This window comes from Dendropsophus ebraccatus, chromosome 10 (assembly GCF_027789765.1).
Source record: "Dendropsophus ebraccatus isolate aDenEbr1 chromosome 10, aDenEbr1.pat, whole genome shotgun sequence".
In the NCBI taxonomy this organism is placed as follows: Eukaryota; Metazoa; Chordata; class Amphibia; order Anura; family Hylidae; genus Dendropsophus; species Dendropsophus ebraccatus.
In genome coordinates this window covers 68,241,040-68,357,439 of record NC_091463.1, presented here as the reverse complement: position 1 = coordinate 68,357,439, position 116,400 = coordinate 68,241,040, and the positions used below count along the sequence as shown (strand labels likewise).

The 116,400-nt window shown below is 41.4% G+C and overlaps 1 protein-coding gene across 3 annotated transcripts; it reads right to left on the bottom strand.

Moving 5' to 3' along the window:
• Positions 1-10,420: 10,420 nt before the first annotated feature.
• ARHGEF6 (Rac/Cdc42 guanine nucleotide exchange factor 6) lies at positions 10,421-111,074 on the bottom strand. Of its 3 annotated transcripts, XM_069943112.1 has the most exons (22): positions 110,815-111,074; positions 98,561-98,644; positions 94,236-94,320; positions 88,260-88,387; positions 86,620-86,821; positions 82,325-82,395; positions 81,439-81,533; positions 74,790-74,885; positions 70,758-70,880; positions 64,527-64,665; positions 56,599-56,658; positions 45,590-45,736; positions 45,046-45,132; positions 40,202-40,280; positions 37,472-37,611; positions 34,821-34,976; positions 29,205-29,225; positions 24,115-24,208; positions 21,546-21,635; positions 16,468-16,567; positions 13,608-13,662; positions 10,421-11,733 (listed from the first exon to the last, which is right to left on the bottom strand). In XM_069943112.1, the coding sequence occupies exons 1-22, from the start codon at positions 110,977-110,979 to the stop codon at positions 11,611-11,613; spliced, it is 2,340 nt and encodes a 779-aa protein (XP_069799213.1). In that variant the 5' UTR covers positions 110,980-111,074; the 3' UTR covers positions 10,421-11,610. The 3 variants fall into 3 exon arrangements, with proteins under 3 accessions (XP_069799213.1, XP_069799211.1, XP_069799212.1); XM_069943110.1 differs by lacking the exon at positions 29,205-29,225 and having other exon boundaries at positions 110,815-111,048; XM_069943111.1 differs by lacking the exons at positions 94,236-94,320; positions 98,561-98,644; positions 110,815-111,074 and adding exons at positions 89,856-89,952; positions 91,760-91,832.
• Positions 111,075-116,400: the final 5,326 nt, after the last annotated feature.

Genomic DNA, 116,400 nt, shown 5'->3' with positions numbered 1-116,400 from the left:
CCTGCACTTTTTTCTGTTCAGCGTACTGAAGCAATATAGCACTGGCACTTTATTTCATATATGCATTTATGCTGAATGGGCTTATTATGTGGTTTACAAACATGCACAAGCACTTTAATTGATTGTTCTTTTGTGATGGTATAAAAAAAAGCTTTGTTATTTGAAATTAGAATTTTTGAGTGATTCATCATCATCTTCTTGGATACACAGTACGTTTATTGGTGTTTTCAAGTATAAGTTGGTACTGAGTATCATTTTTGCACAGGTTACGTAATTTATCCTTCTCCTAGTAATGTAGGTGTTTTACATTAGATGGTTGGCCGGTCATGATAAAATCTGTGGATTCAGCTGACACATACCTAATGTGCGTGTATCTTTGCCAAGTACAATTTCTGCCAAAACAAGCCAATAACTCAAAGTCAAATAAGCATGTGATCACACGGTTCTCCATTGGCCTTACCATTGGCAGGGTGTATTTTATTAATGGAATTGTCTAACACTGAGTTATTCTATGATTGTGAGATAATTTAATATATGAGTATGTATAACTTTCTAATATATATAAGGGCATATCTCTAGGGGATACAGGGGCCACAGAAGACAACACCATTATATTTGGATCATCATAGATATAAAACCTGATATAAATTTTGCATTGGGGTCTAGGTGCTTCAAGTTACGCCTTTGGTTGTTAGGATTTCTAGCAATGAGGTTCAGAAGGTGATGAATGGAATCAGAAGAGTCTTGAATCCTAGCTTGTATATGTTGTAGTTCTGACTATAGACTTGAAATGTGAAGGAGAAGGAGTTCAGTTAAAAACAAAAGAAGTTAGTATAATAAGATACATTCCAATGCCAGTGGTGTGAGTCTACGTGCTAACACATTGTGTTTGATGTTTTTGATATATAGTTTGATAAAGAAATATTGTAAAAAGACATAACACACAGTAAAAAAAAATTCCTTTGATAGTTTGTTCACTTCAAAAACATCTTTCTCTTGACATCTGTCCCTCTAAGGCATCCCTGCATTTTTTAAATTCTGAATCTTCAAACTTTCTACGAGCTCGATCAGCCTTAAAGGGCGTGTCCACCATTTTATCTCATTCCACCAATGCTTTTAAATATAGCAATTTTGCACATATTCCTTACTTAACTATCCTACCACTTTCTGTATATAGATCCTTGGTTACCCTATGTAACCCCCTTCTATCTAGCAAATTGACTGTCAGACAGAATGGATTAAGAAATACTTGCAAGATCAGACTACAGACTGTTTGTAGTCTGTAACCATGGAGATACATAGGGGTGTAGACACAAAATGGTAGTAATTGCAGGAATATAGAATTACATGTGACCACTCAAAGGATACTGATGCTTGTTAATGGATCTTCACTCCATATTAGGGCATATGGGCAGGGCTTGTCCTGATGGGACCACCCCTGAGGTTCTTAAATACAGCACTACATTATAATGTTGTCCCAGAGAAGACAAAGTATATAATGCCCCAATGCTGTGTCAACTGTATTAAAACCCACCATTATTGAATATACAAATAATAACAGATATTTAGGTTAAGTGCCCAAAAATAAACCAGTGTTATGCCTAAATGAATTATGTGCAATCTCTGTGAGATAAGAATGCAATGATGATCGGTTAATTTTGGTGAGAGCCTAGAATCTCAGCTAGGAAGAAAAAGCTAACTAATCAGTCTAGGGTGGTTAGCAGGTATGTGGCAAGGTGTATAGACTAAGAATGTATGAGCTTTTTATGTACATTAATAACTATTTATAACTTCATTCAATTGTTGAGTTCTTATACATGCAAAATAAATAAATTGTACAGTTTTTAATTTATTATTATTCATGTACATACAAATAAAGAAGTCATTTTATCAGGTCTACTGTCTTGCGTTGTTAATTGTGTCAAAGAGGCTAAAGGCTATGGACACTATTGACATAGTAAAAGGGATGTTTGGCTTCTTTATCGAGTGTTATGACTTACACTTGAAGCTGGTACGGCTTCTATCACATTGGATGCATCCAGCATGTCTTGATCAGTGCCCAGTATACCTATGATTATGGAGTAAAAAAGTGTGAAGTTTTGCTCATTCTTAGGGCCCTATTCCACAGTAACGATAATCGGCCCCATTCGGCCGATTATCGCTCTGTGAAATAGAGAGAACGATCAGCCGATGATCGTGTCATCGGCTGATCGTTCATTTAGGGCCAGACCTAAAATCATTGTTCCCCCACCGCGCATCTCTACCCTTGAATAGCGGTGCACAGCAAGCGACCGACAATTTGAGAAGCGCAGCAGCAGCATACATTACCTGTCAGGTCTTCTGCTCCGCTCCGTCTTCCTCCCCGGACCTGACAGGTAATGTATGCTGCAAGGGCTGCAAGGACATCGGTAACGATGTCCCTGCAGCCCTCGCTCAAGGATCATCTGGCCGTGGAATAGGCCCAGTAAACGAGCGGCGATCTAGCAGATCGGCGCTCGTTTACATCGTTGATCGGGCCCTCCTCGGCCCGTGGAATAGTACCCTTAGACCCATACATGCACTCCCTAGACATATAATGGAGCCTCTCCAAATGGAGTAAAATCCATTTTAAAAGGAGATTCCCAGGCCGAGAGAAGTTCAGAATTTAGACTGTCGATTTTAATAAAGTCCTGCATATGCTGGGACATCCATTTAAACCCGCCCCCCTTTTCGCATATGAATGTGTCAGCGTGTCCATAAATGAAATGGGCACAGAAGCTGTGCCTGTGCCATCCCCAGCAGGTCCTGGTGTCAGCAATGTGCAGTAACCTGGTGTGAACTGAGCCTCTTTTACATTTGTGTGTCACTCCCGCTTGCCTCTCAGCTTCCTGGCTATTCAGGAGTTAAGCTGAGCTCTGCTAGACTTGATTATGCAACTGAGTAGTCTGTGTGATTGACTGGTTTCTCTGCCTGTCTGCAACCTGGAAGATGAGAGCGCTGGTGCAATGGGGATCTGGACCAGGATCTTGGTCAGCATAAAAGAAAGCTGAGGCAGTCTCCCAGTGCTGGCTATTAGGTTTTATACCCTGGTCCCAGCTCCCCCTGTCTATTCCTGCAATCCCCGTCCTAACTCCCTCTGCTTGCTCGACTTTGTTACCTGACCTCTGGCTTGCCTTTTTGACTATCCTATATTGTGTTTGTTTGTCTGTCTTGTTCTGTGTGCATGTATCTAGTACAGGGAATGTCTTTGTGGTTGTCCACGGCCACCTAGGGCCATTTAAGGCAAGTAGGTAGGGCCAGTTGGTGGGTTCAGCTTCAGGGATCACTGTCATGTCTTGTCCCTGCCTCCCATGTCCTGAGACCTGGCTATCAATCATAGCCAACCACCCGCGGCCAAAATTTGCCACTAACCTAAAGTACAATATGTCAACAAAAAACTCAGAATTGCTTTGATAATATTTGTAGTTCAGGGGGGGGGGTTTCTAATAAAATGAGAAAGAAGGGTGATTTGACCTTTTTTTATGGGCATTACATATAATGTAAACTTTTTTTTCCCACACAACTTAGTCCCCCCAGGGTACAGAATGCTGTAATACTTAAGCAATGACTGCCATGACAACCAATTTGCACCCAATAATTGTGACCGAGACCCAGCATCTAACGTGGCATCTTGGAGGTTAAATGACCTGCATTGGGATTATCTCTGATGAAGGCAACTGACAGCTGCAGCCAGCGAAAGACAGCAGCTGCCACCTGCCAGGTACAGAGCGGGCCCAGCTCGGTACCTCAAATATCAGGAAGGTATTAAAGTTAGTGATCAATAATTTATGATCACAAAGCTGATAATTTATTGATTTATTTCTTAAGGAGCTTAATAAACTGCCCATGTCTTTATACTGTAAGCTTTTGCTTGATTTATGAACCCATGGCTGCACCATACAGCTTATTCCCCCTCATAACCTCCATTCCCTCTGGTAGCAATTATATAGAACTGTAGGTACAATTTGTATGAAATAGAAGGTAGAGATTCCTGAATTTAAGGGGGTTTTGCCACCAATACAAATCAATATGAAAGCAATGACACCACAAGCAGCAATGAATTACAGACAAATGGTAATTTATTTTACGAAAAAATAAAAAAAATACTATACATATTGTCCCCATGGATTCTGCTTAGTTGTTTCTGTAAAAAGTGCAATTTCCCTAAGATCTCGGCCATCTGGGATAGTTTCACAATTCACCATGCTACAAGCTGTAATGTGACAGCTACCATGATATACACGGTAAGAGGTTTCCATGACCCCTTGGGGCCCAGCTAGCTGGCTATCTACTCCTAACATATAGCCCACATATAATGGAGTCATTATTTACTTAAAGAATGCATTCTGCCTTTATTATGTGAGGAGCAGACATCCATCAGACAGGTGTCACAAGGCATCTCTGACCTGCAAAACACTGAATCATCTGCAGTAAATTTCCTCTGTGGCATGAAGTAGATTAGTGGCTGGATACATGTCAGAGCTCTGCACTTCATAAGATGGACTCGCTATAAGCATTGCTCAGCTGGCTAGTGTCATGCAGGTGCTAATATGCAGAGGAATGCGGGAATATAGCGGAAACCCACTTCTCCCTCCCCATAGCCAAGCACAAAGCTGAACAGGGGGAGCAAGAGGTCATAGGAAGCAGAAAAACAGGTGCAGCCAGAAACAGTAGTGGAAAAAGTGTGTGTGTGTGCGTGTAGAGGGTAAGTATTTGATATTTTATTCTATTAAAACAAGTAGAGGTACTACATGAAGTTTTACATGTGCCTTGAAAATCCCTTAAAACTGTTTTTTTTTTAATCCGAGTAGGGCCAAACTTTTGTATTAACTCATTTTCTAATATATGTTAAAGTGGTCAAAGTTTCAGCAGCTAGAATTTTATCTTTTAATACAAAAAGTTTAATGACTTTTATGCATTTATCATTTTCTGATATACTGTAGGGATTTTCTGTACCACAGTCTCACATGCAGACCATGCTCCGGCTGTTTATCTGCTCCTTGGGTGATGTCCTGTACTCTTAACACACAGGCAGTTCTCTACCTGAAATACAGCAGTCACACAACTTGTCCTCTTCTCTTCCTGCTATCTCCAGTCATCCATGGCTGTCCTCCCTTCTTATCTCAACATAAGATGCAGTGTCTGTGTATTTACTGTTAAGACAGTGAGTAATTATACTACTTAGGATCCTATTAGACAGCCTGATAATAAACTGTAAACGAGCGCTGATCTGCTAGATCAGCACTCATTTACTGAGCTATTACACAGGCTGACTATTGGGCAGCAAGGGCTGCACGGATATCGTTAGCGATGTCTGTGCAGCCCTTGCCTTAAGTGTAAAATAATAAAGTATTTACACACCTTACCATGTTCCCCAGTGTCCTCAGAGGCCTTCCCCACTGTCTGTAGCTCTGTTCCTGTCTCTGCACTGACAGGCCGCTGCCGCTCAGCCAATCACTGGCCGAGACAGGCCAAGGCCGATGATTGGCTGAACAGGTGGCGGCCTGTAACGGCCAGTGATTGGTTGAGCGGCCGCGGCCTGTTAGTGCAGAGACAGGAACAGAAAACAGAGTTGCAGACAGCGGGGAAGGCCTCCAAGGACACCTGGAAACATGGTTAGGTAAGTTAATATTTTACTATTTTATACTACAATCATCAGCCGTCGCCCGAGCATCGCCATTACGCATAGTGATTAGAGATGATCGAACATCGGGAAATGTTAGGTTTGATCAAACTCGAACCTTCAGCATTTGATTCCCGATGCCTTCCCGTTCCGTGGGGAAAGTGTAGGCTGCCCGAGTACTGCCTCGAAAACAGGGACTATTACCTAGGCTGTATCCCTGTATTCCAGGCGGTACTCGGGCAGTCTCCACCTTCCCCACGGAACGGGAAGGCTTCAGGAATCAAATGCTGATTGGCCGATTATCACTCTGTGTAATAGAGCCCTTACACCTTGTAATAGAGGGACATGCAGGCTACAGAAACAATGTCCAGACCGGATTTATCTGAACTGTAGAGCTTTACACTGTTATTAGGCCCTGGCTGCAAGAAAACAACTGTGCTGTGCAGAAATTGACCAGATAATAAAAAAGAAAAATACTCACTTGTAAGCTGAAGCTTTTAGTAAGTATTATGGCACATTTAGGAACTTCTAAAACGTCCCAATTACCTTTACATCTAGGTAGCGTATATAAAGCCATTTATCATAAAAAAAGAGCTTTGACCAACATCAGTATATACAGTAAACAATACAACAATAAAATATTTATACAAATATTTATTTAAAAAAGATATTTATTGAAAATGTCAAATAGCAATAAAAAAGTAATAGAAAACAAACAAGAGTAGCAACAAACACATCACAATGGGTACAACTGCTGTTTACAAGGTTATAGCAAAACAGGAACACATAGTATTTACACATTATGTAAACAGCTCTAAAGCAATACATATACTACTTTTATTATTAAACCCATGGCTTACCTTCCATCTTAGGTATCTTTGGATTCTAGTGCTTGCATAAATGGTTCTGTGGGAAAATCACCATAAGTGATGTTCCACCTCTGTCATTGGAGAAGACCAGAGACCTACTATAGTCTCATTATGTTTTTAAAGTGGACCTGTCCACTGGTTTTTGGTGTATACACTAAGCCAAGGCTGTATGGGGCTTCTGACCCTAAATAGTTGCATAACTTTGTTTTATTGATTGACTCCTCCAGGGATCATATTTTTAATGATATGAAAATAAGCCGCAAAAGGCCAGCAAAGTTCATCCCATCCACCTGTCAGCAGGTTCTTAGGTTCTACAGAACCTAAGATTTTCCGATGTTTGATCATCTTTACTTGTAACCCCCTTTAACACCCTGACTGAAGCCATACTATCCCCTCTCACGTAAAAATCCTTTATAAGTGCCATGAAACAAAAGGACAATGTATGTACAGTAATGCTATCTTCTCCCTGCACTCTCAAAGCATGTTTTGTGCTTGCACACAGAGAGAAGATGAGAGAAGATGTAACTGCGCATGCACTGCTCACTCCTCCTTCGGCACTTGTGAGAAGTTTTATGTGCAAAACAGAGGTTAATACAACCTAGTGGTTGTCAGTCAAAGTGGTGAAGGTTCAAAATGGTCCTAGAGGCCTTGCTAACAATTGGATAGGATGAACTTTGCTGGGCTTTTGCAGCCCAGGGGAAGACCCCATGGACTTTTAAGGCTTAATTTGCATATATAATAAAAGTTCGATTAAAACAAAAAAGTTATACACAGGTTCAGGGTCAGGTGTCCCATAAAGTCATGGTCATAGTTTAGAAAGTAAACAACTTGCTCTCAGGTCCACTTTAAAGGATAACTCTGTCCCAGAAGTAACTTGGTTGATAAGAAATAATGTAATGGTTCAATCAGCTGATTTTTTTTTACATTCTAACCCTTCCATCATCCTATTGTACAAATACAAGATGAACCATAAATTTACCTGGGTATGGTTCCAGTTTGTGGATATATTACAAAAAAGCAAAATACCATGCATTAAATCACATAAAGGCAACAGACACTACATGGTGGTAAAGGTCAAATCCTAAATCAAAAACTTTCTTGAGAGTGGACCGAAGCCAACCCCATCAGTGCACTCCCCTGTGCCCACCCCCCCCCACCCCCCGCTCTTACCCGCTTGCTGTCGAGGAACGAGGAGCAAGCGATCACCAACCTTACAGGTCGGCATTTGCTTATTGTGAAGATCGGGCTGTGTATTAGGGACTTAAGCCAAAGGCTACTGAAATAATAAAGCTTCTTGGTTTAAATGAGAATTGTTTGGAAAAAGGAAAACACTTCATTTCATCTGTGAAACATGGTTATGGTATCGTGATTTGCGCCTGTTTAGCTACACCTGGGCAAGGATGGCTTTCCATCATTGCTGAGACATGAATTCTAAATTATACTAGGAATTTGAATAAGACGCATTGAATAAGACGTCGTTCGGTCGTTCGCAGTAGTGACGAACGCAATAGGGACGACAAGATGATTGCAAGAACGATCATAAGTAGAGATGAGCGAACTGGGTTCGGGTTCGAGTCCATCCGAACCCGATCGTTCGGCATTTGATTAGCGGGGGCTGCTGAACTTGGATAAAGCTCTAAGGTTGTCTGGAAAACATGGATACAGCCAATGACTATATCCATGTTTTCCACATAGCCTTAGGGCTTTATCCAACTTCAGCAGCCCCCGCTAATCAAATGCCGAACGTTCGGGACCCGAACCTGGTTCGCTCATCTCTAATCAGGACATGTGTCCGTGAGCTCAAGAGAATGTGGGATATTGACCCTAAGCACACCAGTTGTTCTACCAAAGAATGATAAAGAATAAAGTTCTGTAATGTCCAAGTCAAAGTTCTGAACTTACGCTAATAGAAATGTTGTATAAGGACCTAAATGAGCGGTCAATGGAAGGAAACCCACTAACATAACATTGTGGAATCTGTTTTGTATGGAGGAATGGTCAAAAATTCCTCCAAGCTGATGTGCAGGACTAATCGGGATATTTGTGGATGCAGCTGCAGAGTACCAGATACGGAAAGCAAGTTTGCCATTTCGAGATATAGGATACCGAATCAATGTCCCCAAGTCTCATGTTTTCAGACTCATTTAATTCTTTTTACTTTTAGGACTTAGTGAAAATCTTAAGTAGTTTTAGCTGAAATTTATGCAGAAATATAGACAATTCTGAAGGGTTCACAAACTTTCAATCACCGCTGTATGCATGTTTATGGCCAGCTATACTCCCTGGGGAAGCCAAACATTCAATCAGTGTCTGGCGCTGATACATAATCAGCCAAAGAACACGAATGGCTGTTCAAAGACTAAAAAAAAAATTAAGAAATCAGAAAAAAAAGTACATTTCACTTTCAAAGATAAGTTATTCGAGGACACAGGCGCCATTTAAATAAATCATGGCTTGTTTAATACAGAAAAAAATGGTAAGCCGGCGTCCAGCATCCGATGCTTTTATCAACCACTTAGGACAGAGCTTTTCATATTACCATAAAATTATACATATAAACTAGGGCGGTTAGATGGTTACATATAATAGAAATACACATATTGATAACTAATGAACCTAGAGCTCTAAGGTGTCACAGTCTCTGATTGCACATTGGATCTTATTGCATATACTGATGTGCAGCTATACAGTATGAAGCCTTCACAGCAAAGTGATACAATGCCAATCCATTTTATGTGGAATTATTACTACTACCTGATCGCTAGTGTAGGACAGGGCAATAAAGATACCTGTCAAACAAAACACTATGCAACGTGCGTGTATACTGATACAACGTGCCTTATTCATATTCATCAAAACTGTCACCCATAGCAACCAATGCACAGGAGTTGTTGCTATGATGGGTTGCTATGTGCAACAAGGTCAACTAAGGGCCCTTTTACACCAACAGATTATCTGACAGAATCTTTTTTAAGCCAAAACCAGGAATGGACTTGAAAAGAGGAGAAATTTCAGTTTTTCCTTTATTACCTGTTCTATGTTTATATTCCATTCCTTTGGCTCAAAAAATCTGCCAGATAATCTGCTGGTGTAATAGGACACTTAGCTGGTTCTAGTATGGTCACTGGCTGCTCTGCTAACTGTAAAAGAGAGAACAATGATAGACAGATAGATACTGTAGTGTAGATAGATAAAGAACTATGAAAGAGATAGATAGATAGATAGATAGATAGATAGATCAATCGATAGATAGATAGATAGATAGATAGATAACTATAAGATAGATCAATCGATAGATAGATAGATAGATCGATAGATAGATAGATAACTATAAGATAGGTAGATAGATAGATAGATAGATAGATAGATGATAGATAGATAGATAGATAGGAGATAGATAGATAAATAGATAGATAGATATATATATATAGATGGATAGATAGATAAATAGATAGATAGCCATTTTACTATGTAGATTTGAAAATAATCCTAGAAAGGAGACTGCTAGAAAGCAGAACAGAACTACAGCGAAAGGTGGCACCAATACATAAAAAAATATAGAGGAGACAGAATGACCTTTGCACATTGCATGTTTACAAGGAATAGGGTCTGAAGATGTTCATTGTGATTATGATCATAGGCTTACTATAAAAATATACAAATCAAATGCTGTTAAAACAGCCCAGGCAAGATGGATGCCCCCATAGTAATGTATTAAGAATAAAATCAAATAAATTACAATGAGGAAATAGAAACGGATAAGAAATATAACATCTTTCAGTATATGTCTCATCAGTAGAAAAAAAAATCTAGTCAATGTGAGTAATGTCAATTATGTAATACAGCCGTTTTCACCTTTAATAATTCATCTTTCACTAGGCACAACATTGAATCTCCTGTTTTCAAAAGGTCACTTTAAGGGTTTTATTAAAACAAGACGTCACTGTTAAAGGCACAGCCTGCCACTCAAGGATGTAAAGCTCAAAATGTCAAAATAATACAAGTAAAAGGGGAAAAAGATGTATAAAACAAGTGGAAAATGGAGGGGCTTCCCCAACAATCAGATCAGATAACAATCAGTATGGCAATCCCTCCCCTCCGGTTATCGTCTTTTTATATGGGTAAGGCCTAAAAAGTTTATATGAAGGCAAAGAGTGACCTTATGTTTCTAAATAACCATTCACATATCACTTGTGCGGAGGGGGTCAATATTGCACTTTTGAGAAAGAAAGAAAAAAAATTTAAGTGCAGAAGGGAGGAAAGTTAAAACAAAAAAAGTAAAGAAGTAAAGTCTATCCCAGCTACACACGTCTTCTCTTTATCCTGAGTCATCAGAGCATGTTACACCCACCGGATACTTGGTGTCCAGTCAACCAGATGCACATCTATGGCCAAAGTTATTGCCACCGGATCATATTGCGGCTCCACTCTTTATCTACAATGCTGCGTTAGATATATATGGCTTTTCTTAAACAGTTTCAGCCAATGATAAGATTAGCTTTAAAAAAGGTAGATTCTGTATGAATGTGATATGCCAGCCAATGCCGAATATTAGATTGACATTATGACAGTATGACTCCTAAGATACAGTGAAGGAAGCCATTCCCTGGCCATTCAAATAGTCCAGCTATTCATTTCCTTTCACCTGCCTGACGCTACTTGTGATAACAGTGACAATGTTTTCCAGTTTATTGTTAATAAAGATTATTGAAACAAACACTCCCTGTGCGGCTACTTTCTACTCCCTGAAGAACGCATTCGATTACATACAATAAAATCCATAGATGAGATGTGAATATACAGGTCAATGTAACACTGTTTCCTCAGTGTAAGGAACTTTCCACAAAGCTGGAGAACATTTTTTTTAAAAACTAGACAACCCCTTTAAGAGGCCACATAAAAATTCACCTTATAAAATGGCTGCCATAATGTGATTAAGGAACACAGAACCAATACAGAAAGTACGACTTATTGTAACCCTCACGTGCTGAGAAGGAGATGTATGGCTGCACATTTTTCAGTCATCAAAAGTTCTTTACATATAGTCCTTACAGTAAGTGTCACCGATGACTCTACTGACAATACAAAGTTAGGTGGTAACTAATGTGTGGGGTCATCGCGTGCCGTCTCACTCGTTTGTTTCAACATTTTACGAACTAACTTTTCCAATTCCTTTCTTGACTTTTGTTCTTCGTCCAAACTTTGCTTCATCCTTTTATTCTCCTGTGAAAAAATGACAATACTTAAAACGTGAGACCCATCTTGTCTAGTGAGTTTCACTTTTGACTTCCCTAAACATATTAGAAATTATCAATATGTTATTTATTAATCTTGCCCCACAACCAACATGTATCACATGTCATAAATGAAGGCTGGGGTCCTCCTGCTGAGATACCACCAGTAACGAGAACATATTTTGAAAGGTGCTACATTTAACTTGTGTATAATACAGGTCCATTTACTGTCTGTAAGACTGAACTACATGGTGAATTTTGACACTTGGGTGGCTCTTTAAAGGTTATTACACATTTAAAGTTGTCCGAACCTGCCAACTGTCTAAAGTGTATCATGGCCTCCCAAGTCTCCACTGACAGATGATGTTGGTGGAAAGAAGGGTTGGGCATATTGGGTTATTTCCTATGACCATTTTGTTCTGGGAAAGATAAGCCAGAGCAGTCTGGGGTTCTCCCTAAAGGAAACATGAACAGTTGGACCTACTGAACACTTGTGTGTATGTGGAGGTTGGAAAAGATGTTCCTTAAATGGGAACTGGCACTTTAAAAATTTTTTAACATGTGTAAAATTTCTACTGATTAGTTGGCATCTGGATCTTCAGACTACCACCATGGATCGAGAGAAGTCCTCATCTAAGTGCTTCAGGAGATCATTGTCTATAGGGACCTTTTCTGCAGTGAGACAGAGAGGGAATGAAGCGCTTAGCTGAATGCTCCTCCTGGCTCTCTCTTTTAGGGGTTATCCAGGATTGTAGAAAAACAGCACCACCCCTTTTACAAAATTACAATTCAACTCCATTCACTTCAACGGAACTGAGCTGCAAAACCACATCCAAACTAAGACCAGGAGAGGGGCTGTTTTTGGAAGAAAGCAGCCATGTTTTTCTAAGCCTGGATGAGCTTTATAATGAGGTTTCTGTACACCCAATTCCTGAACTAATAAAAAAAAAATGTACATGCCTTTAGGACATGTCAAGACTTTTAAAGTGACAGGGAAACTTTTAGTTTGCAAGTTATAGGTGAATACTGATATTAACCTTGGATAGCACTGGTCCCTGGTTTGCTGCTCCCCTATAAATCTCCGTGTGGCTCAGTATTTAGGTGAAGGAGGTTCTTTGCATATTCTTCTGCATAATATTGTGACTTTACCCTTGGGAATAATTTTCAGCAACCTGCCGCTCCTGAGAAGTCACCGTTATTTTGTATTATTAAGTTCATTGCAACCTATATCCCAGAAGGATATACTATCAGTGTGACAAATGTGCAAACAGTAAATGGTGTGTAGCGGTAAGGAGATAAGAGGGGCTTAGCCTGACTACAGTTAATAACATTTTAATGTCCAGCTTGCTGTGGTCAGTAAACAGGTTATGAAAAATGGAAAATGGGGCTAAATGTAAAGTCTTTAAACTTCATGGCCACAATTAGGCCCGTCCGTTGTTGCAATTTGCAACAACGGACGTGATTTATGCAAAACATACGCTGCAATTCAACTAACGGAATCCCGGGCGGAGCGTATACACATAGTATATGCTCCAGCCGGGATTCCATCCAGCTGCACGAAAAATTGACATGTCACTGACAGTTGGACACAATGGAGCGTGCGGCGTGTGACTCTGTCTGCAGCAGTGAATATTCACCAGAGATTAAGATTATCATCCCCGCGGTACCGACCTGGATGATCTTCAATAACACCGGCCGTTCTGTGACCTGGCCGGGTTACAGAACGGCAGGTGTTTCACGCAATGGGATAGGATAGGTTTAGAGGTAACTAGAAGGAACGGTAGCCTGTACAATATACTATAGACAATGTGCAGCATACAGAAGAGCTAGCTGTATAGGTTAGATCTTTCCTAACATTCTTACCTGTTTCAATTCCTTGACTTCATCTCGTAATGCATAAACTGTGTCTACAAGACTCCTACAAGGCAAAAACTGCAATTAGAAGATCTATTTCTTTCTAATAACACAATTAGTGCAACATCACAGTAGGTAAAGCCGAGATGATGGTGCCAACTCTGGAAAAAAAGCTATAATGTAGGAAGAATCAATAGTGAATCAGAAAAGCCAATATGCTTGCATTTAGTACTTGGATCATCTTCTTGTGTTTGATACATAACACATTGCAGAAATGACCACTCTTACAGCTGGATTGTTCAGCCAAACAATGCAGCAAGCAAATACCCATACAAAATGTAAACAGAATGGAGTCCATTCATCAGGCAGCGCTGACGCTGCAGAATAAGACCTTCCATGGTATAAAAGGCAACACTACCTCAACATAAACTGAGTGTGTAACAATGATCCTCAATCATTATACAGTGGTCCCTCAAGTTACAATATTAATTGGTTCCAGCACGACCATTGTATATTTAAACTATTGTATCTTGAGACTAAAGGCCATATTCCACGGAACGATTATCGTTCGTATTCGGCCGATATCGGCCACTACGGACGATAATCGTCCCGTGGAATAGAGTGCAACGATCAGCCGACATCGTTCATGTCGGCTGATCGTTGCAGTCGCTTGTTTTTCAACATGTTGAAAAACAAGCGACTGATATAGCAGCGATCTGCTGCCGTCGCTCCGTTGAATAGGAGCGTCGGCAGCAGACACTGCTGTATCCTATGGGCTGCCCGGACGATCAGTGATCCCCCCGCAGGTCCCCGCCGCCCCCTCCCGCACTCACCCGCTCGCTGCTGCTGCGCTGAATAGCGGCGGCAGCGAGCGGGGAACAAGGAGCAAACGAGCGCTGAGAGCGCTCGTTAAGGGCCCTATTCCACTGGCGATTATCGTTCGTATAATCGTTAACGATTAACAAACTCAAACGACCGCTATTGTGAAAGACCTGAAAACGTTCACTCATCTCCACGGAACGATAATCGTTACTTATTTTCGTATTTGTGATCGTTTTTTCTTCGCTATTTATTCGCTATTGAGTTCGTATCTACTGCGAACGACTGAACGACGTCTTATTCAATGCGAACGATTTGCGAACGTTTTGCGAACGAGCAACGATAAAAATAGGTCCAGGTCTTATAAAGCAATCAACGATTTCTCGTTCGGTCGTTAATTGTTAACTGCATTTCAACCGAACGATTATCGTTTAGATTCGAACGATTTAACGATAATCTGAACGATAATCGTCCGGTGGAATAGGGCCCTAAAACTCTTTGAAAAACTGGTAATTAGTTCTGAAGCCCCCAACATGTCATCTAAAAATGTAGATTTAAAGAAATATAAGCAGATAACGAATATAGATAAAGCAAGTCCTTACATACAACATAAAAAAAAAGAGTTACTGTAGGCTGCAAATTACTTTCTATGTAGAGGACTGGAGCATTTTTAGGGTCCTGTAGAGATTACACAGGGTCCCAGAAAAAGAAAATTAAGCCATCCTTACCTGGTTCTCCAAGAAGTAGTATCACCCTGTACTGTAGAGAGATGCTACTAAACAGCCCATTACTGCAGGCACTTCACTAATACTGGGGTTTTACCAGTAAAATGGCCACTTTTATTGGTCGATCATCAACTTACTCACATGTGCCACAGATCTTAACTGACTGTAGCACTGTATGTTGAGTGTGGTCTGAGGTTACAATGGTCCAGAAAGGAAAATATTGTAACCTGGGGCCATTGTAAGTTGAGGGATCGCTGTAAATAGAAGGCTAAAATAGTTCTCATTCTCTCAGCTTGAGTATCGCCTGAAAAATAGGTAATAGGTACTCGGGCTGTCTCCACCTTCCCCAAGGAACGGGAAGGCAGTGGGAGTCAAATGCCGATGGTTCAGGTTCGTACGAACCTGAACTTTGGCCCTGTTCAATCATCTCTACTCATTGCTAGGAGGTCACAGAGAGGACTTTATTTCCCTTACTTCCCTGGCCAATCATAGCACAGCACATGCTCCTCTTTGCTATGTCATTACGTGCTAAAACACAGCCCAGGCTTTCTAAGGTCTCTCTTTTCTGCACATAGCACATGCTAAGCCCAACCCTCATGTTCTGTAATTTCCCTCCTGATCCAGTTGTTACTAGAGTAGGATTTCCCTTGACAGCAGGTAGTGAACAGCAGATTACAGGCAAGGGAGACACCTATTGATCAAGATTGTATAGTTTTTTTTCCAGGGGTAAGTCATTTTTGGTAAATAAAGTGAATTACAAATATTTTAGGAATTACATCATCTATCAAATGGAGGGAAGAAATTACAGTGATCATTTAATATCACTAGAGATTGGAGAACCTTGAGCATGCTTGGGTTTAGATGGCATTTAATTACCAGTGGCTGAAGAAGTTGGATGCAGCCCTACGGAGTCCTGGAAAACATGGATACAACCTATGGTCAAAGACTGTATCTATGTTTTCCAGGCAGCCATAGGGCTGCATCCAACTTCTTTATCCAACAGTAATCAAATGCTGCATGCTCAAGGTTTGTTAATCTTGTCACTCAAAAATACTTTTACCTAGAAAATCTATTAAAGGGTTATTCAGAATTACAAAAAAACACAACTACTCTCTTGCAAAAACAGCACCACCCCTGTCGTCCTGTGTGTAATATTACAATTCAGCTCTGTTGACTTCAATGGAACTGAGCTGCAAAACCCAGACTGAAACTGATGAAAAGAGTGACCCTGTTTCTGGAAGAAATCCACCATGTTTTTTCTAAGCCTGGATATTTTTTCCCAAAAGTTACTCTACCCTGTGTTATCTAGGTAAAGAACAACTTACTTCTCCTCGGGGGCAGTTTGTCCATTGCTTCTCATGTCATCAATGATCAGATTCTCATCTTCAAGTAACATGACCTGCGGAGCAGAATCTTTGCGGGTACCTGTAACAGAATAACACGGAATGATCATATATGTTCTTATAGAAGCATCCCATAGGCTCAGCTTCTGTATACCTTCTAACTATGTCACCTAAACTGGGGAAAAAAAACTGTATCCACCTCCTATTTGGTTTCTGCCCCGTTCAAGTCATTTGCTCTTCTACTGTACTATGTGCTCTTTTCTGGATTCTAGGCTATAGATTGTAATTAAAGGAGAAGTCCCCTGGCCAATGGCCACCCAAAAAGACTTATAGAGTTAGTGGTGTATTGTCTTCTGGCTACAGTTCTGCCAGGATTTACAAAAAAAAACACAGCTTTTTTACAGCAATCATGACATTATCTATACTGTACCATGAACACCATGCTGGTGCTTCCATATTTAGAGTGGGGTGGGGGGCCCAGGTTTGGTGGACAGCCCTGGGCCTATGGTAAAGTTAATCCGCCCCTGGGTGTAGTTGACAGCCGCCGGTGTCCAGCAGCTTGTTTAGCTGCAACGTCCCCTACATGGCTGAGTGATTGCCCACTCAACCTATCAGGGACACCGCCCCAGTCAATGACTGAGCGGGCAATTGATCAGCTGGGCTATGACGTTGCAGCTTCAAGAGCCAGGTATGTGAGCCGTAGGCCGTCAGAAGGACCCAGGAGTGGCGCTATGGAGGCAAGTGGATTGGTAAGTATACCTTTTTTATTAAGTTCCAGCACCGCCTGCCGGCCTGCCTATTTTTTTAGTTTTGTGGGACTTCCCCTTTAAGAAGCCTTTAGATTTGCAGAGCAATACAAGATGTGTGGATTAGATGACAGGAGGAATCCAGGCACTACTTTTTACACAATTCCCAAATATTCTGAAGCAGATTCTCCATAATGATCTGTTGTCTCTAAATATATCATACGTTCTGTGAATGGAGTGCTGGCACCAACTTCCCACACATTTCTGTATTTTAGTGTTGGAAAGACTTTGAGATGCACTGCTGTGAAGTAGTAGGATACGGTGATAAAGTATAAGCAGGTATTTACGTGAAGCCCGTGCACACACTCACTGGGTAACAAGTAACAGATTTGCGGCAAGAGAGCTATTGATGTAGAGATACTCTTGTTTTGTAGCACATACAGGAAGCAACAAGATTACCATCTCTCACTTACATATTTAGAAACTCTCTCAGCCCTGACTCTTAAAATGTCTCGTCTTGGGCCCGATTCACAAAAATGTATTTTCTTTACAAAAAGAACAAGAAAACGTTATGAGAAGATTTAGCCGCTAACCTCAAATAGTTTATGGATCTGCCTACTTATCCTTCCGGTCTTCTAACCTTATTTTTAAGTCAGAACAACAGCTAGTCCACAATTGTTTTTTCGGATTTGTTTAAACAATGTACCCTATACAGCAACAATAATGTGTTTCCTCAGACATGCAGGGAATGCTGAGGCCCAAGACGTGGATCTTACTGTGGAAGGTTTTCCAGTCAAGGATAAGATCATGTGGGAAGGGGACATTGGCCACATAACAAAGGATTTTAGAAGCAACCTCATTATATGTTGCTGGCCATGGTGAGACTAACAATTCCTTCCATATTATCTATTTAGTCTCCTTCCCTCAGTTCTGAGCTGCTGCTTTCTGCTGAAGACACAGAAAACTGTGTGTGAGCTTTTCTCTCCATCCCCCCCCCTCCTTTTCGGGACAGCTGATGTAAACAAGTATCTAGCTTTAAATTTGTAGCTGGGAGGGATAATTACAGTGAGTTCATCAGCAACTTGACCTTAGATTAACCCTCCCAGCATTACAAAGAAGCAATAAAGTTTCAGGTTGCCAGGGACTTGTTTACAACAGCAGTCTCAAAATGTAGGGGAAAGAAGGGGGAGATGGAGAGAAAAGCTCACACACAGATTTTTGTGTCTTTAGCAGCAGCTGAGAACTGGGAGAAGGAGACTGAAAATGAATTGTTAGCCTCACCATGGGCAGCAACATATCAAAAGTTATATTTGAGCAGAATACCCCTTTAAGAATATCTGAGCAGTGGTCTGGCTGATATATAGAGTAGTGGTCGGTAACCCAGACAGTAAGCTGTGAACAATTGGAGGGAATATCGGTGGTCATATCAGGAGAAGGAGACAAGCCCTACAAGTTTAATTATATTGGTTGAGATGAGAATACCCCTTTAATTAGTATATTAATTATTTAAGGAGCAATAACAGACCCTATTCCACTTAACTGACAGAATTGTGGCCAAGTATAACTTCTGAAGTGGTCTGATTTGAATATAAGTGTGTGTGTGTGGGGGGGGGGTCATGGGAGGGATGGGGGTGTGGTGTGATCTATCTACTTTATTTGTAAAAATGTTATATTAAAAATGTTATATTAAAAAAAATAACATGTTTTCTTTGTTAACATGTTAATTTTGTGTATGATTACAGCAATACTAACTTTTTGGGTGTTTTGGGTTTGACCACTATAAACACCTATAACATTTTTTTTTTAATCATCATAACTGTATGAGGATTTGATTTTTGCTTTTCTGTGTTTTCTATGTTTGCAGAATAAATAATGGGTTTGAGCTTTATAGACTCTTGTGCACAGCTGTCCTTGTTGTATGTTGTTTGGCTGCCACGGGCTTATAGAGGAGACCCATTCACTCCATAAATCCAATTACTCCAATACTGCTAAACAGCAGAGATCAGCGTTAAAGGGTCATTTCCATCTCAACATTTATGGTGTATCGCCAAGATATGCCATAAATGCCTGATAGATTTGGATTTCACCTCTGGGACTGTAACCTATCTCTAGAATTGAATCCCCCCCCCCCCAATACCCATTCCAGCAAGGACTGTGGCAGGAGCAATGTAGGTAGAGATAATTGCAAGTCCCAGAAGTGAAGTGCCATAAATTCTGAGACGGCAATGTGTGGATTACTACTTTAATAACATGACAATAATGGGCTAGCACACAAGCTCATAACTAATAGCAATAGTCCAAGGGCCAATCCAATGTTGATAGCTACGATAAGACAGAGTTAGCCCTACTACTTCTCTGAAAAGAACTATTGCTGAACACCTAACCCTGACCTGACTCAATGTCCCTCTCATAAATCATTTTATACTTCTTCTCCAGCGTGTTTCACCATATCAGGCTGGTTCATCAGGGAGCTGGGTTAGCACTATGTAAATTCAAAAATGGGGTCAAAATGGTATCTTCCTACCACATCTTCCTCTTAAAAGAGGAAGTAAAAGGGGTTCCTCTAGCTGTCTAATAGTGTGCTGTTTTCACCATGCAATAAATCACGTTTGATTTGCTATATTGGAGTGCTGTGGGAATTTCTACGCATGTCTAATAGTCAACCTTTAATCTTCTATGCATAATGCACTATTGTTAGCTATAATTATAATAATAATAATAATAATAATAACAATAATATTTCTTTGTATTGCGCCAACACATTCGGCAGTGCTTCCAGCAGATTCCACAGCGATATAGCTATACAATTCATTTAAATATGTAACATATATATATAATATATATATATATATTTTTTTTTTACGTTGCATCTTAAGTACAGATTCGCCTGCCGAAATCATTTAATTCGAATTGCATTTAGGTATAAACATACTTGGATAAAGAACATAGCCAATAAATAGAGACATTTTGAAAAAACTATGGTAACAGTAACACATCACTGGAGCTTAGAAAAAAAGACACTGCTGAGACCTTGTTACAATAGAACAGATGCAGTTACGAGAACTTCAAATCAGAACACAGTTAAGACGAATACCAACACTTAAAGGGATACTCCGGCGAAAATCTTTTTCTTTCAAATCAACTGGTTTCAGAAAGTTATATAGATTTGTAATTCACTTCTATTTAAAAATCTCAAGTATTCCAGTACTTATCACTGCTGTATGACCTGCAGGAAGTGGTGTATTCTTTTTAGTCTAAAAGGAAGAGAGAGGCGCCATAGGGTAATAACATCAATACTCGGGTGGGAAGGGGGAGCACATATGGTTATGCTCACCTTTTTGTGTTGTACAAAGAGTACAACACCTTGTAGCGCTATCAACGAAGACAGACGGAGTAGCCGCAGCTGCCAGTCCAAGAGTTTGCTGTCGAGGATCCTGAGCCAAGAGATCCCGATGCCGGAGAATAGAGATGTGTCACAGCCTCAGAGTTATGCCGGGCTAGAGTAAAAGGACCTTGTTCGGCGCTGAACGGTACTTTAGTTCAAACAGGTATATTGAAGAGATGATTTATTGTCTCAGAAACAACGCGTTTCGAGGTGTAGTACCTCTTTATCAAGTTAAAAGAGACATATGTCTCTTTTAACTTGATAAAGAGGTACTACACCTCGAAACGCGTTGTTTCTGAGACAATAAATCATCTCTTCAATATACCTGTTTGAACTAAAGTACCGTTCAGCGCCGAACAAGGTCCTTTTACTCTAGCCCGGCATAACTCTGAGGCTGTGACACATCTCTATTCTTTTTAGTCTGACACAGTGCTCTCTGCTGCCACCTCTGTCCATGTCTGGAACTGTCCAGAGCAGTAGAGGTTTTCTATGGGGATTTGCTGCTGCTCTGGACAGTTCCTGACATGGACAGAGGTGGCAGCAGAGAGCTGGAAAGAGACTGGAAAGAAAATACCACTTCCTGCAGGACAAACATCAGCTGATAAGTTCTGGAAGACTGGAGATTTTTAAATAGAAGTAAATTACAAGTCTATGTAACTTTCTGAAACCAGTTGATTTGAAAGAAAAAGATTTTCACTGGAGTACCCCTTTAATGAGATAAACCCCTTTAATGAGATCACAATAACACCAATAAAAACATGACATCTTTGCTGCCCCGAGGAACTTTCATTTTTTAAAAACTTCATTGGAAAAATGTAAGCTGCAGTCTGATTGGTTGCTAGTAAAGACTACACAGGCCTTTGTGACATGCCAAACTAAGAATATTACAACATTGATAAGGAAACATAACACAATAATGTAACACTTACCAGAATTAAGGCTTTGCTGGAAGCCAGCTCCTGTGCAATAAGCCTCAATCACTTTGAGGATCTGTGCGTCTTCTTCTAATGCTACAGTGCCTGTAAGGGTAAGTATATCTATAAATCTCTATGAATATAGAATTAGACTGCAACAATGACTGGCAGCACCCAGGGAGTCAGGTCTTAAACTCATCCAACATCAGATGTCTGTACGTCGTGGAGTTAATGTTACAAAAGCTTACGGACACAGAATGGGATACACAAGTAATGATTGTGCAATGGGTAATTGTACGTGACAGACTTTATGCTTACCAAGGTCCCTAAGGAGATTGGAAAATTTCGGAAAAATGTTTTGAATAGAAATAAATATTTTCAGAACGGTATTTTACAAAGCAGATTTGTTCGTAAAGGGAATGTGTCATCAGAAAATAACCCATTGTTTAACCCCTTCATGCCCGGATATCCAGGTCAAATGTAAGCAATGTTCCTCCTCGTCTTCTAAGAGCCATAGCGCTTTTATTTTTCCACCTGGTTGGAGTCTTATTTTTTTTGACTTTTATTTGTTTTTGTTTTCTTGTTTTTTTTAAATATGTTTTAAAACTTTTTTTTTTTTACACATTTTGTATTGCAAGTCCCTTAGGGATTTATATATGCAATGCTCTGACTGCATTTATTGATGAATGCCAAGCTATATATTATAGCATTCATCAGTATTATCAGTGATCTGTGCACAGAGTCTGCCTGAAATGAGACTCTATGCACAGAGCACCGATCTGACAGGACGCCTGTCAGTACAAGTGATCGGGATCCCTGCAGCCATGCTGCGGAGGTCCCAATAAGTCAGTGACAGGTCCTGTCACTGAGTACCGCCACTATCGCTGTGCATCACAACATTTAAGGGTGTTAATGACAGGCAGCTGCGGGACCATGGCTGCCTATCATTATGTCCAGGTCTGGGAACAATAATGTGTGCAGGGCTGATCGCACTGAAATGGCCCTGCACACATTAAAAGTCAGGAACATTTATATATGTTCCTGCTGCACGGGTTATGTGCAGCAGGAACGTTTATAGCCGTATGGCTGACGTGAAGGGGTTAAATTAATTTTTAATGATAAACATATTTTTGAGAATTTTTGGTGATGTTTTCTCCACTTTTCTATTTTACTTTATAATTAAAGATAGTCTTGAAATATTGCAGTTTTCATTATGACCACTAAACTTAAAAGTAAGTTCCTGTTCTGTGTGTGATGATGATGATGATGATGAGACTGCTAGAAAATGATCTGCACAACATTACATTGAAAGGTGACACTAGTATATAGATAAAACAATAGCTGCTCAGCCTTTCTCACGCACAATGACCTCTGCGCAGGTCACAGAGCATGCTTACTAACATGCCCCATACAAAGAATAGGGATTTGAGATGTTCATTGTGCCTATGGCAATGTATCCTTTGCTACAGAAGATGGCTGTTCTGGATCCTAATTCTCACTGTGGATGTGAACCGCCTCCAGCAATTTTGGGAATCTCTGAGCACTTATTAACTTAAATAAAAAGCATCCATGTATGAATTGCATTTGAGTCTCTATGTAGACAGTACGATATCTTAGCTGAACGTGATATTTGTCTAAGCTTTGTGCTGGGGACTGTTTTGACTGTATAAACTTTAAAACGTCAAATGTTTCATTTGCATATGGAGAAAAATGTTGACTTGAAGCTGCTTTGCATAGCTCATAGGCACTGCTCTTCCCTGCATTGGGCAAGCTGTGAAAGAAAACATATGCCAGCCAGTAATTACATTACCTTTTTTTTTTTCTAGAATTGTCGGAAATGTTCACATTTTGCAGAAATGTCTCAAGGCATTTCAGCAAAAATTGGTTTGGGATTGGCGCACATCAAAAGAAGAAAATGTGGGAACAAAGAGCGTGGTAGATTCCAGGACTGCAGAAAGAAATGTGGCATACTGGATCGCTGGGTCCAAGGTTACTATATTCCATGTTTTTCCACATGGCTTAGAGGCACTTCCTGCGTCAGAAAGTTATACAGATTTGGTAATTACTTCTATTTAAATATCTCAAATCTCAAATCCAGTGCTTATCAGCTGCTGTATGTCCTGCAGGAAGTGGTGTACTCTTTTCAATATGACACCATGCTCTCTACTGCCACCTCTCTCTATGTCAAGAACTGTCCAGAGCAGTAGAAAATTTCCATTCAAAACTCTGGACAGTTCCTATGCAAAACAAGAGTCTGTGGAGCCTCCGTTGCGAGTCTCAAAACACGGGATAGGCAGATATCTCTAGCCTGTTGCCACGGGGTGCCTCCATGATGGGGAGAGCACCACACCACCCTGATAGATAGCCCCTTAAGTCCCACTCGGTTGCGAGTATAGGAAGATAAATAGGGAAACAACAGTTCCTGCGTATGTCTGGAAAGAATACACCACTTCCTGCAGGGCATACAGCAGCTAATAAATACCTGAAGGCTTGAGACTTTTAAATAGAAGTTATTTACAGTAATAAAACTCCACAAAAACTCCTTGTAAAAGAAATGAGCAAACATAACATAACCACGACATACTTTTCCTAAAGGCAGACTCATCGTCGGACGCTTTCCTTTCAGGTTTTCGCTTAGGGAGGAATTTTTTGACATTTTTGGGACTTTTGCTAGAATCCTGCAAAAAAGTTTCAAGAATTTATACACAGACACTTAGACGCCACTTATTCAGTCAATGAGTTGTATTAAGTGTTAAGACGCACATCAAAAAGGCTAAAATCTAACAAGCTAAGCGGCAATGCTTTAAGGACAATGCTTGTAACAGGTAAGCGGCTTCTCTATATCTGCGACTAACAGTATAGGGGTGTTGTCAGGCTTATGCATAAAGCCTTTAACCAATGTATAATGTAAGACAGGTTTTCCCACACACAACACTGATCACCTATCAACAAGGAGATACATGGTACCCTTCATACATTCGTCTATGCTTCCAGAATGTATATTCTTCAGTGCAAAGAGGCGATCTCAAGCTCCTGAACTACTAAGGTCTATACCACCTTCTCAATCCTTCAGGAAAAGGCTCTTTGACTCTTTACACTGGAAAATAAAAGCATCTTTTTGTTTTCTGGAAGTGCAGACAGATATATGACAGGTACCATGTGTAGATCTAGATGTCTAGATTTAACAGCTATCTAACAATGTCAGCTTTTTGGCATGTGAATTGACATATTCTTTTTAAAGAGCCACTGTCGTGAAAAAAAAGACTTTTAGGAGATCAACAGGGGTTGTGATTACAAAGAGTTTTGTAATAAGTTTTCTATGTTTAAATCAATGTTATACACACGGCCACTAGCTGTTTCCCTTGCTGTCAGCTGTGGTTCATTTTTTTATTTTTTTTTTCTCTGTTAAAAAAAAAGAAACTAAACACAAGAATTCCCAATCCTTTGCACTTCCGAGACGTGGCTTGGTATTAATTGACAGCCATCCCTGAGCGAGGACAGAGAAGGACAAGTCATTACTGCGCATGTGTATAGCTGCTGTGCATTTATATTCATTGTATGGTCAACTCTCCTGTCACACAGCACCAAAACCACACCGTGAGATTATGCTGACTGTCTCCTGGTAAGCATGCATAGTAATGCATAATAATATAATAAACCTAAGTCAATTGCCCCCAGTTGATATAAAACGGGGGGGCTGTATCCGAGTTTTCCAGGCGGTCCTTAGGAGCCTGCAGACGCCGAGAGTTCTGATTCATACGAACCAGAAATCCGGCGGGTTCGCTCATCTCTAGTTACAACCCCTTATGATTTCTTTTTTAAAAAAAAAAAAGCCACAGTGCCTCTTTAAGTATAAAAGTATGCTGCATCATCTAAAAGGACTTTCACAAAAAAAGTTAAAAAAAAATATATTTTTTTTACTATTATTTGTAAACAATTTCCTCATACAGTAGAATGTTACTAAGAAGAATGTTCCTTCCCTTAGCTTTGGGAGTGTTCCTATACTTGGATACAAGGGTGTAGGGGAGGCAGTGGATGTATAAAACCACTGGAGATGGAAATGCCATTTAAGGAGAAGTCTAGCGAAAATTTTGCCCTCCAAAAGTTATACAAATCCCCAATATACACTTATTACAGGAAATGCTTATAAAGTCCTTTTTTTCCCTGCACTTAATACTGCATTAAGGCTTCACTTCCTGGATAAAATGGTGATGTCACGACCCGACTCCCAGAGCTGTGCGGGCTGTGGCTGCTGGAGAGGATGATGGCAGGGGGATGCTCAGTGTCCCTCCAGTGCCCTGTGTCCCTCAGTCCCTGCCATCATCCTCTCCAGCAGCCACAGCCCGCACAGCTCTGGGAGTCGGGTCGTGACATCACCATGTTATCCAGGAAGTGAAACCTTGATGCAGTAGTAAGTGCAGGGAAAAAAGCACTTTATAATCCTTTCCCGTAATAAGTGTATATAGGTGATTTGTATAACTTTTGGGGGGCAATACAATACTTTAATAAAAATTTTCGCCGGACTTCTCCTTTAAAGTACAGCATGTCAAAACAATCCGCCTTCTACTATATATGTAAGGCAGCCAAAATTCTAAAATCCCTGCATCCCTGTATTTTATTCTCAGAATGCTGCTGCCAGAAAGAGTAACTCTGATAACAGTATGAAATGGGCCTTTAGGTAACTCTCTAATACATATTACATAGTGGTCCAAAGGAAAAGTTGTTCTTTAAAGGGAATGGGCCATCAGAAAATAACCTATTGTCTAAATCAAATTTTCATGCTAAAATAAAAAAATAAAAAAAAATTGTGATTTCTATTGTTTTCAAATTTTCCATTTCACTAAATATATTTAAAAATTAAGAAATGTTGCAGTTTTCATTCTGGCCACCAAGCCAAGGCTGATACTTCCTGTTCTGAAAAAGACCTTTCCATATTTACTCCCTATCATCCCAGGCAGGACTTTAATGAGAGATTACACCAGCATACAGATAATATGGGATATGGCCATTCACTATAAGTGATGGTCACAGCTCTCTTCCTCCCTCTCCCTGTACAGGTCACAGAGCATGCCTTTAAAACATTTTAGTAGTCTATGAAACCCATCCAGTCTGTCTCTTATGTATATGTAGCTGCTGTAAAGCATATCTCTACCTGCTGGTAACAGAGCAAAAAAACACAGGCAATATGTGAAATAAAAATTCTATTCTCTTTAAGGGCGAAATAAAGATTTATGATAATGACCTTTTATATTAGTTGCTGGTTATATTTGCTTACTGAATCTAAAACTATGATTAAATAGGAGGGCTGTAGGCTGTATGCTGTATGCATTATGTGTAGTCTGCACAGTGCTTATGTGTATGTGAAGTCAGCATAACATTTTCATGTATTCTCTTGGTTATACAGAGTTATGTGGGATGCAAAAACAAAAATAGAATTCTAAATGTCGTCCTCTGCCGCCATGACATTTCTTATTGTGGTACTATCTTTAGCTTATAGAGTAATCATTAAAGTGTCACAGGAGAGATTTACTTTGCTGTGGTTTCTGCAAAGAACAGTAAATACTAATAAAAGTAAAAATAATTAATACTAATAAAAGTTACAAGAGGCCAGAAAAAAAAAAATAATAATAAAATATATATATATATATATATATATATATATATATATATATATATCTATCTATCTATCTCAGTCTTGTATTTAGGTCCCCACACCAAAGACTGGTGACTACTGGTGTAACTAGTTAAGTAGTCTGTTCCCTCGCTTGCGTTTGCCTATATGCTTACCTATCTTTGATTGACAGGTGGTATAAGGCTGGGTTCACACTATGTATATTTCAGTCAGTATTGTGGTCCTCATATTGCAACAAAAACCAGGAGTGGATTGAATACACAGAAAAGATCTGTTCACACAATGTTGAAATTGAGTGGATGGCTGTCATTTAATGGCAAATATTTGCCGGTATTTTAAAACAACGGCTGTTATATTGAAATAATGGCCGTTATTTACTGTTATATGACGGCCATCCACTCAATTTCAACATTGTATGAACAGATCCTTTCTGTGTTTTTAATCCACTCCTGGTTTTGGTTGCAATATGAGGACCACAATACTGACTGAAATATACGTAGTGTGAACCCAGCCTTAAGGTGGTGAATAAGAGGAGATGGGCTGTCTAACTGTGGACTTTTACTATACTGGGAAACACCCCATGGGAGCTTGAGCCTTGTCCACATATTACAAAAAAAAATATCTGGAAAGGACTATGGAGATTAATAAAAAAAAAAAAGGTATGCCTTTTGGGTTTCCAATCCATAGAAAGGTAAAGGCTTACTGCCTGAACACTTTATCACAAAGAAGTTGACCATCATGGAAGACCAACACTTCATTGACTGGGCACAATGGCTGTACATCAATGGACTCCTTTCAAGGCAACATTTGGCTTTCCAAACCAGTATAATTCCATATAATTCTTATAGCATTTATAGAAGCAAACTATATTTCTTGCTCTATCTTGTAAATGGCAACGCTCATTGTTAATGCAACGTAATGCAGAGAAAAGCAAAGACTGTCTGCAGACACAGCAATAGAACACATAGTAGACCACTAAAGCAGAGCCATATTGTTATGCTTCTCCATGGAAACCATTTACTTGTACCTTGCCACATTTGCCTCCTCCGTTAAATTATTGCTGCCACAATCCAAAGACATTTAAGGAAAGAGCATGTAGTACGTATAAAGGACGTCTTTGCCAAATGGTTTGTATCCATACAGTTTATGCAGGATATTTTATAGCTAATCTTTTCTCTACCAACCTCCATAAAATCAATAAATTACCTACAAAAATAAGTCCCCGAGTCATCCTCTCGTGTGAAGATTTTAAAGGGGGATATTTCATAAACACAATCCCTAAGTCTGAATATATGACCTAGGATTTATGGAATACAGGGAAACAACCTCTATGGGCACTGTCATTCCTACTATTAGCTATTATAAACTAAGAGACTAACAAATAACATTTTAAAGGTAATCTGTCAGCTCTAAACTATGCTCAGAGTTGCAGGCATGGGAAAATAGCTGATAGAGAAATAAAGCAAATTATGCCTTTCTCATAGCTGGAGACTCTTTGCAAAATTACAAAAACATGTTTTCCTTTTAAGGGCTAGGCTGAGCTGCAGCATGCATGCCTCCTCCCTTCCCCACCCTCCCTAAAGTACAAGGCTCGGTGCTAGAAGCCAAACCCTGTACATCAATCATATGGGAAAGGGGGAAGAGGCATGCACACTGCAGCTCAGCACAGTCTCTATGACTCTTGAGCTTAGAAGGAAAACATGATTTTCATAACTGTGCAAACAGCCATCAGCTAGGAGACAAGTATCATTTATTTTATCTCCCTATGAGCTATCTCCCCATGTCTGCAGATCTGAGCATGGCATAGCGCTAACAGATTTCCTATTAGACGAGGACTTGGGAACTTATATCTAGATAACTTTTTGACTTTAAGGGAAATATATATATTTTTTTAATGAATATCTGGATCTGTTACATTTTGCCTATTTCTGCATGGATCACATTGGGGTTGGCGAATATTAAGACAGACAGAAGCAGGAAATCTTAAGGCGGGAAGGGAGAAGCTTTTTGATTGCAGCGTAACAGTTTGGTTCTACCCTTACCTTTAGGATATAAGACATCCTCTAAAACAAATATGTAGAAAGAGAAAAGAATATCATATAAGAGGAGTGCAGATGAAAATGACAGTAATTACTTAACCACTCATTCCAAGAAAAGTAGGCAGTGCTATGAAGAAACAGCTTTCCTGTGTGTTCTGGGGTGTAACGTTAAGGGCAACTCAGCTATTCAACGTTCAACGTGTTTTCTCGTTCTTCCAGGGTTTATATTGTGTGCAATTTTGAGTGCAGCACAATGAAATGACTTCACGTACAATTTGCCATTCATTTAGTGAAAGTCAAAGATAAAAAGAGAATGAGTGGGCTTGATACAAGCATTGATGAAATTCTACGTAGAGTTTGTGTTGAGTTACAATAACCACATATTTCATGACCTGAGAGAATCAACCGATATGTAACAGTACCATGGTGTAAACCAACAATTAGAGATGAGCAAAGTGAGCTTCAATAGGTTTCCTACAAAGCGGAACAATGGGCTTTTGAATCCCGAAGTCTGCTTGCTCCACGGAGAAGGTGGATACAGTCCAAGGACTGCCTGAAAAACATAGATACAGCCATAGGCTAACAAAGCCTGCTTCACTCATCTCTACCAATGTTCATAAATTATGAGATGTTGCTTAGATATGTCATTGTTCTATCAGTACTGACACCCCATTATTTTTGACATACTGCTGTGTCCCATTTTTAAGACTTCCTGCACAATGGTGCCCCCATCTACATGGTTGTGCAGGAAACTGTAGCCAGCCCCATACAACTGATTGGGTCCCACTGCAAATCCCTGCAAAGCAGAAGACCAGTACACCTCTGTGCAGGACAAAATACTAAAGAGGAAGTAGAACTATGACAATGCAGCTTCCCCTTCATTCTTAGGATTCATGATAAGGTCAGACACCCACCAAGATATCTAAGGTCAGACACCCACCATTAAAGAGTAAAGGCATATCCTAAAAATAGACCACCACTTTACAAGATGGGAATACGTTATTAAAACATGTGTCAGGTTCTACTTCTGACCTCTTGTACACATTAGAAATCTGGACAAGACATTTACTTTGAACTGTAAAAGAAGACGTTTCAGAGCCTCTGTATTGCCCCTTTAAAATGTTCATAATAGCCATGAAGAGAATGGGAGCTAATCATCACTTCCTATTATTGCTCCTATAGAAGAGACAGCTGGAGCTATTTGACCTAAAAAACTCTACTTATTCCTCATCTACATAAAGCAGACTGATACTCCTACTATTTGTCTTTTAGATGCCGTACTGGTTAGAAAAAAAAGTTATTCTTGCAGTTACATCAGCCATAACTTTCTCTCCCCATAAAAAGACATAAAGAGGTTTTTCACTATATTCCAATCATGGCTTACTCTTATGCTGCGTTAACACGGAGCGATAATTCGCCCAATTGATCGTTTAACGATTTTGAAGAGTTGGTTTTTATAACGATCAGTGTTAAGAGAAAAATCGCTAGAAAAATCGTTATTGCGATCGTCTTTATGATCGCTTAAGCCATCATTCACATAGAGTGAATCTTTGAAAGACTGTTTACACGAAGCGATTTGCTAATTTTTAGCGAACGACCAACGACGGTTTGAGAACATGCTGAAAGATCAAAATGAACGATTTCTCGCTCGTCGTTTGATCTTTCGTTGTGTTTACACGGAATGATTATCGCTCAAATGCGATCGTTATTGAGAAAACTCGAACAATAGTCGTTCCAGGTAAACGCAGCTTCAGTGAGGTTTAGGATGTTGGTTGTCATTTGTTTGTTATTGGAGTACTGTGGCTGGCTCTGACTTTCCCACACAGGGCCAACTTTCTACACGAGGCCATTTCTTTAACGTATACTAGTATGTTTTGACACATTTCTCCATCTACAGGATAGTAAAAGCAACTCATTTACCATCAGTGCTGAGTAAGGCTAGGTTCACACTGCGTTTTCAGCATCCGTTTAACGCATCTGTTTTTTGCAAAAAACGCATGAAAAACGGATTGCAAAAAACGGATTCATTTGTGTGCATCCGTTTTTCCATTGACTTCCATTATTAAAAAAACGGATCCGTTTTTTTGGCGGACCAAAAAACGTTGCTGACCCTATTTTTCTGGACGTTAAAAAAAACGGATCCGCTAAACGGATGCTGAAAACGCAGTGTGAACCTAGCCTTAGAAAGGGCTTAAGCTTTGTGTCACCTCAGATCTGTTAGATTGGTAACTAAGAGGGCAGAAAAGTGTCAATGTCCTCACCCAGCCCTCCCACTGCCTACAAACCAAAGAGTTTAATGGCTCACCACATGTGAAGAGAGACCCTCTAGAGGGTCACACATGCCTATACTTCAGGGCTTAGACAGGAAGTCTGACACTTTCCATAAAATCACACGTGTGACGTTGTCAGCTTCTATATGATAAAACTCGGTATAAGCAAAACTAAATGGGCGTCTCGGGTGACCTTTAACTGCTTCCTGTTTTCTAGCTGCACATATCCAGTAACAATATGATTCTTCAATTACCATAAGATAATTACGAAGCATAAACACAAATCTTTCTGCAATCATTTCCAATATATATATAATTTCAAATTATTATCATTTCTAAAAAGGAAGATGGCGCATTAATATAGCAGACTAAATACGATACATATGTTCTGGACCGGACAAATACTGGAGGCCAGGTTATCGGTGCAGGTAGACATCGGCTTCTACAGCCCAACTTTCTGTATTGTTCTCTGCTGTTGTCTTGTTTTAGTTAGTGGAATTATAGTGGTTTTTGGGGATCTCAACTGCAACTTCTTAACGGGGTGTTTTAGGGAATATAGGGAGTATATAATATATAGTAATATTAGTAAATAATAATACATTTATATATTAGTGTGTAAATATAATAACCCTATACTTATCTACCTTTATCCCCCACAGACGCCATTCTCACAGGGCCATGGTCCCGTCACGCAGCACTTCCTAGTTAAGGGTTGGCACCTAGAATTGCCCACTCAGCCAATCAGTGATTGAAACAGGACACCACCGCCATCACTGAGCAGAGCAGGAAGGTTATATACTTCGGGTAAGCAAATAAAGGGACCGGGTGGCTCAGAGCAATGGCACTGGACTGGGCAAGGTAAGTATGATGTATTTTATTGTTTTACAGCCCTAGCAAGCTGTAATATTTTTTAATTTTATTTAAAATTGTGAAAACAGGTGAGGATCAATAAAGGGGCTAGAAATTAGACTATACAGATTTTATTTATCATGCTATATGTTTGGAGAACAACCCCTTTATTACTAAACATATACCATGAAGTTTCTCATAAGTATTAGAACAGTTTTTTTTAAATAGCCATGTATGGAATAGCAGTTCCATTTGGCACAGTGTAAAATGCATGAAGCACATGAAACAGTTGCCTCTCAGCCACTGTGGTCTGTAGACAAAGGCCATCCAGACCTATTAAAGGGAAACTCCACATAAGGAAAATTTGTTTTCTATTAGAAGTTTTATAGATGTGTCTATAAAATGTATTATCGTATCTGTGCGGTTTTGCCACACTGGTAGCTGATAAAAATCCAGGAAGTGAAGAAAAATGGCCTCTGTGCCAATCCATATTGTCTCCTGCACCTTCTGCTATCTCCCCTTAGGAGACAAATCTTCCATGCCTCTGTCTCACATGTGTGTGTGTGTGTGTGTTTGCTGAGTGCAGGCTGATGATGCAGACAGGGGGCAGGGCGTGATCTCACAGGAGGCTTGGCTGGATCCCCCAATCCCTTGAGTGATTCACCATCTCTGACCAACTTCTCTGGGACTGTGATGAACAGCTGAGGGAAAGCATTGCATTCTGGAACCAGTACTGCATTCTGGGAACTGCTCAAGCAGGAAGTACAGAAACACAATACAGAACAAAAAAACCCCAAACAAATGGAATTTTGGTAGTTTCAAAACTGGGATAGAAAGGTAAGTAATGCTATATACTTCTGCAGAAGTTTAAAGCGTCTCTGTACCCACAATCTGACCCCCACAAACCACTTGTACCTTCGAGATCTGTCCTGCGGTCTGTTTGGCAGGTGATGCAGTTTCTTGTCAAAAAAATTAATTTTAAAATTGCAGCTCCGTTCCCTACAGGCGTATCTGTGCCCTAACTTTGCACCACCCCTCCGTCCGTCCTCCCCGCCCTCCTCATCATTAGGAATGCTCCAGGCAGATTGCCTCCTATTCCCCACCTGTGTCAGCCCGACACATGGGCTGGATCATTAAGGCCCCTGTGCAATGCTCAAACAGAAGTAAATGTTCCAGTGGCATTCCTAATGATGAAGAGGGTGGGGAGAAGGGACAGAGGGGGTGGTGCAAAGTTAGGGTACAGATACGCCGTAGGGCACGGGGCTGCAATTTTAAAATTAATTTTTTATGACAATAAGTGCATCAGTTGCCAAACGGACCGCAGGACAGATCTTGGATTAAAAGCAGCTATCTGAAGGTACAAGTAGTTTGGGGGGGGGGGGGGTCACATTGTGGGTACAGAGTCACTTTAGTTTTTTTAACCTCTACCTGGAGTTCCCCTTTAATATATCCGCTGCCTTCAGTACTGTGTTTGTCAACAAGTTGACCTTTTATATTTTTAAAACATAAAGTAATTAGCATTATATCCAGAAATTCCAATTCAAGGAACTAAGGGTGCGCTCACAAACAGGTTTTTGGTGACTTTTTGGGGGGCATAGAAAATGCCACCAAAAACTTACCCTTACGCCCCCCCCCCCAAAAAAAAAAAAACGCCAAAGTGACGCTTGGCGTTTTAGGTGTGTTTTTGCCTGTGTGTGAAAGGTTTTTTTTAAGACTTTGGGGGTTTTTTTCGGGCAGCCGCTTTCCCCCGAACATGGACTGCAATGCTTAAGTCCATGTTCGGGTCAAAATGCCGACCCGAAAACACCCGCTTCATAAAGGAACGGGTTAAGTGACACAGAGTTTTCTCTGAGCTGTGTTTGGGGGGGGGGGGGATGATGCAGAACAGCATAGTCTGATCCACAAAAATCACTAAAAAACATCATAGGCTATGGCATTTTTTAGTGGAGCTGAATACTTCAATTGATGTCTATGGAAGAAAACCACAGCAGTTTGCCGAAAAAACGCCAAACCGTCAGCCTTCTGCCTGCGAGAGAAAAACGCCATGTGTGCAAGGGAAATCATTAACTTCCATTGATTCCCAGCTAACATCTGTCCGCATGCATTTTTGAAAAAAAAAAAAAAAAACACTGTTTTTATTGGCATTTTTCACTGAAAAAGAGGCAGTGTGAGGGCAGCCTAAACCTTTTTTTGAGTCATCTCAAAGGAGTGAGAATGCTTGATATTTCTAGCTTTTTAGGACCTTTGTTTTAAGGTGATCCGAATGTAGAGAAATACAGAAGTAATTCTTGGCATTAACCATTCTAGTAAGCCCCATAGTCACCGTTGCACACAGTAATCTGGTGATTTTGGTCAGGGTGTGATTACGCTAGTTTTGCAACCTATTAAAGCTGTAACCACAAGACAAAGTAACAAAGCTGAAATTGCAATGCAATTATCAAGTTTGGTTCAGCTCTAAAAGTGTGAAATGAAATGTTTCGGCAGCTGGAGACTTTCCTACCTCTTTATAGCCAAGTGCAGCAGAGGGTCTGAGTGGAGGAGCTGGCCGGAGGCAACTCAGAGTCCAGGTTTTATAGATTTTGGGAGGTTCCAGGGGGCCACGAGGAACTACCGAAATGGTGTGATGAGAGGGAGGGGGGTTCTTTCGATCTGTGAACTGACACATTAAGCACAGAAAATCAACAACACATTTCTACTTAATGCTTTGTGACGAATTCATACAAGCAATATGGACTTTTTTTGTATATTTAAAAAACAAAACAAGTTAATATTTAAAGGTGTTGTCCACATTGATAATGTAAAGACATTGTCCATTTTTGATAACTTTTTGTTGTTGTTGGATAAGCTGATCACAGGGTTTTGGGGGCTTTACTGGTAATGATGATAATGGTATGATGCTGATCCAGCAATTATAGAAGTTAGAATTTTTTTCAAAAATTTTTGTAAATAGATTAAAACACATCTATCTTCACACCTGCATCACATGGAAAACCAATGCGTTCAACAGTGGTTAGGCAATCTTAGTCATGAGCCATAACTATGTCTGCATAGCTTCATCTGAAAGGCGTAGGTTTTCCATGAGATGAGGGTGTAAAGATTGATGTGTTTTAATGTCACACAATAATAGAAATTATTTTTTTTTATGATTACTTGCTGGATCATCATTATCTGTATCGCTATGGGCAATGCCCTGGGCCAGGCCAGGCCAGGATCCAAGCTGGAGCGAGATGGTGGTGGAAGGGTGAGCCTGAGCTTTGTTTCTTAAATTTGCTGTTGTGGGGATTTGCTGAAGTTCCTTGCACTGCCATTGGCTTAGGAACAGTTCTGTGCAGGAAAAATTTTAAGAAGCCATAGTGCTTATATTACACACTATGGCCTCTTCAAAAGTACAATCAGTGGGACCCAGGGAGTCGTACCCTCATCATTTAGGGAATAGTATATCTTGAAGTGTCACAGTTGTTTAATTTTTTTTTTTTTGCAGAAATCAATAGTCCAGGTGATTTTAAGAAACGTTATAGTTGGATTTATTAGGCAAATATGCCATTATCTGCATTTAAAAAGAATTTGGCCAGGTCCCTTTCCCCCTCCTCTCGGGCCCTGTCTGTTCTATGGAGAGGGGAGGGGAAGGATGAAGGAGGGAGATTAGTTTCCAGCAGAGAACAAAGGATTACACAGCGGGAACTGTGTCAAAGCAGATATTCAGAGGTCAGAGAGGTCAGTGCTGACCTCAGAGGAGATAGCCTGGTGATGTAGCTGTAAATTAACTCTTTGTTGTCCTGTTTTGGTGCCTCATCTCCCTCCACCCCTCCCCTCTCTATAGAGAACAATGAAGACAGGGGGGAGAGCTTCAAACTGCTTTTTCATTAAAAAAAAAAGCATTTTTCGGCAAATAAACCCAATTGCAAAGTTTCTTAAAATCACCTGTACTATTGATTTCTGCAAAAAAAAATAAAATTAAATGACAGAGACACTTTAAAGAATGCCATCAGTTCCTGTGATAGAAAATTATATTGCAGTTCCTGGAGTATATGGTATATTCTCTGCTGTAAATATAATCTGCCTGCTCATAAATGTTATCTGACAAGGAGAGTTATACATTGTAAAGGCATGTTTGCAGGGAGGCCACTGTATTGCAGGCCATATGCCTCATTTTTTTTCTATTGAAGATTATAATAGTACAACGAATATGAAACATTCCAATTCACACATCTGAAATGAGATCCAACAATGTAATATCTACCTGGATTAATACAACATATGAATATTGTGGAGAAAAGGAAGAGCAAATGTGAAAATAAAAAAGAACAAGTGAACAGACTCTTAATAGTGTGACAATTTCCCAAAAAATATTAGGTTATATGTCTAGCTGTAGACATGGGGATAAACTTAGGTGGAAGAGAGAAGAGTGAGGGATGGGAGAATGAGAATACATAAATAAAAAAGATAAATCCCACTATAAGGGTATGTTCACACTGAGCAAAATAGGCAGAATTCCGCCTGCCTTAGTGTCAAACAGTGTGTCTATGGGAGGGCTTGTGCGCCTCCGCTCTCTGCTTAAAGAAATGACATGTCAATTCTGTGAGTGGAGAGCCACAGAGAACAGAGGCGTGTGAGCCCTCCCATAGAGAAACTGAGGCAGGCAGGATTCCATAGCGGAGAGCTCCTCCGCGGTATTCCGCCAAATTTGCTCAGTGTGAACATACCCTAAGGGTATGCAGCCCTAAGGGTATGTTCACACAATGTATTATTTTTTAAAGAAAGTTCCGCTATTTTCAATAAAAACAGCAGCCGTTCTTAAAATCAATGCAATGCCGTCGGTTCCATGCACGCGCCTCACCGACAACGGCTGTTGTTGAGTGTGGCCGTGCAAAATAATGATCATATCAATTAATAACAGGCGCTGTTCCACAGGAACATGTGTGTGAACATAGCCTTAGAAGTCATAGGTAACAATCAAAACACTTTTGACATGTCACACAGACAGTTTGGATCAGATGGGGTCCCAGTGCCGAGACTTCGACCAACAGCTAGATATAACCAGGAGAACATTCCCACTATTATAACAACCATTTAAAAACCCTTAACAGATGGAGAGATGCTAATAATAATTAAAAAAATTAAAAAAATTACCCTATGATAAACATCACTTACAGAGTGACCCGGCCAAGATGGCGTCTTACACAAAGAAGCGTGTGAGCCAGGAGACTTGGTTATCCGGCACAGATGTTCCATCCACTCCTGGCAGTCCTGACTATTATTGCAGTAGATTACAATGCGTTCCATCATTTGACCTGAACGGAAAGGTAATACTTTATATAAGAACATTTAATTTAGCGCAAATGGTTGTTACATAAAATGTACATTAGCCATTTTATTGGATTGGATTTGTACTGTGCATATTGTTCCCATTCAGAGTACTTAATGCTGTCATTTTCAGCTAAAATAAGTGATTATATAAGTAATTGTGGTCTATGGTACAATTTCTATATTCAAGACAGCTGTTATATACGCAGCCATTTTGTAAGATAAACTCATTTTTATCACATTGTTGCACATCATTTTTATGGCTATACCACTGGATTCTTCACTATACTAAAGGCTACTGTAAGGACACTTTGCACAGAGGGGCTATGTTCACACATAGTATTTCCATCAATCTTTTGTCAACCAAAACCAGGAGTGGGTAGAAAGCATAAAAACTAAGCAAATCTTACCTTTATAATTTTGCCCTGTAAGTTCCACTCCTGATTTTGGTTTTAAAAATACTGACCAAAAGACTGACGGAAATACCATGTGTGAACCTAGCCAATGTTTTATTGTTCATTAGCGTATTGAATGCAAATTAAAGCGACTCTGCACCCAAAATCTGCCCCCTCAAAGCGTTTGTACCTTTGGATAGCTGCTTTTAATCCAAGATCTGTCCTGGGGTCCGTTCGGCAGGTGATGCAGTTATTGTCGTAAAAAACTACTTTTAAACTTGCAGCCCCGTGCCCAACCGGAGTATCTGTGCCCTAACTTTGCACCACCCCTCCGTCCCTCCTTCCCACCCTCTTCATCATTAGGAATACCACTGGAACATTTTTTCCTGTCTGAACATTGCACAGGTGTCTTAACGATCCAGCTCATGTGTCGTGCTGACACAGGTGGGGAATAGGAGGCAATCTGCCTGGAGCATTCCTAATGATACGGAGAGTGGGGAGGAGGGACAGAGAGGTTGTGCCAGCCTAATGCATACACAATCCAAGCCACAGCCATTGGGCCCGGGGCTGCCAGTTTAAAAGTTGTTTTTTAGGACAATAAGTGTATCACTTGCTGAACCGACCCCAGGACAGATCTTGGATTAAAAGCAGCTGTAAGGTACAAGTGGTTTTGGGGGGGTCAGATTTTGGGTACAGAGTCGCTTTAAGCATTAAATAGTTGTCATTTTAAATTTCTTTATTATTTTGTTTCTTCAGAACCTCTACAGGTCCTTCTCCTAGCTGTCAGTCCTTAAAAGGAACCAATCACTAAAAAACATGACTGCATCTATAAATAAGTTGGTATACAGCCCTCGGCACTGTTATCAGCCACATAATTGCTGTGTTATGAGCGTTCAATCAGGCCTCCTTGGGCACAACAATGCCCAGGGAGGCCCCTCTGTGACGCTGCAGGCACCTATTGGACGACACTCCCAGGGAGGGGTGATTACCGAAGATGCTTCCTGCCACCAGTGACTATTTAGCTGCCAAGGACCGCCTCAATGGTAACATAGGTAGGATTTACATATGGTGTGAGACATTTACAAAGTGCGTTTTTGAGCCATATAAGTAACATTCATGCTGGGGGCTGTATACCAACATATAGATGCAGTCATGTTTTTCTACTGATTGGTTCCCTTAAAGGAGAAGTCCTTCGAAAATGTTTATTAAAGTATTGTATTTTCCCCCAAAAGTTATACAAATCACCAATATACACTTATTATGGGAAATGCTTATAAAGTGCTTTTTTCCCTGCACTTACTACTGCATCAAGGCTTCACTTCCTGAATAACATGGTGATGTCACGACCCGACTCCCAGAGCTGTACGGGCTGTGGCTGCTGGAGAGGATGATAGCAGGGGGACACAGGGCACTGGAGGGACACTGAGCATCCCCCTGCCATCATCCTCTCCAGCAGCCACAGCCCGCACAGCTCTGGGAGTCAGGTCGTGACATCACCATGTTATCCAGGAAGTGACATCACCATGTTATCCAGGAAGTGAAGCCTTGATGCAGTAGTGCAGGGATAAAAGCTCTTTATAAGCATTTCCCGTAATAAGTGTATATTGGTAATTTGTATAACTTTTGGGGGACAATATAATACTTTTATAAAAAAAATTGCCGGACTTTTCCTTTAAGGAATAAGAGAAAATAGCAATAGAACATTTTCTATTTCTGACAGGCTCTCTACTCTCCACTTTCTGTCTCTCAGTATAAGAAGAGCATGGACAGTGGGGACAGAATTTGGACAGTGGGAAGCGCATACATGGAGGGCAGCTCACACAAGCTGTAGATATGCACCTCCAGCTCCATTATGTTATAAAAATGCAAAAACATTATTCAATCAAAGGATAGATGCAAAAACTGTTTTGACAATACACATGCTTGTTGGCTGCATGCTGTTTGTTCACATATCAGGTCTATGTGGATTAGCTGCATACATAGAGGTCATTGTTAGCTGCATATGGACATACCTGTGTACTGCAAGTCACACAATGGGATTCTGTAGGTGCACTCCCCAAGATAATAAGGCTTGGTCATCACATTTTCACACCATTTCTCAACAATATATGCATTATTCATGCGCCATTGGCCTTCTGTTACTATTCTGATATTAATAAAATAAAATGGAATAAAAACTCACCTGAAATCTCAAAGGCATTACAACATGTATCAGTCTCCTCCAGCTTTACCACTAACATAGCAGTCAGTGGTAATTTCCCCTAAAAAAAAAAAAAAAAAAAAAAAAAATTGGATAAGAGAAGATGCACATATATGACAGCTATAATGATGGGGTTTGGCAGAGACAGTTTTGTAAAAGAAATCCCAGCTATTAATCACGGAGACAGCCATCCTCTGTGCTACTAACATGTGATGCAAATTTATGTCTGTAGGGGTTTATTTTGTTCGTTGGTGCATCTAGCGCCTGAAGACAATGACTCAGGGTTTGGGTAAGATGTTGATTAGCAAGACATAAGGATCAACATAAGGAAATGCGCTATGGCCAATGGTCATTGTAACCAGAATTCACTTTTTCTCTTCATGCCTATATTACCGATGACACGCAAGATTTGTGTGGTCAATAACGGTTCCTATTGCTTCTCCATTATAGTTATATAGCGATCAGGGATATTGCAATAAGAGAGCAGACTACTATTTAAATGCATTGCTTTCTAAGCTTTTAATCTAGAACATAACAGAAAAGTCATTGCACTAGGTTTTTCTTCCTGTATTTTCACCTCATTAATTGTAGCCTTAAAGGGGTTGTCCAGCGAAAATCTTTTTCTTTCAAATCAACTGATATTAGAAATCTATATAGATTAGTAATTTACTTCTATAAAAAAAATCTCAAGTCTTCCCATACTTATCAGCTGCTGTATGTCATGCAGGAAGTGTTGTTTTATTTTCAGTCTGACACTGCTCTCTGCTGACATCTCTAGTCGAGACAGGAACCCTGTCTCGGTTTTATATGAATCCCCATAGAAAACCTCTCCTGCCCTGGACAGTTCCTGTTTCGACGGAGATGTCAGCAGAGAGCACTGTGTCAGAGTGAAAATATAACATTTCCTGCATGACATACAGCAGCTGATAAGTATGGGAAGATTTTTTAATAGAAGTAAATTACAAATCTATATAACTTTCTGACACCAGTTGATTTGAAAGAAAAAGATGTCTTAGCCAACACTTACAGGTGTTCTAGTTCCTCTAGAGATCGAAGGTTTAAGAGGCTATTGCACTCCTTAGTGTTTATGCGGCTTTTACAAACATCACCATACTTTTAGTAGTGGCCATGAAAGGTACTGCAGCATTGTCCCATTCAAGTGATCAGGACAACACTGCCATGTACTGCCGCTAAAAAAAAAAGTATGGTGATATATGTACAAGCAGCAGTAACTAATAAAGAGGTTGGGGGTCTCAATTTTATAGAATCTCTTCTAGGGCTTGTTCACACTGAGGAATCAGCACTGAATTTCAGCGTTGATTTCTCACTGAAAATTCCGCCCAAAAATATAGTGCAGAGCCAAACTCCATTGAGTTCAATAGAATTTGCTCTCTGCAGTTCAACCAGCGGAATTTCCCGGCGGCAAATCCGCTTTCTGCCCGAAGAATTGACGTGTTAATTCTTCTGGCGGATTGAATTAAGCAGTGAGTTTCTGCTCTGAAATTTTTCAGTGCAGAATGGTCACGGAAATTCAGCGCCAGATTGGAAAAAAAAATAATTTGATTAAATGAAATATAAATTTGCGAGAAATTCCACCAGAGGCGGAAGAGTTTCCTCGCGGATTCCGTGGCAAATTCCTTGAGAACACTTTCCACGCTGATTCCAGTGTGAACTGACCCATAGAAAATCCATATTATATATCCGCCAGTAATGCATTACACATATCCTTATAAAACCCCTGAAATCCTCTTCTATTTCAGCTGAAATGGTCAATGGCTAATTGTAAATAACATTTATCTATTGTATATAGGCTTGTCTGATATCCTGAATAGACAGTAGATCCAGGTGAGGCTCTTTTCACACTGCCCTTAATGCCTCGGTGATGAACTCAGCCCACCTCGCTTTGCCAACTCTGTTTGACGCATTGAATGCGTCACTGATCTCCTCTCAAGAGAGAAGTGTGAACAAAGCCCAGGTCAGATTAAGGGGAAACAGCACTTTTGAACCTCTTGACGCATTTCAGAGATGCGACCTTCATAAAAGGTTAAGTGACCTAGTTTGTTATCTGTATAGATTTTAATAGCAGGCAGAGGGATTAAAAGTTGATCATGAACACAGCATTCCAGCTATTTTTTTTTTTCTACAAACAGTGCTTGATCATCTACTATTAAAAGGACTCTAATAGCAGATCCATGCATACAAACCTGCTGTTATGCATTTGTAGCATTGGAGCCTCGGATTCCAACATCATGATCTTTATCTTCCCACCTGGCACCGTTTTTGAGCAATTTGCTGCAAAGGAATTGTGTAAAAGTGCCCAGTGTTCCCCACCCACCGCCTCCATGTTCTCCTCCTACTCATGCATATTCAGGATGCATAAGTGGTCCCGTCTTCCTGCTTAAATGAAATCTCATGCAGTAGCGTACAGGAGCCCCCAGTGTGCCAAAGGGGCTCATTTACATAATTCCTTTGGAGCAAAATACTTAAAAACGGCAACACGCAGGAAGAAGGGAACAAAGGCGCTGGAATCAGATGCTCTAACAGTCCAATCTTTTGGATTAATCTGCTGTTTGTTTCCCTTTAAAGAAACTTTCTTCTTCTGAAAAGGTTCGATAAAAGAAGAAATCCGGTGATTGGCAAAAATTCTGCAGCCTACAGGGAGAGGGGGGAAACTGATTACAAGAAGGCACTTACCTTTCCTCAGGCCCATGGTGAGTGTCAGGGCCAGCCACGGGACACCCGCTGGGTTCCAGGATCTCCACGTCACAACCTGGCTGATGGACTGGCCGCTCAGCCAGTCAGTGACTGGTGTGGGACGCCGCTCCAGTCACTGATTGGCTAAGCAGCAAGTTCTGCAGCCGGGACAGGCATTTTCCCCTGAGTTTTGACATCATCACAACTCGGGGGAAAATTATTTCCGGCGGGGGTCCTGTGGCCGCTTCCACCGCTCTCCCTGCAGGCTGCAGGATTTTAGCAATCACCGGACTTCTCCTTTAATGCAGCCAGCACTTTCTATTATGTCAATGACTGTTGTTTTAAACAACTTCTCCCCATGTGATAGCCTAGGTCATTCCTAAGGTATTTGTACATCACTTCATTTACCAAAAAGGACTATTTAAAAACAGAGTTTTGACCACAATGTGTTTCCATTGCAATCCGCTGTCCACTTCTTGCCCTTCGGCTCAGTCCATGTCTAGTAACAGAGCGACCAAGAGGGAACACAGGAAGCTACTCCCATGCTAAAGAAAAGAAAGTCTGGACTGGATGCAGGCAAGCTGAGTCTGTCTCCCTCTTCCAGGTAAATCAAGGCTTTCCCCTCATCTCTTACAAACTATGAAGTTTTTAGGCATTTAGCTTCACCATCATTATTAGCAGCAACAGCAGTTCTGTGCTTAGGCCAACCCTCTCCTTTTCTGTGACGCTGCTGTTTCTATCCTTTCTGTTCACATAGCGCCTTTCAAAACTAGTGCATCATTAGTTCTTCCTTCTCCCTCCACGTCGTCTAGTAGTGTACTGTGTAAATTATCTCCTAGCCGAGCGCCAGCATGTTCAGCTCAGTGCACTTTCACCAACACTGTCATTGCATAGCAGTAAAAAAACTCTGCTGTGATTGGCTAGACTACTCAGGGAAAGGAAGTCACTGTGTGTGTGCGTATGACAAACAGTCCAACTCTGGATCTTAGGGGCTCAATAACAGCAATGAAAGTGCTAGAACTACCATGTCTTTTTAGTGCTCTGAAGGGTTAATCCAACAAAATTATGCAGGTTTTTTTTTTTAATCTGTATGGAGAAGTGGTGAGGGTGGAGTTTCCATATACACCATTGAATTGCTACTATCTAAGTGAAGCAAGTGATAGGTCAGTGTCATAGAAATGCAGTCTTTTACATTATAATTTCCCTGACTCCCACTGCAGTCTCCTGTGAATTTCTGTGAGATGCATTTTAATGCTGCTCTTCCTGCCTACTGCTTGTTAAAGGTTTACCCTATCAACTCTTACAAGCAGGAGTCAGTGTGAAGCAGTCTCCAATAGGGTGCACTGGAGATTCTGCATACAGCACATAGCAGAGACAGGCAGTAAGAGTCATAGGAGCTGTATAACTGCAGTTAATTATTACATGGACTTGTCTACTATATCACTGCACTCCTGGTCTTTTAGATAGGACATTCAATATATGGGGGGGGGGCAATCAGAGGAGAAAGGATGCCAGTATTTTCATCAATGCTGATGTAATGATATAGTTCACAGGAGGTATTGCACAGAAGACAGACTGACACAGGAAAGACAGCTCTGGACTGATGGTCTGCCGGAGACCACATCACAAAAGGTGCAATAATGAAAGGTTCAAAATGTATGAATGGGTATGTGTTAGAATGAAACAGATTACACAGCTAGAATATTGGTGAAGAGTTAGAATTATATTTATAAACACTCAACGTACCTATGAGATTTCATGTGATAGGACGTTGTGATAGGAGGTTGATCCAGGGATTGCTCTAATTGACATTTTGGACAGTTTGAATTTTTTTCCCTATGATGGGGCAATTGGCATCTGCCTTAGAGGGTTTTTGCCTTCTTCTGGATCAACACAGTAGGGTTTCTGTAGGCAGAACTTGGACTCTTATCTTATTTCAACCTTATTAACTTTGTAATGTGGCTCTTTAAGAGATGTTGCTCAGTTACCTATAACTAGTCACGTGTCTGTCTCATGTATGCTACAGCTGAATGCAGCCATTGTGAGTACCTGTACCCAAATCTATGTGATCTGCAATGAGAGGCAATTATATGAAGTAAATACAAAGAGTCACCCACAACTATCTACAATACCTGATAAATGAAGCCGCTCATCCGTGGACTGGCAGACAGCATTACAAGTGCATTTGGAAACAACATAAAATAGCGCTCTTCTTTTTCCTTGATTAGAGAAGAAAGATAACATACAATCAGTGTCAAAGAAACAGACAATTGATCAGGAAGACGCTCAGCACTGCGCCAGAATACAAATTCCTACAAAGACAGCGGCCGTCCCGGGGAGATTTATCATTTAGCTGTCTGGTGTAACTACACTGAAAAATGGCATTCAGCATGAAAGGCGATTAATGAGGGTCCGGGCCATCTTTTCCGAGACAAATGCCTTTTTAATCCCCATTCTTGGGACATTTTAAGCTCATTCCAAGAATTGCTAACAATACTTGCCAAAATGCTAATTCACATAAGCCTTGTCTTCTTTATGCTTCTCTATACACAGGAACATGCTGGGAGGTTAAAATAATCTCCAATAATAATTCAATGGCTGAAATGCTTAGACTTAGTAGCAATGGATGTAGCCTATAGGTGGCAGCACAGAATCTGGAAGATTTTGGTTACGTACCTCCCTTGCTCCATATTGGACCATAACCTGTGACATATACACAACACTTCCTAATGTCTTAATGTCTTCTCCTTCCAAAAACTTGATAGGCTCAGAAAGGATCTGTAGCTCCAGCTGCTTCCGCTTTCGCAGGTCCTGACATTGTGCCTAAAACATACAAGGCAATAATATAGCTGGTTCACTGTATTCACATAGACTATATCACTGATCACTGATGTATGACTAACCAGCCTGTCATCATCTGTTCTTTCGTGTTGTCAACTTGCCTCCAACATTTTATTTATAAAAAAAAAAACTTTTCTGGAAATTCAGCTGCCTGGAGTCTTTGGGGCAGTCATGGAGTCAGCACTGTAAGGCTGGCCATACTGTACATATAATGGTAATGCATGGCTAAAAGGGCCAATTTTGGCCATTGTCTGTAAATTATGCATGTCAACTGTTTACGATGGCCTACAGGCAACTGCACTTAAAAAAAAAAAAAAAAAAAAAAAAAACAGTGCTTGGTATGGTCGGCCAAAATCAGCTCATCATCTACCACTGTGTCCAAGTGATCTGCCAGTTTAGTTTATAGGAATGAGACCTTGGGACTTTAAATGGTCATATTGTACCAATAAAGTGTATGGCCAGTGCAATTCCAAGCACGTTCCTGTTCTTTGATTTACATTCCCTACTGCAGCATCAGCCCAAGTAGCACTGAAACGCAAGCAAAGAGGAATGTCATGGTAATCTGCCCTGGTCGATTGACCCCTGTCATGGCCAAAACCACTGTGTAGCCCCAGCCTCACAGAAATGACTCCATGATTAAGAATCAATGTCTAATAATGGAATAATTAAGCGGTTCTTTAATGATGCAATGTGTTTCAAAGGTGTACTACCTTCTTCATCAAACATCTGTTGCCTGATGAAGGTGATGCGCATTTGAAACGTGTTGTATCAATAAAGAACCGCTTATATCTATCTGCTGGTTTCTGTGCCCAGTGATTTCCTTCATTCAAGTCCAAGGTCCATCGAGCAGGTCTGGTCCAAAGGAATTTGCACCACTAGGATCCAACAATCTTCTCCACTGCTGGTTTGCTGTATCTTCACCGCACTACCTTTAAAAAATATCCAGACGGCGAAGGCTTTAGTCCTGCCGATTTACATGTGCTAAGTAGTATAGTAGTCATGCCTACCATCAACCGATCCAGGTGAGTGTGAATTGTTAAGAATATGTGTGCATTTGCTCAGCAGGATTAATGTTTTGCACATCCAGTGCCACTTTTGTCCTATATATATTCTAATAGGAGAATTGATATTGACATGATCATAGTACCAGTAGGTTTGGGAAACATTTTACATAAATTACATCATGGTGTAGCAGTCCCCTTTAAATATGCAGATCCCACAGAACAGTTGAGGGTAGAAGACATGTTACTCCTGCCCCTTAAAATGTGGACTTATTAAGTGAAATTATTTGTTTGTTTAAATATGTTTAGTTTAAAACTTCACATTGAAATACACAAGGGCAAAATAAACTTACTGGCACCATATTACAGTCCAAAATGTAAAAATACTAAAAAAAAATTAAAAAAAATTGCAGCTCACATTGAGAAAGTGACCGTTCCCAGAAGGGTTAAGCTGATTGCAGAATAAATGAGTGGTTTCTGGCATTGTAGTGATTAGATAACCAATGACATTAAAGATAATTCATGACTGAGACACTCAACCAGCTATGGAGAAGCGTTCAATCATATACAACTACACATCAGCCCATTCTATCATTCTCCACATCATCAGCTCATTAGATGCCATGCAGTGCTGATTCATCTGCTATGCCGCTCTTCTTGGTGAATCGCCTCCTTGACATTCTGGAGCCAATGTTACATTTGTACTGTAATAAACTATTGAATTGAAAGGACTGGCAGGCTATTTACCGTTAGCAGGTAGACTAATATATATATATATATATATATATTATAATAAGGTTTCCGTTGTAGAATGTTAAGAAAATTGAAAAGAGTACGTTACATTTTTAATTTCACAGATAAGCTGTCCTTTCATACACATTCAGCTGCTGGCAACATCGACCTTTCTGGATTCACCTATAAATATGCATGTTCATGTTGATTGAGTGTGCAGGTTTATTTCCATAGGAAAAGAGAAATAAGGGGTTATAACAAATCTCCTTACAGAAAAATATAGGGGGCAGGTTAAAGATCCAAACCGTGTGACTGGTCTTACACTGGCAAGTAACGTAGGGGGTGGTCGGCCATGATCGGTGACCAAACATATTTGAGTCTATAACTATCTTAAATTGTCTAGGAATTAGATTTTTTTTTTTTTTTGTTACAATATGAATATTTGAAGGTGCAAAATATTTACTCTCACCAATTATAAAGGGATGGACTATTCCAGAGATCTGCCAACATTTTATTAGATGGACACACCCCCTAAAAAATTTTTTTTTTAATCTTATGTACACATAGGTATATAATTCAAAGTGAACCTGTCACTGTATATATATATATATATATATATATATATATATATATATATATATATATATATACACACATACTCCAGAAAATAAAAAGTTAATGCTTGCCTTATGTACGCTGTCCATTTTGGCTCGATTACTGCAGTCCAATTAGAGCCCCATTGTGCTGCTAATCTCCTGCATGTCACTTAGTCAGTGGGCGGCCCTTTTTCAGAAATTACATTTGCTAGAGATGAGCAAATCAGAATCTTTTAGCTTCATATGAAAAAAAAAAAAAAAAAAAATCTGACATGGGCTATGTTCACACAACGTCAAAAATAGAGAAAAGGCGGACAATTTTGCATTAAAAAAAACGTTTGTTATTGCCACGATTTAATTGACTGCAATGCAATGCATTGAAGTCAATGGGAAGACAGACGACCAATGCACACAATGTATTAAATAACGGACGTTTTTTACCGCGGACGTCAAAATAATGAAGATGATCATTATTTTTGGACATCTTTTGCAAACAGCGGACGTTTTTTATTAGCTGTTCACACACAGTTTTTCTTTTGTCAGCGTTCTTTCTCCATTTTTACTATTAATTTCAATAGACTTTTCAACTAAGCCGCACCCAAATGGCAATTAGTAACTTCAAACTAGAATAGCGTACCAATAGCCGTCATTGCACTAAGGGAAGGTCAGGCTGCTAAACGACGTCCGTTATTTCAGACTCAAAATGACGGACGTCATTTTAAACGGAACTGAAAAAAAAACGTTGTGTGAACATAGACACAGAGAGAGAGGATAGACTGCGTGGTAGTATGTCCTTCTCCACTCGTTTTCTTGATTGGTCACAGTCTGAACTCTCAGACCTCAACCGATAAAAACATTTCCACTTGCCTAACATTATTAGCCCATGAAGCTTCTGTTTCTTTTGTTTTTTTTACAACCATTCCATTGTGCCCAGGAGCAGTATTGGTTGTCACCCAACTTTTACATCAATACCTGCTGACACAAAAGACTTTTTGGGGAAAAAATCATAACTGTAGACGGAATAGAGCAGTTTGCGGCTTGCTAGCCATATAGGAAAACCCAGAGACGTGCCAGTCATGTCTAAACGGGTAGAAGATTGCAGCAGCAGAAGTCTCTCTGCTTTGTTATCTGCACAATCACACTTTCCAGCACTCCTATTTTCTGAGAAACACGCTTGTCCTGTGAACACAAGGCAGCCATCTGAGAGATGCAAGTTGCGGTTTTTCTCACTAGAGAACCCAACCTCATGGGGGAAAGAGCATTTCTTCATACAAGGGGCAATCCCCCTTGGTGTTACCTTACCCAGTATTTGTCAGTTTATGAATTTCATGTTATATGAGTGTAGAAAATGAGACTAGCTGTTATACAGGCACACGTAAGAACACACATACACTGCACATAGGAGTGCTCAGTTAAAGGACATAAGGTTATTATGGAATAGGGGTGCCATGGAGGAAGGCAGCAAAGAGCACCCAACAAGCTCTTGCTCTAGCAGACTTGAACCATCCATATAAAGAAAAATACTGAGTTAGAGGACTAGTACAGGTAACTCTCGCCTGGTACAGTTGTGCAGACAACAGGGGCACAACTCTTGTGATAGCATGAAACAGACTGCATATCCACAAGGGGACAATAAAAATAGACACAACTCCTTCAAACACGTAATAGGTCTGAGGACAATGGACAGTGGAGAATAAACATGGAGAATGAACAGTGGACGCAGGTCGGACGTTCATTCTTCAATGTCCATTGTCCTCAGACCTATTACGTGTTTGAAGGAGTTGTGTCTATTTTTATTGTCCCCTTGTGGATATGCAGTCTGTCCACCTGCTCCTGCTATACCCGTTACGTGGTCGAGGGAGTTGTCTCTTGGAACCGTCCATGTATTACCAGGACAAGTGGATGTGTAATGGCTAACACCTGTTCATGTAGAGGATGGTGCAACAATAATTTAACAGAGTGAGACAATGCATATATCTCATGCGGGCTTTACTAGAAAGAATTACTTCAAGTTTGGCAATTCCATTAAAGGAAGCCCTTTATTTTAGTATCTACATTGACATATAAATAGGTGCACACGTCTTGACAAATACTTGTAAGCTGGTGGCAATATTGCATCAATAACTCACTCTCTGCTATGGCAGCAATAATTCAGTCTCTATCTCCTGTACTATCTGCATAATATCCACAGTCTTAGTCCTTTGTAAAACAGATATACATCTACCGACTCTCTAAACAAGCACTAACTTGCAGGTCCTACTTTACGGCCCAACACGTAAGGCCCTGCAATGGTGGGGAACCAGTTACCTTCCTTCACCAAAGCTTCAGCATCTGCATGGCCTGCAGCCTATTCATTGGCCAATTGGCCAGAGTTCAAAATTTTAGGTTTGCCCCATGTTGGGAAGGTAAGGAGTAGGGGTAATGATGGGTTTCCCTATACCCCCAGGAGGAATACTAATAAAAGCAAGTGACAAACTTTTTGCTAACACCTTTGTTAAACTTTAGTAATTTCACACGTACCGACTCGCAGCGTTAAGAACGCTGCGAGTCGGCTAGGTCCTGGCAGATCACTTTCACTACATACATGTAGCTCCCGCTCTGTATACATTACCTGTCCTCACTGCACAGGCTCCCGGCGTACTGCTCTCCCGCCTGGCCAATCAGTGTGTTGCCCTGCCACAGCCACTGATTGGCCGGGCGAGCAGTACGCCAGGACCCCATGCAGCGAGGACAGGTAATGTATACAGAGCGGGAGCGGAGCAGGAGCCGGGCGGCAGCTGAAGGGGTTAAGCGGCCGGCAGAATTACATACACGCAGCGGTCGTTCAGACAGCTGTGTGTATGTAGTGAAAGTGATCTGCCAGGACCTAGCCGACTCGCAGTGTTATGAACGCTGCGAGTCGGTATGTGTGAAGCTACCCTAAATGGGTAATTCAGGGACTGAATGTTGTGTTCAAATGTAGCTAAATAAATAAAACAAACTCTAATTACCTCCCCTGATTCCCTGCCATTATGACTATACTTCCTGGACTTGGTCGCTACAACGGGAAGGGCTTGTTTGGCCAATAAGAAATTGAAGCAGGTCACCGATGCGGTGACTGGCTAAGGGTACTATTACACGGAACGATAATCGGCCGAATTGGCCCGATTCGGCCGATTATCGCTCCGTGTAATAAATGCAACGATCAGCCGATGACAACGATCATCGGCTGATCGTTGATATAGGTTAGACCCTATTTTTGTCGGGCGCCGACCGCGCACCGTTACGTGTAATAGCGATGCATGGCCGGCGACTAACGATATACATTGCCCATCCACGTTCCAGGGCTGCTCCTGCCGTCCGCTTCTCCCGGGGTCCCGCGCGCGCTGTAGCTTCACAGCGGCCTGTCAGCTGATAGGCCGCTCAGCCAATCACAGGCCGCGGCGGTCCCGCAGAAGCAGCCCTGGAACGTGGATGGGTAATGTATGCCAGTTTAGCAAGGGCTGCAAGGACATCGGTAACAATGTCCTTGCAGCTCTTGTCAAACGATTATCGGGCCGTGTAATAGGCCCAGTAAACGAGCAATGATCTAGCAGATCGGCGGTCGTTTACAGGTATTATTGGGCCCTGCTCGGCCCATGTAATACCACCCTAAGCCTGCATTACTCCATGTCATGACTGACACTCAGAAGTGCTGAGCAAGGGATCAAGGAAGACGAGTACAAGGACAACCCTTTAGGAATCAGCATGATGGCAGGCATTGTTATGGAGTTACTGTGGCAATTAAGGGGGTTATCCAGTGCTACAAAAACATGGCCACTTTCTTTCAGAGACAACACAAATCTTGTCTCCAGTTAAGATGTCGTTTGCAATTAAGCTCCATTCACTGAACTGAGCAGCAAAACCCCGACCAAGCTGGAGACAAGAGTGGGGCTGTCTCTGGAAGAAAGTGGCCATGTTTTTGTAGCGCTGGATAACAGTGCAAGTCTTGTTTCAATAGAATACTCAAACAACACAATAGAATTCAATAGAATACTCAAATAACACAAAGACATTATCAGCCATAATAGTCGATGACTGGCCAATTACAACCGATAATCGCTTTGTGTAATAGGGCCTTTAATAGCCGTGACCAGCTAGAACAACTGCAGTCAGGGAAGATGTCAAACTCAGAGTATCCCATGATGCACCAAATGGCTCTGTATTCAGCACACATTTATTTTTTATATATCAGAGTCAACGCCACGCGATGGTAACAGTGTAAACAAGATTGTTATAAAGTTCTCAGAATAATTTAGCAACTTTACCTTTAGGTAAAAACTTCTTCACAGAGAAGCAAGGTTTCCACAATTACACAAGGCACCGTATGAACAAGTTAATATACGTTTTCAAGTCACATCTTTCCATCAAAGACCAATTGTCAGTGCGTGAGGGAATTTTTATTTTTAGGTTCAATAAATATACAGAAAACCACAAGGTCTGACTGGAGAGAAAGGAAACTCCACCCACATAACATACACAAATGGGAACTCTTAGACTCGCAGCATGATTGGCACGACATGTATCATCCATGCTGGATTAGTCACTTTCCAGGACACACAATAGTCCATGTGTTATCAGTAAATGCAAACAAAGAACCAACTCAAACATAAGACAAGGTTATACTGCTGAAACCACCTGATAAGACGGAGGATCAGTTATTATAATGGAAATGTATGAAATGATGTGGGCTTTGCGGCATGCAGACATCTGCCTAAATGTTCTTCTAGGGGGATGAAAAAATATACATATGAATATATGGATTACATGGGGTTCCTCTAAGACAAAGTTGGTTTGATGTTGGCTGCCATTCACTAGATACAAGTAGGATCGGGGAGCGCTATTTAAATGTAACTTTTATTATTAGTTGGTTAAAAATCACTGTAAACCCCCATCCCTGGTGCCCTAACATGAGTAAAATAGCAGTATTTTAAGCTTATTTCATAAGTTGTATATATTCTAAAGCGCAGAATAAAAACGTAAATGAAATATTTGTAAAAGAACAGCGATCAAAATTAGAGAACACTTTCAGTTAACTTTTCACTTTTCACCGACTCTGCAAAAATGTCCAAAGTGACTGAAACCCTCCGGCAGCAGGTTGTCAAGATGAAGGACAAAGGGGTGACCCTATCAACCATAGCAAGAGAAGTTGGTTGTTCCAAGTTTGTGATTTCTAGAATATTGCATCTTTCAAACTCATTCAAGTCCTCCAAAGCGGCTGGTCGCCCGCGAAAGACAAATGCAAGAGAGGACAGGAGAATGCAGAGATTCTCCCGGATTGTTTCAACACTGCAGCTGGAATCGCTTTTGGGCTGAACAGCCACTCTGCAGACTACTTATTCAGTTCATTTTAGTAAGGAAAGCAAGTTTAATTTATTTGGGTCTTATGGGAAACATTATGTTTGTCGACAAACCGGGGAAGGACTAAAACCAAAGTGTGTTAAGAGGTCAGTGAAAGTTGGAGGAGGAAGAGTCATGGTTTGGAGAATGTTTTCTGCAGGAGGAGTTGGATCTCTCATACAGCTACATGGTAGAGTGAATACAAGTGTGAACTAGAATCTTCTACATCAACATGTGGTTCCTTCCTTGCGTTCATCACTCAATCAGCCAGCAATTTTCAATGCCCCTTGTCACACAGCAATACGAGTAAAGCAGTTCCTTTAAACTGAAAACATTAAAACAATGAAAAGGCCAGGCCAGAGGACTGATCCAAACCCAATAGAAAACCTCTAGAAGATTACTGGTGCCATAACAGTCACAGAACTTTGGACTAAAATGAAAGAAGAGTGGACCAAAATCCCAGCAGAGCAATGTGAGAGACTAGTGATGTCCTGTGGCCGCAAATATGTTAAGTCATTCAAAGCAAAGACCAGTACACATCCTTGTGATTGGTGACTCTTGTAACCTTCAGAAAATGTAGTTGTAATCTTTCTCGGTGCTACAGTCATTTCTGTTCTCTAATTATGATCAACCTTTATTTTTTTTGTAAAATACAGGTTTTATACTGTTATACTTTGGTTACCTTGTAAAACACTATTCTAGTGGCATGGTGTACCCCTTAGAAAAAAAATCCTTCAAATGTTTATCAATGTAGATTACATTATTTCTGAAAAAAATCGATTGTTCATACATTGTTCTCTAATTTGGATCGCCAATGTATATGCAAAAAAAAAAAAATTCTCCAATATAACTGCAAGCTCAATCATAATCAAAACAGCAACATCTGTACTGGAAATGAAAAAAAAAAGAGGCAGCTTAAAGGGGTTTTCCAAAAACAACACATCACCTATCCACACTATAGCTGACAATTGTCTTATTACTGTGCACCCTTCCAATCACAAGAACAGCTCTATACCCCAATCTGATGGAGTGGTGATCAGGCATGCACTGCTGCTGCTCTATTCAGCTCTATGGCACTGACAGAGATAACTGAGCACTGTTTTATGATAGATACATACATACTGTATATAGTATTGTTAAATAATACACAAATACATAAGCAAACCTGACGGCATCATTTTCTAAGAACTTTTACCAGCACGGTTTATTTCCATTCTTAGTTCATGCAGCCATTACTGAAAGTTAGAAAATTGTACTATTTGCTCTACAACTTTTTATTGGAATGACAACCTTTCCAATCAGAAGGGATCTGGTACTATCACAGCTGGGCTTAGGAGAATGTCACATTCCCTGAAGCTATCTTTAAGGCATAATAAGGTTTTTATTCTTCCCTGTGATGAGTGACTGCTCCAGTGTTCAGTAATAAGCAGCCTTATATGTTCGGGCTACATACTATGTGTGCTACCATACAATGCTCCATTGGGTGCTATATACATAAATCCTATATGCCTCCTATGAAATCAGGGACATAGTAAAGAACAGTAAAGGCTTCGTGCAACTCTATGGGTGCAACGTGATTCAAGTAATATGTTATGCTGGTAATTAATTGCTGTCAATTTAATTTGATAATATAAAAAATACAGTATACAATAAGTTTGGCAAAAATTAAAGTTTTTCTTTTTAACTAGCCCTTTAGACTCTCGTACTGTCCTGTCCAGCAGGACTGATGTACAGGGCTCCACAATGAGAATTGTTCAGGAAGAGAGGAGACGGGCTGCTACAGCTTAGCATGCCTCTCCGACTGTTCCTCTGAGTTAGAAACCAGCGATAATATAAGTTTACAAACTGCAGCCACAGTATACAAATGTACTGTCGTTCCTTTCGGAGCTGATGGATTGCCTTTAAATGGTCATTGTCATTCCAATAGTACAAGCTAAATATTACAAGAAAATTTGTAGTATATCTTATCAGAGAAAATGCTTCTTCTCCTTTTTTAGGTCTTTTCCTGCCCCTCTCAGAAAGTTTTCCAAGGAATTAGATTACATGCTTTCAATACATGTCTATAAAGAGTGCGGGGGCAAGTATTAGATTGAACATTAAGCACGCAATTATTAGATTTAACTCTAATACAAAGTTGATTTGTGGCTTAGACTTCTCAGTACTGCTCTAAAATATCCTCATTGCTGTTGCTGATTCTAAGGGTGTGCTGTAGAGATATATGGGAGCAGGATTCCCTCAACTGTGTGTACAGTGTATGAGGACATCATGGCGGCTTGTCTCCACTCACAAGCTCAGGGACAACTGGAGCATACAAATGTAGTCTGCAGGGGGGAAATCTGGTGAAAAGTGCCATAAAAAAGTTATATAATGGCTAGGAAATGTGTAACTTCTCAAGTCCAGGCATGTGATAGCTTATCATGAAAAGTTATCTGGAACGAATAAACCACTTCTGCAAGTGTTCTGTTTTGTAGGCAATATTCTGGCAACTGGCAACTATTGGGCTGCAGAAGTAGTTACTACTATATACAGTATACTGCTATATAAGCAGAATATTATAGAATTACTATAGAGGGAATTGGGGAGTTTTTCCTTAGGGTCCTATTACACGGAGCGATTTTAAACTATTAACGATAAACGATCGCAAATGAGAAGTTTATTGTTAACCTGAAATCGTTCACTATATTACACAGAACGATGGTTGTTAGTTACGATCGTTACTACGGTCGTTATTGCGATCGTTTCTATGATCATTTATTCCTTCTGATCCCAGCAAAACAATGGACAATGTGCAATTACACCGAACGATTAGCGAAAAAATGCAGAACTTGAGCGAATGAATGTGGAAGTACAGCGAACGATTAATGATAATTTTAGGTTCAGATCTAAATCAAAGATCAACAACATACGATCGATTTTTCAATCGTTGCCTCCAATCACACAGAACGATTATCGTTTAAATTTGAACAATTTAATGATTTTTTGCGCAATAATCGTCCCGTGCAATAGGGCTCTTAGTCAGACATCCCCTCACAATGAAGGTCAGTATCCAGCAGTGTTTTACTCTATGTAAGTGGAGGAATGTCACCCATGAGTCACTCTGCTCGGAGACCAATCACTATATATAAACATGTGGCTTGTGACGACAAAGTCTTCTTACCACAAGAGCCTTGAATGATGCAGTGCTTCGCAGAACATCTTTATAATCTGGATGTGCTTCCTATAACAAGAAAAAAAAAAAAGAAACATTGCTATTGTTTAGTTTTTCCTACTAATGGAGACATGATAATGTGTAATTTAACATATAAACCACTATCCCCATATCGTCACATACAATTAAAGGTGAAGTCTGTTGATTAAAAAAAAAATAACCAAGCACTACCTACCTATCCCCGTGCCCGTGAAGTCTACCCCAGCCGCTCCCAAAACCACGCCGGAAGGCATTCCCCCCCCCCCCCCCCCCCCCGAGTAGTGATGGCATCACAACTCGGGAAAAAAATGCCCATCCCAGCTGATGGACAGCCCACTCAGCCGAAAAGTGACTGGAACGGCATCCCGCCCTAGTCACTGACTGGCTGAACGGGCTGTCAATCAGCCGGGTCGTTACGTCGCCTGAGAAGAAGATTCCAGAGGCTGGCAGGGGTCCCAGAGCAGTGATCTGACACTGGACAAGCATGGGGACGGGTGAGTAGTGGTGGTTATCATGTGTCTCCCCCGACTTTACACCCACCCCCCACCCCCCTGGCATTTTTCAAAAATCATTGCAGTGCCAGACTTCTCCTTTAATTATCCCATTTATACAATGAAGCAGATAAAGAAGCTTTCTATAAAGCCTTATCCCACCTGGGGTTCTGAATGGAATATGCAAGATCACCAAAAACTGTACAGAACACAATTGGCACAGAAAGGCCCTTTATTAGTTCTTCTGAACACGCATACCCCGACTTGTTAAAACTTTTCACAGGTCTCTACAACTTGTAAAAAAAAATATTCTTTAAAGTGACAGGTACGTTTTAAATCACACTGCCTAATAGAGAAGATCAAGTAGTATAGGGATCGGAAAGATTGTCTAAACTTCTTATCTCCTTGTTATCGTAAAAGGTGAGCATCGCAAACTAGTTTTATCTACTGCAGACCGTACGTTTAAAAAAAAAAATTGCAGATATCCAGAAACTTTAAACAGCTTTTGTCACATTCTTTTGGCTGAGGAACGGGCCTCATATATCTTATAACAAATTGAGCCTGTCAGAACGCGAAGCAGGGCTGCACTCGCTGTGTATCGGAGGATACAACTTGGCAGCCTTAGGCACGTGAAGGACTGGATCTTGAATACAAATAGATTCTACAATTCAGCATTGGAGAAGTAGTTTGCAACTCCTTTGGATCGGGGAGTACTACACCACACGGGACATTGAAGTCTGCCACATCTCATCAAACAGAGCTTGTTACTGTGAGATACAATCACTTGGAAGGCAGCTTAAAAAAAAGTATAAACTACTAGCCTGTATCTCAAGGTAGATGCCTTTCTAGGCTATGCCTACTTTTAACTGGGAAGAGTGATCAAACTTTTTGCAGAATGGATATTAAAACACTGGGGGGAGGGGGTGGGCAAATACAGATAATTCTTATGGGGGGGGGATTCCATTTGGGTTCCCAGCACTATCCTCAATATTATTAGATCTAAAATGTCTGCAGCAAGTCTGGTGCACTTGTGGAGGTGAAGGAAAACTGGTTTTGGGGTTTCTTTGAAAAGAAATATGTGACTCAACACTGCCTGTAAGAGGCTTGAAGGGGTTTTCTGGCCTTTTCTCAAAATTACACAGGGGTAAGGAAAAGGAGTACAAAAAACAAAACAAAAAAACATTTTCACCCCTTTGCTTACTCCTGGACTAGTGCGTTGCTGTTTCTCTAGGGTCTCCGATATTGTCTTCTTATACACTTAGCGTAAGATACTGCAGTCAACTGTGTCATTTTGCTCCTGTGCAATTTTGGGAAAAGTCTGCAAAACCCCTTAAGGCTAGGACTACATGGTGACTTTGGTGGAGTGACACAAAGATCACAGTGCTGAGCTGCAATGTTGTACAAAATATTTCAGAGAGACATATCAAAAGTTTTTATTGTTCAGACAGTAGAATGAGTGCAGAGATGACAAACATGCTGTGTGTTTCCTGCTCTGTCTCTGAGACCTCATAGATTTGCATTTTTAGGCTGGGTTCACACTATGTATATTTGAGGCTGTATTTGGTCCTCATGTCAGGTCCTCATAGCAACCAAAACCAGGAGTGGATTGAAAACACAGAAAGGATCTGTTCACACAATGTTGAAATTGAGTGGATGGCCGCCATATAACAGTAAATAACGGCCATTATTTCAATACCACAGCCGTTGTTTCAAAATAACAGCAAATATTTGCCATTAAATGATGGCCATCCACTCAATTACAACATTATGTGAACAGAGACTTTCTGTGTTTTCAATCCACTCCTGGTTTTGGTTGCTATACAGCCTCACAAATACAGCCTCAAATATACATAGTGTGAACCCAGCTTAAGTCTGTCTAGGTCATGTGACATGGATCTGGGAGTGCAGATTCCAACATTGCTGAAGACTGTAATTACTCTTAAAGGGTTCTTGCCTTTACTGGTCCCCGCTTGAACGCTACAGTCGCTACCTGTCTCTGCAGTGACAGCCTGCTCAGCCAATCGGTGACTAAAGTGGGACAGCCAATGGCCAGTGATTGGCTGAGCGGGTTGCCACTGCCGAGACAAGTCCTTCTCAAAAGCATTGACCAAAACACTCAGTGGGGGACCTGAAGATGTGACAGGTGGACCCCAGGGGAGCATGGTTAGGTGAGAATTGGATGCTTATTACTTTCTATGCAACACCTGCACTATATAAAAAAAATGTAATTCCCCGAGTAGCCCTTTAATTGCCTAATGGCTTCAGATGAAACAGATAGAATAAGACAGAAAGGCCTATTTTTATCAAATGGTGAACACATGTGGACGTGTCCAAGAATATGGTGAAATACAGAGGTTAATGGAATCACTCACATAAGAAGCCTGGTATAATAAAGTGAACCTAGAAGGCACAATAGAGAGAATAACAATATGATTCTGAGAAGTTCAATAGGTGGTCACCAGGGAAGATGAGGGGTAGAGAGGGGGTTATTTCCCTTTCAGGTTTACTTTTTCACCTTCTTGTTATTGTTTGTAGGAGATAAAATGGGATTAGAGGGGAAATGTACGAACAACATGGAGAAATGCTTTCTGAGAAATGTATAGTGATTGTATTATGCTTCAACCTATACTGCTTGGCTCACCTCTGACATAGAAGTCCATATCTGTCTACACATCTGCGTACCTGTCATAATAAAGAAAAACTTTTAACATGTTAAACAGACATGTCAAAAGTTTTGATAGGTGCAGGTTTTACTACTGGATCAGAAACAAGAGCAGGGGGACACATGGGTACCAGTCCCCTCTATCATCCAACCAGCAACCTCCATGATATAATAATGGGTGCTGAGAAGCTACATCGACAGCCAGAGGCATGCATTTTATTCCCTTCATGCTACAAAATTCCATTTAACAAACATTTTTGGTTTCTCAAAATTTTACGAACTGAGATTTATACACATAAAAAAGAGCCTCTGTTTATCTGTCTGTGCTTTCCCAATGTCCTCCTACGGGTCTCTGCTGTCTACCACTGATTACAGCCACCTCCAACAGTGCATTTTTTTGTTAAAATTTTTGTCCCTTCATATAAAAATTAGAATAAAAACATGTAGCAGGTTTCTTTAAAGGGGTAGTGCGGCGTTTAACTTTTATTCATGAAATAACACACATTACAAAGTTATACAACTTTGTAATGTGTGTTATTTAGGTGAATGGCCCCCTTCCCCGTGTTCCCCCCACCCCAAAAGTGTTGGTGCATTTTACTTATGTGTTCGCTGTCGACCCCGGCCGCCATCTTGTGTCGACGACGTCATCTTCGGGAGGCCGGCCGAAACGCTCCAGCCGTCCCCTCATGCCGCCCCCACCTCTGCCGCGTCATCAGCTGCTCAGCTGCGATTGGCTGAGCACAGTTATGCTCAGCCAATGAGCAGCTAATGGTGCGGCAGAGGGGGGCCGGCATGAGGGACGGCTGGAGCGGTTCGACTGGCCTCCCGAACATGACGTCGTCGACACAAGGTGGCGGCTGGGGTCGACAGCGAACATGTAAGTATAATGCACCAACACTTCCAGGGTGGGAGGAAAACGGAGAAGGGAGCCATTCACTTAAATAACACACATTACAAAGTTGTATAACTTTGTAATGTGTGTTATTTAAGACACATTAGAACTCTATGTGCCAATTGCAGGCATACTGCCAGAGTTCTAATGTGTCATGCAGGAACCTATTACAGTGGTACCTTGGTTTAAGAGTAACTTGGTTTAAGAGCGTTATGGTTTAAGAGCTCACAGTTTTTCAAAATAGTGACTTGGTTTAAGAGCATTGCTTTGGTTTAAGAGCTCCCTGTACTAGGTGGGAGCGCGAGTGGGGGAGGGTCATGGTCTGCATAATGTGGTCTACAGCCCTGTACTCTGACCCAGGAAGTCTCCCTCACCTTCCAAATCATAGCAGATCCACTTCAGGCTGGGGCTTACACCAGAGGACAGGACTGTGGAGGTAATCTCTCCATAGCTGTAACCCCTCTCTCCCCGGACAGAGAGTGCTGCATGTATGTTCCCACATCTGCCCTGCTCATTCCTTCATACTCCCTGCAGTCTCTGTCAGCCCTTGTGTTTTCCATCCTCTCCATTACTGTACAGTAATTTATAGTATCACATATTCTGCTGTTTCTGAATGTTTGTTTCATCTGTTTTACATGTTATTCAGAATAATAAATCATTATTTTTGGGGTGTGGAACCAATTGCCTGCATTTCTATGATTTCTTATGGGAAAATCTGCTTTGGTTTGAGAGTGGATTTGGATTACAAGCACAGTCCCGGAACGAATTATGCTCGTAATCCAAGGCACCACTGTACATTTTTTTTTTTCGTTCTAATTTTTTTAAAATATTTCTTCCCTTGAAGGTATGTTTAAACGATATATACAAAAATTAGAACAAAAAGAATTGCTAAATTGTTGCTGCTTGGGATGCTAAGGAAAGTATAATTTTCACTCACTATTAATTCCCTTTCCTTTAGTCTACAGCAGCAGCACATATATTTCCCACCTAATAAAACTCTTACACAGCAGACCCTGAGGATTGTTTATTTTAACTGTTAGAAATACACAGTGAGGCTATAACATAGCAAATGTTATATAGGCCGTGCAATTGAATTGTTAGCTGATATCATCTGTCCTGTCACTGCAGGAAGTTAAAAATGGAATTTACGGGGAGTAAAAATTACACTTTTATCGCTATTTAGTGTTGCTATATTTATTCACTTAGTGGTTAATACTACTGATAAGGCGGAATTCTTTTACAATATTCAACTGACTATGATATTGAGAAATATGTTCACCTTGTCTTAAAATTTTTGTAAACAAATGGAAAAATTTTAAATTTATGTAAATTTGAAAAATTTTATAAAAACATTTAAAAAATTGTGACAATCGAATAAGGTTAAAGAGGCATCAAATAATTTACTCATCGATCTTTGTATCATCAAAAGACTGATGTATAACTAGATCAGCGTATACTACTTCGGCCGTGCACATTTTATCTATCTGTAGAGTAAACTTAATAACAAGCTTTCAAGTGTTAGGACGAAGATATCAGAATAAAGCAGATTGCTGAGTGCTGGGGAAAAATCAGTGCAGTCTTCTAAGTTTTGTCTCCGCGGTTTCCTCATTTACACTGGGAAATTGCAGCGATGTAAGGCGGTATGTACATTATTCTTATGTAAATAAGGCCGTTTATGTAGAAATATTCTCCGCGTCATTCTGCTGACTGAAGACTAAGCCATTTTCATGCCGAGCGTCTCGCTATCCTAAATTTGTGTATAGAACAATTTCACAGCTATATTTTTTTCTGCGGCAGTAAATCAGATTCGGAATGTCTTTCCTAGAAATGACAGCTTGTCACGGCCTATACATGCCTATAGGCTATCTGTAACATAATATTCGATAAAGCCAGGAATTTCCTATCCTATTCTACAAAGAGTGAGAAATCTATTGCCTTAATAATACAAGCGCAGGAGCAGACTTCTACATGTATATTTAACTAGTATCATAGTAAGCAGAGATATACTCAGAGATAATACATTGCAAACAGTACCAGCTCCCCCGTTTTTTTTATTCGTGAGAAAGAATAATTTATGTTTTATTAATAATCCTTACACTTTTCCCGGTAGTTCACTGGCTCCCCATATGGCATCCTATAAACTAGAAGATGAGTAAAAAGATATATGAAAAAAAGAAGAAGAAACCAAAATTGATCTAATCTAAGGTTTCTCTGCACGTCTACATGTTACATGTCCTATATTGGTGACTCTTGAGATATACTATGTGATTGATGTATCTACAGTATATCACAAGTCATTGGAGGAAAATGAACCTCCTGTTATATCACATTGGTATATAATAGAGGATTCATATGCTCAGGTTTGACTCTGGAGGTCAAGGATGATCAGATCTAAGTAGAGTTTATATTGCGATAATAAATGTCAGTAGGATAATCTGTATATATACTGTAGCTCTCACTGGGCGGTCTGTGAGCGGATGACTTCTTCTCACTATTGCTTCTGCAATGGCTTAGAAGAGGACATTAGCATGGTGTATTACTAGTGTGGTATGCAGCAGAGTCTGTGGCGGATGGACCTACAGATCAGTTTTTATCAGACTGTGGTGACATCCATGCTGGCATTACTTTTGGCTTCTGAGGAAGTTGCTGAGATAACTTCATTATATCATGGAATATTGAGGGAATTTATCATGCTGCACGGAAGGCGTAGACAACAAAAAAGTAGTTCAAACCGTGACCATTGGGGCCGGTAGGCACAGCTTGATTTCAGTGACAGCGCATGTGGATCTCCAATGTGCCAGGATTTATGTAGACAGTCTTATAGTGTACCCTGGTTTTACCTGACCCGAGCTGCTGACAGTGTCATTTAGGTGACAGTGCCCTGGTGATCATATTACCAATGTGTAATGCATCATTGGAGGTGATCTTAATTTTTGTGGCTCAGCATTCATGCCGCACTCTGGCACGCCTCACCACTCCTTCCTCCTCACCCTTCTCTGTAAATATTCATTGCTGCTCAGCCTCCTGCATGCACATGCTGTCCTCCCAGTTCACACATGCACCACTGATGTCAAGGGCTGCATTCACAAGACACGCAAGTCGGTGCCCTAGTCTGGAGCAGCAGCTTACGCTCGTAGAGCGTCCCGACTAAGGGAGTTGGCTTCAGCCGTACAGCACACGTGTGCTGCTCCTCCGGGTTATGGTGTTTGCACAGGTTGTAAAAGCAGAATGCGGCCCTTGAAATCCGTGGCGCATGTATGGACTGGGAGGACAGAGCATGCATGCAGGGGGCCAAGCAGCAATGAATATTCACAGAGAAGAGGAGGAAGCTGTAGTGAGGAGTGCCAGAGCGCAGCATGACCGCTGAGACACAACTCCTTTTTGACTCTTCTTTACTGTAAAAAGTTGAGATTGCGCACCATCACTTCCACAGACCTAACACAACAAATGACCAATAATAATATGCTCACTAGGCATTGTCGCTTACTGTACACTGGCAGCACCTCCGCTCCGGTCCGGGTGTTGACAAATTCCCTTTAAAAAGTGACACAAGCTTTTAGTATTTTTTTTTGCACCATTTAGTTTAGTTTTTCGTGCGTTTGTGCAATCTTGGTGTGCTGAAGCCACACCTATTTTATGGAAACCACACCCACTCTTTTTCAAAGTCCCTCCCCCCACTCATTGTTTCTGTCGAGCAAAAGGTTTTACGCGACACTTCTAGCACACACTTTTATTTATTCCCCCAGGGATTCTTCTTTTGATGTTCTCTGAATTCCCATGTCACTAGGTACATAAACGTCTTTGTAGCTCGCACCGAACACATGCAACATCAATAACCAGAAGAAACATTTACCTCCATGTGCCTTTCCAGTTCTTGAAGGGAATTGACGTATTTCTCCAGCCTCATGAAAGGCCTGCTGAGACTTGTGGTCAGCAACATAATTCCTGGGGTAGAGGCTCCTTGTCCCTCCATAAACTTCTCCAGTTCATCACTAATAAAAAAGTAGGTAGCATGGTAATCACAGCTCAAGGTATCTTCCGTACATTATAGGTATAACTAGTCAATGCTATATAGGGTCCGGTACTTGTATCATATAGTATCATATAGTTATAGTCATATTGTTCATACAGATGACTGTAATTTACACTATAAGGCTATGTTCACACACAGTAAAAAAGAAAATCTAAATATAGTCATATTTTTTAGAGAAAGTTTACTTTTTTTATGTGAACAGGTAAAAAAATTGGAACAGGTTGTAAACAATGAGCATGTTCATTATTTGTCCAGTCCTAATGAATTACACCTGTTATTCTATACAGTGTGTGCATTGCCGGCCAATATCCCATAGACTTCAATGGAGCGCAGTTTTAAAAAAATATGATTGTATTTTACCTCAAAATTAAAGGGAACCTGTCACCCCTCGATGGCCCCGCCGAACCCACCCTACCCCTGGATACGGCCGTTCCTGATGCCGGTACTGCCACAGAGATACAACGCTAAATATGCAAATGAGCATATCACAATGATTTTCTATGGACTTATAGAAAGTGGTGAGGTTTAGAAATAAAGTATATTATGAAGGTGTTAATTTTTTAAGTTTATACAGTGATATCACAAATTTGGATGCCATTGTGCAATTTTACATCACAATGACTTTTTGAAAAAAAAAAAAAAAAAAGCATACAAATTTGGGTTTGTGGCTTAAGTCTGACTAAAGCTGAGCCTGCAATTTGCAACACCTAAGAATAGAACAAATAGGCCACTTAAACCCATAGCTGAGTGCGCATATCAGCGCAATTTATCGGAACAGAAGATACTAAATATCTCTGCAGTTCAGATGCTGGTAAACATCTTAGTCATTGAGTTCATAAAAGCCCTGATTATATGCAAAGGGGTGATAACATCTGTACCTGCTCATCCTTTCTTCATATTCATAGGAAAAAAATACCCCCCCCACCACACACACACACACAAATGTAAAGATCTTAAAAAAAAAAATGCTATGCTATAGCTGAGTGCCGATCAGTTGTCATTTCAGTCAAGTGCTTCCTCAAGGCCTCCATAGCCATCATGTCAGGTCTACTATTACAGCTTGCCATAGGCAGGCAGTTATAGTAGATTACGGAAGTAAAAAAACATATATAGTGCATTGAACTGCACAAGCAATCATTTGATTAGACAAAAAAGGACACCGAGGGGACTGCAAAAGTAATGAAAAATGTTTTTTAAAAATATACAAAAAGTCCCCTATTAAAAAGTTTAATGACCCTTTTCCTATGTTTCCTATGCGCAGAAATACTTTATTAAACATAAACATAAGGTCATTTAGCCAGCACAGTGTTCTCTAAATGGAGAAAAATATTCATTGCCAGAATTGCTGTTCTTTGGTCACTTCATGCCCTTCAAAGCAATTAAAAATGTATTTATTAAAAAATGAGTCATCATACAGCTCTGTAGATGGGGAAATAAAGTTATAGGTGTCAGTGTATGGTGATGCGAATAAAAAAAAAAACTAATAAAAACTAAGCAAATTGGCTATCGCTGATCTCATTCCAACCCATGGAATAACATATCATCTTTTACTCCATAGTAAACTCAGAAGAAATAAGAGCTCACAACCCAGTTGCTTCCCCCCCTAATTTCACCCCACAAATCTTTTTGTAGTATACTTTATGGTAAGATGCATTTGGTCCTGCAAAGAACGAGCCCTTGTACAGCTATGTTGATGGTGATATAAAAAGGTTTAGGCTCTTAGAAAGCGAGGGGAAAAAATTTTAAACACAAGAACATCCCTAAGGGTTTAAAGGGAATCAATCAGCCCAATTGGGCTGATATAGTTCCCTGAACCACTGTATACAGCTTCTTAGCAGCCCGCGGCACGTACCGGCCGTGGCTGCAGCAAAAGCTGTATAGCCAAGAAAAAGAGGTTTAATAACCCGGGCGCGTGAGAAGCAGAGGCAGGGAGGTAGTCATCTGGGCGGCTCCCTGCCTGTCTCTAGTCACCGCTCTCTGCCTGTCAGTGCACTCGGAGGGGATGATTGAAAGGCCTCTCTGCCTGTTAATTTACTTTCCTGCACCCCCCTGACTTCCTCCTGTTTTTCAATTTCAGGGGACTTCGTTAAGGTCTGGATTAAAGGGGAACTATTAGCAGATTAGAAAACTCTAACCTTCTCATAGCTCTCTATTGCGTACATGGCGCTGAGGATGAAGGTATTTCTCTTACCTTCATCCTCGGCACTGTTCCTGTGTAGTTTTAATGTAATCTTCTGTCCAGTAGGGATGTTTGGAGCACTGCGCGACCCCCAGAGCTCTGCGGCCTTACTGGACAGAGGACTTCACCTACATCCTCCACGCCCGGTTACATTTGGCTGACCTGCTGATAGTTTCCCTTTAAATGAGTGTCCTGAAATAACTTTAGTGTCTTATTTTATCTGGTACTCTGGACCTGGCTATCAGATGCGGTTAATGTCAGTTTAATGTCACCTCTTGAACATAATTATACGTCTATTACATTGAAGAGGCAACCGTGCTGATTACAATAAAAGGCCTGTTATTTCTGAAGGGTTCTTCTACAGTTTTGTAACTTGCAGTATTATTAGGGTGATGACACCTCTACCTCCTAATGACACATTTCCTGCAACTGTGAGAGGTTCTTTTAAGTGGTAAATACTACAGTGGTGGTCAGCAGTATTGGCCCCTCTTGATTGTTTAGTATCTTGAAACATCCCAACTTTGTATCCCTGGAGAATTTTAATAGTATGTCCAAATGCATTCAAAAAGGTGACCTGCCCATATCCACGTAGTCATTTCTAAGGCTATGGTCACACGTAGTATAAGAGCGGCCGCTCTGTGACACAGCTGGGTCAAGGAACGGCCGGTCTCAGAAAAGATCATCCCGGACGGTACTGCAGTACCGGCCGGATGATCATTAGCACCGCTGAGTTCTGATGCGGGCGCATCAGTGCGAGCCCGCATCAGAACTCCCAACAGCACACAATGGAGAGTATGGCCAGAGCCGCTCGCTCCATTGTGTGAACTGGCAGGGATTTCTGCAGCCACTATTCACTATTTCCTCAGCCTGAAGCACTACGTAAGTACCACAGAAATTACGGCCGTTGTAACAACGGCCATGATTTCTGCGGAGCTTACGTAGTGTGAACATAGCCTAATAGTCTATAACATGGACAAGATTAAAGGCCCCTAATATTTGGTAGCCAAGTTCTTGGCAATAATGTTAGCCATCTGAGCTTCTAGCACTCATCTGCTGGTAGTATCTTCTACTGTAATTCTCTCAAGATTCCTATGCCAAATAGGAGACTTGTCAATTCTTAGGGCGACTAGCGGAATCTGGCGGATCATATAATGGAGTCTATGGAGCTGAAGGAGAGGAAAGCGGGAGCCCGCAGGGATGAGCGGTGGATTCCGCACAGAGTTTTCCGACAGAATTACTCAGTGTGCATATTCCTTATGAACTAAAATGTTCCAGTTATCCATAAGAATATAAAAATGTTGATGCTGTGAGCCCACAATGCCCCCAAAAGTAATAGATGTTGTAAACTTAGGTTGCGTTTACACGCATAGATACTTGACTAATTTATCTGACAGATTTTTGAAGCCAAAGCCAGGAACAGACTATAAACAGGGAACAGGTCATATAGGAAAGACTGAGATTTCTCCTCTTTTCTAACTCATTCCTGGGTTTGGCTTTAAAAGTCTATCAGATAAATTTATCAATTATCTGTGTGTGTAAGCGCAGCCTTTACAAAGAGAGATTTATCTGGCAGATTTTTGAAGCCAAAGCCAGGAATGAATTTGACAAGAGGATAGATCCCAGTCTTTCCTCTATGACCTGTCCCCTGTTTATAGTCTGTTCCTGGCTTTGGCTTCAAAAATCTGTCAGATAAATCTCTCTGGGTAAAGGCACCCTTAGGGTACTATATAACAAAGCGATTTTTCGATGATTAACAATCTCAAACGACCGCTATGATGAAAGAACTTCATCGTTTTCGTTCGTTCTTCCGCTGGTGCTTTCCTGGCTGATAGAATACGACGGAACAACGTGTTATTACACAGAACGGTGTTCGAACGATTTGTCAAAGATCAGTGATGAAAATAGGTCCAGATTCTATCACACAATCAACGATTTCTCATTGCCTGCTATTACACGAAACGATTATCGTTCACATCCAAACGATCTAATGATTTTTCGAACGATAATCTTCCCTTATAATAGGGCCCATAGACCGGATGTTGTAATCTTAGATTTATCTGACAGATAAATCTAAGACAGGAACAGACTATAAACAGAAAATAGGTCAGAAAGTAAAGACTGAGATTTATCCCTTTTTTCAACTCCATTCCTGGCTTTGGCTTCAATAATCTGTCAAATAATCTATCAGAAAAATCTGTCTGTGTAAATACACCATTATAAGTCTAGATTTGTTTCACATAAATTAGACATTCTTGTACTGTTCTTCCAAAAATTACCCCTCTCAATCCCACCATAGATACACTCAGCTCAGCCAAATGTTTATGTGCTCTGCATGGGTACAGGGGAGGTAAGCCGCTGCCAGACAGCTCTGATGGTCTCCTATCTCCCAGTATACAAACGAGTTGGAAAGTTTAAATCTAGCATGCCCTGTCATTCTGTTACCAGAATCTTCTTACAGGAAAGAGGTGGGGGCCTCCATATACATTAGTCAGCTGCCTGTGCCTTAGGTTTACACCGTCTAGGAATCCCTATCATAATGGTGACAAGACACTAAGGGCCCTATTACACGGGACGATTATCATGCGAAAATTTTTTAAATCGTTCAAATTTAAACGATAATCGTTCTGTGTAATTGCAGGCAACGATCGAAAAATCGTTTGTATGTCGTTACTCATTGATTTAGATCTGAACCTAAAATTATCATTAATCGTTCGCTAATCGTTCGCTATAATTCCACGTTCGTTTGCTCAAGTTCTGTACTTTTTCACTAATCGTTCAGTGTAATTGCACATTGTACATTGCAATAACGATCGCAATAATGATCGTAACACCGATCGTATCTAACGACTATTGTTCTGTGTAATATGGCGAACGATTTCAGGTTAACGATAAACAATCTCGTTTGCGATCGTTTATCGCTAGTCGTTAATCGTTAAAAATCGCTCCGTGTAATAGGACCCTAACCCTTCCATTACTCCCAGCACCAAAAAAGTTAAAGGGGTTATCCCGCGCTACAAAAACATGGCCACTTTCTTCCAGAGACAGCACCGCTCTAAAGTTTGGGTGGGGTTTTGCAACTTAGATCTATTGAAGTGAATGGAGCTTAAAGGGGTTATCCAGCTCTACAAAAACATGGCCACTTTTCCCCCTACTGTTGTCTCCAGTTAAGCTCCATTACTTCATTAAGCTCCATTTACTTCAATGGAACTGAGTTTCAAAACCCCGCCCAAACTGGAGACAACAGTAGGGGGAAAGTGGCCATGATTTTGTAGCGCTGGATAACCCCTTTAACCCTTTCATTACTCTTCTGTTACCAATTTCTGTTGCCTAAATCTAGGTTTGCTCTAGCAAAAAAAAAAAAAAAAAAATCTTTCAAATCAACTGGTCTCAGAAACTTATAATAATTTGTAAATTATTTCTATTTAAAAATGTTATGTATTCCAGTACTTCAGCTGCTGTATGTCCTGTAGGAAGTGGTGTATTCTTTCAAGTCATGCACAATGCTCTCTGCTGCCACCTCTGTCCAAGACAGGAACAGTCCAGACCACTATCATCTCCATAGAAAAGCTATCCTTCTGTAGACAGTTCCTGCCTTGGACAGAGATGTCAGCAGAGAGCACTGTGTCAGACTGGAAAGAATACACCACTTCCTGCAGGACATATAGCAGCTGATAACTATGGGAAAACTTGACATTTTTAAATAGAAGTAAATTACAAATCTATAGAACTTTCCAACACCAGTTGATTTGAAAGAAAAACATTTCAACCTGAGTACCCCTTTAACCCCTTCATTATCTTGAAATTATCTTCAAATCTAGGTTTGCCATAGCCTGGTGTGTCCAAAACATATAGGAGGAAGGTGAGAGACTTACCTGTGCTGCGTGAGCACATTGACAGCTATTGGGTGATTTGCACAGTACGTCATATATAAAGACTTGAACTGATTAAAAAGGGTCAGAAAACAGCTTCCAACTTTTTGATGATTTTCTGGCAACCTGTAAGAGATGAATTTTAATGAAGATTGGCATAAACATACATAAAAGTCCAGTACCACGGATAATGTTAGGGGCCGCATACATGGGAAGGATAGAGGTATGGATGGCTATGAATGATATACAATGAATTCCTACGGCCTTATGCCACCTTTTTCAACCTCTAATGATATATTACATATAAATGTATTTACTGATTTTATTACAGATAGAAATTTATAGCTTTACTGCTATATTAAATTATATCATAGACGTTCATACGATTGGGATTTCAATAAAAAGAAAAAAAATCAGACATGTGATAAACAGTGATATCTAGTGACCTCTAGTGGAGAAAGGTCATTATTACAGTACAATGACAGATGGCTCCGCACAACACATCACATGTAAGGTTTATTCTGTTAATATAGAGAGAGAGAGTGAATTTGTCAGAAGGATTTATGTCATGTTACAATAAACAGGCTACATTATCTAAGAAGCTACCAAAGTAATGGTGCGTTTACACAGACAGATTTATCTGACAGATTTGTGAAGCCAAAGCCAGGAACAGACTATAACTAGTGAACAGCTCATAAAGGAAAGACTGAGATTTATCCTCTTTTGCAAGCCATTCCTGGCTTTGGCTTCAAAAATCTGTCAGATGAATATCTCTGTGTAAACGCACCCTTAATTGGGGCCATCAGATCTCTGAAGTAACATTACTTGTAGAGACAATAAAACTCTCCCACCTATTGCCAGTTATTCCATTAAGCACAAACTCACTTAGGGTCTATTTACACAGAAAGATTATTTGACAGATTATCTGCCAAAGATTTGAAGCCAAAGCCAGGAATGGATTTGAAAAGAGGCAAAATCTTAGTCTTTCCTTTATGACCTGATCTCTGTTTATAGTCTGTTTCTGGCTTTGGCTTCAAATCTTTGGCAGATAATCTGTCAGATAATCTTTTTGTGTGAAAGGACCCTAACTTTGGTGGGGCTGGCTTTCTAATGTGTACAGGACTCCTGGCAATGGCTTACTGCTCTTTCTCTTTTCTATTCCCATGCACACATGGCCAAGCTGAGGGTGCATGTGTATGGCTATGTTCACACTGTGTAAAAAGCGAAAAGCTTTTCTTTTCTTTATTTAATAATCTGTTATTACAGAATTATAATTTAAGTTAATGGAATGATGGTCCATACACATTGGGGAATATTTATGAAACTTACTGCCAGGGCGTATGCCAGAGAAGCAGGTGTAGATTTGATACACCGGGCACAGGGTCGGGCGCACGGCCGTCCGGATTCAGTAGGAGGTGGGGAAAGGGTGTGGGGCCAAATTTAAGTACGCTGGTCTTAATAAATATCCCTCAGGTCATGTTCCCACTCTGTAAGAAACTGGCTAGTGTCAGAAAATGTCATCCTTGATCTTTACCGCTGCTGAATTCGGATCCGGGCGCATCTGTGTGCACCTGCATTCGAATTCCCCACTGCACACAATGGAGCGTATGGCCAAAGCCGCACGCTCCATTGTGTGAACTGACAGGGTTTTATGCGGCCGCTATTCACTGAATAGCGGCCGCAGAAAACTGACATGTCAGTTTCTTGCGGCGCCACTAGGGATCCCGGATGGAGTGTATACCATGTAACGCGTTGCTACAACGTCCGTGATTACTGCGCTACTTACATAGTGTGAACATAACCTCAAAGTGTATTCCATAACGGACGTTGTTTTCGCAGACGTCAAATTAATGTTTATAACAATTATTCGCTTTCTTTCTTGCAGGACACATGTATTTTTTCAAATTGTAAATCATCAATTTATTTTGTAGGTCTTTGGGTGAAAATTGGTCAGAAATTGAGAACGGCACATCAATATAAAAGGTCATCCCGAATAGTCATGGGCGTTGCATATATTTGCTACAACAGACAGGCCAAACAGTTTAGTTATGCAAAGCGAGGCCCGATATGTGTATCTTATATTATTGTGTACATCTTATAATGTGTGTGTGAGATTGGAGAGGGATGTATTTTCTTTGGAAGAGGAGGCCTTTTATAATGTGGTGATTTTTTTTAACATTATATTATTTAACTTTTTTTTTTATTTATTTACTGTGAAGACACAGCAGTGAAGACATTTTTGAGGTGTTCCCTGCTGATACCCCAACCCCAATAGCAGTGATCTAATGGTAACCATTACCAGTGATCTGTATAGACATGGAGAAAAGACGCAGAGAACATCTTCTCTGCATGCCTTCAAAACCACTCTGATAGGGAAATCCCTGTAATGTCCTTAAAGGGGTTATCCAGCGCTACAAAACCATGGCCGCTTTTCCCCCTCTCTTGTCTCCAGGTCAGGTGTGGTTGGCAATTAGGCTCCATTTACTTCAATGGAATGGAGTTTTAAACCCCACCCAATCTGGAGACAAAAGAGGGGAAAAAGTGGCCATGTTTTTGTAGCACTGGATAACCCCTTTAATAACATTACAGGCTTCCCTTGCAGCCCTCAAATGCAGCACTCAATATAAGCACTGTAATTGTGGGTTTTAGTGACAGGGAACTAATTATTTCAGTGCAGGATTGGGCAGACAGCGTGTCAGTCTGATCTCGCCAATGGCTCTCGGTGCTGGAGCATGGAGCACCATAAATGAACATGATGCAGACAGAAGATCCAGCTCTGTAGCCTATTATTGTATGTAAAGGGGTCAATATCTTATAAGAGTAAGGCTAGGTTCATACTACGTTTTTGCAAGCCGTTTTTTTCAACCGTTTTTTTGCAAAAAAACGGATGAAAAACGAATGGAAAAAACAGATGCATTTGTGTTTTTCCATTGAATTCCATCATTAAAAAAATTGATCAAAATAGATCCGTTTTCTTAACGTACACAAAAACGTAGTCGGCCTCATTTTTGTGTCCGTTAAAAAGAACAGATCCGTTTTGGTCCGTTTTTTTTTAAATAATGGAATTCAATGGATCAAAACAAAGGGATTGCAAAAAACGTAGTGTGAACCCAGACTGGGTTCACACTACGTTTTTGCAATCCGTTCTTTTTTTTCATCCGTTTTTTTTTTTTTTTGCAAAAAAACTGATGAAAACAATGTATGCAATTGTGTGCATCCGTTTTGATCTGTTTTTCCATTGACTTCCATTCCGTACACAAAAACGTAGTCTACCTCATTTTTGTGTCTGTTAAAAAAAAAGGATTAGTTTTCATTAGTTTTTTATAATGGAAGTCAATGAAAAAACGGATCAAAACAGATGCATAAAATTGCATCCTTTTTTTTTATGGTGCGTTCACACCTACAGGATCTGCAGCTGATTTTCTGCAGCAGATTTCATTTAAATAACTGAACACAGCATCAAATCTGCTGCAGATCTGCTGCAGATCCTGTAGGTGTGAACGCACCCTAAATCAGTTTTTCATCCGTTTTTTGCAAAAAACAGATGAAAAAAATGGATTTCAAAAACGTAGTGTGAACCCAGCTTAAACCGACCTTAATCAACTGGTTCATATAATACCAATGCTAACTTTTTCCTTAACAATAAATAAATAAAATAATAATAATAATAATAATAATAATAATAAAAAATTGGTATTAACAGGTAGTAGGGAATAGCTGAATAGAATATTTTACAACTTGAAGGGCTGTACAGCTTATATTCACTCATGATATAAATGGAAACCTTCTATAACAATGTAATGTACAGAGTATTGTCCACGTTTATTTGTTGGAGGGAAAAATCTACAATAGGCTATGTTCACACTACGTAAAAAAAAAAAAACACGGCCGTACGCCATAACAACGGCCGTATTTGTGCAATGGTTATTTTGCGAATAGAGGCCTTTGCGTAAATACCGCAGTTGTTGCGACACGGCCGTGTTTTTTTACGAAGTGTGAACCTGGCCATAAACAGTCATTCTTATAGATTCTTACTTTGCACATTCTTCTAATGTCTGACACAGCGTCTGCTGAAACGTGCAGATTTCTTCAAAATTTCCTAGTAACGACGTAACGTCTCCAGCATTTAACCTGAAAAAATAATTATGGTTTTACATTTTTGAATAAGGTTCTGGTTGCAACCAGATAAATAGAAAACGTCTCCTCAGTTGTAGTGATAATAGAACGGATATATCAGGAAGCTGCACAGGTGAGAGCTCCATATAACAATGTTATCATTGATATATTCTGTTAGAAACTGACAAGGAAACCTGGATGCAAGGGTTGAATTTCCCTGTAGTGCATAATGTATAATACACGGAAGTGCTGAATTCTCCAGAGTGTATGTGGCTAATAGCTTCCAGTCTAAATCCAGGCTTATCCAGGGTTAGAAAAACATGGATGCTTCCCTCCAGAAACAGCACCCCTCCTATCCTTACTTTGGGTGCCAGTTTTGCAGCTCAGTCCCATTGAAGTGAATGGAACAGAATTGTAAGATCACACTGGTACTGTTTTGGAAGTAGACGTGTTCTTACTAATCCTGACTAATCTCTTTAAACAGGAGACTAATGCTGGGTTTACGCGGAGCGATAATTCGCCCAATCGTATGATTAACGATTTCTAAGTAACGATTTTTCTTTTATAACGATCAGCGTTTAGATGGAACGATATATCGTACAGAAAATTCGTTTTCCGATCGTTTTGCGATCGCTTAAGCCTATCTCGCAAATAGGAAAAATCAGTGAACGACTGTTTACACGGAACGATCGGAGGATTTTTTGCGAACGACGAACGATGATTTAAGAACCTGTTAAATGATCAAAAAGATCATTATGCTGGGTTTACACGGAACGATTATCGTGCGAATTTGCACGATAACGATCGAATTCGAACGATAATCGTACGTGTAACCGCAGCAAACGATCGAACGACGAGCGAGAAATCATTCATTTTGATCTTTTATCTTGTTCTTAAATCATCGTTCGTCGTTCGCAAAAAATTCGCCGATCGTTCTGTGTAAACAGTCGTTCACTGATTTTTCCTATGTGCGAGATAGGCTTAAGCGATCGCAAAACGATTGGAAAACGAATTTTCTGTACGATATATCGTTCCATCTAAAAGCTGATCGTTATAAAAAAAATCGTTACTGAGAAATCCTTAATCGTACGATTGGGCGAATTATTGCTCCGTGTAAACCCAGCATAAGGGTCCATTTACACAGAAAGATTATCTGACAGATTATCTGCCAAAGATTTGAAGCCAAAGCCAGAAATGGATTTGAAAAGAGGAAAAATCTCAGACTTCCCTTTATGACCAGATCTCTGTTTTTAGTCTGTTCCTGGCTTTGGCTTCAAATTTTTGGCAGATAATCTGTCAGATAATCTTTCTGTGTAAATGGACCCTAAGGGCCCTATTACACGGAGCAATAATTACTATCGCTCTGTGTAAAGGTCCATTTACACAAAAAGATTATCTGCCAAAGATTTAAAGCCAAAGCCAGAAACAGACTATAAACAGAGATCAGGTCATAAAGGAAAGCCTGAGATTTTTCCTCTTTTCAACTCCATTCCTGGCTTTGGCAGATAATCTTTCTGTGTAAATGGACCCTAACAGAAACAACAATCAGCCGATGAAACGATCATCAGCTGATCATTGGTTTAGGTTTAGACCTATAATCACCGGGCGCTGACTGCTGATATTGTACCTCTTCCCGCTGCCAGTCTTCTCTTCTGTGCTCCGCAGCAGGTCCCGGTGGCTGCAGCGTCTGAGCGTCCTGTCAGCTGACTGGGAAAGGGAAGGTATCAGGTGATTGGGCAAAAGCTGCATGGACATCGCTAACAATGTCCATGTAGTCCTCACTGCCTGATTATCAGGCAATCTAATAGGTCCAGTAAAAGAGCACCGATCTAGCAGATCTAGCGCTAGTTTACTTAAATGATCGTGCTGCAGTTGGCCTATGTAATAGGACCCTAACTCTAAATTCCATAGCGGGGTACTAAGATTCTGGAGGGTTCTTGATGACAGTAAGGGGTCATTCACACAACCACAAGAATTCTGTCCAGTTCTGCAGACTGAAGCATCATGATTAAATTATGATCTTAGGAGCTTCAAACAGTTAAAAAGTTCAGTATAGTGTACTGACACAGCCTCGCAGATGTGTCAGTACACTAGCACAAACTATTAAACTGCTTAAATTAATCATGATGCCGGGAACTCCGAGGTCCAATCCGCAGAACATCAGTGTATGAACAGAATTCTGCGGATATGTGAATGACCCCTAAGGGGATTCGTATGATTCTATTAGAAAGTAATAAGGTAGCGGTTTAAAACAGCCATAAAAGACATAATTTTACAGTAAATCCATCAAAGCCGTTTAGACGACCAGCCTAATTTTACACCAATATTGTGCAGTTAGCAGACATCTAGGGGGTTAAATCTCTTTGGCTGATGGTAGGGCATCTTTCTAAATGTAATTACAGAACGGCAGCAGTTTATGGAGCATAAATCTAGTCCCACGTTTCCTTTTAATCTATATTTGAAGTAGTGTGAATCTTGTTTTTCTAACACAGACAGAGCTTCAATTTAACAGCATAGGCTATTATACATTGAGATCAATAAAAACACGGCATGCAGTTGGCTTCCACTAGTGGCGGCTACAAATAAACAGGTCATCTGTATTAGGGAAAAAAAAGCAGATTGGTTGACCAAAATGACTTTGGGCATCTAAGCTATTATCTAGAATCTAGAATTCAGCCTTATATAGAACATAACAAGCAATCTGCTGGCTAATTCCTATCAACAACCAGCCACAAGCATTACATGATCCTATATTATTTGGTATAACCTGTATTAGAGCTACTTTTTTTAAAGAGTCACTATCGATAACTTTTGACATTTATCAGCCATAAAAAAACAAAAAATAAAAAGGGCAACAGCAACCTACAGATGCAAGTGCTTACTGTATATACTAGCCCCAGCGTGCACATGATAAACACCTGCTCTATAGATAAAAATTAAGGATCTTAGCAAACCATTTAATCCAACAGAGTGTACTATGTTACATGGGAACCAATGACCTAAAAAACACCTCTTACGCTATGGAAATGTGCTGTAGCAGTACCCAGCACACTTCCCAAACATGCTTCTACACCCCCCGTCCCTGGAATGTACAACCAGAAACTGTAGTAGTCAGTAGTCACTGTCCCCTGGGCGTTCCAGAGCGGTAATCTCTGGTAATCACGCCAGTATAATTGTGGCGACGTCACCAAGAGGCGTGCTGTCCCTAACGTCAGCACGCTTACATCCTTAATGCACCGCTCATGCGCAGTACAGTGGGTCCGATCTGCGCCATACTGCGAAGGTGCAAAATAGCCTTGAACTCATTGCCGGATCTCCAGCAATGAGTTTGAGGCTTTCTGCACCTGCACAGTACAGTGCGGGGTGCAAGAACATAGGCGTGCTGACGTTAGGGACAGCACGCCTCTTGGTGATGTCGCCACAATTATGCAGGCTAATCACGCCCAGGCTAATCACGCCCCTGCAGTTATGCAGGCTAATCACGCCCAGAAAGGAATCGGTGCGGTTCCGAAACGCGTTGAGTCTCCACAATAAAACATTTTTATTCCTTACTGTGCCTCGATCTCAAGTTGTACCTGCGCCCCACAATCCGTGTAGTTTGGAGTTGGAGGTTTCTGTTTCGTTGTTTCCGTGTGGATATCGGGAGTGGCTGCGGTCCTTGATCTACATGCTTAAAAGTGTTGTGCCTCCCTACTTGCACAACCATACCAGGTGAGGGTTGCTATGCACCCCTAACCCCTTTGCATTTTGTCCTTCTGATCCTCGCTATGGAGCGCTGTCGCCATTTGTTTTGTCCAGATGACTACTTGGGGGCAATTTACATACAGGGCGCCAAGTTTATAAAGTAAGTTTTCTGATTGTACATTCCAGGGACAGGGGGTGTAAAATCACGCAGATAACTTGTCGTGGATTACGTCCCCCCCCCCACACACACACACACACACACTCCCGTTGAATTTCCACCGATCCCATAGGCTCCATTCTATGGTAGGCTCCAATCTACTGTCCGCTCATTCAATGCAGGTGCAAAATGGCCACAAAATGACCTCAAATTAATATTTAAAATCCCAATCCTTAGGGTGCGTTCACACATTCACATGCAATTATTGCATGCAAAGCCAGGAACAGATTATATTAATGGAGGACATTAGAATTTCTTTTCTTTTCACATCCATTCCTGGCAATTAAAAACCTGAATGTGTGAACACACCCATATCATCTAATTTGCCTATTATTTTGATTAATTACCTAATTTAAATGATGTCAAGGTGATCACATGCAACTGGTTTGGTGCCAAAGACAAAGCAATTTATCTTACAAGGACTATTATTGCCTATTACCAGCTAGAGATGATGCTAAATCTCTGACCTCATTATGTTAAGTGTCTTATGAATATTTGATATCAGATATTACGGCACCCAAGACACAGTGTTCCTCTACTGGGGTGGAATGTCTCATGTAAAGTGGATTCTTTTCGGTGACTTCTAAGTGAACCTTAACAGATATATTAGGTAACTGCATGCACAGCCATTTCACAATAGATTCCTATAACTGGAATCAAACTACTTAGGTCCAGCTATTATTTACTCGACTATATTACAGCGAGAAGTTTTGTAGTCTACTCAGAAGAGGACGTATCAAAGCTGTGTACAATACCATGCAACCACAGTACTCTCAAAAATTCCTACACTGTCTCATTTCTCTTTCAAGAATTACAGACCATAGACTGTATCTGTGTTTTTCTGGACTCCCTATTGCTGCATCCAACTTCTTCAGACACCGGTAATCCCGGATGATCCCAGACGATCCCGAACGTGCCCGAGGTTTGCTCATCTCAAATAGGTATGTATCAAAACAGCATGCCACATTACACAAAGGCAGTGTTATATAATATCTAATTTATTTAAAGGGAATCTGTCAGCATTAGAACCCTGACAGTGGTGACAATGTGCTGTAGTGCTGACAGTGTCCTAGTGATCATGGTACCTTTTGGTAATGAGTCGGTGGAGTGGACTATTCACAATCTCACGTCTCCTACTGTAACAAAGTGTCAAAGAGGAGTTGTGGCTCAGCGTTTGTGCCGCACTATGGCACACCTCACCACTTCTTCCTTCTCCCTCTTCTTCATGAATTATCAATGCTGCCTGGCCTCCTGCTCCCTCAGCTGTCAGTCAGTATTTGTCAAATGAGGACTGATCTGCAATGAGATATAATTGAATATCCTTACCTATGTTGGAGCTGTGGTCTAGGGGTAAATCATCTGTCCAGAGAACACCAGCTTATCTTTCTATGGTTCAAATCCCCTGATGGAAATGAAATATAGGCCTTTATTTATTTTATTTTTTTTCCTCATTATTGTATTAAAGGGGTAGTGTGGCGCTAAACAATTATTCACTAAATAACACACATTACAAAGTTATACAACTTTGTAATGTATGTTATGTTAGTGAATGGCCCCCTTCCCCGTGTTTCCCCCCACCCACGGAAGTGTAGTGCTCTATACTCACCTGATCCGTGTCGACCCCCGTCCACCATCTTGCGACAATGATGTAATCTTCGGGCCGCCGGCCAAATCGCTCAGACGGTCAGAGCGGTTAAGCCGGCCGCCCGAAGATTACATCATTGTCACAAGATGGCGGAGGGGGTCGACACGGATCAGGTGAGTATAGAGCACTACACTTCCGGGGGTGGCGTGGGTGGGGGGAAACACGGGGAAGTGGGCCACTAACATAACATACATTACAAAGTTGTATAACTTTGTAATGTGTGTTATTTAGTGAATAATTGTTTAGCGCCGCACTACCCCTTTAATTTTAACAGTGCAAATAATTCCCAATTAGGTCTAAATTAGTTTAGTTTTTAATACAATCTTGAGAAAAATAAATAAATAAGTATATTACATATTTTCAGCATCATTGAATAAAAAAAACTAATTTTTAAACTAATTTAGACCTGATTGGGAATTCTTTGCACTTTTAAAAATGATAGAATAATGAAAAAAAAGAAAAAATACATAACTATATTTCATTTTCATCAGGGGATTCGAACTAAGAAAGACCTGCAGTTGTTCTCTAGAAAGATGATTTACCCCTAGACCATAGCTTCAACACATTTGGGCTCAGAGATTCACCTATATCTGAGTGTTTCTTTCAGACATAAACTGCCTACAGAGGGCTGATCTGCAATCAGAGACAGCTGACAGCTGAGCGAGCAGGAGGCCGGGCAGCATTAATATTCATGAAGAAAAGGGAGGAGGAAGGAGTGGTGAGATGCACCAGAGTGTGGTACAAACACTGAGCCACAACTCCTCTTTAACTCTTCATTACAGTAGAAGATGTAAAAGATTTTAAATAATTCACTCCGCTGACACATTACCAAACGGTACCATGCTCACTAGGGGACTGTCAACTACAGCACACTGTCAGCTCCTCAGGTAGGGCCTGGGAGATGAGATTCCCTTTACCGTTTGCAATGTACAAACCATATGAGATTCGTCATCAACATCCCAAGATCATACAGAAAACACTGCATGAGAAAAGTCACCATAGACCCTGCCTTTTTAACTTACTTATCATATGTCTGAAGAGGCCTGAGATACGTTGTCAGCAGTAAGTGAAGTTCTTTTGCATAGCTTCGCTCGGTTTCCAGAATATTCTGCACAACCTTTTTTTTTTTTTTTTCAAATGGAAATGAAGAATAATATTCAGGTCACAAAGTTATAGGAAATGATAGGAAATGATTCATAATTATCTCTTATCAATAAAGTTATTCTCCAAGGTGAGAATGAAGTCGAACGATTAACTAAAACAGGTTGATGCATTAATATTGTAGTGGATATGGAGGATTGCTCAACTACAAAACCACCCTAGCAGTGTCCACGCCTGGCCTATGCTAATGCTTGAGATAAGATTGGATTGGACAAGCACAGCCATGGCCAAATCGGGCAAGTGGTGTTCTGGGGGCAGAGATTATCTGCTGAATCAGTAAGTATATACAAACATGGTCCATGCTCCCTGCTATCTTCCTGGCTTCTCCAGCCACCGGTGGAACTTCAGAGACGGTCTCTAAAGTGACAGGCCACTCAGCCAATCACTGACAGAGACATGACAATACCGCAGCCAGTGATTGGCTTAGCGGCTTGTTACTTCAGAGACCGGCTCTGCATTTCTCGTGGCGGCTGCGGGCAGGAGCCAGGAAGACACCAGGAAGCGTGAAGAGGTATGTATATATTTTATTATTTTACGCTAAATAGGCATGGGCTGCACGGACATTGCTCATGATATATACAGGAGTTGCTGCACGATAGTCGAGCCGTCTAGTAGGCTCTGTAAACAATCGCTGATCTAGCTCCTATCTATTTATTAAATGATCTGCTACTCCAGAGTGAAACTTCTACCTTTGTATTTCTATATTAAACATGTTATATCATAATAGTTACCATCATCGTCACTTACCTCTGTGTAATAGTTTTTGGTTAGCTGAGCACCATCACAAATTTTCAGTCCCTTAGGGGAGAGTGGTTTATCTGGAAGAGAAGATACATTTATATGACATATATTCAGGGGGGTCAAATCCCAAGTCAAAATCCAAGTTTATCTTTAGTCAACCTCTTTAGTGAAACTACTAATATATGGTCATATAGCATTTACTGTTACACGGGGGGTCTCAAAAATAAAGAAACTCACATACAACCCCTGGTAAAAAGTATGGAATCACCAGTCTTGGATGAGCACTCATTCAGACATTTCATGCTGTAAAACAAACTCAGATCAAAAACATGATACAATATTAAGGTCATTCCAAAGTGCAACTTGTTGGCTTTCAGGAACACTCAAAGAAATGAAGAGAAAACATTGTGGAAGTTAGTGAATGATACTTTTATTGACCAAGCACAGGGAAATAAATATGGAATCACTCAATTCTGAGGAAAAAAGTGTGGAATCACTCAAATTGGAGGTAGAAAAAAAGGACACACCCAGTCTATTTCCTTTCCCTAAATGGACACCTGCCCCAGATTAGATGTGCCCGTTAGTCTGCAGTTAAAAACACCTGCAGTCATGACACCTTGGAGGGCTGCTGGACGAAGTGGAGTGGCGAGAACCATGGCTCCAACAAAAGAAATGTCCCTTGAAACAAAAGAGAGGATTGTGAAACTTCTTGAAGAAGGTAACCCTTCACGCATGGTTGCTAAAGATGTGGGCTGTTCACAGTCAGCTGTATCCAAGATATGGACCAAATACAAACAGCATGGAATGGTTGTTAAAGCCAAGCGTACTGGTAGACCAAGAAAGACATCAAAGCGTCAAGACAAACAACTTAAAGGGGTTGTCCGGCGATAAAAAATTATTCACAGAATAACACACATTACAAAGTTATACAACTTTGTAATGTATGTTATGTCTGTGAATGGCCCCCTTCCCCGTGTCCCACCACCCCCACCCGTGTACCCGGAAGTGTGGTGCGCTATACATTACCTGTCACGTGCCGACCACGGTCTCCGATCGTCAGCAGTGACGTCTTCTTCGGGAGGCCAGCGGATCTTCCCGAGTGCCGGCCGCCCTCTGCAGCGTCATCCGAAGCTCAGCCGCGATTGGCTGAGCATAACTGTGCTCAGCCAATCGCGGCTCAGCAGCTGATGACGTGGCCGCGTCATCAGCCGCTCAGCCGCGATTGGCTGAGCACAGTTATGCTCAGCCAATCGCGGCTGAGCTTCGGATGACGCTGCAGAGGGTGGCCGGCACTCGGGAAGATCCGCCAAGCTCCCGAAGAAGACGTCACTGCTGACAATCGGAGACCGTGGACGACACGATATGCGGTGAGTATAATGCACCACACTTCCGGGTCTAGCGTGGGTGGGGGGAAACACGGGGAAGGGGGCCATTCACAGACATAACATACATTACAAAGTTGTATAACTTTGTAATGTGTGTTATTCTGTGAATAATTTTTTATCGCCGGACAACCCCTTTAAGGCCATTTGTCTTGAAAACCGAAAAAGTACAACTAAACAGATGAAGCACAAATGGGAGGAAGCTGGAGTCAATGTATGTGACCGAACCGTAAGAAATCGCCTAAAGGAGATGGGATTTCTATACAGGAAAGCTAAACGAAAACCAGCATTGACACCTGAACATAAAAAAACAAGACTCCAATGGGCTAAGGAGAGGCAATCATGGACTGTGGATGACTGGATGAAAGTTGTCTTCAGTGATGAGTCAAGAATCTGCATTGGACAAGGTGATGATGCTGGAACTTTTGTTTGGTGCCGTTCCAGTGAGATTTATGAAGAGGCCTTCCTGAAGAAAACAACCAAATTTCCACAGTCCTTGATTATATGGGGCTGCATGTCAGGCAAAGGCACTGGGGAGATGACTGTGGTTAATTCTTCCATCAATGCACAAGTTTACATTGACATTTTGGACAGTTTTCTCATCCCTTCAATTGAACAGATGTTTGGAGATGATGAAATAATTTTCCAAGATGACAATGCATCGTGCCATAGGGCAAAAACAGTGAAGGCATTCCTTGAAGAAAGACACATTCAGTCGATGTCATGGCCTGCAAATAGTCCAGATCTCAACCCAATTGAAAACCTGTGGTGGAGATTGAAAAAAATGGTCCACAAGAAGGCTCCAACCTGCAAAGCTGATCTGGCAACTGCTATCAAAGAGAGTTGGCACCAAATTGATGCAGAATACTGTTTGTCACTCATCAAGTCCATGCTTCAAAGACTGAAAGCTGTTATAAAAGCCAAAGGTGGTGCAACTAAATACTAGTGATGTATTCTGAATGGTCTTTTGTTTATGTTTTTTTCATGATTCCACACTTTTTTCCTCAGAATTGAGTGATTCCATATTTATTTCCCTGTGCTTGGTCAATAAAAGTATCATTCACTAACTTCCACAATGTTTTCTCTTCATTTCTTTGAGTGTTCCTGAAAGCCAACAAGTTGCACTTTGGAATGACCTTAATATTGTATCATGTTTTTGACCTGAGTTTGTTTTACAGCATAAAATGTCTGAATGAGTGCTCATCCAAGACTGGTGATTCCATACTTTTTACCAGGGGTTGTATAAAATGAACAAAAGCTATAGAGGGAAATCTGTTAAATCATGTCACCAACATGATAGCCATCAAACAGGAATATAGGTGTGCCTATAGTCGTACATAAAACTGGTAGACAATTTTACCAGAAAAACGATTTGAATGTTGGCATTATCCCAAGTAGAACACGTTGAGATGATTTACATTCCTAGTGAACCCAGAGAATGTTTCTTTGCAAATTTCAACCACAAAGTGCAGCTAAAATGCTTCAAGAGTACCTGTCATAAAGGCCGCTGACCCGATTGGCGGTAAATTCCACTCTGTAGCCACATTTGGGTATCTATGGATATGACCACACTCTGGTTGTGGCGTGATCGTATTCATGGATGCCCGACCTTCCGGCCACAGAGCGGAATTCACTGCCAATTGAGTCAGCGGCCTTTGTGACAGGCATGTTTTCATTTATTATGTAACTGGGGATGACATATTGAGATATTATAGAGATAATACTGCCTCCTTTCGGTCCTTTCACATGTCACGATCTTTGGCTGTCCGTGGGCACAAATGATCGCTAATCAGTAAGATCGGTGCTCATTTGCAGTGCTTTTACATGGCACAATTAATCGAGTAGCTGGGCAGCACAAAAAATCCTTGTATTGTTTGTGCCACCATGAAATCAAACAGCACAGATATGCATATATCCGTGCTGTCAGTTTCCAGATCACACAATCAGTGCATACATACCTTCTCTCCTGTGTGATCCAGTATCTGCTCTCTGTGTCTCTCTTCCTTCTCTCTGGCAGCTGCTGTCTTCAGGACACCCCCACCTTATCCAGCTGTCAATCATTCTGGAGGAGGCAATACAGAAGATACAGCGGCGGCCAGAGAGAAGGACGGGCGATTGGGATGCCAGATCACACAGCAGTGCAGAAGATATATATGCAAGCCGAGAGGCACTGGTGTCAGCCATGGGTGTGAGGTGCAGCGCTCTTTTTCTTCCCTGAACCATATATATGCAAGGCTTGTGTGATCTGGGAACTGACAGTATGGATATATGCATATTGTTTCTCTTTGCTACAGGCCATATGTCTCCTGTTTACGCATGTGGGGCCTACAGTGTTAAAATTTTGAGGATCTGGTGTTTTCCTGCTCCTTACTAGCAATGCTTCTGACTGATAATGGGTATATGGGCTGATCTGGGTATGCTATCCAGTAGTCAGTGATCACATTGTTGCCATGACAGAGGCAGGAAGCTTTAGGGCTCCTGCTGAGCTATGTACACGACACCTGCTGAGTACTGTATACACAGAGACTGGGAATGCAGAGATGGTAATAACCACCTCTGCCATCGCTGGCAGTCGTCTCTCCTTTTTTGCAGATTCGGGGATGTACTGGCAGAGCTCCTTGTGGACTGGTCAGAAGATGTTAGTCAGTAGGCAGTACACATGCGGTTAAGAAACATAACTCATTTCCAACACTTTTTCTTTCCAAAAGTAGAAAAATCTCGGCACTCACGTCTTGCTGCAATTCCGTTTTTATTTATATGAACATAGGACGACAAATAAATAAATAAGGATTTGCAGCTAGACGTGAGTGCCAAGATTTTTCTACTTTTGGATATTACTTTACCTACGAGCACCATGGTACGAGTGGAGTGCAGACTTTATTTACTTTCTCTTTCCAATTACTCTTACATTATACTTACCATTAGGTTTAAATTCTTTGACATAGTTACTGGGGAACCAGCCCGTTCTGCCATTCAGTGATCCTTCCCACCAGCCTCCATCTACTACTTTGGTGACATGGATAGTGTCACCTTTGGAAAATGACAATTCATCTTCATTTTGCTGCTTGAAACTAAACTTTGCTTTCACGACTAACTGAATACTGCCATTTCCTGTCATGTCCTGAAAAAGATTAATTTTATATGTAAATATACTCTCAGAATTCACCAGACAGGGGCAGAAGAAATGTATACATGTCAGCACAGGTCGCCCAATAAGTCCCTGCCCCCAGTTACGACACTATATGATTCCATACTAATAAGTCACCATTTCTGCTTATTTTATTCTATTTTTCTTATATTCTATTTTTCTTATTAGTGAAATTAGAAAATAATACAGCTGTGTATCTGTCAGGTCTTCTTTGTTGCCTATCCTGTCTATCCTACCAAACCCATGGTATTTAATGGCCCCGTTTTCACGTCCATAATGTGGACTGCATATTGCGGTCCGGATCGCTAGGGTAATGATGTGTGAATGTAGTGCTCCGTGAAGCACGGACCACTACAGATGCACATTCGTAGTGCAGGCCGCGGTCGCGGGTCCGTGTTTGCGGGCTGCACTACGGGTGTGTGAATATAGCCTAAGAGTCCTGATTCCCTATCTCCTTACACAAAAAAAGCCTGCGAGTCCTGCTCCTCAAGGCATCACCCAGAGAAACTCTGAGAGTCCTGTTGTCACTGCCCAATCACAAAAAGACCCTGAAAGTCCTGCATCCTCATCTCCTCACACAGAAAAAGCCTGAGAGTCCTGTTTCCTCACCCACTCACAGAGAAAGCCTGGGACAGCAGTTTCTGCCCACTCACAGAGAAAGCCTGAGAGTCCTGCTCCCCTACCCACTCACAGAGAAAGAGTGACAGTCCAGCTCCCCTACCCACTCACAGAGAAAGCCTGAGAGCCCTGCCGCCCCTGCCCACTCCCAAAAAAAAGCCAGAGAGTCCTGCTCCCCCACCCACAGAGAAAGCCAGAGACTCCTGCTCCCCCACCCACTCACAGAGAAAGCCTGAGAGGCCTGTTCTCCCACTCACTCACTCACTCACTCAAAGAGAAAGCCAGAGAGTCCTGCTCCCCCACCCACTCACAGAGAAAGACTGAAAGCCCTGTTCTCCCACTCACTCACTCACTCACTCACTCACTCACAGAGAAAGCCAGAGAGTCCCCCACCCACTCACAGTGGCAGTTTTTTAGTTTTTGTTCAGAAAGAACTTACAATTAACTCTGTGGATAGGGGAACCAGGACTCCTCACAGCCATATACATTAGAACACTACATGAAAATGCCGAATCAAATAATAAAAAATATATATTTATCCACAAATAGTATTGAGCCTTGTTTCTTGCACATTAGGAAAAGATCTACTTTAATCTCTTTGATTGCTAAGACATGAACCAAGAGCTGCATGAGTTGCCTCCTGTGATATGTAGGAAACACTGTGGTCACTGGTGGCTGTGTTACCGCAACTAAAAAAATAGAGATGGACTATGAAATGAAATGTTAACAATTTATTATTTTGATGTATCAAACTCCTTCAAAGTGCCTGTAATGCTCATAAGCAAAGACGTACCATAGGTTTTGACTGCCTCCGTAGCACTCGTGCTGAGCTATCTGTTCCCTGAGTGTTTATATGGGAGGACGCTATGGAGCTATGCGACTGAGAAGCTCTTCGAGAGCATGGCCTCTTCAATGACTCTTCTGTCAAACACATAGATACAAATATAAAGAAGAATCAGGAATAATCAATAAAAAAAACACTGAATATTAACTAAATAAATAATAATAATACATATTAGGATATCATATTTATATATCATATATTATTATTATTATTATTGTTTTTTTGCAGACCAAAAAAAAGAGAAAAAAAAGGAATGCCACAAATATAAATGTGAAGAAAACTAAATGCAGATATTACTACAGTTTAGGGAGATGTGGGTGAAGATGGTACCGTAAAACATGTGACTGTAGGATCATATTGCACACACAATTTACTTGTAATAGTAACCTGTTAAATACATAGTTCTGCACAGTAGCAGTGTAAATAACGCAATGGAATATTTTGCATCAAGAATATTTGCACAGTCCCCTCCCCCCCTTCTCCCCCACCCTTTTTTTTTTTGTGTGTTTTTTCATTATCCCGGTGTTTTGTGTCGTCTTGTGTTTAGTGCCCCTTGTGGTCAGTTTATTTACTTATTGGTATGAACAGTGTCGGACTGGAGTGCCTTGGCCCACCAGGGGAAATCATTCTTAGGGCCCACCCTTCAGCCACCATACTTATCTATGGTAACATTAATAAGGGTCCAGTTACACGGCGTGATTTGGGGCAGTATGGGGCTGCAAACTATTGCTAATCAGCAGGGCAGGAATACACAGAGATGTGCGGCCGACAGCAATGATTTTTACAGCCGCACAAAAGATCAAATCAGCCGACTATGGGGCATTTGCTTGTCAGCTGATCTCTGACACTTTTACATGGGGCTTCCTAGGAGCGCTTGTTACCTATAATTGGCCGGTGTAATTGGGCTATAAGACAATTTCCTTTGTATGATAACGCTGTATACTTAGATACAAAAGTCATACAGCTACCAATGACACCAGTATATAAAGAGCAAATATCCCCACACATATTACCGCCATACTATTACTGACCAGATCCTGTATACTGAGACTGATTTTACCAATAATACCATTATATAGGCGGGAAATATTATCACCATACATATTACCGCCACAATTACCGCCATACTGTTACTGACCAGATCCTGTATACTGAGAGTGATATTACTAATAATACCAGTATATCAGAGGGAAATATTATCACCATACATATTACCGCCATACTGTTACTGACCAAATCCTGTATAATACCAGTATACAAGGGCAAAATATTACCGCCACACCACAACCAATACCATCCCTATATTGTTACTGACCAAATCTAGTATACTAAGACCAATAAAACACAGTACCGGATTACAAGCAACAAATACCACCACATACTGACTAATACCACCACATACTGACTAACACCACCACTGCTACTGAATAAGATTCACTGTACACAGATCACCATCACCTCATCCAGTCATATAGAGGTAGACACAGCTCTACACAGGCTCTATACACCATATACATTACAGTGCAAATATATCAGGTGACTCACAGGGGACGTCTTCTCTGATCGGAGTTCTTCCCTTTTCATCTTCTCCATCCGTCCTGGGCCATAATGAGAACTTCTATGAGCCACGAATCCACAGAATCTGCCAGACAGACATATTAGGCTCCTCACTATGTCACCATCCTCATCTCTCTACAAACTGCACATCTGTATTGGCCCTTGTACGCCCTCATATATATATTCCTTACAGTATATGGTCCCCCCTCTGTTGTCCCCCTTATAAATGGCACCCCATATTGTCCATCCCCCATATAGGTACCCCCCTTATGCTGTCCATCCCCATATATATAGCACCCTCAAGTTGTCCTTCTTCAATATAGATATCCTCATGTCCATTCACCCCATATGGCCCCCTCATGTTGTCGATTCCTCAGTAATAGCCCCCTCATGTTGTCCATTGCCCCCTATAGCCCCCTCATGTTGTCCAACCCCCCATAGCCCCCTCATGTTTTCCATCTCCCCATAGCCCCCTCATGTTGTCCATCCCCCCCATAGCCTTCTCATGTTTTCCATTCCCACTATAGCCCTCTCATGTTGTCCATCCCCCCCTATAGCCCCCTCATGTTGTCCACCCCCCCTATAGCCCCCTCATGTTGTCCATCCCCCCATATAGCCCCCTCATGTTGTCCATTTCCCCCCTATAGCCCCCTCATGTTGTCCATTTCCCCCCTATAGCCCCCTCATGTTGTCCATTTCCCCCCTATAGCCCCCTCATGTTGTCCATCTCCCCCCTATAGCCCCCTCATGTTGTCCATCTCCCCCCCTATAGCCCCCTCATGTTGTCCATCTCCCCCCTATAGCCCTCTCATGTTGTCCATCTCCCCCTATAGCCCTCTCATGTTGTCCATCCCCCCTATAGCCCCTCATGTTGTCCATCTCCCCCTATAGCCCTCTCATGTTGTCCATCCCCCCTATAGCCCCTCATGTTGGCCATCCCCCCTATAGCCCCCTCATGTTGTCCATCTCTCCCCCACCCCCCTCATGTTGTCCATCTCTCCCCCACCCCCCTCATGTTGTCCATCTCTCCCCCACCCCCCTCATGTTGTCCATCTCTCCCCCATGTTGTCCATCTCTCCCCCATGTTGTCCATCTCCCCTTCATGTTGTCCATCTCCCCTTCATGTTGTCCATCTCCCCCCCCCATGTTGTCCATCTCCCCCCCCCATGTTGTCCATCTCTCCCCTCCCCATGTTGTCCATCTCCCCCCCCCCATGTTGTCTATCTCTGCCCCCTCATGTTGTCCATCTCCCCCCCCCCCATGTTGTCTATCTCTGCCCCCTCATGTTGTCCATCTCTCCCCCCCCCCATGTTGTTCATCTCTCCCCCTGGTCCCCCATGTTGTCTATCTCTCCCCCTGGTCCCCCATGTTGTCCATCTCTCCCCCTGGTCCCCCATGTTGTCCATCTCTCCCCCTGGTCCCCCATGTTGTCCATCTCTGCCCCCTCATGTTGTCCATCTCTCCCCCTGGTCCCCCATGTTGTCCATCTCTCCCCCTGGTCCCCCATGTTGTCCATCTCTACCCCTGGTCCCCCATGTTGTCCATCTCTCCCCCTGGTCCCCCATGTTGTCCATCTCTCCCCCTGGTCCCCCATGTTGTCCATCTCTCCCCCTGGTCCCCCATGTTGTCCATCTCTTCCCCCTCATGTTGTCCATCTCTCCTCCCCATGTTGTCCATCTCTCCCTCACCCACCTCATGTTGTCCATCTCTCCCCCACCCCCCTCATGTTGTCCATCTCTCCCCTCCCCTCATGTTGTCCATCTCTCCCCCACCCCCCTCATGTTGTCCATCTCCCCCCCACCCCCCTCATGTTGTCCATCTCCCCCCCACCCCCCTCATGTTGTCCATCTCCCCCCTATGATAAAAAAAAACAAAACCGAAACTCAACTCACCTGTCAACACGCTCCCCCGTCGTTGGTCTCTTCTTCTCTGTTCCCCGACAGACGAGCAGCTCCTGGTCCCGGACAGCGCCATCAACACTGAGCTCCGTGCGCGCCGCAGCGGCTGGGACTTCCGGTATGCGCTACGTGAACCGGAAGTCCTAGCAGCCGCACCGCGCACAGAGCTCAGTGGTGATGACGCTGCCGGGACCAGCAGCTGCTCATTTGTCGGGGCGGCGGCGGCGGCAGCACCCTTGTGATCGCAAGCTTGCGATCACAAGGAAGGGAAGGTGCCGGCGGCTGAGTGGGCCCCCCAGGAGCACGGGGGCCCCCGATGCGGGGGGACCGTGCTCCCTGAGGGGCCTACTCCTGCTTGGGGCCCACCGGGGGTTTCCCCGGTCCCCCGGTGGCCCAGTCCGCCCCTGGGTATGAACATATTCTTTAATTTTTGTGATGATATGTTGGTAGGTTAATCAGCTTTATTACTTTCATAGTTCTGCTTTGTTTGTAATCTCTTTATTGTATAACGTTGATATTTCCTGTGACTTATGCTGACCTTGTTTTGTGGTCTGACAATTTTTGTTTTCTGTTAAAATCTTTTGCAAAAAAAAAAAAAAAAGAATATTTGCACAGTTGCTAATTTTGGAGAAAGATCCCCAATTCTGCCCTATTTTCCCATGAGTTGTTTCCTTTGGCAGCAGAAGCATTTAAATAATACAGCAGGCCGACTCAGGCAATTCATTGTCTTTGCTGTCAGTAGGGGGCGCTGACTCTCATTAGAGAAATTAGTGGTGTGGAGACTTATTTTCCATGCAATGATCCATGGGAAGAAGGTCTGCAAATTGACTCCTCTCCAGAAGAAGCTTTTTCAGGGGTCCTCACCCATACCTGTACAGAGCAGGCTAATGGTTGGGTACTGCAGAATAGAGGATAGTGCAGGACTATAGATGTGTAGCATTACAATTTGCGCCATGTTTAAGTTGAATTTTGAACTTTATTTGTAATACATGGTATAAGCAATGTTACCATTCTATATGTATGAGTATAGTAGTATGCCGTAGCTATGTGTAACCAGTGCAGTCAGAAAAGTTGCCATCCATCAGACTCAGGGAGCGACATTGGGATGGATGAGTAAGTAGAGCTACGCACACATCCATACTGTCCATGGCAGAGTTGGCGTCAGCAACGCCAGAGCCTCCAGCTCCTGGGGGGAGAGAGGCCAACTCACCCACTATCCACCTAAGCTCCAGTAATGGGACAACAGAGGACTGGACTGTGTGGGATGCCAGGTGAGTATGGGTCTTTATTTGTTTTTATATTACAGAGAAGAGATGCCTACCTGAGGGCATAGTATAAGATTTATTCAGTAACAGTATGGTAGTAATCACAGTAATCACACTACTACGATTGCTTCCTGCACCGCACCACAGATGCCATTGGAGTGCCGGTTGATCTTTGATCATTGTGTAATCACAGTGGTTAAGGTGTTTAGCAGTATTGGTAATACTGATCTTGGTATACTGGATTTGCCAACAAATTACCCACTAAACACTGCTGCAACCAATGAAAACCCACAGTACAAGGTGACATGCCCTGCAGGTTTTACCCTAGCATGCCAGCTATTTTTGCAGGTTTCGCCACTGCTTTTAATTGTTGCAGTGCAAAGCAGCAAGAGTCCTGGTGAGATTACAGAAGGTGCCTAGCTCCTATCCATCTATACAATATAGATGGATATAGGTATATCCAAGAGAGAAGCACATCCAAGGCTTGATAACATGTGGCGGGTGCAGGCGGGCATACCACCCTGAACAGAGGTCCAGAGTCACTGGAAAGTCACCGTAGCACATCATGTTGGTGAAATAGAAAAGTGGTCTATGCCCTCAAAGTCCGGTGGATTATAAAATCTTGCCGTTAGCAGGGGGGAAATTGATTACAAGTACTAACTTGTGCCTGCGGTGAGGGATGGGACCGGCCTCGGGACCTCTGCCAGGCTCCAGGATCTCTGAAGCTGATAGACTGGTTGCTAAGCCAGTCAGTGACTGGAGCAGGGCGCCGCTCAAGTCACTGATTGGCTGATTGGCTAGTCCATCAGCCAGGACAGACTCCCTGCCCCCCCCCCCCCCCCCCCGAGTTGTGACATCATCACAACTCAGGGGAAAATGCCTTCTGGTGGTGGCCCCAAGCCAGTCCGGTGGTGGCCCCGAGGTGAGTTGGTGACAGATATTGCAGCCACATCCGATGTAGTATATTTAGTCTATTTTTGTTGTTATTGTCTATAAATCAGGTAATATGTCCAAATTCTTAAACTATGTTATACTGGTATTACATAATGTATTACAAAGCCTGGAAAGAAAAATAACTTGGTAAATTATATTTGGTATATGTTTAATCTAAGGTATGAAGATCAGCTTGCTGCCACATAAAGCATGTGTAGCTCTGTGCAGAGTCCTCTCTTACCTCCGGGAGCTCTGCAGGGTGTTACTCTTACCTTCAGTAGCTCTGTTGACAGCAGTAAGTGTGTTCAGTATCTTAGGGAAGTTCTCGCCAGCGTAAAGGTCATGTGCCTCAAATAGCTGTGGGAAAAGCACAATCCCCACATATCAGTCTATCATTTCAGGATATACCTGTTTATTTTTACCCATATCGTAACCTTAAAATTGCTGAAACCACAAGTAATCCATCAATCTAAACCTATGCCGTATGCCATTTACACGTTCTAGAACTTTTCAGAAATATTTCAGATATTTGCCTAAAGACATTGCAGGTAATTGTGTGTAATCTGTCAATCCAGTGCTCCTAATAGGATCTGACCTCCACTGCTCACCGCAGGAGCGGCCTGGTGCGAGGGGGCTACATGAAGCCTGATAACCCTGATTAGAGGAGGTTGTGCCATCTCTGGACTGGTCAGAGCACCCTAAAAGAGAAGTAAGGCATAGCTGACTGTAGAGAAGACCTTCTGCAGCTAATCGGCTCTAATAAAGAACACAAACAGACATTGGAGGAGAGGAGAAGGATTATACCATAGTAGAGGTAATTATTCTGCTGGGCTTTCCGTAAGTCATAAAAACTTAAAGGGAATATGTCAGCTGCAATTCTGGTTCCCATCTGCTGACATTTTTAGGTCAAGGAGACACATGGTATCTTTCATCTACCTGTCTGTGTTTCCATAACATTAATAAAAAATACTTTTGTTCTCCGGTGCAAAAAGTCAAAGATGGCTGCTTAAAGGGGTATTCTCATCTAAACTTATGCCCCATCTACATTATCCACAAGATAGGGCACAACTAAGACATTGCAGAGGGTCCACTTGCTGAAGTCCTTGTCAAATGGAACTGTGGACTACGCATGTGCGCCACCACCCCATTCATTTACCAGAGGAATGAAGCTTTGAGCTATCTTTGGGGACACTACTGATAATAAATGAAGCAGTGGCGTGCTTGTATGGCCCACCATTCAGATTTCGTGGTCCCCGTTCTCAAAAGCATGTATAGAGGGGGGAAGCATTCAATCTTTTAGTTCTGCCCTATTTTATGTGGATACTGTGGATAGGGCATTATTTGTCCTCCTCCACCCTTGGCCCTGCTTGGTGCTCAGCATCACTTTTCCAGTTATCCTGTTCTATGTCTGTATCCAGTCCAGAGACAAATGCAGCACTGGTGAAAGTATAATTTACTTGTGAAATACAGCTGCTGTGTCTATATGCAACAGGATAAGGTGAGCACCTATGATTTGTTCCTAGCAAAGTGGATGCACCACCTATGGAAATACTATCCATAGAAGTCTCTTCTTGTATTTTTGTAAAGTTTATTACACAGCTGCAGGACAGATCTCTTCTGAGTAAGGCTATGTCCACACGTCGTAAGAGAACGGCCAGTCTCTGAAAAGATCATCCCGGACGATACTGCAGTAACGGCCGGATGATCTTTGCAGCCGCAGAGTTGTGATGCGCGTGCATCCGTGCGAGCCTGCATCAGAACTCTCCACTGCACGCTACGGAGCGAGCGGCGGCCGCTGGCTCCACAATGTGCACTGACATGGTTTACTGCGGCCGTTACTCACTGAATAGCGGCCGCAGCAAACTGAGATGTCAGTTTTCTACGGCGCCACAAGAGATCCCGGCCGGAGAATATACCATGTGTACACGCTCCAGCCGCAGCTCCATAGAAGACTAGGCAACTTCTCTTTTTGGAAAAAGTATGGCCGTTGTTGCCGATTGCAACAACGGCCGTACTCTTACAAAAAGATACGTTGTATGAACATAGGCTAATACTGTAAAAAATTTTATAGCACAATGGGTCACTGTTTAGTTATAACCTTCCACTGGGTAAAGATGAAGGAGTATGTAAACCCCAAGTAAGCAACAGATGAACATCCTGAATATATTCTTTTTTTTCAGACTTTTTACTCATTTGATACTTCATTGGACTTTGGACTGGAACGAGAACAAACTGGTGACAAATATATAAAAAAAAAAAGAAAGATAAAGAATATTCTGCAGCAACATGCCAGAACTAGAGATAATCAGCCAGACAAAATATACCGCCATTCCATATCATACACATTCCTGACAAGCCACAACAGCTTGTCATCTATAACCAATAGGAAAACAAATAAAAGATGCGGGGTTTTTTTGGCAACAGTCATGTTTTTTTAGCGTTATATTTGTTAATACTGTACATATAGCAATTTGGCAGAATATAAGGGACTAAGGCTTTCTGAATCAGGACTGCTGCCAGGATAGCAGTGAAGAAGTTTAAGACCAAGAGATTTTAAAAATGAATAATTGTTGTTCTCGGAAAAAGTGATCAAAACTTTATGGTGGACTACTGTAAAGAAAATCTCCCGAAACCCTTAAAAGGTCAGTGGTGCCACTATATTTGGCCAGCCAGGCAATCCAGAATTTAGATTACATGTGGCCCGCCATGGCTACTATATAAGAGACTATGGGGGAAGGCTGGCTACTATATAAGAGACTATGAGGGAGGGCTGGCTACTATATAAGAGACTATGAGGGAGGGCTGGCTACTATATAAGAGACTATGGGGGAAGGCTGGCTTCTATATAAGTGACTATGGGGGAGGGCTGGCTACTATATAAGAGACTATGGGGGAGGGCTGGCTACTATATAAGAGACTATGGGGGAGGGCTGGCTACTACATGAGACTAAGGGGGAGGGCTGGCTACTATATAAGAGACTTTGGGTGAGGGCTGGATACTATATGAGACTATTGGGGGAGGGCTGGCTACTATATGAGACTATGGGGAGGGCTGGCTACTATATGAGACTATTGGGGAGGGCTGGCTACTATATAAGAGACTATGGGGGAGGGCTGGCTACTATATTGGACACTTGGGGGGGGGGGCCTGGCTACTATTTGGGCACTATTAGAAGGGCTGACTAATATGGGGGGCAATTTTGGTTGGGTTGGCTACTACATGGGGTAATATTGGTTGGGTTGGCTACTACATGGGGTAATATTGGGTGGGTTGGCTACTACATGGAGGAATATGGGGAGGGCTGTCTACTATATAAGGGACTATGGGGGAGGGCTGGCTACTATATGAGACTATTGGGGAGGGCTGGCTACTATATTAGAGACTATGGGGGAGGGCTGGCTATTATATTAGAGACTATTGGGGGCTGGCTACTATATGGGACACTTGGGGGGCTGGCTACTATATTAGAGACTATTGGGGGCTGGCTACTATATGGGACACTTGGGGGGCTGGCTACTATTTGGGCACTATTAGGAGGGCTGTCTAATATGGGGGGTAATTTTGGTTGGGTTGGTTACTACATGGGGTAATATTGTTTGGGTTGGCTACTACATGGGGGAATATTGGGGGGGTGGCTATTACATGGGTTTGGGTTTATTCATATCATAGCAATTTATTATGTCATTTATCATAGTGCACAGCGCTGAGGGACGCACACCACTGACAGTGCCAGGACCGCTGCATGCGCTCTTCAATAATTATCAAGGTTGGCCCGCGACTTTATCCAATTTTTTTATTTTGTCCCACTGTGTATTTGAGTTTGACACCCCTGTTTTACATGTTATTCAGAATTTAAAAAATCATTATTTTTGGGGTGTGTAACCAATTGTCTGCATTTTTAGTGATTTTTTTTAGGAAAATTTGCTTTGGTTTAAGAGTGGATTTGGATTACAAGCGCGGTCCCAGAACGAATTATGCTCATAATCCAAGGCACCACTGTTTGCCAAACTTGGCTGTTTGGCAAACCTGTGGCTCCAGGAACATAAACAGTGAATGGCCTGAGGCAGTTGACTCCCTTTATTGTCAAGTATTGGCACCAGGTTACTGCAACGCACACCTCCTATTTAAGTTCACAGGATAGGCCCAGAAAACCCCTTTAGCTTCACACATACCATAACGCAGCAGATTTGATGGTGCACATCGACAGCAGATCCGCAGCAGATTTGTTCTAAATAACTGAACACAGCATCAAATCTGCACCATGAAATCTGCTTCGGATCCTGTAGGTGTGAACGCACCCTTAATGTTAGGTTTGGCCACCGATTACAGTTGGTTCTGGAGGTCTTGCTAAAGAACACTTTCTGATTAGCTTATTGGCAGGGGACCCTTTTATCAAGTAGGCACTGTCCAAAACTGAGAGCCCCTTTCAGAAACATCTTAGGGCCCTCCCCTTGATCTTTTTGCATTCAGTATACATACAGTAAGTCATAAGTGACCTAAGCTAGTTTAAGCATGCATGGTCTTCTAATGTTACCTGCAATCCAATTGTAAACCAGCTTCATGCATAATAGAAAGGTAAGTGATAGCTAAACTCACCTCGACACGGAGAGAGCTACATGCTCTTAGGAATTCTCGGATGTTTTCAAGGCAGTCGGCTTCACTTTTCGGTTCTACAACAAACTTCAAGACATAGGAAAAATGGATGATTACAAATAATTGCTTTACTACCAGATAGCTATCATTGCAGAGATGTCTAGATGGATAGCGAGATAGATAGCGAGATAGATAGATAGATAGATAGATAGATAGATAGATAGATAGATAGATAGATAGATAGAATACAGTGTATTAACCCAAGAAGATACATGTCACAATCAGTTTACTAAAAACTAATGGTCCAATGAATGGCAGCTGCACCCTTGTACTGAATGATATAAAAATAACGTTAGGCTTCCATGGTTCCCTTGGTATCAGTGATACCACCAGTTACAAACTACTTATTATAAAGGCCTTACTAACTTATTATATAGGTCTCTATTTTTCGTATTTGCAAATACAACACGTGTATGTGCATATGGTTGATAAAGAGGTTTTTCAGTGTGAAAAATCACAAAATAATTCAAGTTTTGATGGGGCTGGGTAAAGCCAGAAATGGCTTGTCCCTTCTATATAGGAGCATTGTTAACACAACCACTAGAGGGAATGGGGCATGGGTGAGGTAGAAAAAGGTGTTCGGTCCCCTATCTGAGGTAGGTTGGCAGAATATATGGAAGAACATAGACAGTGCTTCTCCGAGTGAGTCCCATAGGTTAACACAGTTTCGAATTTTGCAGTACAGTTACTATTCCCCAAAACAGCTTTATGAAATGGGGGTCCGGGAATCGTCAGAATGCCCTAGGTGTGGGGAAATGGAGGCTGATATGGGAAATATTGGCGTGCTGGATTGCAAAAGGAGCTTACGATGCTCAGAGTCGGTTATTGTTGGTTTAATGAATATTCTATGTTATATATGGCTGAATATGTGGCAATGTATTGCTGGAATTGTATTGTCTCTAAATAATTTTTCTCTATATGTGATGCTTGTATAACGGTACCCTTACTGGGCTGTTTTGTACTAAACTTTATTTTATGAAAAAGATGAAAAAAATAAAGGAATAAAAAAAAAGGTCTCCAGGAACAAATAATTATATAAGGTAACTTACAGTATCCTATACATCACCTGATATATGTACTGTTATATCTCTGATTGTGGAAGCTAGAAGTATTGGGGACGAATGAGGTCTCACTTCCATGTGGATTATAGGGAAAGTATGTGACCACAGAACACATACATTTTAAGAAACCAAGAAAGGAAGTATTTACAGAGACCAGTGTTAGGTCAGATAATACGTGTCAAACATACTAACCTCGTATTACATCTGTGCACTACAATCTGAAATCCATGTGGGCTATGAGTTGGCGTACATTACTATTAGAACCAGGGCCGTATTAACAACTGCTGCTGCCCTAGGCACTAAACCTGAAGACGCCCCATCTTCACACACAGATTGGCCTTACCAGACCTGACCAATACCACCATACCCCCCACCCCCCTGGAAAAGACACCAGATTTACTGGCAAGTCTGAACAGGAGGTGGGAGACTAAAAAAATAAAAACAAAAAAAATAGTTTTTTCCTTCCCCTGCTCCCTGGTGCTGCCCCCCTGCAAGGTGCTGCCCTAGGCACCGGACCACGGGTGCCTAGTGGTAAATACGGCCCTGATTAGAACTACTATAGTAAAACCTAGGGGGTGCGGGAGGACATGTCTCCCCTGTAAAATCCCAGACACCCAGAAGCATTTAAAGGAGCAGTCAGTTGTTTTCATTGGTCTGATTAGTTTAGACTAGAGATGAGCGGACCTCAAGCACACTTGGGTTCATCCGAAACTAACTGTGCGCCATTTGATTGCTGGTGGCTGAAGAAATTGGATTCAGTCCTTGTGAGTCTTGGAAAACATGGATACAGTCTATGGGGGAGATTTATCAAACATGGTGTAAAGTGAAACTGTCTCAGTTGCCCCTAGCAACCAATCAGATTCCACCTTTCATTCCTCACAGACTTTTGGAAAATGAAAGGTGGAATCTGATTGGTTGCTAGGGGCAACTGAGACAGTTTCACTTTACACCATGTGTGATAAATCTCCCCCCCCCTATGGCTATATGCTTTTCTTCCAGGCAGCATCCAACTTCTTCGGCCAATGGCAATTAAATGGCGCATGGTCTGGTCTCCTCTCTAGGTTAGACTCTTATAATACGGAACTGCCTTAAGTAACTCTTATATATTCTTTAAAGGAGTCTTTCAGCCTTAAAACAATTAAAAAGGTTGTCCAGCGAAAATCTTTTTCTTTCAAATCAAGTGGTGTCAGAAAGTTATACAGATTTGTAATTTACTTCTATTTAAAAACCTTAAGTCTTCCCGTACTTATCAGCTGCTGTATGTACTGCATGAAATATTTTATTTTCATTCAGACACTGTGCTCTCTGCTGACATCTCTGGCCAAGACAGGAACTTTCCAGAGAAGGAGAGGTTTTCTATGTTTTCTGACTCGACCAGAGGTAGCAGCAGAGAGCACTGTGTCTGAATGAAAATAAAACAAAATTTCCTGCAGGACAAACAGCGGCTGATAAGTACGGGAAGACTTGAGATCTTTAAATAGAAGTAAATTACAAATCTATATAACTTTCTGAAACCAGTGGATTTGAAAGAAAAAGATTTTCACTGGACAACCCCTTTAAGGCTTATCCTTAGGACAGCCCATCTATATTCTGTCACAGACTACTATACTCATTCCTTCTGATGGCTTTCCATGCATTATCCTTCTGTTAGTGCAAGGCACTTGTCCCATAAAAATAAATGGGACAATGCTGTAGTACTTTCCATTGTTTAAGAATAAATACATTAATTTATATTCTGATATACACACACAGGAAAAGATCATGAATAAGTTCGGCATTACAGCTTTTTTCACACTTGATGGCATGTATGGCACCGTATGCGGTATTTTTCTTGGAATTAAAGAGATTCCAGCATGGCAGATCCTAGACAGACCCTACATTAAAGCGACCCTGTACCCGCAATCTACCCACCACAAATCACTTGTACCTTTGGTTAGCGGCTTTTAATCCAAGATCTGTTCTGGGGTCCGTTCGGCAGGTGATGCAGTTATTGTCCTAAAAAACAACTTTTAAACTTGCAGCCCTGTGTCAAATTGGAGTGGCCTAGAGTGTGTGTGATCAAACATTGCACTGCCACCTCCGTCCCTTCTCATCATTAGGAATGCCCTGGGCAGGATTTTACCTATTCATCACCTGTCTGAACACTGCACATGTGCTGGATCGTTAAGGCACCTGTGCAGTGTTCACAGAAGTGATGAAAAGAAAAAATACTGCCCAGGGCATTCCTAATGATGAAAAGGATGGGGAGGAGGGACGGAGAGGCGGCACAAGGCTTTAGCATACACACAGTAGACCACGCCAGTTTGACATAGGGCTGCAAGTTTAAAAGTTTTTTAGGACAATAACTACATTACCTGCCGAAGGGATCCCAGGACAGATCTTGGATTAAAAGCAGCTATCCGAAGGTACAAGCGGTTTGGGGGGGACAGATTGTGGTTATAGAATTGCTTAAAAGTGATCCATTGTTGCACATGTGAAAGCAAAGGGACACTCGGATGAATAGCAATGTCTTTTTGGCATAAAACGGCATAAGATTATAGGTTTGTATAAACTCGGGAATTCAGTTCAGAGTGTATAGTAACAGCATAAATATTCCAATGTACACATACATTGTACATATATATTAGTTATAATATATAATACATATATATACACATATAATATATAATACATTGTAATATAGATGTGCTCTATTGCTCTGCTGAGTATTCCAGGCATTTTATCTTGGAAATCGCTGATTTTATCGGACATTAAACATGAGCTTTGCAGGCAACACCACTATGGAAATGGCAAATTTTACTGTGTTAGTGATCTAAGCTCAACACACTATAAAATATCTGTGAACATAAAAGAATTCCCAATTATATCAATTGAAGATCAGTATATGAAGATGGATTACTGAACCAACTTGGGAATTCAGAGTAACTAGAAGCTAGTTCCACACTCTGTATCCTCATCTATTAGTGACTACTATGCACGTCTCTCTCTATTACATATAAAGACAGTATATTGATTTCAATTAGATCCCTGTAATGCTTCTATTCCCCTGAGGTGGCGCTGCAGGAAACTGAACACCTATAATGGGTTTGTCTGAAACACAGGCATCAAACTCATGTCCCCCCCCCCACCCCACCCACCATCAAAACTACATTTCCCATTATGCCTGGACAGCCAAATCTTAAGCTTCGGCTGTGCAGACATGATGGGAGTTGTAGTTTTGCAACAGCTGGAGGGATGCAAGTTTGACCCCCTGCTCTTAGAAATTTCAGATGATTGCTAAAGGTCCCAAAAAGGAAAGACCCTGTTAAAGAAAGGCACTGTTTAGGGCATGAAAAGTTTACATTTTTTTCTTACTTCGCCAGTGACAACAAAGAATAAAGCTATAACCCAGCTTTTTTAGACTCCTGAATGACAAACCTGTTTATGCAGAAATAAAAGAATGGGGATGTATGGCTTCATAAGCCTGAAAAAGCTGGGTGATCATCCCTGTAGGGCAGGGGTAGGGAACCGTGGCTCTCCGGCTGTTGCAAAACTACAACTCCCATCATGCCCGGACAGCCAAAGCTGAAGCTTTAGCTTTGACTGTCCGGGCATGATGGGAGTTGTAGTATTGCAACACCCAGAGAGCCAAGGTTCCCTACCCCTGCTGTAGGGGCTGTAATAGCAATCATAGAAATAGATTAAACTAGGAATAAGTAGAGTGCAACAATGTTTATTTGATCTTTTAGGCAGAAGCGCCCTATAAACGTCCTCACTATTGCCTGCACATTACATTTGTATACATTACAGTATACAGCACAGAGCTCAGGCAGCTGGGTTCCTTAGATTTATGACCTATCCCTTTCAATATGACACAATCCATAAAGACTATACAGAATAAATAGCAAGTAAAGAGCAAAGAGAGTTTCCTAGGAATCATCCACTGACCTTGCCTGTAGAATTGAGTGGGACCAGAAGAGCCTTCAGTGCAGCCAACTACAGTATATACATCCACTGACAGGAAGAGAAAGCAAACTGGGTTGGAAAATTCCCCTGACCAATAAGAAAGTCCTAGAGAAGTCACCAATGACAGCTTCTCTCCAGCTACCAATGACTGCCAGTCTTCTATCTGCAGCTTCAGGAAGGAGGTACAGTCAAGTAACACAAGATGATACATTGTATCACTGAGAGTGCAAAACATTACAGAAAGTATCACTGGGTATAAATAAACAGAACTCTTGTGTCATGTCAGCTTGTAGCTGCAGTGTTCTAGCTGGTTGTGGGAGGACAAGTCTCAGCAAGCAACTATATCACCTACAAGAGCATGCTGAGATCTGTAGTTCTGCAGCTCCATAACTTTCTCCATGGGATTCACCTACATGCCAATAATTCAGCTAGAAATGAATGAGTGATGTTTAACCTTTTCCTGTCCACATATACTAGTACACAGTACTTTGGGGGCAACAACACTGTGAAAACTGCACCATGGAAGACACAAAAAGGGGAATTCTCTGTGGCTCCTTTTTAACCCTTTGAGGACCAGGCCCAAAATGACCCAGTGGTCCGCGCAAATTTTCATTTTTGCATTTTGTTTTTTTTCCTCCTTCCCTTCTAAGAGCTCCAGCACTTTTAGTTTTCTATCAACAGGGCCATGTGAAGGATTGTTTTTTACAGGAATAGTTGTAATTTGTAATGGCGTCTTTTATTCTACCGTAAAATGTATGATGGAACCCCAAAATTATTATTTATGAAGATATAAATAGGTGAAATTGTAAAAAAGAATGCAATATGGTAACTTTTGGGGGGTTCCTGTGTCTACGTAAGGTACTATATGGTAAAGGCGACATGATACCATTACTCTATAGGTCAGTCCGAACACAACCATATGCAGGTTTACACAGATTCTCTAATGTTATATTATTTTTAATAAAATCCTTTTTTTTTTTGCTATCAATTGTTAATAAAATGGGCCTATTGTGACGCTTATAACGGTTTTGTTTTTTCACCTACAGGGCTGTATAGGGTGCAGTTTTTTCTGCCATGATCTCTAGTTTTTATTAATACCATGTTTGTGAAGATCGGACGTCTTCATCACTTTTTATAAATTTTTTTAATATATAATGTAACAAAAAAAAACGGTACTCCGCGCACTTTTTTCCCTCTTTTCGTGTACACTGCTCGGCGTTAGTGATGACGCTTGTTATATTTTAATAGATCGGACAATTACGCACACTATGGTATATTATATGTTTATTTATTTATTTTTATATATTTTATTTATATAATGGGAAAGGGGGGGGGGGTGATTTAAACTTTTATTGGGGGAGGGGCTTTGGGGTAGTGTAATAATGTTTTTTACTTTTTTATATTTACACATTTTAAGTCACTTTAGGGGACTTTTACACACACTTGTGTGATTATTCACACTGATCACTGCTATGCCATAGCCATAGCATTGATCAGTGTGATAGGCGATCTACTCATTGAGCCTGCCTGTGCAGGCTCAGTGAGCAGATCACTGATCGGACCGCACGGAGGCAGGAAAGAGACCTCCAGGGCCCGAAACAGCGTTCAGGACCCCCGCAGTCACACTGCGGGGATCCTGATCGTTAAGTGACAGAGGACTCCCCCTGTCACTTACACTTAAAAGTGACTCTGTACCCACAATCTGTCCCCCCTAAACCACTTGTACCTTCGGATAGCTGCTTTTAATCCAAGATCTGTCCTGGGGTCCGTTCGGCAGGTGATGCAGTCATTGTTTTAAAAACGACTTTAATCCAGCAGCGCTGTGTCTAACAGCCAGGGCTTACATTTGTATATGCATTAGGCTGGCACAACCTCTCTGTCCTTCCTCCCCACCCTCCTCATGATTAGGAATGCTCCAGGCAGATTGCTTCCTATTCGTCAGCTGTGTATGTAGGAGTTTATTTTATTTTATTGTTTTACACACCAGCCATCGGCTACACATCACTATTACACGTAGCAATGCGTGCCAAGCGATTTTAGGTCTGGATCTAAAGAAATGATTAGCCGATGATCGTTTCATCAGCTGATCGTTGTCTCTATTACACAGAGTGATAATCGGCCGATTATTGCTCCTGTAATTGGGCCTTATAGGGAATCTATCAGCTCCTGGGGCCTACCTGAGGTGCTGACAGTGTGCTGTAGCTGGCAGCCCTCAGTAGGCAGTTTATGTCTGAAAGAAACACTCAGGTATAATGTAATCCCTTCTACCTAATGTGTTGAAGCTGTGGTCTAGGGGGAACTCACCTGTCTAGAGACCTGCCAGCAGTTCATTTTCTGGTTCAAATCCCCTGATGGAAATTAATTTTTTTTTTCTCATTATTGTATCATTTTTAAGGCTATGTTCACACACAGTATATTTGCTCAGTATTTTGCAACCAAAACCAGGAGTGGATTGAGAACACAGAAAGGCTATGTTCTCACACTTTTGAAATTGAGTGGATGGCTGCCATTTAATAGCAAATAATTACTGTTATTTTAAAACAACATCCAATATTTGCCATTAAATGAAGGCCATCCGCTCAATTTCAACAGTGTGAGAACATATCCTTTCCGTGTTCTCAATCCACTCCTGGTTTTGGTTGCAAAATACTGACCAAAATACTGAGCAAAAATACTGTGTGTGAACATAGCCTTAAAAATGATACAGTAATGAGAAAAAAAAAGACATTAATTTAATTTCCATCAGGAGATTCGAACCAGAGAGTGAACTGCCGGCAGGTCTCTAGACAGGTGAGTTACCCCCTAGACCACAGCTCTAACATGTTAGGGAGGAGAGATTTAATTATACCTGAGTGTTTCTTTCAGACATAAACTGCCTACAGAGGACTGATCGAGCAGGAGGCCGGGCAGCATTGATTATTCATGAAGAGGGAGGAGGATGCATGTCAAGTGTGGCACGAACAACAGCTCTGTGACATAAGATTGTACATAATCCGCTGCACGGAAAATTACCGAAAAGACACCATGCTCACTGGGGGACTGCCAGCTACAGCACACTGTCAGCACCTCAGGTAGTGCCCAGGAGCTGAAAGATTCCCTTTAAGGCTCATGTAACACACAGATATCTGACCAATTTATCTGACAAGTTTTTAAGGCCAAAGCCAGGAATGGATATGTAAAGAGGATTTAAGTCTGTTCCGGGCTTTGGCTTCAATGATCTGTCAGATAATCTGTATGTGCAATAGGACCCTAAAGGTGGCCACACACCTTTAACAACTGATGGTCGAACGATCGTCCAGATGTCAGTAATTTCTTCCCTCCAGCCCCTTTCCTCCCCATACACACGAACGTTCGTCACAGTTGAGTGATTCTTTGTTCTCTATGGGGAGGGTTAAGGCACAACCAGAGTTCTAATGGTGGCTTATTTCTCGTGGAACAAAGTGATTTCCATTTCACCTGACCCCTATTGCCACCAACATCATCTGTCGGTGGTCAATTGGGAGAGCCCTACACGTGGCAGTATGGCCAACAAAAGTATATGGGGACCTATAGGCTGGTTTGTTTTTTTGCACCATGCTTTTTACATTTTATTGGGACCATTTTGGCATAGATGGCACTTTTTTATTGCTTATAATTCAATTTTTTTGCGACGTGATGTCACCAAAAATTAAATATTCCAGCACTGGGTATTTGGCTTTTTGGTGATCTACTAGTAAGACCTGCCTCTAGCAGTAATAGTAGATCTACAATGACCTTGTAGGCCTTGAAGGCCTCTGGCTACCATGGTAACTGATGCTAAGCACCCAGTGACTGCATTGTGGGGATGCCAATCGGAGGTCTGACATGACAGAAATGCTACTGATCGTGGCATTTAGGGGGTTAAATGACTGCTGATGATCAGCTTTATCACTGGTGTCACATCTGCTATCATGGAACAGTCAATGATGCACTCTTGGCTGGTTTGCCCCCTTTCCACCAAGCTTTATTGGTAAATCTTAAAAAAGATCGAACCTTGACCACACTCAGGTTCTTCTGAACCCGACTGCTCTGCATTTGATTACCGGTGGCTGAAGCAGTTGGATTCAGCCCTAGGGAGTCCAGAAAAAGATAAAAAAGTTTGTGGCAGTCTTAATGTTGCATCCAACTTCTGCGCCCACCGGTAATCAAATGCTAAACGTTTGGGTTCGGAGGAAACTGAGCATGCTTGAGGTATGCTCATCTCTAGTTAATCTCTTTTTGTGTATAGGAAAAGATCATCACAGCTAGAGAAGTAAGGAAAAGTTGCCTGTAAATATGCTTGAGTCAAATCACTTGGCATTTGAATAAGAGTGGCTGATGAAGTTCGATGGAGCCCTAGAGAGTCCTGGAAAACACAACTATAGGCTGTATCCATGTTTTCCAGGACTCCCTAGTGCTGCATCCAATATCCATGCGGGGAGTTCCGTGCACAAGCCCTATTCTAATTCAATATAGCTTGTGCACGTAGCTTACCCTATGTGGATGTATCCATGGTTAGCCGGTCTTCTGGCGGCAGGAGCGACCACACACCAATTGGGAAAACCTGCATAATAACAACATGTACTGTATGCTTTAATGCAACTCTACCCTATTGTTACTGTATAATCCCCTACAGTTTAGTGTCCGCCCATGAATGTGCAAAATAACAGTACAGGATGGTAACCATGTATATATCAAGGTGCTCTCCTCATCAGACCTGATCTTACTCTTATGGTCCTTTTACACGGAGCGATTATCGTTCGAATTTTCACCATAACGATCGCATTTGAGCGATAATCGGCCCAGTAAACACAGCGAATGATCAAACGACGAACGATGAATCGTTCATCGTAATCTTTCAACAAGTTCTCAAAATCATTGTTGGTCGTTCACTGAAAAATGCGCAGATCGCTTCGTGTAAACAGTCTTTTAACACCCTATGTGTGAGATAGGCATTAAGCGATCGCAATAACGATTTTTTCAAACGCTATATCGTTCCATCCAAACGCTGATCGATATAAAAAACACATGGTTACTTCGAAATCGTTAATCGTTCGATTGGGCGAATTATCGCTCCCTGTAAAAGGACCGCTAGAAGTAGATAGAAAGCAGCCCCAAGTTATGCCACAATTCAACTCAAAAGACCCAATTAGTTGACAGGCGGCATAGTTTGATATAATAAAGAGAATTTGGGGGTGCCGTCTTGTATTTGCTGATCACTCATATGTGCAAACTGTACTGAACAACTCCTGCAACCCCAGCTGCAAATGGCCCCATTCTAGCAGCTGCAGGAAGGGATCCAACAGTGTATATAGATGAGGAATGTGCAGGCGGGGCCCTCCCTGTCACAGCGGAGGTGGAGCTGAGCTCCGGATTTCAGAACATGAGTTTAATCAAACACCATGTGGCTTTGTGTAAAATCTAACTTCCTCCTTTCTGCAAATGCACATTGTCCTCCTCTCAGTATAACGCTTTATAGGTGATGAATATTACAGATCTATAGCTTATGGATCCATGGTACAGCGCACAAAACCCGCTCTTATTTCTGTCTACTGTAGGTATGCCCCAGTACAGGCTATATAACATGGGTATTCCAGGTGCTTCTAGGGCAGGGGTAGGGAACCTTGGCTCTCCAGCTGTTGCAGAACTACAACTCCAATCATGCCTGGACAGCCAATGGCAGCCATACATCAAATGACCCCTTTAATTTTATTTAATTTTTTTAGAAACATGGCTATTGCACTAAACATGTTTCATAGCATATGTTGCAGGAAGTACACGGTAGCATCCAATATTGCATTGTAAAGTGTTCTTCTCAAAGAAAATGGCCACTTATGCATAATGGTTGATAGACGTATAATCCATCAGATGAAATCTAGTCTGGATAAAGGGGATGGTCTTGTTACAGAGGTGGTCTTTCCTATGTCCATTCACATTGTAGTCTAATGGAACACACCCATTGATCTCTAAGGACAAACCATGTGGGAAAGTGAACTAATACCCGCCTGCAGCTCAAGTTACAACATCAACATAAGAGTCAATGACAAAGCCGGAGAATAGTTAGTTCTCTGTTACCGGAGCCAAATTTCTCATAAAATATCCCCCCCCCCCATATATGTTCCTCACTAAACCAGTGAAGTATCCGAGATGATTCTGCCACTTGACTAATGGTAGAAATGTACTTGCAGATAAAAGGAGACGTCCCGTCCCTTGAAAAATCTGGAGTGGGTTTAGGAATGTGTCCTTATTGGGTTAATACTTGCATCAACACAGTTCTCACAGCTCACTACAAGCTTCCTGACTGTTCCTGCCATGGGCAATACACTAAACATGTATGTGACACAGTACAACACACTGGGCTTAAAGGGACACTAACCTCTATATAGGTTAGTATATATACTTCAGAAAATGCATTGTTCTCTGATCTCTCCTATATCTCTTATCACTCCTACGTCTCTGATCTCTCCTATATCTCTGATCACTCCTATATCTCTGATCACTCCTATGTCTCTGATCACTCCTATGTCTCTGATCACTCCTATATCTCTGATCACTCCTATGTCTCTTATCTCTCCTATATCTCTGATCACTCCTATGTCTCTTATCGCTCCTATATCTCTGATCGCTACTATATCTCTGATCACTCCTATATCTCTTATTACTTCTATATCTCTGATTACTCCTATATGTCTTATCACTCCTATGTCTCTGATCACTCCTATATCTCCGATCTCACCTGTATCTTTGATCTCACCTATATCTCTGATCACTCCTATATCTCTGATCTCTCCTATACTGTATCTCTTATCACTCCTATATCTCTGATCACTCCTATACTGTATCTCTGATCACTCCTATGTCTCTGATCTCACCAATATCTCTGTTCCTACACTTGTGTGAAGAATATTAGAAACTTTTATAAACTTTTTTAATGTTCTCATTGCACAAAATTCAGTCAGTGCCTTATAACTTGTATAACCCCCAGTATTGTCTGCCATGTTGAGAGTTGTAGCTCCCCCAGTGCACAGTGCAGCCTGCAGACCTTCCCTACCCAGGAGGGGGACTACTTAGCCACTATCTACACAGATCAGGGCGTTTCCCTCTCGCTTGGAGCCTCATATCTCAGCAATAACTATCAGAAAGCTGATCTAAATAGCACAATCATGTCAGCTTGGGGTTTAACCCTATGCTTACCTTGTCCACAGAGCCCGGCAGCAGCCTGTTCATCAGCTTGCACAGCACCACCCCATCCTTTAAGGAGCCCTTTAAGAAGTCTATGGGGTCGCAGATGTTCTTCTTGGGGGAGTTTAGGACCCCCAGGGAGATGAGCCAGGTGACAGTCTGCTCCTCCGGGTTCATGGCTGTGCTGCAGGGACTGGAGCAGTGTAATGTACCCACATCCTGATTACATCTCAGGCTTCTTCCTTTTTCTGTGCACAGGAAGCTGCTGGTTATGTCAGTCACTGGTGTGTTCTGCCTGAGACTTGGGTGACTCCTGGGAGGTTCTGGCTGGGAGCACATAAACCACCCACCAGCACACACTTCTCACTCCTCTAGCTTTAGCTGTATCTGAGCCTAGGAGAGCTGGGTGGTGACTAATATGTTCACTCAGCTTTCCTAGAACTCTGAATATCAACCCCAATGAGCTGTGCAGAGATACTGGACATCATATGGGATGATATGCAAGGCTGTACTTACACTACTGCCCTGGACACTTGGACTGAACCCCCCCCCCTCCCCCAATAGCTCCATACCACCATACTACAAGTGCCAGAATTATTTCATGCAGTTACCTGCAGATTTAAATTAATGCAGAGTGAAATTAATCACAAATCTGCAAGAATTTTGCATCAGATTTGATCCACATGGAAGGGAAAAATTTATTATGTTTATATATATATATATATATATATATATATATATATATATATATATATATATATAGTCATTGGGCACAGGTCTATGAATGCCTAATGGCAAGTACACTCCTGCTTATATGGTGCCTGGGAAGGTGGTGAGTGACATGTGGGTACCTTAAAGGGGTTGTCCAGTGAAAATCTTTTTCTTTTAAATCAACTGGTTTCAAAAAGTTATATAGATTTGTAATTTACTTTTATTTAAAAAATCTTAAGGCTTCCTATTCTTATCAGCTGCTGCATGTCCTGCAGGAAATGTTTTCTTTTCAGTCTGACACAGTGCTCTCTGCTGACATCTCTGGCTGAGACAGGAACTGTCCAGAGCAGAAGAGGTTTTCTATGGGGATTTGCTGCTGCTCTGGACAGTTCCTGTCTGAGACATAGGTGGCAGCAGAGAGCACTGTGTCAGACTGAAAAAATATATATATTTCCTGCAGGACATACAGCGTCTGATAAGTATGGCAAAAATTGAGATTTTTACATAGAAGTAAATCACAAATGTATATAACTTTTTGAAACCAGTTGATTTGAAAGAAAAAGATTTTCGCTAGATAACCCGTTTAATGATGGCCATATTGGCTACCGAGCTCTCTCAGGATCAGGATTTATATGATATACCGGTGGCTGAAGAAGTTCGATGCAGCTTAAGGGTACGTTCACACGTACCGACTTGCAGAGGAAATCTCGATGTCACGACCTGACTCCCAGAGCTGTGCGGGCTGTGGCTGCTGGAGAGGATGATGGCAGGGGGATGCTCAGTGTCCCTCCAGTGCCCTGTGTCCCTCAGTGTCCCCCTGCCATCATCCTCTCTAGCAGCCACAGCCCGCACAGCTCTGGGAGTCGGGTCGTGACATCACCATGTTATCCAGGAAGTGACATCACCATGTTATCCAGGAAGTGACATCACCATGTTATCCAGGAAGTGAAGCCTTGATGCAGTAGTAAGTGCAGGGAAAAAACGAGGAGTAAAGGAAAACATGGATACAGCCTCTGGCTGCCTGTTTTTCAGGCAGCATTAGGGCTGCATCCAACTTCTTCAGCCACTGGTAATTAAATGCCAAGTTATTAGACAAACCCAAATATGTGCTTGAGGTTCACTCATTTCTTAGGGCCCTTTTACACAGAAAGATTATCTGCCAAAGATTTAAAGCCAAAGCCAGGACTGGATTTGAAAAGAGAAATCTCAGGTTTTCCTTTATGACCTGATCTCTGTTTATAGTCTGTTTCTGGTTTTGGCTTCAAATCTTTGGCAGATAATCTTTCTGTGTAAAAGGACCCTAACTCTGTAATAAAGCTGACTGGGAAAAAAAAAAACAAAAAAACAACACAAGCAGAATTGTTATATGCCGGACACCAATAGCACCAGGCGAACCCCAATGATTTTATTATGGCCCATAGTAGTTCCCGCATGCTGTGCTGTTTTGTCAGGTATTTTTGATGGAAGCTATGAAGGAGGCGGCTGACGATGCCCTTGATGCAGGTGTGAACCAAGCCTTAAAGGGGATTATTTCATGATAAGGAATGCGGCCTGGGCCTGCGGGGGACATGATGGTGATGTATATTTACATGTCACGCTCCACAACAGCTGTCAGTTCCCCGGCTGCATGCTTTCTGCCACTGTCAGTGTTTCAGCGTCCGCTGATGTGCTGCCCCCCAAGAAATAGCATAGATCCTATACAGTCTATGCTGAGTGCCCATTTCCTAGCTCAGCCCAAGATGTAGCCGTACAACGTGTAGAGCAGGGGTCCCCAAACTTTTTACACAGGGCGCAGTTCACTGTCCCTCAGACCAGTGGAGGGCCGGACTATATGCTGCTGCTATAACTGGTCCGCAGAGAGCTGTTGAAGGTGGAAGATGGTGCCACAGCTGCCACGCCGAGACACTGTCTCTGCCTATGAGGATTCGGTGGAATGGAGGATCATACTTTTTTTAATGTTCTCATTGCATAAAATTCAGTCAGTGCCTTATAACTTGTATAACTCCCAGTATTGTCTGCCATGTTGAGAGTTGTAGCTCCCCCAGTTCACAGTGCAGCCTGCAGACCTTCCCCGCACGCTGTGCTGTTTTGTCAGGTATTTTTGTATAACTTTGTAATGTGTGTTATTTAGTGAATAAATAATAAATGTTGCACTACCCCTTTAAATGCAGCAGTCAAAGTTGACAGCTGCATTTAAAAGGCTATTTTCCCCCTATCGGTGGTGGTATAGTCCGGATATGGCCCCACCCCCCACAACGCCATCGCAGAGGAGCAATCCCCGAATCTGGTCCCGGACAGGGTCTGTGCCGAAATGGCGCTGATATTGAAATTAAGTACTTGTAAAATTAATTTTTTTTTCTTTTCATCTCCATGTACATATTATGATCAAGCATCTTTTATCTTTAACCCCTAGACGACCCTGGCCGTATAGTTACGTCATGGAAGTCTGTCACCAGACGACCCTGGATGTAACTGTACGTCCTGGGTGGTTCTTCCGCTATGAAGCGCGCTCCGGAGTGGAGCCAGAGTGGAGTCTGACTGCGGGGGTCCCGATCGTTGAAACGGACCGCCGGAGGTCTCTCACCTGCCTCCGTGCGGTCCAATCGGCGATCTGCTACACTGAGCCTGCACAGGCAGGCTCAATGAGCAGATCACCGATCACACTGATCAATGCTATGCCTATGGCATAGCATTGTACAGTGTGAGCAATCAAACTAGTGTATTTAAAAGTCTCCTAAAGGGACTTCAAATGTGTAAAAAGAAAAAAAAAAAAAAACCCTCCCCCAATAAAAGCTGAAATCACCCCCCTTTCCCATTATATAAATAAAATATATAAAAATAAATAAATAGATAAACATATAATATACCGTAGCGTGCGTAATTGTCCAATCTATTAAAATATAACAAGCGTCATTGCGAACGGCGTACACGAAAAGAGGGAAAAAAGTGCGCGGATTACCGATTTTATGTTACATTATATATTAAGAAAAATCTATAAAAAGTGATCAAAACGCCCGATCTTCACAAATATGATATTAATAAAAACTAGAGATCATGGCGGAAAAAATGACACCCCATACAGCCCCGTAGGTGAAAAAATAAAACCGCTATAAGCGTCACAATAGGCCAATTTTATTAATAATTAATTGCCAAAAAAATTATTTCATAAAAAAAATATATATATAAAAAATTAAAAAAATCTGTGTAACCTGCACATGGTTGTGTTCGGACTGACCTATAGAATAATAGTATCATCTCGCTGTTACCATATAGTGTATTACGTAGACCCAGGAACCCCCCAAAAGTTACCATATTGCATTCCTTTTCACGATTTTACCTATTTATATCTTCATAAATAATAATTTTGGAATTCCATCATACATGTTATGGTAAAATGAATGACGCCATTACAAAGTACAACTATTCCTGTAAAAAACAATCACTTACATGGCCTGTAGATAGAAAACTGAGAGTGCTAGAGCTCTTAGAAGGGCAGGAGGGAAAAACGGAAACACTAAGATCAAAATTTGCGCGGTCCACTGGGTCATTTTGGGCCTGGTCCTCAAAGGGTTAAAGGAGATGTCAAGCGAAAATTTTTATTAAAAGTATTGTTTTGTCCGCCAAAAGTTATACAAATCCCCAATATACACTTTTTACAAGTTTTCCTTATCTGGAGTTCCCCTTTAAGGAGGCTTCTTCCAACGGCTCAAATGGACTGCAAGTTAAAGCGTCCAATACTTAAGAAAGTTCCATGATTCCACTGGACTTTTTACTGATGGCCTGAGATTTTTAACAGCTCTGTAGAACCTACGGGTAAGAGACTGGTTGGAGGATCTGCCTTCATAGGGTTAGTTGATGGCAGAAAAAATGCACCTTATGGCTGGGTTCACACACTGTATACTTCAGGCAGTATTTGGTCCTCAAGTCAGGTCCTCATAGCAACCAAAACCAGGAGTGGATTGAAAACACAGAAAGGCTCTGTTCACACAATGTTGAAATTGAGTGGATGGCCGTCATATAACGGTAAATAACTGCCATTATTTCAATATAACAGCCGTTGTTTTAAAATAACAGCAAAAATTTGCCATTAAATGACGGCCATCCACTCAATTACAACATTATGTGAACATAGCCTTTCTGTGTTTTCAATCCACTCCTGGTTTTGGTTGCTATACAGCCTCACAAATACAGCCTCAAATATACATAGTGTGAACCCAGTGAGTGTGTTAAATTTTAGCCCTTTAGCATAACCCTTGTCTCTGTCCATCACTAAACTCGCCTGGGGAGACACGAGGCTCCTGTTCTTGTGACTTTCTCTTGGAAAAGAATGAATAAATTGACAACTGGGTGTTACAATCTCTGTAGTCTGTGGGACATGTTCCTACATTATCTTATCCTTTCCAATTAGTGTTGTCACAAAAATTAACAAGATGTACAAAAACTGGTGTCAAATTTTAAATAGTTTATTCCAATTTCATAAATACAGCGTACACCTATTCAGGAAAACGGTGCAGCTACAGAATTACAATTAGGATGTACCTTGCACAATTTTCTAACACTTTATAGTCATACGCATTGCAATAAAATGTAGTAAATGTAAACGTAGGCTTGGTTCACCAGCATTCGACCATCTGGAGCATGGGTCTCCAAACTGCGGCCCTCCAGCTATTGCAATACTACATTTCCCATCATGCCTGGACAGCCAAATCCAAAGCTTTACCTGTCCAGGCATGATGGGAACTGTGGTTTTGCAACAGCTGGAGGGCTGCAGTTTGGACACCCATGATCTGGAGCCATCTTGTATGGGAGTACAAGGATATCTTGTGTCTGAGTACTTGCTGTCATTTTATTGGGTTGCTCACTGTATAATATTTATGTGTAAATGCA

What these genes read in the sequence shown, in the direction of transcription:
- ARHGEF6 (XM_069943112.1), bottom strand. Translation starts at nt 110,979, where the DNA reads ATGAACCCGGAGGAGCAGACTGTCACCTGGCTCATCTCCCTGGGGGTC. An exon ending in GGAGGCAGTCAAAACCTATG is followed by an intron (nt 86,822 to 88,259) that starts GTACGTCTTTGC and finishes AATCTTTTTCAG; the next exon opens with GACATGACAGGAAATGGCAG. An exon ending in AACTGGAAAGGCACATGGAG is followed by an intron (nt 56,659 to 64,526) that starts GTAAATGTTTCT and finishes TTCTTGTTATAG; the next exon opens with GAAGCACATCCAGATTATAA.